Source organism: Paroedura picta, chromosome 3 (genome assembly GCF_049243985.1).
Source record: "Paroedura picta isolate Pp20150507F chromosome 3, Ppicta_v3.0, whole genome shotgun sequence".
Lineage (NCBI taxonomy): Eukaryota > Metazoa > Chordata > Lepidosauria > Squamata > Gekkonidae > Paroedura > Paroedura picta.
In genome coordinates, this window is record NC_135371.1 from 173655074 (window position 1) to 173759066 (window position 103993).

At 53.6% G+C, this 103993-nt stretch overlaps 5 protein-coding genes across 11 annotated transcripts in view; 3 read left to right on the forward strand and 2 right to left on the reverse strand.

Annotated features, from left to right (window-relative positions):
• The window catches only part of LOC143831251 (5'-nucleotidase domain-containing protein 2-like), a 26515-nt gene extending 15388 nt beyond the window's left edge, over window positions 1-11127 (forward strand). The window contains exons 7-12 of the mRNA XM_077324311.1: window positions 2173-2348; window positions 3442-3523; window positions 4265-4351; window positions 5551-5691; window positions 5931-5995; window positions 9840-11127. Of these exons, the coding sequence (XP_077180426.1) occupies window positions 2173-2348; window positions 3442-3523; window positions 4265-4351; window positions 5551-5691; window positions 5931-5995; window positions 9840-10101 (813 nt within the window). The 3' untranslated portion in view covers window positions 10102-11127. The remainder of the gene's footprint in view (window positions 1-2172; window positions 2349-3441; window positions 3524-4264; window positions 4352-5550; window positions 5692-5930; window positions 5996-9839) is intronic.
• A 4982-nt stretch (window positions 11128-16109) lies between these two features.
• Window positions 16110-25981, forward strand: LOC143833643 (uncharacterized). 2 transcript variants are annotated; one of them, XM_077329717.1, is made up of 5 exons: window positions 16110-17494; window positions 18943-19028; window positions 19155-19290; window positions 25149-25287; window positions 25465-25981. In XM_077329717.1, exons 1-5 carry the CDS (start codon window positions 17445-17447, stop codon window positions 25756-25758), a joined length of 705 nt encoding a protein of 234 aa, XP_077185832.1. In that variant the 5' UTR covers window positions 16110-17444; the 3' UTR covers window positions 25759-25981. The 2 variants fall into 2 exon arrangements, with proteins under 2 accessions (XP_077185832.1, XP_077185831.1); XM_077329716.1 differs by having other exon boundaries at window positions 16110-19028.
• Window positions 25982-27289: 1308 nt separating this feature from the next.
• EMD (emerin) lies at window positions 27290-45110 on the reverse strand. Of its 2 annotated transcripts, none has more exons than XM_077329713.1 (9): window positions 44934-45110; window positions 39584-39673; window positions 37165-37251; window positions 34122-34202; window positions 33357-33437; window positions 32424-32504; window positions 31482-31582; window positions 31067-31122; window positions 27290-29061 (listed from the first exon to the last, which is right to left on the reverse strand). In XM_077329713.1, the coding sequence occupies exons 2-9, from the start codon at window positions 39663-39665 to the stop codon at window positions 28800-28802; spliced, it is 831 nt and encodes a 276-aa protein (XP_077185828.1). In that variant the 5' UTR covers window positions 39666-39673; window positions 44934-45110; the 3' UTR covers window positions 27290-28799. The 2 variants fall into 2 exon arrangements, with proteins under 2 accessions (XP_077185828.1, XP_077185829.1); XM_077329714.1 differs by lacking the exon at window positions 44934-45110 and adding an exon at window positions 40260-40281.
• Window positions 45111-45633: 523 nt separating this feature from the next.
• TREX2 (three prime repair exonuclease 2) lies at window positions 45634-57193 on the forward strand. Of its 5 annotated transcripts, none has more exons than XM_077329720.1 (4): window positions 45635-45770; window positions 46628-46686; window positions 48173-48240; window positions 51320-57193. In XM_077329720.1, exon 4 carries the CDS (start codon window positions 51322-51324, stop codon window positions 52006-52008), a length of 687 nt encoding a protein of 228 aa, XP_077185835.1. In that variant the 5' UTR covers window positions 45635-45770; window positions 46628-46686; window positions 48173-48240; window positions 51320-51321; the 3' UTR covers window positions 52009-57193. The 5 variants fall into 5 exon arrangements, with proteins under 5 accessions (XP_077185837.1, XP_077185835.1, XP_077185836.1 ...); XM_077329721.1 differs by lacking the exon at window positions 45635-45770 and adding an exon at window positions 46454-46472; XM_077329722.1 differs by lacking the exon at window positions 48173-48240 and having other exon boundaries at window positions 45634-45770.
• Window positions 57194-69401: 12208 nt separating this feature from the next.
• Window positions 69402-98634, reverse strand: SYP (synaptophysin). The gene is made up of 7 exons (XM_077329723.1): window positions 98533-98634; window positions 89340-89405; window positions 78007-78131; window positions 76967-77165; window positions 75694-75885; window positions 73891-74191; window positions 69402-72606 (listed from the first exon to the last, which is right to left on the reverse strand). The coding sequence occupies exons 1-6, from the start codon at window positions 98548-98550 to the stop codon at window positions 73895-73897; spliced, it is 897 nt and encodes a 298-aa protein (XP_077185838.1). The 5' UTR covers window positions 98551-98634; the 3' UTR covers window positions 69402-72606; window positions 73891-73894.
• Between the last annotated feature and the right edge of the window lie 5359 nt (window positions 98635-103993).

Below are 103993 nucleotides of genomic sequence, written 5' to 3' on the forward strand. Positions count from 1 at the left end.
TGAGTCTAGGAGGTCACGACAGGCCCTGGGCCACTTCTGTGTTTTGAGTCCCCTGGTACATCACGAAAGAGGAGGAAATTCCAATAATAGGGTGCATGTTGAGAGTTGTCCAAGGACCGTCTTCTTCTGTCCGTCTGTGATGGTCTGTGTAGCCTCATTTGGAGAGAAGAAGGAGAAGAAGAAGAAGAAGAAGAAGAAGAGGAGGAGGAGGAGGAGGAGGAGGAGGTGGGAGGAGGAGGAGGAGGTGGTGGAGGTGGAGGTGGAGGTGGAGGAGGAGAAGAAGAAGAGGAGGAGGAGGAGGAGGTGGAGGAGGAGGAGGAGGTGGAGGAGGAGGAGGAGGAGGAGGTGGTGGAGGTGGAGGAGGAGAAGAAGAAGAGGAGGAGGAGGAGGAGGAGGTGGAGGAGGAGGTGGAGGTGGAGGTGGAGGAGGAGAAGAAGAAGAGGAGGAGGAGGAGGAGGAGGAGGAGGTGGAGGAGGAGAAGAAGAAGAGGAGGAGGAGGAGGAGGAGGTGGAGGAGGTGGAGGAGGAGGAGGAGGAGGAGGTGGTGGAGGAGGAGGAGGAGGAGGTGGTGGAGGTGGAGGTGGAGGTGGAGGTGGTTCTTACAGTCGCCTTCCCATTCCTCTCCCCACACCAGACACCCTGCGAGGTGGGTGAGGCTGAGAGAGCCCTGATATCACTGCTCGGTCAGAACAATTTTATCAGGGCTGTGACTAGCCCAAGGTCACCCAGCTGGCTGCATGTGGGGGAGCGTGGAATCGAACCCGGCATGCCAGATTAAAAGTCCGCACGCCTAACCTTTCGTGTGTCACCGCAGACCAAGTGAATGTACCCCCTTTCTCCCCAGTGACAGAAAAAGAAAAACAGTAGGTTTTTAAACCTTACATGACTCTTCCACGAGAACATAATAAAAGCCATGTTGAACCAGTCCAGTGGCCCCTCCAGCCCAACACCCCGCCTCACACAGTGGCCAAAACCCAGGGGCCATCAAGAGGTCCACCAGCAGGGCCAGAAATCCAGAAACCCACCCACCATGCCCCCCCCCAAGCACCAAGAGTACAGAGTGTAGCCTAAGGCAGGGGTAGTCAACCTGTGGTCCTCCAGATGTCCATGGACTACAATTCCCATGAGCCCGTGCCAGCAATGCTGGCAGGGGCTCATGGGGATTGCAGTCCATGGACATCTGGAGGACCACAGGTTGACTACCCCTGCCCTGAGGAATCTCAAGCATCTTTGACTTCCCAATCACTATGTGAGGTCAGTGGGGCTGAGAGCATTCTAGGAGAACCATGACTGGCCCAAGCTCACCCAGCTGGCTTCACGTGGGGGAGTGGGACATCCAGCCTGGCTCTCCAGGTTAGATTCCACTGCTCCAAATCGCTAACCAGGCCATTGGGCCCGTCCTGAGGCCGCACGAAGTTGCATTCTACCTTAAATGACCACAGTGGTCTTGTTTAAAGGTCACCCTTGTGTAATGAGGCAGCATCACCTGATTTCCTGCCCTCTCCTCCCACAAGCCCCAGTCTGTTAGAAATTCTGGCAAACGTTTCCCCTGGCCTTTGAGCGTTGGTTTGCTGTCTCCGGCCTTCCCCTCCGGCATGTCAGACTTTTGCATTAACCCTTACGGGCTGGAAAGTTGCAAATAAAATCAACTACACTGAACTCCCGTCCGCAGAAATGTAGTCAGTAAAACTCAAGGGTCTTGCAGTGTGTAAGGGAGGGCGGGGGAGTGCCTTTCTGGTATTTAAAAAGCAAGCAGGTCTTGGGATCCCCCTGTTATGTGCATCAAGCTCCGTCTGCCCAAGGGCAAGAAACAAATCAACAATGGTGCTAGGGATCAGAATTGGTGCTCTCTGAGAGACAGGAGCACTGGTTGAAATAAACGGCAGCCTTTGGACTGTCCTAGCAGACAAGAATATTTCCCTTTTCCGCAGCTGGTATGATTCATACTGGACTGCAGCCTTTTTGTCTCCTGGAGTGGGGTGTCGTGGTTAAGCATGGCGGCCTCTAAGCCGGGCAGCCGGGTTTGATTCCCCACTCGTCCTCCGCCTGAAGCCTGCAGAGTGGCCTTGGGCCAGTGTTAGCTGGCAGGGGCTGATGGGAACTGTAGTCCATGGCCATCTGGAGGGCCGCAGTTTGACCACTCCTGGACCTGTACACATAGATCTTTTGGTAGTGTAGCGCCCTCTGCTGCCGGCTGCCATTAGCGTCCTCTCCCCTCCATTTCCTCTCTCTTTCCCCCTTCTCCAGGGACAAAGGGATGTGCTACATGGTGGGAAAGGACTGGCGGGACTTCTTTGACGTGGTCATCGTCCAGGCGGACAAGCCTCATTTCTTCAACGACTGTGTCAAGTGAGTATCCCTCCACCAGGCCGTCTCATTTCTGGGCTGATGGCCAGTCCTGGTTAATCCTTCAGTTGGAGACCACTAAGGATCGCTACGGAGGAGCAGGCCGTGGCAAACCAACTCCGAACATCTCTTGGTCCTGGATAGAAGAAGAGCTGGGTGGGTTTGTACCCCGCTTTTCGCTACCCAAAGCAGCTTACAAGTACCTTTCCTGTCCTGTCCCCACAACAGACACCTTGCGAGGTGGGTGGGGCTGAGAAAGCTCTGGGAGAACTGTGATTGGCCCAAGGTCGCCCAGCTGGCTGCATGTGGAGGAATGGGGTTTCTCCAGATTGGCTCGGCTGCGGGCGCCCAACCTGTCCCCTGAACTCCTGGCCTCAGTGATCCATGCGACGGTCACCTGCAGAATAGATTTCAGTGGCTCGCTCTGCACGGACCTACCCTTGTCCTTGATCCGGAGATTCCAGCTGGTGCAAAAGGCAGCTTCTAGCGTCCTCACTGGCACACCGTGGAGGGCCCATATCCAACCCATGCCGAGGCAGCTGCATTGGCTGCCAATTGCTGCCCGGATCCGGTTCAAAGTTTTGGTTTTAACCTTTAAGGCCTTACACAGGTTGGGACCCGCATACCTGAGGGACCGCCTATCGCCCTATGTCCCCCGCAGGGCTTTACACTCTGCGGGTGATAATCTATTGGTCGTTCCCGGCCCCAGGGAAGCACGCCTGGCCTCGACCAGGGCCAGGGCCCTTTCGGTCCTGGCCCCAGCCTGGTGGAATGAGCTGTGGGGGAGTGTCCTTTTAATGGGGGTTTGAATGGGTTTTTATCGGACGTTTGTAACCTGCGATGAGTCGGCTCTGGGAGTGGCAGGGAATAAATTTATTATAATAATTATGGAGGCCGATGGTCCTAACCACCTCACCAAGCTGGCCCTCCACGGTTGCCAAAAAGTTGATGGCGTTCTTTTTTAAAAGTGTATCCCGGTGGTTTCTCTTGGCCCTGAGGGGTGCTTCGTGCAGGAATAGGTAGAAATCATGCATTGAGGGGGGCACAGAAACCTTGGGAGTTCCTCCCCTTCACAAAACTCTCCGTCTTTCCTCAGACCTTTCCGGCGGCTGGACAACAACGGGGACCTTCAGTGGGATAAAATCAAGAAGTTGGAGAAGGGCCAGGTGTACAAGCAGGTGAGGAGGCGAACGGAGGAGGAATGTGGCATTCATGGTGACGGGGAAAGCCAGCATGGTGTAGTCGTTAGGAGTGCCAGTATCTAATCTGGCAAGCCGGGTTTGATTCCCTGCTCCTCCACAGGCAGCCAGCTGGGTGACCTTGGGCTCATCACAGCCCTGATAGTGCTCACAGAGCAGTCCTGTCAGAACTCTCCAGCCCCACCTCCCTCACAGGGTATCTGTTGTGGGGAGAGGAATGGGAAGGTGAATGGAAGCCGCTTTGAGACTCCTTCTGGTGGAGAAAAGTGGCATATAAGAATCAATGCTTCTTCTAGTGCAAGCTTTCTCAATCAGCATTTCATGAAACGCTTGATGGCCCTGGGTCCACAGCTCTGCTTCCCAGCCATATTCTGCACGATGGTGCCACTTCCGGGGTTTCTCAAAGGTTGAAGTGTTGAGAAAGGCTGGCCTAGCAACTGGCAAAGACTCCCCCCCCCCCCTCCATTGGGGCTTCCGCACCGGAATAAGGTGCAAAGCAGGGAATGAGACACAGCCAAGAAGCGGGAGGGGGGAGCACGACTCCTTCAGCAAAGAGGACGGGGCTTTCACCTCTGTCCGTCACCACCCCAGCTGGGGAATGAGTGTTTAATCTGCATCTTCTTTTCCCGTCCTCCTGGCCAACGTATGCCGTTCTTGCGCCCACAGAACCCTTTTAAAACGTAGATCCTCTTCCTTGCTTCCCCCCCCCCCCCCCACCAGGGCAACCTTTTTGACTTCCTCCGGCTGACGGGCTGGCGTGGATCCAAGGTCCTGTACTTCGGAGACCATCTCTACAGTGATCTGGCCGTAAGAATCCGGGGCCTCTTTCTCTGGGTCGTGCCTGAGCCTGTGGGCAGAGGGGTGGGACCAGAGATCTTGGGACTCTTCCAGCTCTCTCCAGAGAGGGTTGTTGTTGCTGTCCCTGGGTTGGGAAATCCCTGGGATGGGGGTGTGGAGCCATGAAGGACAGGGCTTCATTCATTCACTCATTCACTCACTCACTCACTCACTCACTCACTCACTCACTCAATGATTGATTGATTCATTCATTCATTCATTCATTCACTCACTAACTCACTCAATGATTGCCAGTTCGGTGTAGTGGTTAGGAGTGCGGACTTCTAATCTGGCATGCCGGGTTCGATTCTGCACTCCCCCACATGCAGCCAGCTGGGTGACCTTGGGCTCACCACGGCACTGATAAAACTGTTCTGACCGGGCAGTGATATCAGGGCTCTCTCAGCCTCCCCTCCCTCACAGGGTGTCTGTTGTGGGGAGAGGAAAGGGAAGGTGATTGTAAGCCGCTTTGAGCCTCCTTCGGGTAGGGAAAAGCGGCATATAAGAACCAACTCTTCTTCTTCTTCTTGATTGATTGATTGATTGATTGATTGATTGATTCATTCATTCATTCATTCATTCATTCATTCATTCGATTTTTAGCCCTCTGCAACCAGAACCGGCTCACGGCGGGTTACACAGAAATTCACAGAAAACTCAACATACAGTAAAACGGATAAGACCCATTAAACCCCCAGCAAAAGCCCTCAAAATCACAAAATCCAAAAGTTCAGATGGCGAAAGGGCATACCCTTTACATAGCTTCAGAGGCGACAGGGGGCCGGATGTTCGGAGCAGATGTAAATTGCTCCAACCGGGAGGGGACCCGTGACAGCGGAAGGGCTCCGTTTTGCAGGCCCTCTGGAAAGCAGAAAGCTTGGGAGGGATCTCATAGGGCAGGGGTAGTCAACCTGTGGTCCTCCAGATGTCCATGGACCACAATTTCCATGAGCCCCTGCCAGCAAATGCTGGCAGGGGCTCATGGGAATTGTAGTCCATGAACATCTGGAGGACCACAAGTTGACTACCCCTGTCATAGGGGACTTACCCTGCAGAGCCCACCCTATGAAGCATCCGTTTTCTCCAGGGGAACGGATTTCCGTCGTCCAGAGACGAGATGTGATCCTGTGAATCTTCCAACACTTTTACCTCCCTCCCTTCCTCCCCAGGACCTCATGCTGCGCCACGGCTGGCGGACCGGAGCCATCGTTCCTGAGCTGGAGGTGGAGACCAAAGTGGTGAACACGGAACAGTATTCCCAAGCCCTCACCTGGATGCAGGCCTTGACAGGGCTGCTGGAACGCATGCAGGTAGGGGAGATGGAGCAAGGCCATCTGGCCGTGAGCAGCAGGAGGAGGGGAGGGGGCTTATAAGGATTGTGGGGCAGGGGAGTTCCTGGAGCAGCGGTGCAAACAAACCCCCTAGAAGCCCTTTCAACTCGATTAAGGGATGCCAGCCTCCAGGTGGGGCCGGGGGATTCCTTATGTAGAAGTTGGGTTTAACTTCTCGGAGGGATCCATCTAACCAGCCACTTTTTTTCCTTTTGCAGATGTACCAGGACCCAGAATCCCAGCAGGTACTGCAGGACTGGATGAAGGAACGGCAGGAACTCAGGTAACGTCTCTTGGCTTCTCCCTTCTTCTTCTTCTCCCAAGTTTTGCTGACCTTAATCCAGTCTTGCAAAGAACCCCTTGCCTGGTCACACAGATTCATAGAATTCTAGAGTTAGAAGGGGCCATCTAGGCCCAACCCTCAGCTCAATGCAGGATCAGCCTAGAGCATCCAGGATAAGGATCTGCCTAGCCGCTGCTTAAAGACTGCCAGTGAGGGGGAGCTCCCCAACTTCCTTCCTTCCTTCCTTCCTTCCTTCCTTCCTTCCTTCCTTCCTTCCTTCCTTCCTTCCTTCCTTCCTTCCTTCCTTCCTTCTCATTCCGCTCCAATTTCCTTCCTTCCTTCCTTCCTTCCTTCCTTCCTTCCTTCCTTCCTTCCTTCCTTCCTTCTCATTCCGCTCCAATTTCCTTCCTTCCTTCCTTCCTTCCTTCCTTCCTTCCTTCCTTCCTTCCTTCCTTCCTTCCTTCCTTCCTCATTCCGCTCCAATTTCCTTCCTTCCTTCCTTCCTTCCTTCCTTCCTTCCTTCCTTCCTTCCTTCCTTCCTTCCTTCCTTCCTTCCTTCCTTCCTTCCTTCTCATTCCGCTCCAATTTCCTTCCTTCCTTCCTTCCTTCCTTCCTTCCTTCCTTCCTTCCTTCCTTCCTTCCTTCCTTCCTTCCTTCTCATTCCGCTCCAATTTCCTTCCTTCCTTCCTTCCTTCCTTCCTTCCTTCCTTCCTTCCTTCCTTCCTTCCTTCCTTCCTTCCTTCCTTCTCATTCCGCTCCAATTTCCTTCCTTCCTTCCTTCCTTCCTTCCTTCCTTCCTTCCTTCCTTCCTTCCTTCCTTCCTTCCTTCCTTCCTTCCTTCCTTCTCATTCCGCTCCAATTTCCTTCCTTCCTTCCTTCCTTCCTTCCTTCCTTCCTTCCTTCCTTCCTTCCTTCCTTCCTTCCTTCCTTCCTTCCTTCTCATTCCGCTCCAATTTCCTTCCTTCCTTCCTTCCTTCCTTCCTTCCTTCCTTCCTTCCTTCCTTCCTTCCTTCCTTCCTTCCTTCCTTCCTTCCTCCCTCCCTCCTTCCTTCCTTCCTTCCTCCCTCCCTCCCTCCCTCCCTTCCCTCCCTCCCTTCCCTCCCTCCCTCCTTCCTTCCTTCCTTCCTTCCTTCCCTGCCTCCCTCCCTCCCTCCTTCCTTCCTTCCTTCCTTCCTTCCTTCCCTCCCTCCCTCCCTCCCTCCCTCCTTCCTTCCTTCCTTCCTTCCTTCCTCCCTCCCTCCTTCCTTCCTTCCCTCCCTCCCTCCCTCCCTCCCTCCTTCCTTCCTTCCTTCCTTCCTTCCTTCCCCCTCTCTCTTTCCATCCATTCGTCCGTCCGTCCCCTGGTAACTTCTTTACCTGAGCCTCTAGCAATTTGGAAAGAATTCTTCTTAGCCTCACCGATTTTCATCTTCCTAAGTTTGTCCAAGAATGTGATGACTTTCTGTTCCCGGTTTTACTCTGCAGGAAACTCACTGAGTGTTGACTAAGAACCCAGAGGTTCCATCTCTTGGGGGCTCCAGGGTTTTGGGCTCAGGCGGCTACGACAGCTCTGCCTGCGTGTAAAAAGTTTTGGTTTGTTTTCAGGGTTTTGTTTGTGCCGGAGGTTTGGTTGCTGCAGCCGCCGTCTCCCGATGGCCGTGCTTGCATTGCTTATCTACGCTCCAAGGAGCCCTTGCAGAGCTGCCAACATGACCCGGTCAAGGGTGTGCATTCTAACTATGTTCCAAGGCAGGGGTAGTCAACCTGTGGTCCTCCAGATGTCCATGGACTACAATTCCCATGAGCCCCCTGCCAGCGTTTGCTGGCAGGGGCTCATGGGAATTGTAGTCCATGGACATCTGGAGGACCACAGGTTGACTACCCCTGTCCTAAGGCTTGTGCGAGTAGAAGCAGAGAAAGGCTGGTCTAGTCACACAGGTGTTCCCCTGATCCTGCCTCTGGAATTCAGTGGATTAGTGCCACTGACTATGGAGGTTCCTCTCAGCCGCCATGGCAGGTAGCCAATCCCCTTTGAAAGCTTCTTATTCCCTTGGGCTGCAAACTCCACATTTGAGCCGTTTTCTGCGTTGAGCAACCTTTCCTTCTTTCCGTCCTCGTCCTCGGTACAGGTAGCTAATCTTCTGCAGGTGAATAGCCCGGGAAACAGTCTCCTCTTTCTGCCTGGACGCCCAGGAAATGCCGCGAGAGAGCTGCAGCGGAGGCTCTGCCCTCATGCGCTGCAGCTCAGTTGGCGGCATTGGGTTTCTGCGGGCCGGCCTTTGCAACTGGATCGTCCTCAAAGCGCTCCCCCCCCACCCCAGGATCTCTGCCCTTCCTCACACGATCCACTGTAATTGCCCTTGCTGCTAGTCGGCGCTGAGCCATCCTTGGCGCACTTGTCCTTCCACAGTTGTGCATACCCCATGGGTTGAATAACAAAATAAAATACTGCATGGTGAGAACCAAATTCCGCACTAAGCAAAGATCGTTTCTGCATTGTGCTTAAATGATGTGAATTACGGAAAGTGTCTGGGACTGATCTTGCATACTGGGTGCACGATCTTCGTATTCTCCTTGATTTGCATAACGGGCGCAGAGTCTCGGCATTCTGTTATTTGAAACTCTTTTGGCGGCTATAGCAGGAGCAACTACCCCCATCTCCCACTGGTTTGCCAGCTTCATCCTTTCCTGGATAGGGATAACTTGGCCATGGTGATCCATGTTCTAGTAAACCCCAGGTTGGACTACTGTAATGCATTGTACATGGGGCAACCCTTGAAGACGGTCCGGAAGCTGGAATAGGTGCAGAATGAAGCAGCTCGACTGCTGACGGGAGTCTCTGGCTGGATACGCACTGTGCCGGTCTTGAAGAATTTGCACTAGCTTCCAATTGGCTACCAAGGTGTTGCTGTTAATCTATAAAGCCCTAAATGGTTTGGGCCCTGATTATATGAGAGTGCCTTCTCCAATACAGGCCTTCTTGCAATTCTGCCTCTCTTAGAGGCACATGGGTCAGTGACATACGAGAGGGCCTTCTCTGTGGTGGCTCCCAGACCTTGAAACAGCCTTCTCTGTGGAACAGGATTCTTCGGGAGGTGGTGGGTTCTCCATCTTTGGAGATTTTTAAGCAGAGGCTGGAGAGCCATCTGACAGAGAGGCTGATTCTGTTAAGGCTCAAGGGGGTGGCAGGTGACAGTGGATGAGCGAGAGGTTTGTGGTTGTCCTGCATAGTGTAGTGGGTTGGACTAGATGACCCAGGAGGTCCCTTCCCACTCTGATTCTGTGATTCCTCTGGTAATTCACCAGGCGTCTATATTATATGGTTTTCAGTGCCTGGTGAAAACACACCTCTTCACCCAGTCCTTTGATATAGAGTTTCCTCTGGGTGCTGTCCTGCCAAGGTGGGTGGGTGGGAAAGTATGTTTGTGGAGGGGGGGGGGAGTTAGGTTTTAAATGTTTTTAATGTCTTTTAGATTATTTTATCCTGTATTGTTGTGACCCACCCTGGGACCATTGGGGGAAGGCGCGGGGTACAAATAACTAAATGTCTTGTGCTCGGTCTGGTTATGGGGAGGGGCAAAAGGACGCACAATGCCCACCCTTCTCCTCTTTTGGAACGTCATCTCGTAACTGCTGTGGATTCAGAGCACTTCCCACACTACAGCTTTGAGGACTAGAAACTTTAAAAAGGCCACATCATTAAACGAAAGCAGAAGTTCTTAGGGTGTCCTGCCTTCTTCTGCCCGATTGCAGCCGTCTGAGCATCACTCAAGAAGGGCACATTCCGAACCCCGAGTTTTTAATCCTAGAACTGCTGCCTGACCTCCCTTTCCCCCTGCCCCCCTTGCCTTCCCCCCCCCCGCAGGGCGCTCACCAAGAACCTGTTCAACCCCCAGTTCGGGAGCATCTTCCGCACTTGCCACAACCCCACGTACTTCTCCCGCCGCCTGTGCCGCTTCTCGGACGCCTACATGGCCTCGCTCAGCTGCCTGCTGAACTACGACCTCAACTACACCTTCTACCCGAGGCGCACCCCGCTGCAGCACGAGGCGCCCCTCTGGATGGACCAGCTCTGCACCGGCTGCATGAAGACGCCTTTCCTCGAAGAAATGGCGCACATCCGCTAGGGGCGAAAGGGAGGCGACGGAGGGCCGTGCCCCATGAGTGGAGTGGAGTCTGGCTAACTATCGTTACAATCCCGATGGTCCACCAACATGTTTTCCGTTTGCAAAAAAAAAGGAATTGTCAAGACATGACAGGCCCGTGTTAAATTAGGCTGAGCATGTGTTTCAGAAGCGCCCGTCTGGATCAGATTTAAGTCCTTATTTTAGGGGTCACCCGGCCATTTTGAGACCGTGGACATCTTTAGGATCCTGACGTAAGGTGGCAGGCACAATCATGCCATGTCAGGGAGCAAGGTCATGCATGCCTAACTCTAATAACGCCTCTGCATCTTTACAGGCAGGGCCTTTGCTGAACAGGATGCCTTGTGAAATCAACACGTTATTTTAAAAAATAATTTTCTGGACATACACCTCCAGATGTACGAGGAAGTTTCTTGTGTGGTGGGAGCTGCTTGTACCGGGTGAGGTTCCCAGGGGCCAATCAGAAATCCTGTCCTTCTGGCCGTGCCCACTTTCTAAAAAACACTTAGCAGTCGCCAGGGAAGGTGTGGGCTGGTGCCTTGGTGCCCGTGGGCACCCTGTTGGGGACCCCCTGATCTAGCCTAGCGTTCCTAATGGGAATCTCAGCAACTGGCAGGGACTGTGTTTTTCAGCTAGCGGGTTGCAGTCCGCTGTGCCTTGCCCCACCAAGTTGGGAATTCTGTTTACTTAAATTGATAAACGCACAGTGAGGGAGGATCCCGGCCTTCAGTTTGCCGTTCTGAGATGCTCCTTCCGCACAATCACATTTAGCATCTGCCAAGGGAGGGGCGGCTGTAGGGTTTTCCCTTCACTTCCCCTTACAAGTTTCTCGGCTCCTTCCTTCGAGAACTCTGCAGGGGCCGGAAGTCGCTATAGAGAATGTCGTTTACATGCGTCGTCCCCCCATCCCGGTGGGTGGGCTCTGTTTGCAACAGCAAGGGGGCACAGGGTACTGTTTTGGGGAGGGGCAGTGTGGGTGGGAACGATCCTGCTTCCTAGTGATGGGATGGGAGCAGAAGGTGCTGAGGGAGGGAGGGAGGGAATGTTGTTAGCTGATAACTGGAATGTTGTTACTTTAATAAAGATGATCGTGAAAGCAACTCTCAATGTGTGTATCAGAAAATTGGTAAACGGTGAGGTTTGGTGACCAAAGGAAAAGAAAATCTGGGGGGAGGGGGTTGTACCCAAGGAGTCTCCGAGAGGCTTCCAATTGCCTTCCCAGACACCCTGTGAGGGAGGGGAGGCTGAGAGAGCCCTGATATTACTGAAGAAGAAGAAGGGTTGGTTCTTATATGCCGCTTTTCTCTCCCCGAAGGAGTCTCAAAGGGGCTTACAGTCGCCTTCCCTTTCCTCTCCCCACAACAGACACCCTGTGAGGGAGGGGAGGCTGAAAGAGCCCTGAGATTACTGAAGAAGAAGAGTTGGTTCTTATATGCCGCTTTTCTCTACCCGAAGAAGTCTCAAAGGGGCTTCCAATCGCCTTCCCTTTCCTCTCCCCACAACAGACACCCTGTGAGGGAGGGGAGGCTGAAAGAGCCCTGAGATTACTGAAGAAGAAGAAGAGTTGGTTCTTATATGCCGCTTTTCTCTCCCCGAAGGAGTCTCAAAGGGGCTTCCAATCGCCTTCCCTTTCCTCTCCCCACAACAGACACCCTGTGAGGGAGGGGAGGCTGAAAGAGCCCTGAGATTACTGAAGAAGAAGAAGAGTTGGTTCTTATATGCCGCTTTTCTCTACCCGAAGAAGTCTCCAAGCGGCTTACAGTCACCTTCCCTTTCCTCTCCCCACAACAGACACCCTGTGAGGGAGGGGAGGCTGAAAGAGCCCTGAGATTACTGAAGAAGAAGAAGAGTTGGTTCTTATATGCCGCTTTTCTCTCCCCGGAGTCTCAAAGGGGCTTCCAATCGCCTTCCCTTTCCTCTCCCCACAACAGACACCCTGTGAGGGAGGGGAGGCTGAAAGAGCCCTGAGATTACTGAAGAAGAAGAAGAGTTGGTTCTTATATGCCGCTTTTCTCTACCCGAAGAAGTCTCCAAGTGGCTTACAGTCGCCTTCCCTTTCCTCTCCCCACAACAGACACCCTGTGAGGGAGGGGAGGCTGAAAGAGCCCTGAGATTACTGAAGAAGAAGAAGAGTTGGTTCTTATATGCCGCTTTTCTCTACCCGAAGAAGTCTCCAAGCGGCTTACAGTCACCTTCCCTTTCCTCTCCCCACAACAGACACCCTGTGAGGGAGGGGAGGCTGAAAGAGCCCTGAGATTACTGAAGAAGAAGAAGAGTTGGTTCTTATATGCCGCTTTTCTCTCCCCGGAGTCTCAAAGGGGCTTCCAATCGCCTTCCCTTTCCTCTCCCCACAACAGACACCCTGTGAGGGAGGGGAGGCTGAAAGAGCCCTGAGATTACTGAAGAAGAAGAAGAGTTGGTTCTTATATGCCGCTTTTCTCTACCCGAAGAAGTCTCCAAGTGGCTTACAGTCGCCTTCCCTTTCCTCTCCCCACAACAGACACCCTGTGAGGGAGGGGAGGCTGAAAGAGCCCTGAGATTACTGAAGAAGAAGAGTTGGTTCTTATATGCCGCTTTTCTCTACCCGAAGAAGTCTCAAAGGGGCTTCCAATCGCCTTCCCTTTCCTCTCCCCACAACAGACACCCTGTGAGGGAGGGGAGGCTGAAAGAGCCCTGAGATTACTGAAGAAGAAGAAGAGTTGGTTCTTATATGCCGCTTTTCTCTCCCCGAAGGAGTCTCAAAGGGGCTTCCAATCGCCTTCCCTTTCCTCTCCCCACAACAGATACCCTGTGAGGGAGGGGAGGCTGAAAGAGCCCTGAGATTACTGAAGAAGAAGAAGAGTTGGTTCTTATATGCCGCTTTTCTCTACCCGAAGAAGTCTCCAAGCGGCTTACAGTCGCCTTCCCTTTCCTCTCCCCACAACAGACACCCTGTGAGGGAGGGGAGGCTGAAAGAGCCCTGAGATTACTGAAGAAGAAGAAGGGTTGGTTCTTATATGCCGCTTTTCTCTCCCCGGAGTCTCAAAGGGGCTTCCAATCGCCTTCCCTTTCCTCTCCCCACAACAGACACCCTGTGAGGGAGGGGAGGCTGAAAGAGCCCTGAGATTACTGAAGAAGAAGAAGAGTTGGTTCTTATATGCCACTTTTCTCTACCCGAAGAAGTCTCCAAGTGGCTTACAGTCGCCTTCCCTTTCCTCTCCCCACAACAGACACCCTGTGAGGGAGGGGAGGCTGAGAGAGCCCTGATATTACTGAAGGAGAAGAAGAGTTGGTTCTTATATGCCGCTTTTCTCTCCCCGGAGTCTCAAAGGGGCTTCCAATCGCCTTCCCTTTCCTCTCCCCACAACAGACACCCTGTGAGGGAGGGGAGGCTGAAAGAGCCCTGAGATTACTGAAGAAGAAGAAGAGTTGGTTCTTATATGCCGCTTTTCTCTACCCGAAGAAGTCTCCAAGTGGCTTACAGTCGCCTTCCCTTTCCTCTCCCCACAACAGACACCCTGTGAGGGAGGGGAGGCTGAAAGAGCCCTGAGATTACTGAAGAAGAAGAGTTGGTTCTTATATGCCGCTTTTCTCTCCCCGAAGGAGTCTCAAAGGGGCTTCCAATCGCCTTCCCTTTCCTCTCCCCACAACAGACACCCTGTGAGGGAGGGGAGGCTGAAAGAGCCCTGAGATTACTGAAGAAGAAGAAGAGTTGGTTCTTATATGCCACTTTTCTCTACCCGAAGAAGTCTCCAAGCGGCTTACAGTCGCCTTCCCTTTCCTCTCCCCACAACAGACACCCTGTGAGGGAGGGGAGGCTGAGAGAGCCCTGATATTACTGAAGGAGAAGAAGAGTTGGTTCTTATATGCCGCTTTTCTCTCCCCGAAGGAGTCTCAAAGGGGCTTACAGTCGCCTTCCCTTTCCTCTCCCCACAACAGACACCCTGTGAGGGAGGGGAGGCTGAAAGAGCCCTGAGATTACTGAAGAAGAAGAAGGGTTGGTTCTTATATGCCGCTTTTCTCTCCCCGAAGGAGTCTCAAAGGGGCTTACAGTCGCCTTCCCTTTCCTCTCCCCACCACAGACACCCTGTGAGGGAGGGGAGGCTGAGAGAGCCCTGATATTACTGAAGAAGAAGAAGAGTTGGTTCTTATATGCCGCTTTTCTCTCCCCGAAGGAGTCTCAAAGGGGCTTACAGTCGTCTTCCCTTTCCTCTCTCCACAACAAACACCCTGTGAGGGAGGGGAAGCTGAGAGAGCCCTGAGATTACTGAAGAAGAAGAAGAGCTGGTTCTTAGATGCCGCTTTCCTCTACCCAGAGGAGTCTCAAAGGGGCTTCCATTCGCCTTCCCTTTTCTCTCCCCACAACAGACACCCTGTGAGGGAGGGGAAGCTGAAAGAGCCCTGAGATTACTGAAGAAGAAGAAGAGTTGGTTCTTATATACCGCTTTTCTCTACCCGGAGGAGTCTCAAAGGGGCTTACAATCGCCTTCCCTTTCCTCTCCCCACAACAGACACCCTGTGAGGGAGGGGAGGCTGAGAGAGCCCTGAGATTACTGAAGAAGAAGAAGTGCTGGTTCTTAGATGCCGCTTTTCTCTACCCGAAGGAGTTTCAAAGCGGCTTCCATTCGCCTTCCCTTTCCTCTCCCCACAACAGATGCCCTGTGAGGTTGGTGAGACTGAGCGAGCTCTGAGAGAACTGAGACAACCAAGGTCACCCAGCTGGCTGCATGTGGAGGAAGAAGCATTTGGCCTCAAAACTTAATTTTCAACATAAAATTCCAAACACAAAGTGTTCACAAGAATTCCAGTTAGAAGCTGGAACAGCATCTGGTATAAGCTGTTTCCAATATAATTCTTCATCCGAATCAATCACTATATCAGCTTGTTGAGAAGCAGAGTTCCTCCAAATGCAGCAGTTTTATTCTGTCTCACCTGGAGGCTGGCCGCTCTCGTTCAGGAACTCCTTCCTCTTGAGAGTTTGGCAGGAAATGCTCCCCTCTTTGGGGAAAAAGACCCAGCTGCATTGTTATGCAGGAAAGTGGGTGTTGTGGCCATACAGTGGTTAGCTGCTGTGTTGCCGTCCAAGTGGGCGTCTCCACATTTTGGAAGTCATTTGCACGCCAAAGGCAATGCAGGCTGCTGGTCCTTGTACTGCAAAGTTTGCACTGCCCTCAAAAACAGTCCACGTTCATCAATATTAAATAATATTCGACAGAGAGAGAAGATGGCACGGCATAGTGGGGTTGCATTAGATTTTAGAAGTTAAACAGGGTTGGTATTTGGATTGAGGGGCCACCAAGGAAGGTTGTGCAGAGGAATCATAGAATAACAGAGTTGGAAGGGACCTCCTGGGTCATCTAGTCCAACCCCCTGCACTATGCAGGACACTCACATCCCAATCGCTCATCTACTGTCATCTGCCACCCCCTTGAGCCTCTACAACAGAATCAGCCTCAGGAGAGCACCAGGAAACTTCCCCTATTTCTCGCTTGCCTTGAAAGCCCCTAGTTGGGTCGGCCAGTCGTTGGGAGCTAAGCAGGGTCAGTACTTGGATGGGAGACCACCAAGAAAGGCTCTGCAGAAGAAGGTAAAGATAAACCACCTCTGTTTCTCACTTGCCTTTTAAGCCCCTTGCTGGGGAGGCCATAACTTAGAAGTTAAAAATGCAAAACGGGGTACGCCGTATATTGCCGCTGGCGCAAAGGAAGGAAATCCGCTGCGTGAAGACCACACAATTAAAATTTAAAAAGAACGTCTGAACCGGCCATGCTGACTTTGACGGGCCAATGGCCTGCCACAATTCCCATCGAAATCCTGTCAGAAAGACGTCCCTTGTTTCAAAGTGACGGCTCAGGAAAAGCGTGATGCTTCTGGAATGTTCTATCAGGGGTGGTCCCACTGTGGCTCGCCAGATGTCCGTGGACTACAATTCCCATGAGCCCCTGCTGGCAGGGGCTCATGGGAATTGTGGTCCATGGGCATCTGGCGAGCCACAGTGGGACCACCCCTGATTCTATGTGAAGGAACTGCCTGGTGGCATCGATGCCAGAGTTAGAAGCTGCCGTGTTGGAGCTGCCAGGGCATGGAGCCGAAATTGGGAAAGCTTTGAGTACCACAGTGGCAAAAACCGCCAAAGTCCCCTCTCCGCCTCAAAATTGGGCTAATAATACTGGCCCAGTTTGCCAGGCTCATGGTTATTACCGAGTGGATGGGACTTCCAGTGTTTTGAACTCTCGAGCTGCCAAAATTTATAGATCGGTAACATCAGAGAATTGCAGTCGTATCCCCTGAAGAGTTATTTCTCCACAAAGAGCCAGAAACAGGCTTTCTGTGGCTGAGGGGAAGGGGCAGCTCTCTCTTCCATCTCATTTCTCTGATGGACATCCCCTGCCCCGTTTGCCTTTAGTCTTGACAGGGGAAAAAGGCAGGGTGACCCCAGTGGGGTAGAAGGCCGTAGAGTTCGTCTTCCAAAGCGTCCGTTGTCTTTGGGTTCAGTGACCTCTGTCGTCTGAAGAGGTGCTATAATTCCAGGGGATCCCCAGGCCCCACCTGGAGGTTGGCACCCCTGTCCAGCAGGGCTCTTCTGATGTTCTTATCAGGGGAAGGCCACAGTCTCTCTGCCCTGTTGTTGGCCCTTCAGAGGAACTGGTTGGCCCCTGGGTGAGACGGGAGGCTGGACAGGAGGGACCCCTGGTCTGATTGAGTAGGGCTGATGTTCTTATTGTCGATTCTGGAAATATCCCTGTTGGTCTTTTAAGGCAGGGATAGTCAACCTGTGGTCCTCCAGATGTTCATGGACTCCAATCCCCATGAGCTCCTGGGAATTGTAGTCCATGGACATCTGGAGGACCACAGGTTGACTACCCCTCTTTTCAGGTGCAAATCTCTCTCTTCTCCAGCAGACCAACTTGGCTTCCCTCTGAAGCGACCCAAAACAAAGTCCCTTCCCTCTGGCACCGGTGCGCTTTGTCTGATCTCCGTCGGCTTGCCAGTGTGTGGGCACCAAAATTTCAAGAGGCCACCTTGGACCCCCGAGCTGCTTTCTGGTCTGTGGAATCGACCTCTCTGCAGGAGTCTTGGCTCTGCACACTCTGCCACTTCAGGAGCGGGATCCGGTTTCCCTCCCGAGGTCTTTTCACTGCCTCTGGTGCCCGCTGCGGCTGACAGGCCAGGCCAGGCGGGAGAGGCGGCGGCATCACGAGACAATGATCCGCCCGTAATTGTTCCCTTGGGATCGGGATGGCGGCGTCGAGGCCACACGATCTCCTTGCGGGCGAGACGGGGGCAGGCGGTCCTCCAGGCCTCCTGGCCGCTGGACCCCGGGTGGGACGGAGAGGTGGCACGACATGGCAGCAGGACACGGCGGGCAACTGGATCCGGCTGCTCGGAGCGGCAGGTGAGAGGGACGGGACGGGGTTAGCCATTCTCAGCAGGGACCGGACTCAGCCACGGGACGGAGAGATAGAAAGTGGTAGAAAGCACGTCGGTCCCCGTGGATCGGTCGACAGAATCCGGAGAGATGGGTCATGGTTTTGAATTGGGGGGAGAGAAATGGTAGGCGTTTGCCTCCAGCAGTGTTGGTTCGATGCCTTTATTTCGGTCCTTGGTCATCTCTGAGAGGCAGCACGGCATAGTGGCTAAGAGCGGCAGCCTCTGATCTGGGGAACTGGTTTGGAACAGGCTTCCTCGGGAGGTGGTGGGTTCTCCATCTTTGGAGATTTGTAAGCAGAATCTGGAGAGCCATCTGACGGAGAGGCTGATTCTGTGAAGGCTCAAGGGGGTGGCAGGTGACAGTGGATGAGCGAGAGGGATGTGAGTGTCCTGCATAGTGCAGGGGGTTGGACTAGATGACCCAGGAGGTCCCTTCCAACTCTATGATTCTATGATTCCCCCCCTCCTCCACATGCAGTCAGCTGGGTAACCTTGGGTGAGTTCCAGTTCTTTCAGGGCTCTCTCAGCCTCACCTGCCTCCCAGGGTGTCTGTGGTGGGAAGAGGAAGGGAAGGCGATTGAAATCCACTGAGACTCCTTTGGGTAGAGAAAAGCGGGGAACAAAAACCAGCTCTTCTTTTCCGGGGGGGAAAAGGCCTTAGAAGTTTTAGTAAAAGGATATTTGTTTAGCAGGCAGTGGAATGATCTGAGGACAGGCCAGGAGCAACCGTCCCTCTTTTGAAATACTTCCAGGGACCTAAAACTCACATACAGATCCAAGGGTCTGGATTGCTGCCTTGGTGGGTAAACCAGCAGGAGTCAGTTTGATAGGCAAGGTCAAACTCTGATCCCACCCCTTCCTTAAGACTTTCGGCGCTGGGAACAGTGCAAAATAAAATTCATAGTTCAAACTTTTCTTCCGACAAGGCACGGTACACATTTTAAGAGCAGCTCTGATCAAGGCGAAAGTTATAGTCACAGCTCCAAAAAGGAATCGATAATGGGGGGGTGCCAACTTTGGAAAAGTTCCTGGAGTGAGGGGGGGGGGAGCCTGGGAAGGGAAATTTGGCAAGGGGACAGACCCAGAGGGGTACAATACCATAGTGCTCCCCCTCCAAAGTGGGGGAAAGGGGTCTCCGTAGATCAGCTGGAATTCCGGGGAATCTTCCAGGGCACAACAGGAGGTTGGCAAGGCGATGGCGACCTGCAGTTTATTTCACAATCCTGACCAATTCATCCGTTAAAAGGCGGGTGATTAACAGACTATAAAAAAACATCTTTAATTTATTAACCGAATTGAAAACATGTGTGGCTCTAGGGGAGGGGGGGGACAGGAAGTTGCCCTGATGCACCCCCCCCCCGTTCTAATTTCCTGCCCACGAGGATTGATCCCCATTTCCTCTCCCTTCATTAGGATTTCACATGAGCTGTGGCTCTGGGCCAAAGCTCAGATCTTGGCTCTGCAGCCCCCACCCCACAGCATGGGACCCCGGCCCCACGGTGAGTGCTCGCTTGCGGGAGGGGCTGGGGAGAAAGAGAAGGCTTTGGGGGAAAGAGCCCTAGTCTGTGCCTCCTGTTCCCATAGCCCTGGCATGCTCAGCCTCTCTCCCTATATTTGATTTCCAGCCGCTGCCCGCTCGGAGGCTACCTCGAGGGGTCGTCGCGAGGTTCGGCCTGCCAACTCCCCACCGGTGACGAACATCATCCGAGTTTCCCGGAACCACCAGCAGCTGCACAGGGAGCTGCTGTTCACCCATCGCAAGTATGGCGAGAGGGTTGTGGGTGTGTCCTGCCTAGTGCAGGGGGTTGGACTAGATGACCCAGGAGGGCCCTTCCAACTCTAGGATTCTAGAATTCTGTGTCAAGAAATTCCCCTCTGCTGCTATAACACAGAGGTCCCCAACAGGGTGCCCATCAAGTATTTATTTTTTTTAATTGGGGCAGGGCCAGACGGGACTTTTGCCGAGCAAGGCTTCTGATTGGCCGTTGGAGATTTGATTGGCTGTTCAGATTTTTAGAAAGACATTGCTCTGGCAGCAGCCACTCTTCTCTAGGTGAGCTTGGGCCAGTCACAGTTCTCTTAGAGCTGTTCTCACAGAGCAGTTCTCTCAGGGCTCTCTCAGCCCCACCGACCTCACAGGGTGTCTGTTGTGGAAAGAGGAAGGGAAAGGGGTTTGTAAGCCACTTTGGAAAGGGAAAAGTGGGGTATAAATAACTGGTTCTTTTTCTCCTTCTTCTAAAAATGGGGAACACCCTTTCTCTTCCTGTTAGCAATATGAGACGGAGAAGTCTAACCTTGCACTGAATAAACTCCAGATAGAATCACAATCTCCTGGATGTCCAACCCCCAAAAGCATAATACCCCACTGAAGTCCTCCTTCCCCCCCAAAAAAAATCTGCAGGAATTTCCTAACTCAGGGCTGGGAACCCTATGAATAAAATAGCCCATGGTTTCAGTTGCCCTCAAATCTCCTTTTACGACATTATTTATTTCCTGTACTCTTTTGATTTCACGTTGAGTATTACAGCGGACATTCACGGAACTAACGTGTCCGTCAGACCCCAGTTTTCTATTCGTTCCGTGCATAAAATTTGGCCTTTTCCCTTCTGCTAAGTTGCGTTACGCTTCTACATGATGTTTGTTCTTTATTGTGCAGTTATTTGGCAGGGAGAGATTCAGCGGAAAGACTGCAGCCTTGGTTAACTCTGTGCATTTGGGCATGTGCCAGGGTGGGGGAGAGAGAGGGGGGGCAGAGCATTATGTAAGCGAGAGAATGAAAGGGGAAGGGCCGGACAGGCCGGCACATCTGTGCGCATAAAAGCATCGATGCAAATCCACAGACTAGTTGAGAGACACAGTTCCCCTTTTCTTCCAGCCAGGCGCCCTTAGCAGATGCCCACGGCATTCTGGTTTGAATATGCCCTCCCCGAAGAGTCCGTGCCGATTCTGGATCTCTGTTTAACAGATATTCTCTGCTCTCTCTTGCACCAGAGGTGCAGGCAGAGGCTTTCTTAATTTGTTAAGGTGCAGAGGTGCAGGCAGAGGCTTTCTTAATTTGTTAAAGGGCTCTTGCACCAGAGGTGCAAGAGCCCTTTAACAAATTAAGAAAGCCTCTGCCTGATGTGGAATGCTGGCCAAGGGATGCCAGTGGTAAACTGGGCATTCCTGGAGACTGCGGGATGGAATTTGTTGGCAGAGTTTAAAAATGCAAAAAAGCGGAACACTGGCTGCTTAAAAAATAAATTGCTTTATTGAGCACTGAAACAGTCCTAGCTCAGCTATTCTCAAGGGGGCCATGGGGCTCCATAGCACATTTGAAAGGACCCACAGACTGGAAAAAAACTATTTTATTTATTCAATTTATATTTGAATTTGTATGGCTGCCCTTTCCCAGAGAAGCTGGTTTGGGGGGGTTGACGTTGTGGAATACATAAACATAAACAACCTCCTACAATCCAGAAACCATTACCCAATAAAAAAGTGAAATAGCTAAAACGGTTAAAAAGCATTTCGATCCTATTGTGATATGTGCAGCTATGAGCCGTCCCTTTAGTGCTTCTCCCAAAGGGTTTGTGAAATGCCCTTTTGGTCATGTATAGCTAGAAAGCTGAGTCAGATATTCCAGAAATCATAGAATCATAGAATCACAGAATCATAGAGTTGGAAGGGGCCATAGAGGCCATCTAGTCCAACCCCCTGCTCAACGTGGGATCAGCCCTAAGCATCCTAAAGCACCCAAGAAAAGTGTGTCTCCAACCTTTCCTTGAAGTCGGCCAGTGAGGGGGAGCTGCCTCACGTGCATACTTATATATTACACGGAGTGTGGTTCGTTCACTCTTAGCTTAGGCCTCTTGTAGCCTCACTCACTGCTCAAGCGGAGGCCCGGAAACCGGAGAAGAACTCCGAAAAGGACCAAGAGCCCCCCAAAAAGTGTAGAATGGCTGGTCTGACTGACTAACTCTTCTTCTTCACCTGAAGGCAAACAGGGAGGGAGTGCATCAAAGGAGCAGGATGTCCCCAACTGGGCTTGCCAGCTCTGGGTGGGCAAATAGCTGGAGACTTTGGGGATAGAGCTGGGAGTGGGTGATTTTTGGGGGGCGGGACGGGACCTCAGTGGAGTATAATGCTGTGGAGTGAGCCCTCCCAAGCAGCAGGGATATGATGCCAGGGACTCCCCCCTCAAGAGCAGCCCTTTTCTCCTGGGATCTGCTCTGTAGAGATCAGTTGTGATTGGCGGGGGCGGGGGCAGGGCTTTGGGTCCCACCTGGAGGCTGGCAACCCTGCTTGCTGCCCTGGTAGATGGCCAGGAACAAACTGATCACCCCCCCACACGCGCACACACTGAAACCTGTGGCATTAATAACAACACTGGTAAGGTTGCCAACTCAAGGTTGGGGAATTCCTGGAGATCTGGGGAGTGTGAGATTTGGGGAGGGTGGCACAGAGCTCAGCAGGGTATGATGTCATAGAGACAGGATATGATGTCGTAGAGACCGTCCTCCAAAGTGGCCGTGTTCAACAAGGCTACCGATCTCAGTCACCTGGAGATGAATTGTAATTATAGGTACTCTCCAGGCCCCGCCTGGAGGTTGACAAATATGACAAAAAGCTATCTCCAGCTGGCCTTGCCAACCTCCAGGTGGGGGCTGGAGATCCTTCCCAGAATTACAGCTGCTCTCCATACCACTGTGATCCGTTCTCCCTGAGAAAATGTCTTCTGTGGTTCGTGGACTCTGTGGCCTTGTGCCCCGTTGAGACGCCATCCCCAAACCTCCAGCAGTCTCCCAACCCCTTTGCCGCTTTCGTATCCGACTCAGCCTCTGCCCTTCGTGGTGTCCCAGGCTTGGTTTCCGGATCGCTGGAGTGAATGCTTTGAATCCTCTCCGCCCTTCTGCTCACGGCTGACTTGGAAACCTGATTCGCTTCCACAAGCCTGGCTCAGTGTCACCTTTCTTTCCTCCGCTGGCCTGGAGCCAGGCCGGGCGTGATGGGGCAGCTGGTTTTTCAGGACTTGCGGTCTTTGGCCTAGTTCTCCTCGCTGAGCAAGTAACACAGCTCAGGACTGCGGCTCACGCCAGGAGACATTCCTGCGGGCAAACTGGAAACTCTCCAGGGGACACGGGGATGCCAGCCTCCAGGTGGGGCCTGGAGATCCCCCGGAATTCCAGCTCCTCTCCAGACTGCAGAGATCAGTTCCCCTGGAGGAAAGGGCTGCTTGGGAGGGGGGACTCTGTGGCCTTGGACCCCACTGAGGATCAGGGATGCCAGCCTCCAGGTGGGGCCTGGGGTTCCCCCGGAATTCCAGCTCCTCTCCAGACTGCAGAGATCGGTTCCCCTGGAGAATATGGCTGCTTGGGAGAGGGGACTTTGGGGCCTTGGACCCCACTGAGGGTCAGGGATGCCAGCCTCCAGGTGGGGCCTGGGGATCCCCTGGAATTCCAGCTCCTCTCCAGACTGCAGAGATCAGTTCCCCTGGAGAAAAGGGCTGCTTGGGAGGGGGGACTCTGTGGCCTTGGACCCCACTGAGGGTCAGGGATGCCAGCCTCCAGGTGGGGCCTGGAGATCCCCCGGAATTCCAGCTCCTCTCCAGACTGCAGAGATCAGTTCCCCTGGAGAAAAGGGCTGCTTGGGAGGGGGGACTCTGTGGCCTTGGACCCCACTGAGGGTCAGGGATGCCAGCCTCCAGGTGGGGCCTGGAGATCCCCCGGAATTCCAGCTCCTCTCCAGACTGCAGAGATCAGTTCCCCTGGAGAAAAGGGCTGCTTGGGAGGGGGGACTCTGTGGCCTTGGACCCCACTGAGGGTCAGGGATGCCAGCCTCCAGGTGGGGCCTGGGGTTCCCCCGGAATTCCAGCTCCTCTCCAGACTGCAGAGATCGGTTCCCCTGGAGAATATGGCTGCTTGGGAGAGGGGACTTTGGGGCCTTGGACCCCACTGAGGGTCAGGGATGCCAGCCTCCAGGTGGGGCCTGGGGATCCCCTGGAATTCCAGCTCCTCTCCAGACTGCAGAGATCAGTTCCCCTGGAGAAAAGGGCTGCTTGGGAGGGGGGACTCTGTGGCCTTGGACCCAACGGAGGGTCAGGGATGCCAGCCTCCAGGTGGGGCCTGGGGATCCCCTGGAATTCCAGCTCCTCTCCAGACTGCAGAGATCCCTTCCCCTGGAGATAAGGGCTGCTTGGGAGGGGGACTCTGTGGCCTTGGGCCCCACTGAGGGTCAGGGATGCCAGCCTCCAGGTGGGGCCTGGGGATCCCCCGGAATTCCAGCTCCTCTCCAGACTGCAGAGCTCAGTTCCCCTGGAGGAAAGGGCTGCTTGGGAGGGGGGATTCTGTGGCCCTGGACCCCACTGAGGGTCAGGGATGCCAACCTCCAGGTGGGGCCTGGGGATCCCCTGGAATTCCAGCTCCTCTCCAGACTGCAGAGATCAGTTCCCCTGGAGGAAAGGGCTGCTTGGGAGGGGGGACTCTGTGGCCTTGGACCCCACTGAGGGTCAGGGATGCCAGCCTCCAGGTGGGGCCTGGCGATCCCCTGGAATTCCAGCTCCTCTCCAGACTGCAGAGATCAGTTCCCCTGGAGGAAAGCCACTGCTTTTATTGCTTTTGTGAGTCCAGGGTTTGCAACTCTGAGCATGGGAAATCCAGTCTATTGGGGAAGGGGCGATTTGGGGGAGGGGTAAGGAGGTCTGCAGTGATTTGACACTCCAAGACGTGGAGTTTTCATCTCTGTAGTTGGGAGGTTAGTCTGTAATCCTTTCTGATTCAGTGGCTCTTCTCTCATGAAAGAGTCACTTCAGTTGGAGAAAGTGTCCCGATATCAGAGGAAGACCTTGAGCCAAAGGAGCAAGCATGCTTTAACAAATAAATATTTACTCAGCAGAACAGTAAGATTGGGGGAGGATCGACCCTCATGAATGCAGATCCAGACTTGTGATCTCATCGAATGGAACCGTGGGGGTCACAGCTGATTTACGCCGACCCTGCAGGGTTTTCTGTCAGGTCACAGTTGATTTACGCCGACCCTGCAGGGTTTTCAAGGACGGAGGTTGGTTGGCCACTGCCTGCCTCTATGTACTGACCCTAGACTTCCTTGATGGTCTCCTAGGCCCAATCCTGCGTAGCATCGAAGTTCTTCCAAGCGTGGGCCCTCCAGTTCTCTCAGAGCTCACTCGGCCCCACCTACCTCACAGGGTGTCTGCGGTGGGGAGAGGAAGGAAAGGCGAATGTAAGCTGCTTTGAGACTCCTTCGAGTAGAGAAAAGCATATAAGAACCAACTCTTCTTCTAGTAATCTCAGGGCTCTCTCAGCCTCTCCTCCCTTACAGGGTGTCTGTGGTGGGGAGAGGAAGGGAAGGCGACTGTAAGCTGCAGCTGCTTTGAGACTCCGCGAGCCAAAACTTCCCTCAGGTTCCTTGAAGGTTTAGCAGTAATCTATTTACTTCTTTAAACATTTATATCTCACCTTTCCTCGTGGTTCAAGGTGGCTTACAAGTCTGCAGCGCAGACCTCGTATCTCTGCATAGTGAAGCGGAGGCAGGGGGCGTTTCTCACGGCCGTCCGCTAAGCAGGGCATGTCGGGTGCGGAATCAGGGCTTACTCCCATCCGGTCTTTGTCTCTCTTCTTCAGAGGCCTCAGTCTTCGATCCAAGCCTGAGCTCTTGCAAGTCCTCGAACACAGGAACCGCCGTCGGGAGGGGATGGAGAACAGCGTGGAATTGTCACCGCTGGAGCGGGAACTGCAGCGTTGGCAGCAGAGGCGAGAACAGGTAAGCCTCCGGCACCGGGAGTGGCTGAAGGTAAGCCTCCGGTACAGGTGATGGCTCTCGTTGAGGCCGGCCATCCACACTTTGCCTGAAGACCTGTGCCAGGAGGCGGTGGGAGGGGTGGTCTCCGAAACTCAACCTCCGGAGAGATCTGAAATCCGGTCCCCTCTTCGTCCACAGAATCAACTGCAAGAAGACCCGGGCGATGCTCTCGACGACCAGCCGGAGTTCATCCGTGTCCGGGAGAAACTACGCAGGATGCAGTGCTCGGTGGACGTCTCGCCCCAGCGTTCAAACGCCTCCTCGACCCCTGGGTCTCTTCTGCGACCTCGCCTAACCAATGCTGAGCTCTCCAGTCTCCGAGCGTCTCCTTCCCCGGAGGTCCCGGACGCGGACGGTCTGCCTCTTCGGGGATCCACGGAAGCTTCCAGCGTTTCCTCTGCCCCCTCCCAATGCTCCCTTGCCAACTCATGACACCCCCTTTCCTGGCTCAGCCGGGAAATTCCCATTTCAGATCCGGGAAGAGGAAGTGGGAGTCTGAGCGTCCCACATCCCTGGTTCTAACCTCCTGGGCCTCTGCAGGAGAGAACTACTTCCGGGTCAGCGGAGGTACGAGGCTGGCCTGATCTGTAACACTGCTCCCCACCCCCCACTGGTTTGTCAGAAAATAAAAGTCCTGCTGAACAACCTGGTTTGCTCCCCGCTTCTTGGTTCCTATTCGGACAGCTCGGGAAAGATGTTCTGGCCCTACACATGTGTGTGGAATCCTAGAGCTGGAAGGGAACTCCTGGGTCATCTAGTCCAACCCCGTGCACTATGCAGGACACTCACCACCCTATCGCTCATCCACTGTCACCTGCCACCCGCTTGAGCCTTCACAGAATCAGCCATCAGATGGCTACCCAGCCTCTGCTTAAAAATCTCCAAAGGTGGAGAACCCACCACCTCCCGAGGAAGCCTGTTCCACTGAGGAACCACTCTAACTGACAGGAACTTCTTCCGGAGGTTTAGATGGAATTTCTTTTGAATTAATTTCATCCCATTGGTTCTGGTCCGTCCCTCCGGGGCAAGAGAGAACAACTCTGCTCCATCCTCCACATGGCACCCTTTTAAATACTTGAAGTGTAATGTGCCATCAAGTCACAACCGATAAATGACAACCTTGTAGGATTTTCGAGGCTGGAGACATTCAGAGGTGGTTTAGCACTGGCTGCCTCTGCAGAGCAACCGTGGCTTTCCTTGTTGGCCTCCCACCCAAGTCCCAACCAGGACTGACCTTGCTTAGCATCTAAGACCTGACAAGATCAGGCCACCCTGGGCCATCCAGGTCAAGCAAGACACGAACAGAGGTGGCTTGTCAGTGGCTGCCTCTGCACAGCAACCCCACAATTCCTTGGAGGTATCCCATCCAAGTGTTACGCAGGGAAGACTGATTAGGCTCTGAGACCCAATGAGATGAAGCTAGCCTGGGTCATCTGTGTCAAAGCAAGAGGCAAGCAGAGGTGGTTGGCCATTGCCTGCCTCTGCGTAGCAACCCTTGTCGGTCTCTCAACCAACTACAAGCCCTCCTTAGCTTCTGAAATGTGATGAGATGGAGTCAGCCTTGGCCATCCAGTAGTGGTAGGAGGAGAGGAGACATGAATGCGGGGGGGGAGGGGGTAAGTGGAGGAAGATGATAATAAAAGGTAAAGGTATCACCTGTGCAAGCACCAAGTCATGTCTGACCCTTGGGGTGACACCCTCTAGTGTTTTCATGGCAGACTCAATACGGGGTGGTTTGCCAGTGCCTTCCCCAGTCATGACCGTTTACCCCCCAGCAAGCTGGGTACTCATTTTACCGACCTCGGAAGGATGGAAGGCTGAGTCAACCTTGAACCGGCTGCTGGGATCGAACTCCCATCCTCATGGGCAGAGCTTTCAGACTGCATGTCTGCTGCCTTTCCACTCTGCGCCACAAGAGGCTCAAGAGGATAATGCACAATATTAAAAGATGAAACATGTCACGTTCTTTTTCTTAAAAAAGTCTTCTTCAGTGGCATTTATTAAAAGATTTGACACATTACAATGTCTTTTTAAAAAGCTGCGGATGGGCTGTACGTGTCTATCCCTTCCCTTCTTTCTTCTCCCCCCAGCCCGCAAGAGAGAAAACCACCCAGATTATAAAGCAGAGGCCATACAAAATAGCAGGAAAATGCCCCGGTATAATTGATAAGAGGACTGATGGATGAAGGTCCTGGGACGGGAGTGAGGTAAAGCTGCCAAAAGTCAGGTAGTGGGTAGGAATCCTTCCCCTTCGATGTGTGTGTGTGTGGGGGGGGGCATTACTCAGTGGTAAAACACTTATTTGGCAGGCAGAAGGTCCTGGGTTCAGTCCCTGGCAAAGACCTTGGCCTGAGAGCCTGGCTCAGTGGCAGAGCCTCTGCTTGGCAGGCAGAAGGTCCCAGGTTCAATCCCCACCATCTCCAGTTAGAAGGACCTGGCAGGAGGGGAGGGGAAAGACCTTGGCCTGAGACCCTGGCACAGTGGCAGAGCCTCTGCTTGGCAGGCAGAAGGTCCCAGGTTCAATCCCCACCATCTCCAGTTAGAAGGACCTGGCAGGAGGGGATGGGAAAGACCTTGGCCTGAGACCCTGGCTCAGTGGCAGAGCCTCTGCTTGGCCTGCAGAAGGTCCCAGGTTCAGTCCCCGGCATCTCCAGTTAGAAGGCCCAGGCAGGAGGGGAGGGGAAAGACCTTGGCCTGAGACCCTGGCTCAGTGGCAGAGCCTCTGCTTGCCAGGCAGGAGGTCCCAGGTTCAATCCCCGGCATCTCCAATTAAAAGGACTGGCAGGAGGGGATGAGAAAGACCTTGGCCTGAGAGCCTGGCTCAGTGGCAGAGCCTCTGCTAGGCAGGCAGAAGGTCCCAGGTTCAATCCCCGGCATCTCAAGTGAAAAGGACCAGGCAGGAGGGGATGGGAAAGACCTTGGCCTGAGACCCTGGCTCAGTGGCAGAGCCTCTGCTTGGCAGGTAGGAGGTCCCAGGTTCAATCCCTGGCCCTGGCATCTCCAATTGGGATCAAGTGGTAGGGGAGGTGGGTCATTTCAGAGGGTTAGCTCTGCAGTAGAGCAGCCAGCTCCAAGTGCAGCTGGACCTTAAATGTCCACGATAGAAGGTTGAGAGAGACAGCGCTCATGGCAGGAGCTCTGATTCTTGAAAAGGGACCCTTGAGTCCCGAATGCCCGTACCCCCCCCCCCAAATTTTATCAGTCTCTTAAGGTGTTCAAATCTAGGTGTTTTACCTGAGGAAAACCTCCCCCAGGAGAGGCTCTGCCAATCGGAGGAGATGATCCTGACCCATCCCGGACCCATCCTCTAATTCAGCATAAGAAAGCTTCCTATGTACATACAGACCCCACCAGCCGTCCCCTCTACACCCCTCCATGTCAGGTTAGGTGAGCTAGAAAGGCACTTGGTGACCCTCCCGGGCACCCCCTCGCCTGGGCCTAGACCCAGAGAAGATATGCCGGACGCTGGCCCTTCAGTGCCGAAGATATTTCACAAAGGGGTTATCATCTGCGTTGCCCTGCAGGACGAAATAGGAGAAGGCCAGGAAACCCGCTAACAGCACGAACAGCAGGAGCTGCAGCCAGAGCGGGATGTAGCGCTTGGATCCTTGATGGCCGCCCAAATCCTTTCGGGGGGCCTGGAGCTCGGGACGGATGGCGCGGCGGGGCTCCACCCCCAGCGAGGACGGTCCGGACGATTTCCGATGGAAGACGGTCTGGTAGGAGCCCCCGGCACTGCAATGCCAGAGTGCACAGGTTATTTAAAACATCTGTGAGCCGCCTTCCTCCGGAAGGAGCACACAGCGGCTTCCGGACAGAACTAAAACGCAGATTATAAAATATGCATTAAAGATAAAGCCCCGCGTTTAAAATCAGTTACTCAGGACTGCGAATGGATTTAAATGAATGCAGTTCATAAAGTTGTCTTCAGCGGCCTTCTGGAGATTGAGAGAGGGGGCTAGGCACACCTCCCTGGGGGGCTGTTCCCTAACAGAAGAAGAAGAGTTGGTTCTTATTTGCCGCTTTTCTCTACCTGAAGGAGTCTAAAAGGGGCTTACAGTCGCCTTCCCTTTCTTCTCCCCACAACAGATACCCTGTGAGGTGGGGGAGGCTGAGAGAGCCCTGAGATTACTGAAGAAGAAGATGTTGGTTCTTATATGCCGCTTTTCTCTCCCCAAAGGAGTCTCAAAGCGGCTTCCAATCTCCTTCCCTTTCCTCTCCCCACAACAGACACCCTGTGAGGCTGAGGGAGCCCTGAGATTCCTGCTTGGTCAGAACAGCTCCACCAGTGCCCTGGTGAGCCCAAGGTCACCCAGCTGGCTGTATGTGGGGGAGCGGGGAATCAAAACCGGCTTGCCAGGTTAGAAGTCCGTATTCCTAACTGCTACACCAAGCTGGTTTCATTGGGGCTGCCACTGAAAAGACCCTTAAGAACATATGAGAAGCCCTGTTGGATCAGGTCAATGACCCATCCAGTCCAACCCTCTGCGTCACACAGCGGCCAAAACCCAGGGGCCTTCAGGGGCTCCACCAGGAGTATAAGAGAGAGACATAAGACAAAGATTTGGGTCCCCTCTACTGACCACATCACTGACCACATCACTGTTCGTGGCCTTAGGGGATTCAAAATGGTACCCTCCTTGTCAGTCGCAAATATGAAGCAAACCGACATTGGAAAGTTTTCTGCTTAGGTCTCGCTAAAATGAAAGGGAACCTCCACATTCAGGGGCACTAAGCCTCTGAATCCCAGAGCCAGGAGGCAACATTAGAGGAAGACCTCGGCCTCTAGGCCCTGCTGCTAGTCCTCCAGAGCAGGGGTAGTCAACCTGTGGTCCTCCAGATGTCCATGGACTACAATTCCCATGAGCCCCTGCCAGCAAACGCTGGCAGGGGCTCATGGGAATTGTAGTCCATGGACATCTGGAGGACCACTGGTTGACTACCCCTGCTCCAGAGGAACTGGTTGGCCCCTGCGTGAGACAGGAGGCTGGATTAGATGGAGCAGGGCTCTTCTGATGTCCTTATGAAGTCCTCGGCCTCCGTGCCCTGTTGTCAAACCTCCAGAGGAGCTGTGTGGCCACTACGAGACAGGTCCAAACGGACCACTGGTCTGATCCAGCAGGGTTCTTCGGATGCTCTTATGACCTGTCTGTTTAAATGAGGTTTGTGCAGGAAAAAAACCCAGTCCACTGTGCCCCAGTGGTTGCTTGCCCAGCCTCCGTGCTCAGGGAGGCCATCTCTCGATGGGACGGTCTCTGTCGCTCCAGGGGAAGCCAGGCATTTTGGTTAGGGCTGATCCTGGCTAGGGCTGATCCTGCGTTGAGCAGGGGGTTGGACTAGATGGCCTGTATGGCCCCTCCCAACTCTATGATTCTGTGATTCTATGATCCTGCATTGAGCAGGGGGTTGGACTAGATGGCCTGTATGGCCCCTTCCAACTCTATGATTCTGTGATTCTATGATCCTGCGTAGAGCAGGGGGTTGGACTAGATGGCCTGCATGGCCCCTTCCAACTCTATGATTCTATGATTCTATGATCCTGCATTGAGCAGGGGGTTGGACTAGATGGCCTGTATGGGCCCTTCCAACTCTATGATCCTGTGATTTTGCGTGCTTTGCTTTTTTCCAATCCGGCCCCCAGCAAGAGCTGCGTTCAGCCTCCAGAACATGATCGTCCTCCCCGCTACCCACTCCCAGGACCGGCCGGTCTCCTCGATGCCTTGACGTTGTCCCCGCTCACCTCTCGGAAGGATAGTCCTCCAAGCTGGAACTGCTGTAGAGATACGGTTCTGCAATCTGCGAGGAAGAACAGGAGCTTTTCAACACCGAGCGGGAACGGAGAGCACCCTCTCTATTATTCATTCATTATTATTTATTTAAATTTAACTCCTTTGTGTCTGGCCTCCATCCCCGGCGGGGACCCAGCATGGCTTGTGCCACTCTTCTCCTATTCCTCCCTCCACAACAACTCTGCGAGGTAGGTCAGGATGAAAGAGCGTCACTGGCCCAAGGTCACCAGCAAGCTTCGATGGAATGAAGAGGGATTCGAATCCAGGACTTCAGATATTAGTTCAAGGCTCTTCACTGTTCCACCATGCCGGGTCTCTGGGCTGCCTGGCAGGGAACTTGTTCCAGTGCTCTCGATGGAGACTTACCGGCTGGCGGCTGCTCACTCCCCCTAGGTGGGACCTGCTGCTTACGGATGATTCGTAGCGGTAGGAAGAGGTGGGGTTCTTGGATGAGTTCACCTCCCAATCTAGGGTGAAAGGAAGCAGGTTGCAATTTACTCACTCTTCCTCTCCCCACAACAGACAGGTAGGTGGGGCCGAGAGAGCTCTGAGAGAACTGTGCCTGGCCCAAGGTCACCCAACTGGCTGCGTGTCGAGGAGCGGGGAATCAAACCCGGTTCTCCAGATTAGAAGCCGCTGCTCTTAACCATGACACTCCATCAGCTTTCAATGTTTCAAAGAAAGAAATATATAAATAAAGAAGGCTTCCTATATATCCGTTTCAAATGTATATCAAATTATTTATCAGTTACACTATTGTTAAATTTTAAAAGAGGAAATCCCCCTTTGTTATCTACAGACTCCTATTTTCCCCTCCTTAATCCTCAAAATCATATCAACAGATTTCCCCTCCCATAACATGCAAAAACTTTATTAGGTAAAGGTAAAGGTATCCCCTGTGCAAGCACCGGGTCATGTCTGACCCTTGGGGCGACGCCCTCCAGCGTTTTCATGGCAGACTCAATACGGGGTGCTTTGCCAGTGCCTTCCCCAGTCATGACCGTTTACCCCCCAGCAAGCTGGGTACTCATTTTACTGACCTCGGAAGGAGGGAAGGCTGAGTCGACCTTAAGCCGGCTGCTGGGATCGAACTCCCATCCTCATGGGCAGAGCTTTCAGACTGCATGTCTGCTGCCTTACCACTCTGCGCCACAAGAGGCTCTTAAAAACTTTATTAGAGGTTTCCAATTAGCAATGAATTCTCCAATTAACGTAGTGAGTTTGGGCAGAGAATAATTCATGCTTCTGCTTTCCTTATAGAGGCACCCGAGTCTGTCTGTACCAGCAGCCCAGTTCTCATCATTTTACCTTTCGCTTCATATGTGTATTGTCCCTCGTGGCGGGGCAAACGGTAGCTTTGACTCAGGTAGGACTTTGTGGGGCTGGGATCTAGGGTGGCACAGAAGGGGGAAAGGATGTGTTAGAAAAATAATCCTTCCTGAGAACTGAGCTATCACTCATAAAAGCAGCAGATCTCTAGCTCCTGGGGTTATTATATTATTTGATTTAAACCGTTCATCAGTCGTCTTTCTTCCAGAACCCAAGATGACTCACAGCATAGATAAAATGCATCAAATACAATTCGTGGGAAACATGAAAATGAAAACTTAAAATCACAATTCAGTGTTGGCAGAGTCAGAAGCAGCAGCAAGGACACAGCACCAGGCTGCTTAAAGAATACAAAAGTTTTTATTCAGAAGTGAAAAAAACCTATGTAGAGAAAGAGAGAGACCTAACTAATTAGCTTCCGCCTTGAATAAATCATTGTTGGGCTTAAAGGTGCTACTGGAGTCTGATTTTGTTGTGCTATTTCAGACCAACACGGCTACCCATTTGATTATATCTCTATAGTAATGATTATTGTTCTTTTAATCTGAGGAAAACTACCTGCACTAGAAAGCTCACGCCCTGAATAAATCTTTGTTAGTCCTCAAGGTGCTATTGGACTCTATTTTTGCTATGCAAAAAAAATTCTGAGAGCTAGAAAACAGTTTCTTGATCCAGGTCTCCAAATTAAAAATTGATTAAAATCAATCAGCACACAACATGCTAAATCCACTGAGCTATGAAGTTATTGATCAGCGTTGACCGATGGTGCGAACAGAAGTTCGGCATTACCTCTTAACGAATGAAAATCCCTCCCCCCCCCCAAATAAAAATATCCTGCCCTTCAATACTCTGCAGCAAGGGCCCACCCCCATGAGACTCCTCCCATTCTCCCAAGGCCCCGCCCCCTCTCACCTTCATTGCCGTAGTCAGCATAATCCTCATTTCTTGCAGAGTCGTAGCTCTCCTTTAAAGACGTCTGCGTGGAGCCAAGAGCTGCAAGAGGCAGGACAATCAGGGAGAATTGGCTTGGGTACTGTATTCCCCTCCAAAAACACAACTAACCGTGTGGCGGAAAGGGACGTCAAGTCGACTTTTCGAGGCGTGTCACATGCAGAGGTTGCTTTGCCGTTGCCTACCTCGGCACGGCGACTCTAGACTTTTTGGGTGGTCGCTGCAGAGCAGCCCTGGACTTCCTCGTGGACTTCCCACTCAAGTACTAACCAGGGCTGGCCCTGATTAGCTTCCAAGAGATGCTGAGACTGAGCTAGCCTGGGCCATCCTGGTCAATCCCAGAGGCTAGCAGAGGTAGTTTGACATTGCCTGCCTCTGCAGAGCAACCCTGAATCCCCTTGGTAGTCGTCCACTCAAGTGCAAACAACCGCTGACCCTGCATAGCTTCTCAGTTCCAAGGAGGCTCCCCTGGGCTGTTCAGATCAGGGGAGAGACCAGCAGAGGTGGCTTGCCATTGCCTGCCTCTGCGTAGCAGCCCTCAACTTTACTAGGGGGGGTCTCTCACCAAAGAGTTAATTACAGCCAGGTGGAATTTGCCACTGAGAGGTTCCGTCATTTCCGTGCCACACGTATCTCCTCCTCTGGACCCCAATGTCCTCTCCTCCCCGGTTCTTTCTGACGCTTCCAACCCTCCTCCCCTGGCTGATCTTGTGAAATATCCCTCACCTTCTCTCCCGTAGTTGAAATCTTCCCTGTTCCGAGGACTCACAAACGTCTCTCGTGTGTAGCTGTGGCTGCTTCTAGGCTCTGCAAGGGAACAAAGGCGGGGATGGTGGCTGGCATCCCTGACTCTCAGTGGGGTCCAAGGCCACAGAGACCCCCCTCCCAAGAAGCCCTTTCCTCCAGGGGAACTGATCTCTGCAGTCTGGAGAGGAGCTGGAATTCCAGGGGATCCCCAGGCCCCACCTGGAGGCTGGCATCCCTGACCCTCAGTGGGGTCCAAGGCCACAGAGTCCCCCCTCCCAAGCAGCCCTTTTCTCCAGGGGAACTGATCTCTGCAGTCTGGAGAGGAGCTGGAATTCCAGGGGATCCCCAGGCCCCACCTGGAGGCTGGCATCCCTGACTCTCAGTGGGGTCCAAGGCCACAGAGACCCCCCTCCCAAGAAGCCCTTTCCTCCAGGGGAACTGATCTCTGCAGTCTGGAGAGGAGCTGGAATTCCGGGAGATCCCCAGGCCCCACTGGGAGGCTGGCATCCCTGACCATCAGTGGGGTCCAAGGCCACAGAGTCCCCCCTCCCAAGCAGCCCTTTCCTCCAGGGGAACTGATCTCTGCAGTCTGGAGAGGAGCTGGAATTCCGGGGGATCCCCAGGCCCCACCTGGAGGCTGGAATCCCTGACCCTCAGTGGGGTCCAAGGCCACAGAGTCCCCCCTCCCAAGCAGCCCTTTTCTCCAGGGGAACTGATCTCTGCAGTCTGGAGAGGAGCTGGAATTCCAGGGGATCCCCAGTCCCCATCTGGAGGCTGGCATCCCTGACCCTCAGTGGGGTTGAAGGCCACAGAGTCTCCCCTCCCAAGCAGCCCTTTCCTCCAGGGGAACTGATCTCTGCAGTCTGGAGAGGAGCTGGACTGCCAGGGGATCCCCAGGCCCCACCTGGAGGCTGGCATCCCTGACCCTCAGTGGGGTCCAAGGCCACAGAGTCCCCCCTCCCAAGCAGCCCTTTCCACCAGGCGAACTGATCTCTGCAGTCTGGAGAGGAGCTGGAATTCCAGGGGATCCCCAGTCCCCATCTGGAGGCTGGCATCCCTGACCCTCAGTGGGGTTGAAGGCCACAGAGTCTCCCCTCCCAAGCAGCCCTTTCCTCCAGGGGAACTGATCTCTGCAGTCTGGAGAGGAGCTGGACTGCCAGGGGATCCCCAGGCCCCACCTGGAGGCTGGCATCCCTGACCCTCAGTGGGGTCCAAGGCCACAGAGTCCCCCCTCCCAAGCTGCCCTTTCCACCAGGCGAACTGATCTCTGCAGTCTGGAGAGGAGCTGGAATTCCAGGGGATCCCCAGGCCCCACCTGGAGGCTGGCATCCCTGACCCTCAGTGGGGTCCAAGGCCACAGAGTCCCCCCTCCCAAGCAGCCCTTTCCTCCAGGGGAACTGATCTCTGCAGTCTGGAGAGGAGCTGGAATTCCGGGGGATCCCCAGGCCCCACTAGGAGGCTGGCATCCCTGACCCTCAGTGGGGTCCAAGGCCACAGAGTCCCCCTCCCAAGCAGCCCTTTCCTCCAGGGGAACTGATCTCTGCAGTCTGGAGAGGAGCTGGAATTCCAGGGGGTCCCCAGGCCCCACCTGGAGGCTGGCATCCCTGACCCTCAGTGGGGTCCAAGGCCACAGAGTCCCCCCTCCCAAGCAGCCCTTTCCTCCAGGGGAACTGATCTCTGCAGTCTGGAGAGGAGCTGGAATTCCGGGGGATCCCCAGGCCCCACTAGGAGGCTGGCATCCCTGACCCTCAGTGGGGTCCAAGGCCACAGAGTCCCCCTCCCAAGCAGCCCTTTCCTCCAGGGGAACTGATCTCTGCAGTCTGGAGAGGAGCTGGAATTCCAGGGGGTCCCCAGGCCCCACCTGGAGGCTGGCATCCCTGACCCTCAGTGGGGTCCAAGGCCACAGAGTCCCCCCTCCCAAGCAGCCCTTTCCTCCAGGGGAACTGATCTCTGCAGTCTGGAGAGGAGCTGGAATTCCGGGGGATCCCCAGGCCCCACCTGGAGGCTGGCATCCCTGACCCTCAGTGGGGTCCAAGGCCACAGAGTCCCCCCTCCCAAGCAGCCCTTTCCTCCAGGGGAACTGATCTCTGCAGTCTGGAGAGGAGCAGGAATTCCAGGGGATCCCCAGGCCCCACCTGGAGGCTGGCATCCCTGACCCTCAGTGGGGTCCAAGGCCACAGAGTCCCCCCTCCCAAGCAGCCCTTTCCTCCAGGGGAACTGATCTCTGCAGTCTGGAGAGGAGCTGGAATTCCAGGGGGTCCCCAGGCCCCACCTGGAGGCTGGCATCCCTGACCCTCAGTGGGGTCCAAGGCCACAGAGTCCCCCCTCCCAAGCAGCCCTTTCCTCCAGGGGAACTGATCTCTGCAGTCTGGAGAGGAGCTGGAATTCCGGGGGATCCCCAGGCCCCACCTGGAGGCTGGCATCCCTGACCCTCAGTGGGGTCCAAGGCCACAGAGTCCCCCCTCCCAAGCAGCCCTTTCCTCCAGGGGAACTGATCTCTGCAGTCTGGAGAGGAGCAGGAATTCCAGGGGATCCCCAGGCCCCACCTGGAGGCTGGCATCCCTGACCCTCAGTGGGGTCCAAGGCCACAGAGTCCCCCCTCCCAAGCAGCCCTTTCCTCCAGGGGAACTGATCTCTGCAGTCTGGAGAGGAGCTGGAATTCCAGGGGGTCCCCAGGCCCCACCTGGAGGCTGGCATCCCTGACCCTCAGTGGGGTCCAAGGCCACAGAGTCCCCCCTCCCAAGCAGCCCTTTCCTCCAGGGGAACTGATCTCTGCAGTCTGGAGAGGAGCTGGAATTCCGGGGGATCCCCAGGCCCCACCTGGAGGCTGGCATCCCTGACCCTCAGTGGGGTCCAAGGCCACAGAGTCCCCCCTCCCAAGCAGCCCTTTCCTCCAGGGGAACTGATCTCTGCAGTCTGGAGAGGAGCTGGAATTCCGGGGGATCCCCAGGCCCCACCTGGAGGCTGGCATCCCTACAAGGATACCTTCCCCCCCCCCCCACACTGGCCAGGTGCTTCTCACCTGTGTAGGCGTCTGAGCTTCCGCGGTGCTTCGTTCGCTCCGTCTCATATTCGTAGATTTTCTTTTCATAAAGTTTCCGAGTCGTTCCTGGAGGGGCGGTATCGGGGTGTGGGGGTTGGTTTGAAAATGTATTTCATGGAATTTCCAGAACACAGCTCATTAGTAAATGTTCTTTAATTACATCGACACCATTATTCTGAATATTGACTGAGGTAAGGGACAAGAACCGTAGAGGAAACTATATCTGGCAAATGTGTTTAATGAAATTATGTAAAATTACAGCCAACTCTATAGCCCCCCAGCCCCCCTCCCACCACCACCCATAGCTTCTCTTTTCCTTTGTTTCTTGTTTTCGGTTTATATGTTTTCATGTCTTGTGTTTCCTTACAACCCCACCGTAAAAGGATGGCACTATTTCTATTCAGGATCTGAGGTTAACAGGTGGCTTTCCTTGGGTTGTGTTTTCTTGCCGTGCCTTTGTTTTGTGTGTGCAAAAGAAATAAAACTTTATATTAAAGAAAAAAGAACTGGGGGGGGGTTCCAATCCAAGTCGACAAAATATTTCTACCCCTCCCACCCCCCCTCATCACTCTCAAACATTCACCATCCATCAAACATTCACTTCAACAATCTGAATGTTTATTTATTGACTTATTTATTTAATGGTACCTCCCTGAGAGCCAGTTTGGTGTAGTGGTTAGGAGTGCGGACTTCTAATCTGGCATGCCGGGTTTGATTCTGCACTCCCCCACATGCAACCAGCTGGGTGACCTTGGGCTCGCCACGGCACTGATAAAACTGTCCTGACCGGGCAGTGATATCAGGGCTCTCTCAGCCTCACCCACCCCACAGGGTGTCTGTTGTGGGGAGAGGAATGGGAAGGCGACTGTAAGCCGCTTTGAGACTCCTTCGGGTAGAGAAAAGCGGCATATAAGAACCAACTCTTCTTCTCCTTCAGTAATCTCAGGGCTCTCTCAGCCTCCCCTCCCTCCCAGGGTGTCTGTTGTGGGGAGAGGAAAGGGAAGGCGACTGTAAGCCGCTTGGAGCCTCCTTCGGGTAGGGAAAAGTGGCATATAAGAACCAACTCTTCTTCTTCTTCTTCTTCTTCTTCTTCTTCTTCTTCTTCTTCTTCTTCTTCTTCTTCTTCTTCTTCTTCTTCTTCTTCTTCTTCTTCTTCTTCTTCTTCTTCTTCTTCTTCTTCTTCTTCTTCTTCTTCTTCTTCTTCTTCTTCTTCTTCTTCTTCTTCTTCTTCTTCTTCTTCTTCTTCTTCTTCTTCTTCTTCTTCTTCTTCTTCTTCTTCTTCTTCTTCTTCTTCTTCTTCTTCTTCTTCTTCTTCTTCTTCTTCTTCTTCTTCTTTTCTCCCAAACCAGCCTATGTCGGTCTCCTCCCCTCCATTTAATTGTCACCCTGACAACCCCATGAGTTAGGTTACGCCGAGTGTGTCCGGTCCAAAGTTACCTAGAGAGCTTCCCGGGCAGAGTTAGGATTCGAACCTGGGTCCCCCGGATCCTAGTCTGACATAGGGAGGCCAAGTCCGTCTGACCGCCAGTACGGGACAGGGTTAACTCACAAGGAAAAGGGAGGGAAGAAGCCAGAAATAAACGGGATGTGGCTACATCACCACGAATTGATGTAGCAACACTGGAGAATTAGAAGATATTTTGATTTGGGGACAAATCTCTATGGTAGAACGAGACGGCCAGAAGGGGTGGTGAGAGGGTGGCATAACTGATGGCCACCAAGATGTTCAAAGATGCCCTGAGCCACCAGAAGCCAGCTTGTCTGGGAGTGGCGGGATAAAAATCTAATAATAAATAAATAATAAATAAATAATAAGAAGAAGAGTTGGTTCTTATATGCCGCTTTTTCCCTACCTGAAGGAGGCTCAAAGCGGCTTACAGTTCGCCTTCCCTTTCCTCTCCCCACAACAGCCTTCGGGGAGGGCGGTATATAAATCTAAATAAATAAATAAATAAATAAATAAATAAATAAATAAACAGACACCCTGTGAGGTGGGTGAGGCTGAGAGAGCCCTGAGATTCCTGCTCGGTCAGAACAGTTTTATCAGTGCTGTGACTAGCCCAAGGTCACCCAGCTGGCTGCATGTGGGGGGGCGCAGAATCTAACCTGGCATGCCAGATTAGAAGTCCGCACTCCTAACCACTACACCAAACTGGCTCTCATAAAGGTGGCCATATTTACTTCTTAAGGTGTGTGTGTGTGTGTGGGGGGGGGAGGTTCAAGTGATCCTCTCGCTGCAGTGGCCTCATCCACAGTAAAGACATTAATGACAAGCATCAATCAGGGAAAGGAACATCATGACTCCAGCCCTGGCCTTGTTCCTCTGGTGTTGTCCCCTGCTTGAACGGCAACCCCCAAACACCTCCGCTTCTCCCCCAAGAAAGCTCTGAGTCCGTACCGACAACCGGCCCATGCGGGATGGCATACTTCTTCAAGCGGGCAATCAGGTCTTTATCCGTCAGCCCGCTGTACTCGTCCATGATGCAGCCTAAAAAAAAGGCAAGAAGGAAATTCGTCAGTGCCCGTTCTTTTCCTCCTGTGATCCCCGAGTCAGGTATTAAAGATACTGGGTGACCAAATTAACTAGAGAAGAACAAAAGCCAACCGGTAAGCAATCCACAAACTAGGGTGCCGCTGGTTCTCGGTAAAGAATCACAACAAGGGGGTGACTTCGTTGTAGTGAAATTTGCAAAGCCCAGGCAGGCTCTCACCAGCCCAGCTAGAGAGGGAACAAGGCATTCAGCCGGGACAAGCATCGCAGAGACTGAAGACAACAGATTGTAAAGCAAGCGTCTGTGAACTGGGCAGGGCTGGGACAATGCAAATACGATTCAATCTCTTTTTGATAGGGAAATTGTACACACACAGCCAAAGTACATAGGAGGGGCGTGTGTGATTTCCTGAGGTACCTGCCAAGCAGTGAGAGGAGATGGCCTGGCGTTGGTGGGCATTGCCACCGAGTTTGACACTTTTATTCTGCCCGAGTAGATGAAAAAGGCGTGAAGAAAAGTTCCACCCAGGCTGGAAGAGTCACTCTTGCGGAAGGCGGAGTGAGGATTTTGACTTCTAGGTACCTGGGTGGCCAAAGGCTTAATGCTTTCTGTCTGTCACTTCCACTTCCTGCCAGGCTGGGTGTGTCGTAGAAGAAGTGAAAGCGCCAAATCTGGGTTTTTATTGTTTTCGGTCCCCCAGAAGAAAAAAGAACTGGGCTATAGAAACAAAGAAAAAAGCCAAAGGAAGTCACGCATTTCCATTCCGGGGATTGAACCTGGGACCTTCTGCCTGCCAAGCAGAGGCTCTGTCACTGAGCAAGGGACTCAGGCCAAGGTCTTTCCCATCCCCACCTGCCTGGTCCATTAACTGGAGATGCTGGGGATTAAACCTGGGACCTTCTGCCTGCCAAGCAGAGGCTCTGCCACTGAGCCAGGGTCTCAGACCAAGGTCTTTCCCATCCCCTCCTGCCTGGTCCTTTTAACGGGAGATGCCGGGGATTGAACCTGGGACCTCCTGCATGACAAGCAGAGGCTCTACCACTGAGCCAGAGTCTCAGGCCAAGGTCTTTCCCATCCCCTCCTGCATTGTCGTTTTAATGGGAGATGCCGGGATTGAACCTGGGACCTTCTGCCTGCCAAGCAGAGGTTCTGCCACTGAGCCAGGGTCTCAGGTCAAGGACTTTCCCATCCCCTCCTGCCTGGTCCTTTCAACTGGAGATGCCGGGGATTGAACCTGGGACCTTCTGGGACCATGGGATACAGCGAGCAGCAAGCAGCGAGCATGTGACAGGAAGAGGTGGAGCGAAAATTAGGGCTACAAAGGCATCAAAGCTCGGACCGAGATCAGCCATGGACAGAAACGAAAGCCATGCATCTGGAGGGGTTCAGCAGAGGAAGCAAAGGGTCAGAGTCATGGGGTTGTAGGGAGGACTCAAGCTGAAAGAGCAGAAACCTGCAAAGGTGAATGCAAGAACCTGCCTTATTCATTCATTCATTTATTCGTCTTACAGTCTTACCTACCGCCCCTCCCCACGAGCAGGTCGCACACAGAGAAGCAACAAGGAGCCCATGGGCACCTGGAGGGCTACAGTTTGGCCACCCCTGCCGTAGGGTCTCCAAGGCAAGAGATGTTCAGAGGTGATTTTGCTACAGCCTGACTTCACGTCACAACCCTGGTGTTCCTTGGGGGTGTCGTGGGTCTGCCAGGGCTTCACAATGTTGTGGACTCCTCACAGGAGGAAGGGCCTGGTGTAGCCAGGCAGAGGCAGCAGAGGCCTACGAACAAAAGGAGCAGAGGCAGGCATGCCAGGACTTAACAAAGCGGGTGGAGAACCACCTCCCAGCGACGTCCAGCAGGTGAAAGCCAGTGGCCATGCGGAAACGACGAGACGACATCCAAGCGCAAAGGCTAGGCGCCAGGGGCCTGCAAGGGGTGATGCAGAGTCATCATGGACAAGCTGGAATGGAGCTATAAAACCTCTTGGGAAATGCAGCGGGGGCGTGGATGACATGTAACAAAAAATCAGCTGACAAGGGTTCTCGTCCCAGAACCCTTGTCAGTTTGGTGTCGTGGTTAGGAGTGAGGACTTCTAATCTGGCATGCCAGGTTCGATTCTGCGCTCCCCCACATGCAGCCAGCTGGGTGACCTTGGGCTCGACACGGCACTGATAAAACTGTTCTGACCGGGCAGTGATATCAGCACTCTCTCAGCCTCACCCACCCCACAGGGTGCCTGATGTGGGGAGAGGAAAAGGAAGGCGACTGTAAGCCGCTTTGAGCCTCCTTCGGGTAGGGAAAAGTGGCATATAAGAACCAACTCTTCTTCTTCTTCTTATGTGGAACATCTACACAAGGGGCGAGAATCATCGTTCCTCGCCCACTCCCTCTTCCCCTCCACCCCACCCCCTTTCCTACCTGTGTGCGTGGCTCCTGGGCGCGGCGCCTGGCACAGCCTCAGTGGCTGTGGCCCGTGCTGAGGCGTGCTTGCCACCACAACCCGCCAGTCTCCTGAGGCTTCGCCTGCTCTCCAGAGCAAGGGAGAGGCCTCAGAAGCCAAGTGGAGGCGGCACCAGCCCAGCAAGCCAGCCTGGCAAGTCTTCCAAGGCTGCTCCTGCTCCTGGGATGGTGCATGAGCACACCTCAGTGCTAGGCCTCACTGCTCTGGCACCACCGCCACCACTACAGGCCATCTATCGGCGTGCTCCCTAAGGCGGAATAACATCCGTCACATCCGTCTACATTTCCGCTGGAGGGAGCGCGCCAGTAGATATTTTACGTCAATGAAATGGACTGGAGTATCCTACTTTGACTGACCTCTGGAGCCCTAACTTTGGACTGAAACGACATTTGAACCTTGCCCTTCTCCCTCAGCTTTGGTAACTCCAAACAACTTCAGCAGATGCTGTAACTCAACCCCAGGACTTGGAGAGCTATTCCCGAGGGCCTCCTTTCCAAGGAAGTCCAGGGTTGTTATGTAGAGGCAGGCCATGGCAAACCACCCCAATTTGTCTCTTGCTGTCCCGATCTCAGAAGCTAAGCAAGGGAAGTCGTGGTCAGCACTTGGATGGGAGCCCACCAAGGACACTCAGGGTGGCTATGCAGAGGCAGGCCACGGCAAAATGCCTCTGAGTGTCTCTTACCTACGGCATCACCATAAGTCACTTATAATTTGACGGCACTGTCCACGCCCAGCACATCGGAAAAATATCCAGAGTTCCTTCTCCCTAGTCAAGCACATGTCCAAGTTTTTGTTGTGGCTTGGCTCCAGGAGACAGACGAAGAAGCGCACCGGACAAGAACTAGGCAGCACCGAGGAATATCCTAAGACAGGGGTAGTCAAACTGCGGCCCTCCAGATGTCCATGGACTACAATTCCCAGGAGCCCCTGCCAGCGAATGCTGGATAGGTTGTAAACAACACGCATGGATTCTCCCGTTGGCTTTCAGTGCAGAGAAACCCTCATATCATTCGGCCAGGCCGTTCCCCGCCTGGCATTTCCGCGCACGATCCCTGCTGAGCTTCCCAGCTCCTCAGCGTGCCTCCTGACGCAACCGTTTGTAACAAAGAGCATGGAAGGCGCGCTGCGGAGAAAGCCTGGCCGATAAGGGAGGAGTGGGAGGGGAGGCCGCTGGAGGAAAATGCTTTTGTTGGGGCAGCTTGGAACGGCTGACGTTGAAAAATTTGAAAACTTGGGCAAGTTTAGCTTGTGGGAGGTTCTCCAGGACGGGAATCGGCCCTGGAAATCAACACTGCATGCGGGAATCAAAGGAATATGTGACAGACGCCAACTGAAACCGGATAGGCGTCGACGACAGAGCTAAGAAGAGGGTTGGCAAGCAGCAGATCGGGTTGCCAACTCCCGTTTGGGAGATCCCTGGAGATTTGGGGACGGAGTTTCAGGACGGCAGGGTCTGGGGAGGGACCTCAGTGGCGTGCTAGGCCGAGGCCACCCTCCGAAGCAGCCATTTTCTCCCGGGGAGGTGGAATTCTGGGAGATCTCCAAGCTGCACCTGGAGGCCGGGCACCGGACCAGGAAACGACCCCGTGCCAGGCACAGGGAGGGTGATCCGGGGACGGGCAGCTCCGGAAGAGGCTGGGGAAACCAAAAACCTCTGGAGAAGGAGTGCTGGCCCGGGGCCAGTCCCAAACGGGGCCCCTGGTCTCGCGGCAGGCATGGGAGGAATGCAGGAGCAGCCGAGGGGAGGGAGGGAAGCCAAGTTTTCCAACGGAAAAGGAGGCTTCGGAAACGTGGGCTTCCCAAGGGCAGACCTGGAACTGTAAGGTGCAAAAAGCCAACTGGGCACCCCACGCCTTTTGCAGGCATGCCAAAGAACTGGAGTTGCCATCGTCCAGGCTGGAGAGCTAGAATTTCAGCTGATCCCCTGGGGGAACCACTGCCTTGGGGGGCGGTGACTATGGGGCATTCTAACCTCACCATCCTCTGCTTGCCCCAAGGTCCCCTCCCTGCTCTCCAGGTATCTCCCAAGGGAGAGTTGGCAAGCCTACACAGAACCCATCCCCCCCCCTCACTTCTAAAGTCCTACAACTTCTTCTGCATTTATCTGCTGCTTTTCACTGGAGCCCAGCCGCCAAGTGGCTTACGCACGTCAGTTAGCCTACGATTCTAATGCATCCATCCCGGTTACAGCACTGGGCTAGGAGCCGAGAGACCCAGGTTCGAACCCCCACTGCCACGGGGTCCCTTGGGCCAGACGTCGACGGCCAGGCAGGCCTACCCTGCAGGGTCGTTGTGAGGGCAAAATGGGGGCGAGGAGCAGGCTGTCAACTAGTTCCGTCCCCAGGAGAAGAAAGGCCGGGGAAGAAGGACACCAGTCCCCAAACTCAATGTATTCCACACTCGTGTTGCACAGGCACCCTCTCAAGACAGGACGATCAGCACAGATTATAGAGAATTGTCAATATCAATGCGGATGAAACGCACAGAACGGGATTATTAATATAGAATGAATAGAATTATCCACAGGGACTATTCTAGATTTGGAGCGCATTATTAATCGTATTAATCCGAATGCAGTGCTGCCCCCAAAGGCTGGCCCCGGCTCACCCTCCCCCCCACACCCCAGCGGCCAAGGGGGCGATCCCTCCCGCTCCTGCACGGCCCGGAGCGCCGTGCGTCTCGCAGGCTGGCGCGCCCCACCGCCAGTGGGGCGCGCAAGCCTGCGAGACGCACGGCGCTCCGGGCCAGGCGCGGCGAGGGCTCCGGCGAAGGGACGGGCGGGGGGCGGCGCGGGTACCTGGCCTTCCGAGCGCGCCGGGCCGGCTCTGGTCGGGCTCCGTCGGCGGCGGCCCCAGCAGGGAAGTGAGTCAGGCGGCCGGGAGGGGCCGGCAGGGCGGGCGGGCGGAGGAGCCGAGCGGAGCCGAGCCAACCCTCCCCGCCTCCGCCTGGCCGCGCCCGGCCCCGCCTCGCCCAAGGCGCTCCGCCCGGCGCCCGCCAGCCCAGCCCAGCCCAGCCCAGCGCAGCGCAAGGAGAGCGCAAGGAGCGGAGCCCAGGGCGGCCGGCGGGGGGCAGCAGAGAGGCGCCGGCGACGGGGGAATTGCGCCGCGGCCGCACGGGAGGCGCGCTCGGGGCGCATGAGCCGCCTGCCGCGCCGGGCAGCCTAAGCCGTATAAAAACCGTATAAAAGTGGATCGGAAAAGGCCATTGGGGAGGTGAGGAGGGAGGGAGGAGAAAGAAAGAAAGAAAGAAAGAAAGAAAGAAAGAAAGAAGAAAGAAAGAAAGAAAGAAAGAAAGAAAGAAAGAAAGAAAGAAAGAAAGAAAGAGGAGGGGAGGGAGGGAGAAGGAAGGAAGGAAGGAAGGAAGGAAGAAGAAAGAAAGAAAGAAAGAAAGAAAGAAAGAAAGAAAGAAAGAAAGAAAGAAAGAAAGAAAGAAAGAAAGAAAGAAAGAAAGAGGGATATCAACACCAAATTATTCTTTTTCAACATCCTAATGCCAGGTGTTCACCCCGATGCTTCCAGGAAGCCAGCAAGAAGAACAGAGCTCTCCCCCTACTGCAGACTTTACCCCCCAGCAACGAGCAATTAGAGGGCCACTGTCTCTGGACATGGAGCCTCCTTTTCAGCAACGTTGTAAGGTGCGAAGTCGTGTCCAACCCATCGCGACCCCATGGACAATGATCCTCCAGGCCTTCCTGTCCTCCACCATTCCCCGGAGTCCATTTAAGTTTGCACCGACTGCTTCAGTGACTCCATCCAGCCACCTCATTCTCTGTCGTCCCCTTCTTCTTTTGCCCTCAATCGCTCCCAGCATCAGGCTCTTCTCCAGGGAGTCCTTCCTTCCTTGTCATGAGGTGGCCAAAACATTTGAGTTTCATCTTCAGGATCTGGCCTTCTAAGGAGCAGTCAGGGCTGATCTCCTCCAGGACTGACCGGTCTGTTCGCCTTGCAGTCCAAGGGACTCGCAAGAGTCTTCTCCAGCACCAGAGTTCAAAAGCCTCAATTCTTTGACGCTCGGCCTTCCTTATGGTCCAGCTTTCAGCAACCATACTATGCTATACTAACCCCTCTCAGGGAAGTCCAGGGTTGCTACGAAGAGACAGGCAATGGCAGATCACCTTCTGAGCATCTCACCCAGGGGTAGTCAAACTGCGGCCCTCCAGATGTCCATGGACTACAATTCCCATGAGCCTGTGCCAGCATATGCTGGCAGGGGCTCATGGGAATTGTAGTCCATGGGCATCTGGAGGGCAGGGGCTCATGGGAATTGTAGTCCATGGACATCTGGAGGGCCGCAGTTCGACTACCCCTGATCTCTGGCCTTGACAACCTTGCCTCGGGTCAGTTGCGACTGACTCCTTCGGAGACTACATCTCCCATCATCCTCCTGGAGCAATTAGTTTTCCCCGCCCACTCCCTCCCTCTCTCTCCCCCCCTCCCACAAGGGATTGCCTTATAGAACTTGCCTGAACATGACTCTCTGGTTTCTCCGCAGAGCGCTGGGAGAAGTTAGACGCGCCCAGAGAATCGCCGCTCCTGCAAGGGATTATCCCGGTGAGTAGATCATTGAGCGAAATCTGGAGGGATGAGACCAGGATCCGCTTTGGGGAGCTGGGGAAACGGGAATCCGGGGTCTCAGAGAAAGCTTCCGACATGCGTGCTCGTTCAAAGTTCAGGGGGCTTTTATTATTGTCACTCTTTTTGCCGGACCACAATGTCAGGGAACAAGAAGAGCATCTCCATGGCAAGTACAGCTCTGGGTGTTTTGTCGCCCAAGCAAGGGTGCCCTTTTCCCTGTTCCTTACAACCCTGCAAGGTTGGCCAGTGCCCTTATTCTCATTCGGTGCTGGTGATACGGAGGGCAAATTTATGGATCGGATGAGCGTGTCGCTGTGGGGAGGGGAGAAAGGGGGAGAACAAAAGTTTGAAATAAACTTTTGTTTTCAATACATGACGCTGTCTTGGTCTCCCATCGGAGAACTGGTAGCACCCTAGAGCAGTGGTGGCCAAGCTGTGACTCTCCAGAGATCCGTGGACTATAATTTTAGTCCCTGAACCTGTGGAGCCCCCCAGCTCGGCCACCTCTGCTATAGAGACTAATAAGGGTAGAACACAACAGAATCCAATGTCACCATTCGGCTATGGTCCTGAACTTGTGAATAAACGCAAGTCCATTCCGCACAGCGTTAATGTAGCCGAAGTGTTGCCATTGTGTAATGCTATATATTTCTCGTTATTCACGACGTCTTACACAATCAGCAACACTCCCGCAAAAATCGCTTCATTGTAGCGCTTTTCGGGGAATCCACAAAAATGGATCCCCCCCTAAAAAAAACTGCTAGACTCTTGAGAACAACCTGCAACACATCCGGAAAAGACATGTGCATTCACAATGTAGCGGTAGAAAGGGTGATTTTGTTGTCCATTTTAATTGGGTTTTATTGGGGTTTTTATTCGACGCCTGTAACCTGCCAGGAGCTGGTCTTGGGGGTGGCAGGAAATAAACAAACAAACAAATAAATAAAGCAGGGTATAAGAAAAAGAGCTCTTCTTCTTACCCACACCCTGAATTATCGTCATGCTCAATAGAATCCCTATTGAATTGGGGTGCAATAATTATTCACCCCCCAGCTACCCTGTGACTTATTCACTATTTATTTATTTCCTGTGTTTCCATTATCATGTGCCACATTTACCAATCCCATTTCCTTTATGCACATTTCAGCCACCTATCCTATAGATAACAGTTATTTATGCCAGTTTACTGTTTGTGGTTTCTCTTCGTCTTCCAATTTCTCTACCGTATCTCTGTGGCTGTTCTCAGAAGAGCCATCCCTGGGCAATTGCTCCTCCTATTGAGTTCACCACTAATCCCACCGAAGAAGGCACGTACCTTCTTAACACAACCTCTCCTAAGGGACGTAGGCAGCGTTTGAGACATTTGCAGAATTTGGGCAGAGTTCAGGACACACCAAGGCCTCACGTTTCAAGGCACGCAAAACCAGGTCGTTTTTTGTTCATTTCTCTGGCGTTCTCTCAGGTGCCACTGGACTCAGAGAACACACAACGCAGCTGCCTTCTGCCGACTCAACCTATTGGTCCGTCAAGGTTGGTATTGCCTTACTCAGACTGGCAGCCGCTCTCCACGGTCTCAGACGTAGGTCTTTCAAGTTGCCCACTACCTGTTTCATTTTAACTGGAAGGGCCGGGGAATTGAACCCGGGACTTTCCGCATGCCAGGCAGGTGCTCCGCCTCTGAGGCCCTTTGACCCTAGGGGTTTTATTTAAGACTTAATTTAGATTTTTGTTCATTGGCACTCCTAAGTAGAGATTTTATATTGGGGTGTCCTTTTTTTAAAAAGCAAACTTTGAATCTTCATTGTCAGCTGCGTGGAGTTCTACTAAGTAGGAAGGCAGTTAATAAATGTTTAAAGGTAAAGGTATCCCCTGTGCAAGCACCGGGTCATGTCTGGCCCTTGGGGTGACGCCCTCCAGCGTTTTCATGGCAGACTCAATACGGGGTGGTTTGCCAGTGCCTTCCCCTGTCATGACCGTTTACCCCCCAGCAAGCTGGGTCCTCATTTTACCCACCTCCGAAGGATGGAAGGCTGAGTCAACCTTGAGCTGGCTGCTGGGATCGAACTCCCAACCTCACGGGCAGAGCTTCAGACAACATGTCTGCTGCCTTACCACTCTGCGCCACAAGAGGCTCTTAAAATAAATGTTTAAAAAATAAATAAATGGGATTGTTGACTTGGATCCTGAGAGGGATTCTGTACCTGTGGGAAGAGCCACTCCCTCCCAGGTGTGTTTGGACAGCTGAAACCGGACATAGGCATTTAATTTAATTTAAATTAAATCAAATAGCTGCTCTCTACAGAAATCACTTCCCAAATGCTGTTTCACAAATAGTAAAGATTGTTTCTCTACCAGAATCAGAATCTGTGGTTAGGGCTAGATGCCGTCATTCCCTTCACTTCCCTTTTATCCTTTTAATGGTTTTAACATTACATTCAATTATCGATAAATTGTATTTTTATTGTGTGTGTTTTGTGGAGATAAAGTGTTGGAAACCGCCCCGAGCTGGCACGTGGGGAGGGGCGGTGTATAAATAAAAAAATAAAATGAATGAATCCTCACCAACAACCCTGCCAGGTAGGTCAGGCTGAGAGCGAGTGACCAGCTTTACTGGTTCAGGTTAGGCACCCTTTTTTCAGCTCCCGGTTTCTGATGGGTCATTAAAAACAAAGACAAGCGTTTTGCTTTGGATGCCAAATGCAGCCCCTTGCATTTAAGAGGAGGCGGCCCAGCCTGTCACAAGCAAACAGGGCTGGAGTCCCACTCGGCCCAGGCCCTGCCGGTGGGGATGAGGGTGGGTGGAGCAGTCATTTGATGATTCAGGATTCCTGAGCTTCACCCTCTTGTTCAGGCAGCACAGAAAGCACACCTGCCCTTCCTCTTCCTTTTTGCTCCCCTGGGAGATGTTTGTTGGCCTTAGGAGTGGCCGCATTAAGGCCTCCTGAGACCTCCCCCTGGCCTACAAAAGCGGCAGCATCCCAAGGATTCCCGCCTACCAGGTATCCCAACGAGGAGCTACAAAAGCGAAGGACGGACTCTTTCGGAACAGACTCCAGGATGATCCCTGCCGCTGAAGAGGCAACCCATCCCGTGCCGTGTGGCTTGCCTCTTCGGCAGACGATCTTCTGACAGTGCCCACAGCGGATAAATCTGTGCTTGTCCCCACGAGACACTCCTGTACACCTGATGCTTCTCTTGACTGAAGGCCCTAGACCAGGGGTAGTCAAACTGTGGCCCTCCAGATGTCCATGGACTACAATTCCCAGGAGCCCCTGCCAGCATTCGCTGGCAGGGGCTCCTGGGAATTGTAGTCCATGGACATCTGGAGGGCCGCAGTTTGACTACCCCTGCCCTAGACCTTTTTGGACCACTGAGATTCTGAGACAGGCAACCCCAAAGTGGCCACCTTATGAAGTTCCACCAGACACAAAATGGTGGGGAGCAAGCCCGTCTGTAACCGTTTCTCTGGCTCTTCAGAAGAAGAGCTGTTTTTTTTTTTTTTGGTACCCTGCTTTCCACTACCCAAGGAGTCTCAAATGAAGCTTACAAACACCTTTCCCTCTCCGCACAACAACCCTGTGAGGGAGGTGGTGTTGAGAGAGCTCTGAGAGGACTGTGACTGGCCCAAGGTCACCCGGCATGAATCTCAAAGGGGCTTACAATCGCGTCCCCTTTTTCTCCCCACAGCAGACACAGTGTGAGGGAGGTGGGGTTGAGAGAGCTCTGAGAGAAGAGTGACTACAAGTGGAGGAGGAGGAGAGGGGAATCGAATCCAGTTCTCCAGATTAGAGTCTGCCCGCCTTAACCCATCAGGCTGGCTCTCATCACTTGCTGTAATGCTTTAACTTTGCAGACGGAAGTTTGGACTGACAGGATGCACAGCCAATCAGAAGGCCTGCTGGGCAAACGCTCTGCCTAGCCCCCTTTTAAATTCACCTGGTGGGCTCTGGGAAAAAGGCAAATGCCATTTTGGGCTGTATCAACAGAGGCATCACATCAAAATCACAAGATCTGATAGTCCCATTGTATACGGCACTGGTCAGACCACACCTGGAGTACTGTGTGCAGTTCTGGAGGCCTCACTTCAAGAAGGACGTAGATAAAATTGAAAGGGTACAGAGGAGAGCGACGAGGATGTTCTGGGGCCAAGGGACCAAGCCCTATGAAGATAGGTTGAGGGACTTGGGAATGTTCAGCCTGGAGAAAAGGAGGTTGAGAGGGGACATGATAGCCCTCTTTAAGTATTTGAAAGGTTGTCACTTGGAGGAGGGCAGGATGCTGTTTTTGCTGGCTGCAGAGGAGAGGACACGCAGTAATGGGTTTAAACTTCAAGTACAACGATATAGGCTAGATATCAGGAAAATATTTTCACAGTCAGAGCAGTTCAGCAGTGGAATAGGCTGCCTAAGGAGGTGGTGAGCTCCCCCTCACTGGCAGTCTTCAAGCAAAGGCTGGATACACACTTTTCTTGGATGCTTTAGGATGCTTTGGGCTGATCCTGCGTTGAGCAGGGGGTTCGACTAGATGACCTGTATGGCCCCTTCCAACTCTAGGATTCTATGATAAATGATCCACGTGTTCTAACGGCTTCTTTCTCGCCCCGTGTCAGCCATGACGGCCCCTCAGGACTTCCAGACCTTCGTCTTCCTCGACCTGGAGACCACCGGCTTGCCCCGCGACCAGCCCTGCATGGCCGAGCTCAGCCTCTTCGCCGTGAACCGCCGCTCCTTGCAGTGCCCCGCCCCGCAGCTCCCGCAGCTCCCGCAGCCCCCTCGCATCTTGGACAAGCTCACCCTCTGCATCGACCCCCAGAAGCCGTTCACCCCCAAAGCGGAGGAGATCACCGGGCTGAGCAACCGGACGCTGGAGGAGAACGGCAAGCTGGATTTCAACCGGGCCGCCGTGGACGCCTTGAGGGCGTTCCTGGACCGGCAAGCCAGCCCCATCTGCCTGGTGGCTCACAACGGCCTGCGCTTCGACTTTCCCCTGCTGCGGACCGAGCTCTTGCGGGCGGAGGCCGACCTTCCGCCGGACACCGGGTGCCTGGACACGCTGCCGGCCCTGCGGGATCTGGACCAGGTGGCCAACCAGAGCTACCAGCTGGGAGAGGTCTTCCGGCGCTTCTACGGGCAGGATCCGGTCAGGGCGCACTCTGCCGAAGGGGACGTCCTTACTCTCCTCTTGGTGTTCCTCGCCAAAGCCCCAGAGCTGATGGAATGGGCGGCGGTCGGCGCCCGGAGCTGGGGGGACGTCAAGCCGATGTACCCTCCCAGTCCAGTTGACCACTGCGCAGTTTGAAATTCAGAGACACCCAATTGCTTGGTGTTGTGATTTCCCCTGATGTTTGCCAGCCTGGTGGAGACGTAACTATTCAGCCAGCGAGGGATGCCGGACCCGCCCTGGGCACAGGGGAACCCCCTCTTTGGCACCCCCCTGCCCACTTTAGGTTTAATAATGTGAGGAAATGCCCCCCAAGCCTCCCACTCAAAACTTGCAGAGCGGTGTTTGTGGCTTTGTCACCGATGCTGCTGTTGTTGTTCTCCCCCAAAATTTGTGGAGCTAGCATTTGTCAACTCTTGGATGCCTGATCCTCCCACACCTCCCACCATCTGACAACTTGCCAGCTACCCCAAAAAAACTTTGTGGTGAGGAGGGGAGCAAATGCACACAATGTTGTTGGATAATGTATGAGGAGAGCCCACAAACACTGGCTCAGTGAGTTTTTGGGGGGAGGGGGTGCGAGGCACAGCACCCACCCTGGGTTTGGGGGCAAAACTCTACCATATTTGCCCCAAAGCCAGAATGTCATCGATGTGCTGGCGTCATTTCTGTGTGATATCAGCGTGCCGGTGTAGTGTAGAGAGCCGGTTTGGTGTAGTGGTTAGGAGTGCGGACTTCTAATCTGGCACACCGGGTTCGATTCTGCGCTCCCCCACATGCAGCCAGCTGGGTGACCTTGGGCTAGACGCGGCACTGAGAAAACTGTTCTGACCGAGCAGGAATATAAGAACCAACTCTTCTTCTTCTTCTTCTTCTTCTGCTTCTGCTTCTTCTCCTCCTCCTCCTCCTCCTCCTCCTCCTCCTCCTCCTCCTCCTCTTTTCCCCTCTCTTCTTCTTCTTCTTCTTCTTCTTCTTCTTCTTCTTCTTCTTCTTCTTCTTCTGCTTCTCCTTCTCCTTCTGCTTCTCCTTCTGTAATCTCAGGGCTCCCTCAGCCTCACCCACCTCACAGGGTGTCTGTTGTGGGGAGAGGAAAGGGAAGGCGACTGGAAGCCGCTTTGAGACTCCTTCGGGCAGAGAAAAGCAGCATATAAGAACCAACTCTTCTTCTTCTTTTTGGGGAGCTCGTGATCATGCCCCCCCCCCGAAATCCCACCACCACCAGGCCGTTTCCACTGGGCAGCCTCAGTGTGGGTCGTTAGAGGGTGAGATTTGGCTTTTGTTCTCGAGCTGGTGGGCACCTTTGGATTCCGACCCCAGCATGGTGGGTGCAGCCACAAAATGGCCGCCGCAGGAGAGAAAACAAAATGGCCGCCATGGCTTCGCTTCAGTCACAGCAAAGAGATTTGTGCTCGGAGGGCAGCTGCTGCCAGGAGGACGGTTTTCAAAATCTGGCCAGCTCATTGAAACTCCAGTAGCCAAGCTGGGCAGGAGATCCTCCCGACCCCACCCACTTTCTAAAGACAGTTGGCAGGGGACTCCAGTTCTGCGGCATGAAATCCTCTGACTACACAGTCATTCCAGCCTAATCCCGTCAAAACCAGAGGATTTAGACTGGAATAACTCTGCATAAATTGCTAGTGAATAGCGAGGAGGCCACGCAGCTCCTTCTCCTTTTAACCTCCTTGCTCGCAAGGAGCACCCCGATGTTACCGGCTGTCGTGCGTCACAATCGTTAGCAACTGGATTTTCTGGTGCGTGGACAAGACGGTCCAGTTGTGAATTGCAGAATGCAAAATCCCACAAGGTGACGAGGCCCAAGTTTATCTGTTGGCTTCAGACATCTTTGGAATTTGTTTATTTATCGTGTGGGAGGTTTCGGGCAGAAAGCAGATCTGTCGCATTGTCGGGCAGCCAGGCAAGAGTCACTCGGAAGTAGTTTGCTTCCGTCAAGACCCTTAGTGTTCCTTGGAGGAACTGCCACCCAAATCCTTGGGGGTCTCCCAGGGTTAGCCCAGCTTAGCTCCCTGGCACCACATGGTGAGCCCAACCACAAGATGGCTGCTATAGGCCTCAAAATGGCTGCCATAGATGACCTTCAGTTAGTGAAGATCCTTGGGCCCTGTCACTCCAATATCCGTTGGCCAATCAGAAGCCTTGCAGGGCAAAGCCCCCCCCCCCCTCAAGAACACTTGACAAGCACCAGTAAAAGTGTCAATTCGTGACAAGGTGCTCACGGGCGCCATGTTGGGGACCGCAGTGTAGTCCATTTGCCCTTTCAGAAGCAAAATATAATGTTTAGTCCTTGAGACTTGTTCAGACGGGATTCAGAGATGGTTGGTACAAGAATGTACCCAAGGCATTATTTTTTACAAAATTTTCAGAGGGTATAAATTCTTTAGGTTTGAGCGATTTTCTGAGATACCGATGCAACTGATTTAAATCACAGCCTTTCCAAGAGTGCAGTTAACTTACTACCCTTACCCTCGACAGGAGAATATCCGTCTCCAAAATAAAATTATTCATAGAATCCTAGAGTTGGAAGGGGCCATACAGGCCATCTAGTCCAACCCCCTGCTGAACGCTGGATGAGCCCAAAGCATCCTAAAGAAACGCAGGATCAGCCCAAAGCATCCTAAAGCATCATAACGCTTAATCCCAATTTTTTTGTAGAGGTGGCAGAAGGCAGATTTTTCTTAGAGTTAAAAAAAATCCCCATGGAGTTAGAATTAGTAAAAACTGATAAAATATTTTGCTCATGTGAGTGAGATATCTTGTTTTTCTTGGATTCCTGAAGCACTAGGTTGTCCCTCTTTCTGCTGGCTTGTCTGAAATTAAATCACAATTTAAATTTCTTGCCATGAATAATTCACCGTACGTCACGCTCGTATTAAAAACCAACTGTTTATGCATGATGATTAATTCAGCATTCAGCACAGATCAAACGGCCCATGAATTGCCGTAATGGATTCTCAATGTTGACAGTAATGCTAAAGGATTTATACCACATTTATCTTTGTCAGCGCCTTCGACAGCCCTGCGAGGGTGGATCGGCGCAATCCGGTCGTTGTTGTGCTTGTGCTGGGCGTGGGGTGTTGCTGGGAGACAGGTGAGGGCCTCGCCCGCCTCATGATTTTGTGGTTGCTGTGGGATTTGAACTGAGAACTTCTCTGGTTGGTTAATTGCAATGCCTTCCAAGAAGAGTTGCACCCTTCTGAGTAAACTGATTTGCTTGCTTGCTTCATTTATACCTTGCCTTTTTCCCCAAGCGGCTCGCTCTGTTCTTCTTGCCTCTGTTTTCATGCGCACAACCACCCTGTGAGGTAGGTTAGGCTCAGGGGGGCTCAGAAGGGAGTGAATCTGCTGGGCATGGCACCTTCAGCCTCAGTCTCTCTCAAGGTTGTTGCCCAAATACCGCAGGGGAACTTTTATATTGGTATTCAGCGGCTGGGGTAGACTGCCTCCGAATTTCTAGCGCTGGCAAATAGATTTGGATCGACTTCCTCGGCCAGCTCCATAAGCAAATTATGTTGCTTTTGCTAGCTGCCGTTAAGGTATTATTGCATGTCCTTGGTGGGATTTTCGTGCTGCTACTAATGGCTGAGAGTAGGGTGGATCTCCAGGAAGCAGAGATCAGTTCCCCAGGAGAAAAAGGCTACTCTGGAAGGGGGATTCTATGGCCTTAGACCCAAATGGAGTCTCTTTCCCACCCTCCTCAGGCTCCCCCCCCCCTTCATCGCCAGGTATTTCCTGATCTCTGCAGCTCTGGAGAGGAGCTGGAATTCCTGGGGAAGCAGATGACAAATCCCTTCTGCTTCTCGTTCGCCTTGAAAGCCCTTGCTGGAGTCTATAAGTTGGAAGCTCAGCAGGGCCTGTCCTGGGATGAGGCACCCCCAAGGAAGGCTCTTCAGAGGCAGGGAGCGGCCAACCCCCTCTGCTTCTTGCTGGCCTGGAAAGGCCCTTGCTGTGGTCGCCCTAGGTCAGCTGTGACTTGCCAGCCCCTGATACAAGCACTGAATCCTGAATTAAGCTTCCTCTCCCCCACCCAGTTTTCAGCCAAGTCTGAATCACGTAAGGCCATGAGGCAGCGTTAGTCTTTGGCCTAAAGCCTTTGAGAAAAACCCCTCAGAATATTTTGTCCTTTGAGCTGCCCCTAGCAACCACGTGGGGGTCTCCAAGCACATCTGGCAGGGTTCAATCCCCTGAAGCCACGTGGAGCGAGAGATCCAAATGGGTTTGACCTTACTTGTCTCCAGCCTGGAAAACAAGGCCAAAGAGAGACAGTGGCTAAAGTGGCAAATGGGATTTTGGGCTGTGCCAAACGGAGTATCGTGTCCAGATCACGGGAGGTGATGGTACCGCTTTACTCTGCTCTGGTTCAGCCTCACTTGGAGTCCTGTGTTCAGTTTTGGGCACCCCAGTTGAAGAGGGATGTAGGCAAACTGGAATGTGTCCAGAGGAGGGCAGCAAAGATGGTGAGGGGTTTGGAGACCAAGACGTAGGAGGAAAGCTTGGGGGAGCTCGGTCTGTTTAGCCTGGAGAGGAGATGACTGAGGGGATCTGACAGCCGTCTTCAAGTATTTAAAAGGGTGCCATATAGAGGGTTGTTCTCTCTTGCCCCGGAGGGACGGACCAGAACCAATGGGATGAAATAAATTCAAAAGAAATTCTGTCTAAACATCCGGAACAAGTTCCTGACAGCTAGTGCGGTTTTTCAGTGGAACAGGCTTCCTCGGGAGGTGGCGGGTTCTCCATCTTTGGAGATTTTTAAGCAGAGGCTGGAGAGCCATCTGACAGAGAGGCTGATTCTGTGAAGACTCAAGGGGGTGGCAGGTGACAGTGGATGAGTGAGAGGGTTATGAGTGTCCTTCATAATACAGGGGGTTGGACTAGATGACCCAGGAGATCCCTTCCAACTCTAGGATTCTATGATTCTATGACTCCTGGGTGACATTTTTTGACTGCTCCACCTATACTTAGAAGGCACAATTTCTTGGATTGCCAACCTCCAGGTGGCACCTAGAGATCTTCCACTCTCACAATTGATCTCCCAATAACCATGTGCACTCCCCCTGGAGGAAGTGGGTGCTTTGGAGGGGGGACTGTTTGGCATTGTCCTCCCCCAAGATCCCTCCCTTCCCCCAAATGCTTCCCTCAGGCTCCATCGCTAAATCTGCAGGTATTGCCCAGTCAGGAGCTGGCAACCCAAATAGTCTCCTAGTTTTAAAAAAGTTCCTTGCAAGTTCTTCTTCCTCGCCACCAGGCTTCATCCTTCTATGATCCTGTAATAACATATTTATTAATAAACTGTGGATTTTCAACCAAACCAACCTGTTCTTATTTGTGCTTCTGTTTGGGGTGGAGGAGGAGGAGGAGAAGAATGGATTTTTTGCACCTCGCTTTTCACTACCCAAAGGGGCTTACAAACACCTTTCCCTTCCTCTCCCCACAACCGACACCCTGTGACGGAGGTGGGGCTGAGAGAGCTCTAACAGATCTGCTTTGTGAGAAGAGCTCAAAGAGAACTGGGACAGGCCCATGGTCACCCAGCTGGCTCTCAGAAGGAGGGATAGGTAGATGGTCTTGCTTTTTAAAAAATAGACCTGGACTCCATTTGAAGCCCCTGGATGGTTGACATGGCAGATATTTCCTGGGGTGGCCAGACTGTGACTCTCTGGATGTCCATGGACTACAATTCCCATGAGCTTCTGCCAGCAGTCTGGCCACACCTGCTCTAGGAGCTGTTGCATATTGTCACTGCCTGCAAAATGATTGGGGAGGGAATGGGTTAAGAGAATAATCTCACTTAGGGACATCTGAAGATTCATTTGGGTGGATCGCTGTTTGGTCTGAAGCAGAAGCAGTGGACCTGAGTTCGAGTCCAGGGGCACCTTGAAGGTTAACAGTTTTCTTCCAGGATGTTACAGGGATAGTGTCTGCTTGGCTTTTGTATCTTTTATGCAGCCTCTGTTTGTGGGATATGGCATTTTTCCTTTTTTTATCACACACAGAAACACATTTTTATCTAGTGTACCCAGAAGCAACTCTAGTTATGCAGAGGAAAGAGCCCTGTAGTGGTTGAAGATGTCTTGTTTCACTGGATCTGCAGATGAGAGCCTGCATGCAAAAACTTATTATACCCTGAGTAAAACTGAGTTCATCTTAAAGGTGCCCCTGGACTAAGTCTTTGTTCTGCCCAAAGGACCTACAGAGTTCTCGGTGGCTTGTTCTAACTAATTGCTGGTTCTTGGGAAAGGGTGATTAATCGCAGGGTCAAACCAGTCCTTTGGGAGGGGTGCTTCAGACTCAGCTGGTTGCCCCACACGGGGCATTGTCTTGCGCAAAACGAACCCAAAAACATGGGAGTTGACTGGAAGCACCATCGGAGGGAAATGTTACTAAGAAAATGAACGAGTTCACTTCCCCTAAAGCACTTCCCGAAGGCAAGACCACGGACAGTTCCCTCTGCATCTTGGCAGTGATTGCATCACGACTGGGGGAAGTGTGCCGTGATGTATTTCGATCAACATAACCGATAAGGACCTCAGAAGAGCCCTGCTGGGTCAGGCCAGGGAGGGTCCATCTAGTTCAGCCTCCCGTCTCACCCAGGGGCCAGCCAGTTCCTCTGCAGGGCCAGCCACAGGGCAGAGAGGCCGAGGCCTTCCCTTGAGAAGACCCTCAGGAGAGCCCTGCTGGGTCAGGCCAGGGAGGGTCCCTCCAGTCCAGCCTCCCGTCTCACCCAGGGGCCAGCCAGTTCCTCTGCAGGGCCAGCCACAGGGCAGAGAGGCCGAGGCCTTCCCCTGAGAAGACCCTCATAAGAGCCCTGCTGGGTCAGGCCAGGGAGGGTCCCTCCAGTCCAGCCTCCCGTCTCACCCAGGGGCCAGCCAGTTCCTCTGCAGGGCCAGCCACAGGGCAGGGAGGCCGAGGCCTTCCCCCGAGAAGACCCTCAGGAGAGCCCTGCTGGGTCAGGCCAGGGAGGGTCCCTCCAGTCCATCTTCCCATCTCACCCAGGGGCCAGCCAGTTCCTCTGCAGGGCCAGCCACAGGGCAGGGAGGCCGAGGCCTTCCCCTGAGAAGACCCTCAGAAGAGCCCTGCTGGGTCAGGCCAGGGAGGGTCCCTCCAGTCCAGCCTCCCGTCTCACCCAGGGGCCAGCCAGTTCCTCTGCAGGGCCAGCCACAGGGCAGAGAGGCCGAGGCCTTCCCCTGAGAAGACCCTCAGAAGAGCCCTGCTGGGTCAGGCCAGGGAGGGTCCCTCCAGTCCAGCCTCCCGTCTCACCCAGGGGCCAGCCAGTTCCTCTGCAGGGCCAGCCACAGGGCAGAGAGGCCGAGGCCTTCCCCTGAGAAGACCCTCAGAAGAGCCCTGCTGGGTCAGGCCAGGGAGGGTCCCTCCAGTCCAGCCTCCCATCTCACCCAGGAGCCAGCCAGTTCCTCTGCAGGGCCAGCCACAGGGCAGGGAGGCCGAGGCCTTCCCCTGAGAAGACCCTCAGAATAGCCCTGCTGGGTCAGGCCAGGGAGGGTCCCTCCAGTCCAGCCTCCCGTCTCCCCCAGGGGCCAGCCAGTTCCTCTGCAGGGCCAGACACAGGGCAGAGAGGCCGAGGCCTACCCCTGAGAAGACCCTCAGAATAGCCCTGCTGGGTCAGGCCAGGGAGGGTCCCTCCAGTCCAGCCTCCCGTCTCCCCCAGGGGCCAGCCAGTTCCTCTGCAGGGCCAGCCACAGGGCAGGGAGGCCGAGGCCTTCCCCTGAGAAGACCCTCGGAAGAGCCCTGCTGGGTCAGGCCAGGGAGGGTCCCTCCAGTCCAGCCTCCCATCTCACCCAGGGGCCAGCCAGTTCCTCTGCAGGGCCAGCCACAGGGCAGAGAGGCCGGGGCCTTCCCCTGAGAAGACCCTCAGAAGAGCCCTGCTGGGTCAGGCCAGGGAGGGTCCCTCCAGTCCTGCCTCCCATCTCACCCAGGGGCCAGCCAGTTCCTCTGCAGGGCCAGCCACAGGGCAGAGAGGCCGAGGCCTTCCCCTGAGAAGACCCTCAGAAGAGCCCTGCTGGGTCAGACCACGGAGGGTCCCTCCAGTCCTGCCTCCCATCTCACCCAGGGGCCAGCCAGTTCCTCTGCAGGGCCAGCCACAGGGCAGAGAGGCCGAGGCCTTCCCCTGAGAAGACCCTCAGAAGAGCCCTGCTGGGTCAGGCCAGGGAGGGTCCCTCCAGTCCTGCCTCCCATCTCACCCAGGGGCCAGCCAGTTCCTCTGCAGGGCCAGCCACAGGGCAGAGAGGCCGAGGCCTTCCCCTGAGAAGACCCTCAGAAGGGCCCTGCTGGGTCAGGCCAGGGAGGGTCCCTTCAGTCCAGCCTCCTTTCTCACCCAGGGGCCAGCCAGTTCCTCTGCAGGGCCAGCCACAGGGCAGAGAGGCCGAGGCCTTCCCCTGAGAAGACCCTCAGAAGAGCCCTGCTGGGTCAGGCCAGGGAGGGTCCCTCCAGTCCAGCCTCCCGTCTTACCCAGGGGCCACCCAGATCCTCTGCAGGGCCAGCCACAGGGCAGAGAGGCCGAGGCCTTCCCCTGAGAAGACCCTCAGAAGAGCCCTGCTGGGTCAGGCCAGGGAGGGTCCCTCCAGTCCAGCCTCCCGTCTCACCCAGGGGCCAGCCAGTTCCTCTGCAGGGCCAGCCACAGGGCAGAGAGGCCGAGGCCTTCCCCTGAGAAGACCCTCAGAAGAGCCCTGCTGGGTCAGGCCAGGAAGGTCCCTCCAGTCCAGCCTCCCGTCTCACCCAGGGGCCAGCCAGTTCCTCTGCAGGGCCAGCCACAGGGCAGAGAGGCCGAGGCCTTCCCTTGAGGTAGAGAACCAGTTTGGTGTAGTGGTTAGGAGTGTGGACTTCTAATTTGGCATGCCAGGTTCGATTCTGCGCTCCCCCACATGCAACCAGCTGGGTGACCTTGGGCTTGCCACGGCACTGATAAAACTGTTCTGACCGAGCAGTGATATCAGGGCTCTCTCAACCTCCCCTCCCTCACAGGGTGTCTGTTGTGGGGAGAGGAAAGGGAAGGCAAATGGAAGCTGCTTTGAGACTCCTTCGGGTAGGGAAAAGCGGCATATAAGAACCAACTCTTCTTCTTCTTCTTCTTCTTCTTCTTCTTCTTCTTCTTCTTCTTCTTCTTCTTCTTCTTCTTCTTCTTCTTCTTCTTCCCTGCATGGGCATTCCCTGGTTTGCTGTGGAGATTCTATTTAGGCACCAAAATCAGTATCCACCAACAGACCTTGCCTCTATGAATCTAGCCCCCTTTTAAAGCTACATATGTATGTGACCTCTGACACTGAAACAAATCTCCCCCCCCCCTTTATACCTTGCTATTCTCCCCAGTGGGGTCTCAAAGCAACTGACATAATTGTCCTCTCTTTTGCTACCCTCACAACAACCCTGAGCGGTAGGTCGGGCTGAGAGTGCATGCTTTTAACAGATGTGCCTGCAAATGAAATGCCAGCTCAAACCACAAGGTCTGACCCTCTGTCCAGGGTTCTGTTAGACCTTTTAAAAGACAGTTAAATTATGGGATGTTGTGACTCTAAATGCAGGAGGATCCGGAAGGGAAAGGGTTAGGAGAATTCTTTCAGTCGGGTACACATGGCAGCTGGACCCCCACCCCCTCTCTCATGAGTTTGATGTTGAGCCTTTGTCTCTCTCTCACCTGGGCTTCGAGCCGTAGCAAGTTAAATTTTTTTGAAGTTAATCTGTTCAGGATAAGTTAAATGTTCAACCCAAATATGTCATGCAAGATGTTCTTCGTTTTGTAGGCAAAATTTCTTCCTCTTGTGACCATTGGAGTTAGATCATCTTTGTCATTTGTTTCAACAGCACTTTCCCCTTCACCAGGAAACATGGAGAATTAGGGATTCTTATGTGCTTCTCCATCTTGAACGGTGCCTAACTGATTGGGCTCGCTCTCAAAGAATTATAGGTCCTGAACAGATTGGTTTCTTGCAGGGTAACTCTACTATAGATCATTGTTTAACTCTCTCATGCCTGGCCGAGAAATATACGTCCCAAAATGGTAAGAGGCTATACACAGCTTTTATAGACCTTAAAAGTGCCTTTGATAAGATAGATAGGGATATTCTTCAAAGGGAGACTTAACCTCTAAGATCTCAGTGACCATTGGAGTTAAGCAAGGCTGTATTCTGGCCCCCTTGTTGTTGAATTTATTCATTAATGATTTAGCGCAAAAACTGGAACCTATTAATGGTCATCCCCCAAAACTTGGTTCCCAGCATATTCCTTTGTTGTTGTATGCCGATGATACCACAATACTCTCATATACAAGGGTTGGCTTACAACGATACTTATCCACCTTATACCAATATTGCCAAGATAATAAGTTAGTAATTAACTATGGTAAAACAAAAGTTTTGGTTTTCTCTAAGAGCTGGCAAGCAATGACTTGGTCTGTTGGAGGCACTTCAATAGAACAAGTCAAAACATTTAAGTATCTAGGTGTTACCTTCCAATATAACCAGAAATGGCGCTCCCACTGCCAACGAGCTATCAATCTGGCCAAATCCTCCTCTTCCTTGATAAAACAGGAAGATTGGCCTGGCCAATTCCCACCCTCTTGCCGGCAGCCTGATGCGTCGGGAGGCGCTCCGCGTGGCTCACAGTTGCTCCCTTGGCCAGGGTGGGAATCGGCCGGGCCAATGGTCTGTCCAGAGGAAGGGGCCAATCGGCACCCTTCCTCATCCCGGACAGAGCCCGCCCTAACTCCTCCCACAAAGCCCTTACGGCTTTATTTAGTCCGCGGTGCCTGCGGCGCCGCGGGCTATGTTAAGATATTTGCATCTCCTTGATGTCCCACCCCTGAGAAGAGCTTTTATCCTGGCACGAATGAATGCTTCCCCCTCAAAGGTCTTAGAGGGAAGATTCCACCGTATCCCATACCATACGAGACTCTGTCCGTGTGGTTCTGGCTGCCCTGACTCTGTCTCACACATTTTGTTCGATTGCCCCTTATATGAGCAGTGTCGGGGTGACAGCTTTGTTGCCTTGCTGGGAAACAAGCCTTCTGTAAGTAAATCGATGACCTTGCAATTCCTGCTTTCTGACAAAGACCCAGAGGTCACCATTTTAGTTGCCAGAGTTTTAACTAAGATGCTTTTATAATATGCTGCCTACCTTGTATTTTATCTTTTATCGTTTATTTAATCATTTTAAGATCTGTTTGGTTATGGAACCCCATTTTATTATTATGTTGAAATTTTAAACCTTATTTTTTATATGTCTTATACATTTTATGCCAATAAAAGGTTACTGACTGACTGACTGCTTCTCCAGCACATGATTCATTTTTGGCATTTAAGCCAATAAAAATAACCCTTCCCTTTTCAGGTTTCACCTCCAGGGTTGGTGTTGTGAGGATTAAGCGGTGAAGTGCGGGGCACAGTGTGAAAAGTCAATTTGGATTCCAGTCAGGGAGAAAAAGCAGGATATAAATTTTATAAAAGCTTTGTATACGCATCATGCATCGCAGCATACTTGTATTTTTCTTTTTTGCTTCTGAAATGATGGGAAAGGAACTGTTGCTAGGGTTACCAGATGTCCCCTTTTTAGAGTGCATGTCCTCTTTTTTGGTGTCTGTCCCTTTTGGGTTCTTTAGAAAAAAGCTGACAAAAATGTCCTCTTTTTGGGGTGGAAGGGAATCCTCCCAGTTCATAGCAATTATCATAGCTTAAATAGTAGGGAGATTCGAAATGAGATTTGTCATACTGATTGCTTGTTGGAAGCAGTCCATCAGGAAACGCATCCTATTTTTTGCCTTTCACAATAAGGTAACCTAAACGTTGTGGAATGCATTCAGATTTGCTTACATAGAATCATAGTGTTGGAAGAGACCTCCAAGGTCATCTAGTCCAACCCCCTGCACTATGTAGAAAATTCACAACTACAACCAGGTCCAAATTTTAGCTCTGTTATTATTGTTGCTCTGTTACCATCATCAAGATGTAAAGAAAAGCTCTGCTCAGTTAGCTAAAAGATAATTTAAAATTTTTATTTATTTATTTATGGGATTTATGGGATTTATTCTCCGCCCTTCCCGGCCTGGCTGGCTCAGGGCGTTTTACAACAGATCCTTAAACAACAATTAATTCATGAAAGAATAAAAACAAAACTTCATGTTCAAATAACATGGAAATCTATTGAGCAATAAAAATAAATCAGCTGATGGCATATGATGCTCTTAAGTGTTGTCAAGAGAGTTCTGGTTAATCTCTGGATCTAATTTCTGGATGTTGGTTTCCTCTGTGGGGGTGGGGTGTCCTTGTTGTTGTTCTTAGGTGCGAAGTCGTGTCCGACCCATCGTGACCCTGTGGACAATGATCCTCCAGGCCTTCCTGTCCTCTCCCATTCCCCGGAGTCCATTTAAGTTTGCACCGATTTAAATGACCCCCTCCATCCAGCCACCTCATTCTCTGTCGTCCCATCAAACAGCTCCTGGTAAGCCGCTTTCCTTATAGAAAGAAGAGCGAGTAAGATTCGGTACAAATAATGGGAAGATGATTGTAGAGGAAATGGAAACCACATTACAGTAATGAGATGATTTAGCCCTAAGGAAGAAGAAGAGTTGGTTCTTACATGCTGATTTTCCCTGCCCGAAGGAGTCTCAGAGTGGCTTACGTTTGCCTTCCCTTCCTCTCCCCACAACAGACACCCTGTGGGGTGGGTGAGGCTGAGGGAGCCCTGAGATTACTGAAGAAGAAGAAGAGTTGGTTCTTATATGCCGCTTTTCTCTACCCGAAAGAGTCTCAAAGCGGCTTACAGTCACCTTCCCTTTCCTCTCCCCACAACAGACCCCCTGTGAGGTGGGTGAGGCTGAGAGAGCCCTGAGATTACTGAAGAAGAAGAAGAGTTGGCTCTTAGATGCCGCTTTTCTCTACCCGAAGGAGTCTCAAAGGGGCTTACAATTGCCTTCCCTTTCCTCTCCCCACAACAGACACCCTGTGAGGTGGGTGAGGCTGAGAGAGCCCTGAGATTACTGGAGAAGAAGAGTTGGTTCTTAAATGCCGCTTTTCTCTGCCCGAAAGAGTCTCAAAGTGGCTTCCATTCACCTTCCCTTTCCTCTCCCCACAACAGACACCCTGTGAGGCAGGTGAGGCTGAGAGAGCTCTGAAAGGACCGGCCCAAGTTCGCCCAGCAGGCTGTATGTGGAGGAGTGGGGAATCAAACAGGCTTGGCAGATTAGCAGCCGCCGCTCTTAAGGACTCCACCTCCAGGAAGGGGAATGAACCAGACCTTCAGGTGCTGGTTTCGGGAAGTGTCCCAGATCTTTCTGGCCACCTGGAACATGCGGCTGAGTCAATCCGGCTTGTCAGGGCCCCATTCCTGGAAGCGCTGGCTGCTCGTGGGCGGGAAGCAAAACAATGAAGGTGATGACTGAGCATTCTGATTGTGTATCAGCCATCCAGGTTGGACTCTTTCTCTGGGGCTTTGTCCTCCAGACTGTTGTTCCGCTGGAAGAGTCCCGAAAATCACCAAAGCGCTGCGGTAAGGTGGGGAAATTCCCAATTGTTCCAGCAACCCTCGGCTTTTAAAAACACCTCGATCTGAATCCCCTGGATCTTTCAGGATTTTCCTCTTAGGCTTTTCCAATTCGCCTCCCCCCCCACCCCTGTTCCACATACCTTTGGCCCATGCTGGTCCTACTGGGACCGGTATAAACTATTCAGTGGTCAAGGGCATCTCCCCTTTTCTACCAGTAAAAAAGTTGGCAGGATCCAACCCATGTTGAGCCTGCTGTCAAGTCCCAAGTGAGAAGCACAGGTGGTTTGTCATCACCTTCCTCTGCAGAGCCTTCCTTGGTGGTCTCCCCTCCAAGTTCTTGCTCTGCTTAGTTTCCAACTTCTGGCCACCCAGGCAAGGGGCTTTCCAGGCAAGGGAGAAGGTGTTTTTTCTCTTGACTTCCTCTGCAGAGCCTTCCTTGGTGGTCCCTCACCCAAGACTTATGGTGACCCCAGCAAGGGGCTTTCCAGGCAAGGGAAAAGCAGAGGGGGGGGGTTGCCCTTGCCTTCCTCTGCAGAGCCTTCCCTGGTATTCTCCTAGCCAAGTACTGGCTCAATTTAGCTTTCAACGCACAGCAGGGGCTTCCCAAGCAAATGAGAAGACAAGGTTTTTGTTTTTTTTTTTTTGCTATTTTCTTCCTCTACAGAGTCTTCTTTGGTGGTCTCTCATCCAAATATCAACCCTGCTTAGCTTTCAAGATCTGACAAGATCACAGTATACCATGCTTCTCCAGGTCCCCCCTGGAGGCTGGCATCCCTGAACCTCCGTGGTATTCATTGCCACAGAGTTCCCCCCATCAAAAGCAGCCATTTTCTCCAGGGGATGGGGGCTGATCTCTGTCGTCTGGAGAGGAGCTGGAATTCTAGGCCTCTAGACCCCATCTGGAGGTTGGTAACCCTTCTAATAATCTAGACCAGGGGTAGTCAAACTGCGGCCCTCCAGATGTCCATGGACTACAATTCCCAGAAGCCCCTGCCAGCATTCGCTGGCAGGGGCTCCTGGGAACTGTAGTCCATGGACATCTGGAGGGCCGCAGTTTGACTTCCCCTGATCTAGACCTCCATGAATCACTAGGACCAAACAAGGAAGATATAATTATGCAAAGGTGAGATTCAGGTGACTCAAAGCAGTGACTCAAGCTGCATATTACAGGGGAAGCTTGACAGGCAACGTTTGACATGCCAAGGCAAAGGAACTTAAATAGAACCATGAGTCGTGAAACTCCCAGGGTGGCTGTCGCCAGAATATGTTCCCTCTCTGCCACCTGCGATGTGCAGGGCGTGGACAGATGTCTCCCAGAAGTTGCTAATATTACTGAAGTTGTTCTCACCTCCTACGCCAAACCCTGAAGGAACTGGGCTAACTCTGTCACTTGTGGAGGGAGGGAGGGAGGCAAAACTCAGCTGGGAGTCATCCCTTTGGGGGTCTCTTTCCGGATGCCGGAAAACAGGGAGGCTTTTCCCCCCAAGCGGCACAGGACTTAATCCCGCCTTGTCAGAAAAGCTTTCAGGCAGAGAGGGTTTGTCCTCCGATGCGAATGCATATTGATTGTGTGCCAGCAGGGATGCCAACCTCCAAATGAGGTTGGTATATGCAAGGTCTGCAGGGAGCATGATGGAGTAGAATACAACGAGTGTCCTGCAGGGGGCATCGGAGGAGATGCGTATTTAGCATAGTTCGATCAGGAGATTGCTGATATTTCTCAAATTTCCTCCAACACTGTCCAGATGGGTCCAATAGGATACTTCCTGCTCCTATGAGAATAGTTCTTCCCTGCTTCGCTCCAGAACAGCAGCTGAGCAGACAGAATACTGCAGACAAGGGTTAGGACAGTTAATTAGGTCTCTCGCCTCTCTCTTTCTGTACAGAGTGGTTTCTCTTTTTAATAAAAACTATTTTACTTATTAAGTTGACTGGTGCTCCTCTCCTTGGTGTATTTAAACTCTGCCAAACAGATGGCACTTAGAGGTCGCCTGCAATTCCAGCTCCTCTCCAGACTGCAGAGATCAGTTCCCCTGGAGAAAAGGGCTGCTTGGGAAGGGGGACTCTGTCGCCTTGGACCCCACTGAGGGTCAGGGATGCCAGCCTCCAGGTGGGGCCTGGGGATCCCCTGGAATTCCAGCTCCTCTCCAGACTGCAGAGATCAGTTCCCCTGGAGAAAAGGGCTGCTTGGGAAGGGGGACTCTGTCGCCTTGGACCCCACTGAGGGTCAGGGATGCCAGCCTCCAGGTGGGGCCTGGGGATCCCCTGGAATTCCAGCTCCTCTCCAGACTGCAGAGATCAGTTCCCCTGGAGAAAAGGGCTGCTTGGGAGGGGGGACTGTGGCCTTGGACCCCACTGAGGGTCAGGGATGCCAGCCTCCAGGTGGGGCCTGGGGATCCCCTGGAATTCCAGCTCCTCTCCAGACTGCAGAGATCAGTTCCCCTGGGGGAAAGGGCTGCTTGGGAGGGGGGACTCTGTGGCCTTGGACCCCACTGAGGGTCAGGGATGCCAGCCTCCAGGTGGGGCCTGGGGATCCCCCGGAATTCCAGCTCCTCTCCAGACTGCAGAGACCAGTTCCCCTGGAGGAAAGGGCTGCTTGGGAGGAGGGACTCTGTGGCCTTGGACCCCACTGAGGGTCAGGGATGCCAGCCTCCAGGTGGGGCCTGGGGATCCCCCGGAATTCCAGCTCCTCTCCAGACTGCAGAGATCAGTTCCCCTGGAGGAAAGGGCTGCTTGGGAGGGGGGACTCTGTGGCCTTGGACCCCACGGAGGGTCAGGGATGCCAGCCTCCAGGTGGGGCCTGGGGATCCCCTGGAATTCCAGCTCCTCTCCAGACTGCAGAGATCAGTTCCCCTGGAGGAAAGGGCTGCTTGGGAGGAGGGACTCTGTGGCCTTGGACCCCACTGAGGGTCAGGGATGCCAGCCTCCAGGTGGGGCCTGGGGATCCCCTGGAATTCCAGCTCCTCTTCAGACTGCAGAGCTCAGTTCCCCTGGAGGAAAGGGCTGCTTGGGAGGAGGGACTCTGTGGCCTTGGACCCCACTGAGGGTCAGGGATGCCAGCCTCCAGGTGGGGCCTGGGGATCCCCTGGAATTCCAGCTCCTCTTCAGACTGCAGAGATCAGTTCCCCTGGAGGAAAGGGCTGCTTGGGAGGGGGAACTCTGTGGCCTTGGACCCCACTGAGGGTCAGGGATGCCAGTCTCCAGGTGGGGCCTGGGGATCCCCTGGAATTCCAGCTCCTCTCCAGACTGCAGAGACCAGTTCCCCTGGAGGAAAGGGCTGCTTGGGAGGGGGGACTCTGTGGCCTTGGACCCCACTGAGGGTCAGGGATGCCAGTCTCCAGGTGGGGCCTGGGGATCCCCTGGAATTCCAGCTCCTCTCCAGACGGCAGAGACCAGTTCCCCTGGAGGAAAGGGCTGCTTGGGAGGGGGGACTCTGTGGCCTTGGACCCCACTGAGGGTCAGGGATGCCAGTCTCCAGGTGGGGCCTGGGGATCCCCTGGAATTCCAGCTCCTCTCCAGACGGCAGAGATCAGTTCCCCTGGAGTAAAGGGCTGCTTGGGAGGGGGGACTCTGGCCTTGGACCCCACTGAGGGTCAGGGATGCCAGCCTCCAGGCAGAACCTGGTCAACCCCCCGGAATTCCAGCTCATCTCCAGACTCAAGAGCAATTCAGTCCTAAACTTGGCCCAACTCTTGTTTTGAGCTTTCAGAAACAGGGATGCTTACCTCCAGATGTAATCAGGTGATATCCCAGAATTACAGCTCACTTCCTGGCTAAAGTGATCAGTTCCCCTGGCGGAAAGGGCTGCTTTGGAGGTCCCGCCCTCTTCACACTTTATCTCCAAACTTCTAGGAGTTTCCCAGCCGGGATCCGGGGACCCCATTCAGAAAATAAAAGCACAACACCAAAGCAGACACTCCAAACATTTTTTTAAATACATTTTCTTTCTCTTTTTATTTGTTTTTTTTTCCTTTTTTTTTTCTCTATACCTTTTGGGATTGGGGGCAGATTTGGGGGGAATCGATGCAGTTTGTTTTCCTGTGTTTTATTTTTTTTCGCGGCAGCTGCTATTGATGGTCTTTTTTTTCGTTTTTCTTGTTTTGTTTTGTTTTTTGTCATTTAAAGATGGAAGGAAAAAATCACACGATATTGACCGGGGAGAAGAGCCGGACAAACCGAAACGCACAATTACGGCACGATCAGATACACAGACACTAATTAATATACAGTCAGAGTGCCACTGGGGATTGGGGAGGCAGGGTCGGGTGGACTTGGGGGGCAGGATGGAAGAGCGGAAGGGGGGGGAAAGCTTTGGCTGCCGTGGAAAAGAGTTTGAGTTGGAGGCCACAAGTTGCCGAAAGGCAGGGGTAGTCCAACTGCGGCCCTCCAGATGTCCGTGGACTACAGTTCCCATGAGCCCCTGCCAGCGTTCGCTGGCAGGGGCTCATGGGAACTGTAGTCCACGGACGTCTGGAGGGCCGCAGTTTGGCTACCCCTGGGCCAGAGCGAGAACTTTCCCAGGGGCCGGAGAAAGGAATTCTTGAGCGTATAGATAAATAGAGGGGGACTGTAGTTAGTCAGGTGGGATCCAGTAAAGGATCAAGATCAGAGACGGAGTAACTGAACTGGAGATCTGGGGAGGGACGGAGAGATTAGGGCGATCCCGATCTGAGGCCCGTTTTACTCGGAAGCAAACCCAAACGGAACCGAATCCCGCAAGACGGGAACCCTACTAACTATTCTACGGCTGCGATCCCAAGGACTTTTTCCCCCCGGGGGGTTAGCCCCACGTGACAAAATAGGACTTGCTTCCGAGTAGACCCGTATTGGAAAGCTCCAGAACCCGGAATAATCCCCATGTTCTTGATCGCGACGGTGGATTAGAACGCTAACTTCGTGCGCAGGCCCAGGTCAGAGTCCGCGTTCGGTGACGGTCCTGCAACAAATCCCTGCAGGGCTTTCTGAGCTGCAGGCCAGACTGTGCCCTGAGCATGGGGCGTACACAGGCCTTCATTGTGTGTTTGGCCAGGGGTCACCACCACAATTTGCAGTTGCGGCTTTGGCTTGGACACTCCCGCAATGGTGAAAACCCCAGGTGTGTTTTGGACGGGTGTGTTTTGGAAGCGACCTGTGAGTCCTGATGTAAAGCCACAGGAGTGGTGGTGGTGGTGGTGGTGGGACATACCGTCAAGGTAAAGCCGTAGGGCTCTAGAGGCAGGAGAGGTTCCCAGGTGGTTGCCATGGCTTGCCTCTGCCGATCACCCTTCAACCTTCTTGATGGCCTCCTGTCTGGTTTCTAACCCGGCCCGGCCTTGCTGAGCTTGAGAGATATGACCAGCCAAGGACCAATGAGGATCGGCCTTGCTTCGCTTCCAAAATCTGATGAGGTGAAATTAGCCTGGGACGTCCTGGTCAAGGCAAGAGACGAGCAGAGGCAGATGTGCCATTGCCCACCTCCTGGACTCCCTTTAGGGCCTCACACCCAAGTAGTGACCGGAGCTGACTGCCTTGCTTCCAAGGTCTGATCAGACTGGGCCATCCAGATCAAGGCAGGAGACAAACAAAGGTGATTTGCCATGATCTACCTCTGTACAGCAGCTCTGGACATCCTTGGTGGTCTCTCCTCCAAGTACGAACGAGGGTTGACCCTGCTTAGCTTTCGAGATCCGGCCAGGTTGGCACACCCAGTTCAGGGTGAATTCACATTAAACTATTACTTCCAGATAAATGAAAGAGGGAGCGTGAATGAGAGCAGGGGAAAGAAATTAAAAATAGCATGGGGGGAGGGAATAATAGGGTTGGGAGTCTTCCCTTCATCCCCCCCCCCGCCCCGTCTGGGACTTTGTCAGCCTCACCTGCACTGGTCATCATGGCATACATGCTGGTCTTAAGGGGAAATACGGGGGCTCTGACCCCTTTCGCAGAAATAGTGGTGGTATATCCCCAGTTTGCCTCCCCAGCAGGACAAATCCTTCCACAAACACCCCCCCCCTGCCCTGAATTGCAACTGATAATGAAGCTCGAGACAATGGGTCCTCCTGGACCGAATCAAGATCTCGGTTTCCTGTCTCAGGACCAACGCCAATTTCTCCGTGTCTACCACCCCTCCGCAAGTCATTCCTAATCCACTCACGCCTGCTACAGTCAATCACCCACTATTGTCATTCGGCATCTGAAACCACACCGCTCTCTGAGGGAGAAGAGCAGAGGGACTCACAGTCTAGCTGTATCTGAAGAAGCGAACGGAGGCTCATGAGAGCTCCATTCCTGCCACAAATTTTGTTTGTTTTTAAAGTGCAACTGGACAATTGCTCATATTTTTTTTTGTTAACGTTTCAGTTTTTTGTCTTATTCCACTTAAAATCTTGTTCTTTTCCACTGCTACAGACACCCCTGAAAAACCCACCATTCCAATGCTGCAGGTCCCTCCTAGGCTTACCCCCATCTCCCCCCCACCCAATATGGACCACCCAAAAGGGAAAGCCAGAGAGAATTCCCCTAACATTTAGGCCCCCTGCCATCTTGACCCCTTGATCACCTGTGGCTTTGAATCTCACTTAAAGTGCTGGATTTGACTCCCGAAACCTGCCTGATGTTCAGATACCCCAAACCGCCCCAGTTCTGGAAGATGTACCAAAAGGATCCCCTGGCAGACTGTCTAACCCCCCCCACACACACACCTCACCCGCACACAACTCGCTCCCTGCAGGGATGTCCGGAGGGGAGACGGATTTAGCGATGAGACAGGAGAAGCGCCCCGAGATGCAAAGAGCCATGCGGTGAATTCCATAATATCGGGTGGGATGGGATGGGGTGGACCAGGGACGGTGTGGGAAAATCGGTGGGAAGGGTAGGTGGGTCTATTTAGCCAAGGATCTAGGGGGCACCGGGGAGGGAGAGCGAGGGGGCAGCATACGGCCAAGGAGATGTCCCCGGCGGGGGAGGGGTTAGGTCATGTTGTCGGGGCAGTGTGTGTGTGTGTTTGTGTGTGCTTGAGGCAGTGGGAGGGGGGGCGGTCTATCTCTAGTTGTAATTTCTCATATATATATATATATATATATAATATATATATAAACAGCACAAACATCTACATTCATCCGGGAGGGGACCCCGCCAGCTCCCTCCCAGCGTGAGCACCCACCGGCCCCCCCTCTCCCCTGAACGAGGGGACACGGGGGGCGGGGACAGGACGGCATCTTCCTCCTCACAATGCCTCCGATTGGGGGTAGGGACCTGTGGGGAGACACAGAGAGAGAAGCAGGTGAGCAACAGGCAGCATTGCACAATCTGGTCCACAACGGACCCCGCCATTAGACGCACACTGATTCCCGGTTAGACCACAACACAATGGAGAGGAAATCTCCGGAGAGTTTCTAAGATGGCCGGCATTAGGCAGCACCAAACATGGAGCAGCTTAAAACGATTCTCGTAACGTGGTCTTTAGGCTGGATGCAAACCGTTAAAAACTATTTTTAAAGGAGTCCTGTACTGACAAGTTTATTATATGGTCAGCAGACTGTTCAGTGATACAGTCAGTAAGGCAGATTATAGGGTGTGTCCATGTCACATGGGTAGCCAAACTGTTGCTCTCCAGGTGTCCATGGACTACAATTCCCATAAGCCCCCGATGGAGAGACACAGTTTCGCCAGCACTACCCTATTGCTTTCATTTTTTCCTTCTCCACTTGTGTTTTGCTCCCCCTAGGGGTGGGAGATATTACGTCTCTGTGCGTCTGGTATAAAAATTGGTAGTTCAGATGCTGGATGCACAACGATGTAATATAGAATCGACCACTAGAGGCAGCAAAACACACATGAAACAGAACAAACCATCCCAAATCGTAAGGACGCACAAGAAAAATATGAGAATGCCGAAGAGCCCATAGCTGTTTTAGAAATTTAAAAGCTTAAACTTCGTCATTAGAACCCAGGATAAAATCAAATATTATAGCCTGGAACTTCAAAGAGCACAAGGTAGGAATCTAGAATGAGAGGCCACCACCTACAAAGCCCCATTTTGATTCATTTAATTCCTGCTTTGCTGCAATGGAATCTTTGGGCTAGACCCTGAACAGCTTTTAGAGAGTGGGCACATCAAAGCAAATAATTTGCCAAGGCAGCAATTAACAGAAGCATAAAATGAGTTGGCTGCTTTACCCCTCCCCTTCTAGAAGGATTGAGCATGACTCCAGCATCAAAGAAGGAGAAGAGTTGGTTCTTCTATGCCGCTTTTCTCTCCCCAAAGGAGTCTCAAAGCGGCTTACGGTCACCTTCCCTTCCTCTCCCCACAACAGACATCTTGTGGGGTAGGTGAGGCTGATATTCCTGCTCGGTCAGAACAGCACTAACAGGACTGTGACTAGCCCAAAGTCACCCAGCTGGCTGCATGTGGTGGAGCGGGGAATCAAACCCGGCTCGCCAGATTAGGAGCTGCCTCTCTCAACTGCCACACCATGATGACGGCATCGGAGACACAAATAAGAGTTGAGCGCAACCCTCCCCAGCATCCGGACTCACCCGCCTACATCTGATTTGAGAAGGAGGTGGGCCCGCCTTGGCCGTAACCGCCCTGTTGGCCGTATTCTCCCTGCTGACCGTAGCCCTGTTGGCTGTACTCGGGCTGGTAGCCTCCCTGTTGTCCGTACGTGTCCTGCTGTCCGTAGCCCGGGGCTTGGTTGTAAGCGTCTCCGTAGGTCTCGGGCGCTGGCTGCTTCTCCTGGGCCGGTGGATATTTCACGAACGGGGCGGTCCAACCCGTCTCCTTGAAGACGAACCACAAGTTGCCCAGCCAAAGCACCAGGTTCAGGAAGCCGAAGACCTGGAGACAGAGGAGCCGAGAAATGGGAAAGAAGGAGTCAGCCTTCCTCATACAAGCCTCTAGGGATGCCCCAAATCTATGGTTTTTACCATAGAGTTTTGGGGAACACCTGGAATGCTGTGTTGTCCTTCCCCACATCCTTGAGATGGTGACATCCCACACCTTTCTGCAAGTAGCCCTACCTACAGAGGCCCTTATTCACAAGTGTATTCTAGGAAAGTCCCTCCCCGTCCCAACTCCGCCCTCTCCGGGCTCCACCCCCAATCTCCTGGAATTTCCCAACCCAGAGCTGGTAGCCTGGTCAGGAAAGACAAACTGGGTGGTCAAAAGCACTCGTGTTCCCACCCAGCTGATGACAATGTTCACCAACAGGCTTCCTCAGGAGGTGGTGGGTTCTCCATCTTTGGGAATTTTTAAACAGTGGTTAGATTCTGTGAAGATTCAAGGGAGTGGCAGGTGACAGTGGATGAGTGAGAGGGTTGTGAGTGTCCCGCATAGTGCAGGGGGTTGGACTAGATGACCCAGGAGGTCCCTTCCAACTCTAGGATTCTATAACTCTATGATTCTAAATTCCATCTCAACCTCCGGAAGACGTTCCTGACAGTCAGAGCGGTTTCTCAGTGGAACAGGCTTCCTTGGGAGGTGGTGGGTTCTCCATCTTGGGAGATTTTTAAGCAGAGGCTGGAGAGCCATCTGACGGAGAGGCTGATTCTGTGGAGGTTCAAGGGGGTGGCAGGTGACAGTGGATGAGTTATAGAGTTGTGAGTGTCCTGCATAGTGCAGGGGGTTGGACTAAATGACCCAGGAGGTCCCTTCCAAGTTCCAGCTCTATGATTCTATTATTCTAAATTCTATCTAAACCTCCGGAAGACGTTCCTGACAGAGCGGTTCCTCAGTGGAACAGGCTTCCTCGGGAGGTGGTGGGTTCTCCATCTTTGGAGATTTTTACACAGAGGCTGGAGAGTCATCTGACGGAGAGGCTGATTCTGTGAAGATTCAAGGGGATGGCAGGTTACACTGTCAGCGATAGGGTTTTGGGTGTCCTGCATGGTGCAGGGGGTTGGACTAGATGACCCAGGAGGTCCCTTCCAACTCTAGGATTCCATGATTCATTCAGTCGTCCGACTCTTGGCAATCCTACGGTTCAACTTTCACCACGATTTCCAGTCTTTCTCTGCTTCTTTTAGCTGTGCAGTGCTCTGGTCAGTGTCCATTTTGATCATATCCAACTACCATGTTCATTGTCGGCCTGGTTTCCGTTGACCACTGACTGATCTTAGCATAATTGCTTTCTCCACTGAGTTGGATTGCAGGATATGGCCAAAGGAAGGGAGCCGGAGTTTCTTGACTTTGCATCCCAGTGACAGATCAGGATTTATGCGCTTTAGTATTTCCTTCTTTGTGACTTTTGCTGCCCATGGTGAACGAGCCAGATGAACCAATGTACAAGAAATCCCGCCCCCCTCCCCGGGCATAGCCCTATCAGGTCTCGGAGGACTAACCACAGAGGTGTTGAGGCCAGAGGTGACCGGCTCCCGGATCTCCTTGCAGGTGTTGGCTTTTTCTTCGCACACCTTCATGCCTTCGATCACCTTGTCCGGATCGGTGGCCATCTTGACATCCGACAAGCCCTTGGCCCAAGCGCAAGAGCTCACCAGCCACATGAAAGTAAAGACAGCTGTCACGATGAAGTCCTGCGGGAGGGGAAAACAGCTCAAAATGGCACCACTTGAAAGCATATAGATGGAAATATGAATGGGGTGCTGTTCGACAATTAGGGATGCCAACCTCCAGGTCGTGGCTGGAGATCTACAGCTGGAGATTCCAGGTCATGGCTGGAGATTATAACTATTCTCCGGCCTACAGAGATCGGTTTAACTAGAGAAAAAGTCTGCTTTGGAAGGTAGACCCTATGGGGTGGCCATACTGGGGCTCTCCAGATGCCCATGGACTACAATTCCCATGAGCCCCTGCCAGCAGGGGCTCATGGGAATTGTAGTCCATGAGCATCTGGAGAGCCCCAATATGGCCTCCCCTGCAGTCTATGGCATTATACCCTACTAGAATCTGTCTCTTTCCCAAACCTCATCTTTCGTAGGCTCCGCTCCCCGAATCTCCAGGTATGTCCCAACCTGCAGCTGGTAGCCCTATTCAATGACAGTGTTTTCTTCTTTCTTCTTTGGCGGGGGGATGGGGGGGACGACACTGAGGGACTTTTATTATTTATTTATTTATTTATTTATTTATTTATTTATTTATTTATTTATTTATTTATTTATTTATTTACTTACTTACTTACTTACTTACTTACTATTTGATTAATTTCCCGCTGCTCCTGACAAGTGGCTCATGGTGGGTTACAACATAGTCCTTGAGTCCAAACCCCCCCCCCCCAATAAAAATCCCATTAAAACAATATACAACCTATAAGTACGTGGTGGTAAAAATTCAGCCCTTACTTTAAAAAAGAAAATGTGCCGTCTTCCCCCAGACCTGCCTGGAAACAGCCTCTGATTGTACCTACTTGTGGTGAGGCTCACCCCCACCCACAATTCCTTTCCATTCTTACTTCTTCTGCTTTTAATCGCTTTTAAAAAGCTTCCCAGGAAGTTTCCCTGTTCTTAGGAGACATTTGTGGGCGGGAAGGCAGGTTGCTCTGAGCCAACCCGCCCCTAGTTGTGAATTTCCTGCATTCTGCAGGAGGGGTGGACTAGATGACTTCAGAGGTCCCTTCCAACTCCAAGATTCTAGGACTGCTTTAAGCCCGGAACTCACAATCATGGGTCCCTTGTTGTTCTCCCTGTACTTGTCCTGCATGAAGATATAGACGACAATCGCAGCCAGGGAGTAGAGGAAGGCGAAAACCGCAATGGTGACAAAGAACTCAGCGGAAGAGGAGTAGTCTCCGACCAAGAAGACCTTCTCAATCTCATGTCCTTTACAAGCCGGAGCATCAAAATACACCTGGTGGAGCCTGGAAGGAGAAGCAGAGAATGGAAGAACATCGATCCATTGCACTGAAAGAGTTAATATTTTCCTAGGACAGGGGTGACCAACATGGTGCCCCTGGGCACCATACGGACCACTGGCACCTTTCCTGGTGCCCCCATGTGATTTTAGAAAGTAGGCACAGCCTAACTGGACTTCCACTCAGGAAAGCTTCTGATTGGCCATTGGGGATGTGATTGACTGTGCAGATTTTTTAAAAATTGTTTATCTTAGACAGCAGCTGCCAGTCCCGTAAGAGGATCTCTACTGTGTGACTCAATGTAAGCTGCGGCAGCCATTTTGTGGCTGGCTCCGCCTTCTGTGGCAGCCATTTTGTGCTTGCGCCCACCCCACTGCCGCTTGAGGTAATGGAGCCGAGGCCACTTGAGTCAGTGGCGCCGTTATAGCGCTGTAGCGCTGTACTGGTAATAGCGCTAGAGCGCTCAACTTTATAAAACTCAGCAGAAGATCGTGCGGCGAAAAGGATGAGGAGAAAAAGCAGCCCTTTTTGAAATGACCACAGCCCTTTAGAGGCAGCTCATGAACGGAGGGAAATTCACTGTGAGAAGCCCCCACCCCTGTATCACTTTACTCGAAATCCGGCAAGCAACAAAAAGCATCTGATGCAGAATGGTCACATGAAAATCTTCCCTGACCTTCGCAGTGGGAAAGCCACAAGACGCAAGAGAGACAGTGAGATGCGCGGATTGGCCACGACTCTTGAAATGCTCCCTGGGGCCCATTCCTGCCAGCGAATGCCTGGCTCCATCGGCCCTTGGGGGGGTGCCCTTTTCCTGCCCACCATGAGTTTGGCCCCCCCGACTCACCGGAAGGGGTAGGAGAACTCCACGTCTATGCTAAGGTCACTCTCACTCTTGTTGGCGCATTCGACGCTCAGGCGGAATTCTCCGGTGTAGCTGCCACAGGTCGCAAACGCGAAGATGGAGAAGAACTGGGAACAATGAAACACACACAAGAGAACATGAGAATGTAGGTCGCTATGTTCACTTCTGTTTTTAGACGGCTGTCAATTCCGTGCGGGAGAACCAGGAATCGCTGAAAATCTTCATGCAGAACATCTTTGGGCCTTGCGTGTAGACATAATAACACAGGGGTAGTCAAACTGCGGCCCTCCAGATGTCCATGGACTACAATTCCCATGAGCCCCTGCCGGCAGGGGCTCATGGGAATTGTAGTCCATGGACATCTGGAGGGCCGCAGTTTGACTGCCCCTGTAAAAACGTGCAGTTTGCCACACAAATTGATAGCAGGTAAAGTTGACGCAGAATCAATGGGGGCATTGCTAGAAGACTACACCTATATCAGGGGCAGATGTCCACAGGTGTCCTGCAGGGGTTCATGGGAATTGTAGTCCCTGGACATTTTGAGAGCCACAGTTTGGCCACCCCTGACTTATACAGAACCCCAGAAAATGTTTCAACAGAGGACTGTTGAAATGAAGTCCATGCATCCCATTCAGTCTGTAAAATGTAAATTGCAGGATCCTGAGGCCTCAGTTTACCTCAGTTTCATGCAGGGAAGAAAAAGGGTATTTTAGATAGGGATGCCAGTCCCCATGTGGGACCTGGGGTTCCCCTGATTATACTGCTCATCTCCAGGCAGCACAGACCAGGGCATCCCTAGGCCCCACCTGGAGGCTGGCACCCCTGACCCTCAGTGGGGTCCAAGGCCACAGAGTCCCCCCTCCCAAGCAGCCCTTTTCTCCAGGGGAACTGATCTCTACAGTCTGGAGTGGAGCTGGAATTCCCGGGGATCCCCAGGCCCCACCTGGAGGCTGGCATCCCTGACCCTCAGTGGGGTCCAAGGCCACAGAGTCCCCCCTCCCAAGCAGCCCTTTCCTCCAGGGGAACTGATCTCTACAGTCTGGGGAGGAGCTGGAATTCCAGGGGATCCCCAGGCCCCACCTGGAGGTTGGCATCCCTGACCCTCAGTGGGGTCCAAGGCCACAGAGTCCCCCCTCCCAAGCAGCCCTTTCCTCCAGGGGAACTGATCTCTGCAGTCTGGAGAGGAGCTGGAATTCCAGGGGATCCCCAGGCCCCACCTGGAGGCTGGCATCCCTGACCCTCAGTGGGGTCCAAGGCCACAGAGTCCCCCTCCCAAGCAGCCCTTTCCTCCAGGGGAACTGAGCTCTGCAGTCTGGAGAGGAGCTGGAATTCCGGGGGATCCCCAGGCCCCACCTGGAGGCTGGCATCCCTGACCCTCAGAGGGGTCCAAGGCCACAGAGTCCCTCTCCCAAGCAGCCCTTTCCTCCAGGGGAACTGATCTCTGCAGTCTGGAGAGGAGCTGGAATTCCAGGGGATCCCCAGGCCCCACCTGGAGGCTGGCATCCCTGACCCTCAGAGGGGTCCAAGGCCACAGAGTCCCTCTCCCAAGCAGCCCTTTCCTCCAGGGGAACTGAGCTCTGCAGTCTGGAGAGGAGCTCTAAATAGAAATGCCAGTCCCCCAGTGGGACTTGCAGATCCCCTGGAATTATGGCTCACAGAGATACTCCACAGAGGTCCCTCCCTAACCCAAACCCCCCTCACTTCTAGCTCCAACCCCAAATTCTCCAGGTAGTTCCCCAATCCAGAGCCGGCAAGCCTAGCTTTATCCCGGGAGAATCCCCTGGTCCCACCTGGTGCCTGGCATCCCTCCCAGTCTCCAGGTGTCAACTGGAGATCTCCCAGAATTGCAATTGGGCTCCAGGTGGAGGAACAGAGATCAGCCCCCCCCCTGCATGAGACAGCTTCTTGGGAGGGGGGCCTCTATGGCATCATATCCCAGCCTTCCTCCCCAGGCACTGCCCTCAAACCTCCAGGAATCTCCTGGCTTGGAGTTGGCATGCTACGCTGGGTCAACCAGGGGGCACTGGCCGGAGGACTGACCAGATGGCTCTCCTTGCTGCGGCTGGGACCTTCTGGTGCTGTGGGGCAGTAATCCCAGTACAGTGGGGGGGGGGGGAGACGGCCTTTGCTTCATGGTCATCTCGGATGAGCCGAGAACCTCTGCTGTGCCACGGTGGGTATTTTTAGCCCAGAGCGTGAGCTCCAAGCAGAGACAAGAGGAAGAGGGGAGGGGGGCAGCTCCTCCCTTCTTTAATCCCCCCTCCAGCAGCTGAGCAGGGGCCAGATATTAACCCAGCCTGACCCACTTTGCTGGCTGTCACACGCCTGGGCCCCCTCCATTCCCTGAACTCTCTTGGGGGGGGGGGGACGCCAGGGAGAAGGGTGGGGCAGGCCGATCTTGAGCCCCCTTTCGGCTCTGATGGTTGGCAAGCGTTTGGTTTTTGAAAGTAGGTCATTCTGGGAGCTGCTTAAGACAGTCTTATCAAGTGGCCAGTAAATGTGGCAAATATAATGAATGATGAGGAGGACTTGTGGAACAGTGGCAGAGCCTCTGCATGGCAGGCAGAAGGTCCCAGGTTCAATCCCCGGCATCTCCAGTTAGAAGGACCAGGCAGGAGGGGATGGGAAAGACCTTGGCCTGAGACCCTGGCTCAGGGGCAGAGCCTCTGCTTGGAAGGCAGAAGGTCCCAGGTTCAATCCCCGGCATCTCCAGTTGAAAGGACCAGGCAGGAGGGGATGGGAAAGACCTTGGCCTGAGACCCTGGCTCAGTGGCAGAGCCTCTGCTTGGCCTGTAGAAGGTCCCAGGTTCAATCCCCGGCATCTCCAGTGAAAAGGACCAGGCAGGAGGGGATGGGAAAGACCTTGGCCTGAGACCCTGGCTCAGTGGCAGAGCCTCTGCATGGCAGGCAGGAGGTCGCAGGTTCAATCCCCGGCATCTCCAGTTAGAAGGACCAGGCAGGAGGGGATGGGAAAGACCTTGGCCTGAAACCGGCTCAGTGGCACAATCTCTGCTTGGCAGGCAGAAGGTCCCAGGTTCAATCCCCGGCATCTCCAGTTAAAAGGACCAGGCAGGAGGGGGTGGGGAAGACCTTGGCCTGAGACCCTGGCTCAGTGGCAGAGCCTGTGCTTGGCAGGCAGAAGGTCCCAGGTTCAATCCCCGGCATCTCCAGTTATAAGGACCAAGCAGGAGGGGATGGGAAAGACCTTGGCCTGAGACCCTGGCTCAGGGGCAGAGCCTCTGCTTGGAAGGCAGAAGGTCCCAGGTTCAATCCCCGGCATCTCCAGTTGAAAGGACCAGGCAGGAGGGGATGGGGAAGACCTTGGCCTGAGACCCTGGCTCAGTGGCAGAGCCTCTGCTTGGCAGGCAGAAGGTCCCGGGTCCAGTCCCCAGCATCTCCAGTTAGAAGGACCAGGCAGGAGGGGATGGGAAAGACCTTGGCCTGAGACCCTGGCTCAGTGGCAGAGCCTCTGCTTGGCCTGTAGAAGGTCCCAGGTTCAATCCCCGGCATCTCCAGTGAAAAGGACCAGGCAGGAGGGGATGGGAAAGACCTTGGCCTGAGACCCTGGCTCAGTGGCAGAGCCTCTGCATGGCAGGCAGGAGGTCGCAGGTTCAATCCCCGGCATCTCCAGTTAGAAGGACCAGGCAGGAGGGGATGGGAAAGACCTTGGCCTGAAACCGGCTCAGTGGCACAATCTCTGCTTGGCAGGCAGAAGGTCCCAGGTTCAATCCCCGGCATCTCCAGTTAAAAGGACCAGGCAGGAGGGGGTGGGAAAGACCCTGGCCTGAGACCCTGGCTCAGTGTCAGAGCCTCTGCATGGCAGGCAGGAGGTCCCAGGTTCAATCCCCGGCATCTCCAGTTAAAAGGACCAGGCAGGAGGGGGTGGGAAAGACCCTGGCCTGAGACCCTGGCTCAGTGTCAGAGCCTCTGCATGACAGGCAGAAAGTCCCAGGTTCAATCCCCGGCATCTCCAGTTAGAAGGACCAGGCAGGAGGGGATGGGGAAGACCTTGGCCTGAGACCCTGGCTCAGTGGCAGAGCCTCTGCTTGGCAGGCAGAAGGTCCCAGGTTCAATCCCCGGCATCTCCAGTTAGAAGGATCAGGCAGGAGGGGACGGGGAAGATCTTGGCCTGAGACCCTGGCTCAGTGGCAGAGCCTCTGCATGACAGGCAGAAGGTCCCAGGTTCAATCCCCGGCATCTCCAGTTAGAAGGACCAGGCAGGAGGGGATGGGAAAGACCTTGGCCTGAGACCCTGGCTCAGTGGCAGAGCCTCTCCTTGGCAGGCAGAAGGTCCTGGGTTCCATCTACAGCTGTGCGAATGAATCCCTCTTCTCTGGGAGAGACTGGGGGGAGACTCTTCCAGAGGCTGAGATGCTGTGCATGGAGCAGCGATCTTTCCAGAAGACCAGGGCTGCTGCACCCCCAGACCAGTGATCGCAAAACGCAGAAGGAAAGATGGATTAAGAATCATTGGTCGAAATGACAGATGACGAGATTTAGGGTTTATCCAAAGCTTCGGGCACAAGGATATGTATCTCTGAAAGAATGAACACAGGAAAACGGTGGGGAACGGTGGGTGGGGGACCAGCAGGGGTGGCCCAGATTTCAAGGGGAAGGAAGGTTAAGGTCTGGAGTCTGGACTTTGTAGGTGAATTGTTCCAAGAGCTTCTGGGCTTCTGGCCCTCCTGGTGGACTTCCCAATGACACCTGTGTTTTGTTCACTGTCTGACACAGAGTGCTGGACTGGATAGGCCATTGGCCTAGTCCCACATGACTTCTCTTAGCTTCATAGCTGCCATTACCACCCTCCTGATCTCCTCAGGAGTGTTGACTTAGAGTTTAGAGGTCCTTCCTAACCCCCATTCTTCTGTACCTCCCCTCCTCCATCCCAGAGTTTATGACCGGTAGAGATCTCCCCCTCTGTAAAGAGCTCTCCCTTATGTATCGCTGTCCTTGGTTCATATGGTAGGGGTTGGAAATTTACTGCCAGTGATGGCAGAGGGCGCAGACTGAATGTCTCCTGAATTCATGCCCTTTCAGATCAAAAGCCTTCTCTATGAGAACAGTTTTCCCCACTTAAACTAACCCCCCATGTAGAGACCACCTGTGTTTGTTTCTGCCAAGCTCTGTCTCGCTTCGCCTCATGGAATCCCTCAATAAAGACTGATTTCCATGCACCGCATGTATCTGGAGCAGTTCTCTATGAGGGGGTCCCCTATGGTCAGACGGACTAGCCCACAGTCCATGACAGTAGGTTCTTATGACAGGGACCAGTTTCCCTTGGAGTGAATAGCTGCTTTGGAAGAGGACTCTAGGGCATAGGCCCCCGATGATGTCCCTCCCCAACCCCCCACCGTCCCCATGCACCACCCCTAAAATCGCCCCACTGAAAGATGACACTCCTAGATGGAAAAATCTGGCCCATGGGGCTCACTCCTTCCAAAAATTCTCTGGCTTCAGCCTGTTACAGAGGTCCTCTGCATTCCAACATTGCACAGCAATACCCAAATGCTACACAGTGGGATGGGAGAGAGAGAATCGTAGAATCATAGAATCACAGAATCCTAGAGTTGGAAGGGGCCATACAGGCCATCTAGTCCAACCCCCTGCTCAACGCAGGATCATAGAATCATAGAGTTGGATGGGGCCAGACAGGCCATCTAGCCCAACCCCCTGCTCAACGCAGGATCATAGAATCACAGAATCCTAGAGTTGGAAGGGGCCATAAAGGCCATCTAGTCCAACCCCCTGCTCAACGCAGGATCAGCCCAAAGCATCCTAAAGCAGATAGTCTTCCATCTCAGGTGGGAAAAACATTTCTGAAAGATGTTCCCCTCTGGAGTACAGGGACTGAATTAAATGGACACAGAATCGCGCTGTATTTCCTGCACCCACTGGCTCTAAATTCACAAAGAGCCCAAATGCTGGGAAGATTTAATCCGGTATTCCTTCTGCCCTCCTACAAGGGAGATTGAGAGAGATTTTGGCCCTGTGGGTAATGCGGGAGAGAAGCACTAGCTCTCAGGTATGTTTTGACAGCAGTTTTTACTCTAATGTCTGTCTTAAACGTCTTCGCTCTTTCTCTGGTGACGGGGAATCCCAGTCTGAGGATTGCAAGGTGGCTGCCCTCATGTCTAGCCAGGAGCCAGAAGGAGCTGGAATTGTTGCAAGGATGCTGCAGGGGCCCTGAGGCATCGTGAACTGAATGCATGGCACCTGGGGGCCTGATTCAATTTAGGCTGTAAGTGTCAACGATTCCCATCATTATATTGTTTTTTTTGTGCCAATAAAGGCTCTGCTCTGCTACGCCTAAGCTAGGACTACAAAGATCAGTTCCCTGAGGAGGAGGGGAATGGCTGCTTGGGAGACCTGCCTGGCATTAGACTCCAGTGAAGTGTGTGTGTGTGTGTGTGTGTGTATGTGAGAGGGAGGGAGGGAGAGGGAGGGAGGAATCATAGAACCATAGAGTTGGAAGGGACCTCCTGGGTCATCTAGTCCAACCCCCTGAATTGTGTAGGACACTCACAGCCCTCTCGCTCATCCACTGTCACCTGCCACCCCCTTGAGCCTTCACAGAATCAGCCTCTCTGTCAGATGGCTCTCAAGCCTCTGCTTAAAAATCTCCAAAGATGAAGAACCCACCACCTCTCGAAGAAGCCTGTTCCACTGAGGAACCGCTCTGACTGTCAGGAACTTCTTCCGGATGTTTAGACGGAATTTTTTTGAATTAATTTCATCCCACTGGATCTCATCTGTCCCTCCGGGGCAAGAGAGAACAACTGTGCTCCGTTCTCTACATGGCAGCCTTTTCAATACTCGAAGATGGTGATCAGATCCCCTCTCAGTTGCCTCCTCTCCAGGCTAAACAGACCAAGCTCCCCCAACCTTTCTTCATATGTATTGGTCTCCAAAGCCCTCACCCTCTTTGTTGCCCTCCTCTGGACACGTTCCAATTGGTCTCCCTCTTCAATTGTGGTGCCCATAACTGAACACAGGAAGGAAGGAAGGAAGGAAGGAAGGAAGGAAGGAAGGAAGGAAGGAAAGAAAGAAAGAAAGAAAGAAAGAAAGAAAGAAAGAAAGAAAGAAAGAAAGAAAGAAAGAAAGAAAGAAAGAAAGAAAGAAAGAAAGAAAGAAAGAAAGAAAGAAAGAAAGAAGGAGGCAGGCAGTCAGGCAGGATGGGGGGCTGGCTGGAGGGTTGGAAGGGAGGCCATGCCTTCACTGTCAGGATCTTTGTGCATGGGGCGCTCCTTTATTATTGCTCTGTACTTACCAAAGTGTTTGAACGAATGCCAACTAATAAATTAACAATATGCATTCAGCGATCTTGTGAGTGTCGGTTAGCATCGCTCCATATTTGGAGGGTAATGGACACTATTCCTTCCAAGGGCGAAGTGGCTTAAAAATAGCTTTTCAAGGGAAATCATCCAGACCAGTTTCAGGACATGCATGTCGATATTTTGGGTTTTAAGTTTCCCCAGGATTTGGATGTTCGGGTTGTCAGTGGAGGAAGGAGGAGGCGTGCTGTCAGTTCAGGGAATAGCCGGGAATGTTCTAAATTCTGTGGGGCCAGGAGGGAGATTTTGATGGGCCTTGAGAATGTCATTACTATACAGGGATGCCAGCCTCCAGGTGGGGCCTGGGGATGCCCTGGAATTCCAGCTCCTCTCCAGACAGCAGAGATCAGTTCCCCTGGAGAAAAGGGCTGCTTGGGAGGGGGGACTCTGTGGCCTCGGACCTCACTGAGGGTCAGGGATGCCAGCCTCCAGGTGGGGCCTGGGGATACACTGGAATTCCAGCTCCTCTCCAGACTGCAGAGATCTGCATGGAGGAAAGGGCTGCTTGGGAGGGGGGACTCTGTGGCCTCGGACCTCACTGAGGGTCAGGGATGCCAGCCTCCAGGTGGGGCCTGGGGATGCCCTGGAATTCCAGCTCCTCTCCAGACTGCAGAGATCTGCATGGAGGAAAGGGCTGCTTGGGAGGGGGGACTCTGTGGCCTCGGACCTCACTGAGGGTCAGGGATGCCAGCCTCCAGGTGGGGCCTGGGGATACACTGGAATTCCAGCTCCTCTCCAGACTGCAGAGATCAGTTCCCCTGGAGGAAAGGGCTGCTTGGGAGGGGGGACTCTGTGGCCTTGGACCCCACTGAGGGCCAGGGATGCCAGCCTCCAGGTGGGGCCTGGGGATCCCCTGGAATTCCAGCTCCTGTCCAGACTGCAGAGCTCAGTTCCCCTGGAGGAAAGGGCTGCTTGGGAGGGGGGATTCTGTGGCCTTGGACCCCACTAAGGGTCAGGGATGCCAGCCTCCAGGTGGGGCCTGGGGATCCCCTGGAATTCCAGCTCCTCTCCAGACAGCAGAGATCAGTTCCCCTGGAGGAAAGGGCTGCATGGGAGGGGGGACTCTGTGGCCTTGGACCTCACTGAGGGTCAGGGATGCCAGTCTCCAGGTGGGGCCTGGGGATCCCCCGGAATTCCAGCTCCTCTCCAGACTGCAGAGATCAGTTCCCCTGGAGGAAAGGGCTGCTTGGGAGGGGGGACTCTGTGGCCTTGGACCCCACTGAGGGTCAGGGATGCCAGCCTCCAGGTGGGGCCTGGGGATCCCCCGGAATTCCAGCTCCTCTCCAGACTGCAGAGATCAGTTCCCCTGGAGGAAAGGGCTGCTTGGGAGGGGGGACTCTGTGGCCTTGGAACCCACTGAGGGTCAGGGATGCCAGCCTCCAGTTGGGGCCTGGGGATCCCCTGGAATTCCAGCTCCTCTCCAGACTGCAGAGCTCAGTTCCCCTGGAGGAAAGGGCTGCTTGGGAGGGGGGACTCTGTGGCCTTGGAACCCACTGAGGGTCAGGGATGCCAGCCTCCAGTTGGGGCCTGGGGATCCCCTGGAATTCCAGCTCCTCTCCAGACTGCAGAGCTCAGTTCCCCTGGAGGAAAGGGCTGCTTGGGAGGGGGGACTCTGTGGCCTTGGAACCCACTGAGGGTCAGGGATGCCAGCCTCCAGTTGGGGCCTGGGGATCCCCTGGAATTCCAGCTCCTCTCCAGACTGCAGAGCTCAGTTCCCCTGGAGGAAAGGGCTGCTTGGGAGGGGGGACTCTGTGGCCTTGGACCCCACTGAGGGTCAGGGATGCCAGCCTCCAGGTGGGGCCTGGGGATCCCCCGGAATTCCAGCTCCTCTCCAGACTGCAGAGATCAGTTCCCCTGGAGGAAAGGGCTGCTTGGGAGGGGGGACTCTGTGGCCTTGGAACCCACTGAGGGTCAGGGATGCCAGCCTCCAGTTGGGGCCTGGGGATCCCCTGGAATTCCAGCTCCTCTCCAGACTGCAGAGATCAGTTCCCCTGGAGGAAAGGGCTGCTCGGGAGGGGGGACTCTGTGGCCTTGGACCTCACTGAGGGTCAGGGATGCCAGCCTCCAGGTGGGGCCTGGGGATCACCCGGAATTCCAGCTCCTCTCCAGACTGCAGAGATCAGTTCCCCTGGAGGAAAGGGCTGCTTGGGAGGGGGGACTCTGTGGCCTTGGACCCCACTGAGGGTCAGGGATGCCAGCCTCCAGGTGGGGCCTGGGGATCACCCGGAATTCCAGCTCCTCTCCAGACTGCAGAGATCAGTTCCCCTGGAGGAAAGGGCTGCTTGGGAGGGGGGACTCTGTGGCCTTGGACCCCACTGAGGGTCAGGGATGCCAGCCTCCAGGTGGGGCCTGGGGATCCCCCGGAATTCCAGCTCCTCTCCAGACTGCAGAGATCAGTTCCCCTGGAGGAAAGGGCTGCTTGGGAGGGGGGACTCTGTGGCCTTGGAACCCACTGAGGGTCAGGGATGCCAGCCTCCAGTTGGGGCCTGGGGATCCCCTGGAATTCCAGCTCCTCTCCAGACTGCAGAGATCAGTTCCCCTGGAGGAAAGGGCTGCTTGGGAGGGGGGAATCTGTGGCCTCGGACCCCACTGAGGGTCAGGGATGCCAGCCTCCAGGTGGGGCCTGGGGATCCCCCGGAATTCCAGCTCCTCTCCAGACTGCAGAGATCAGTTCCCCTGGAGGAAAGGGCTGCTTGGGAGGGGGGACTCTGTGGCCTTGGAACCCACTGAGGGTCAGGGATGCCAGCCTCCAGTTGGGGCCTGGGGATCCCCTGGAATTCCAGCTCCTCTCCAGACTGCAGAGATCAGTTCCCCTGGAGGAAAGGGCTGCTTGGGAGGGGGGACTCTGTGGCCTTGGACCCCACTGAGGGTCAGGGATGCCAGCCTCCAGGTGGGGCCTGGGGATTCCCCGGAATTCCAGCTCCTCTCCAGACTGCAGAGATCAGTTCCCCTGGAGGAAAGGGCTGCTTGGGAGGGGGGACTCTGTGGCCTTGGACCTCACTGAGGGTCAGGGATGCCAGCCTCCAGGTGGGGCCTGGGGATCCCCCGGAATTCCAGCTCCTCTCCAGACTGCAGAGATCAGTTCCCCTGGAGGAAAGGGCTGCTTGGGAGGGGGGACTCTGTGGCCTCGGACCCCACTGAGGGTCAGGGATGCCAGCCTCCAGGTGGGGCCTGGGGATCCCCTGGAATTCCAGCTCCTCTCCAGACTGCAGAGATCAGTTCCCCTGGAGGAAAGGGCTGCTTGGGAGGGGGGACTCTGTGGCCTCGGACCCCACTGAGGGTCAGGGATGCCAGCCTCCAGGTGGGGCCTGGGGATTCCCTGGAATTCCAGCTCCTCTCCAGACTGCAGAGATCAGTTCCCCTGGAGGAAAGGGCTGCTTGGGAGGGGGGACTCTGTGGCCTCGGACCCCACTGAGGGTCAGGGATGCCAGCCTCCAGGGTCTAGAGATTCCAGCTTATCTCCAGATTACAGAGATCAGTTCCTCTGGAGAAGGTGGCTGCTTTGGAGGGGGAGGCTCTTGGGCCTTGGACCCCACTGGCATCCCTGTTCTCCCCAGGTCCCACCCTAAAAAAAAAACGCTTCAGGTATTTTCAAATCCAGAGTTGGCATCCCTATAAATATGTATAAAAGACCACAATTTCCAAATCACCGCTCTGGACTGCCACTAAGCTTAACCCAAGGCAGTCCCAAACAAAGCTGATTTCAACTGTTTCCTCAAGATGGAGACAGAAGGCCAAAGTGCACTTCCGCAGGGAGGCTGTTCCAGAATTGTGGGGCTGCCACCAAAAAGGCAGCCCCACAAGATAAGTTGTGCACCCACCAAATAAGTTTCTTTGATTGGTGAGGCCCCAAATATTACCCAGAGTCAAATCAAAGTCTTGTTCATTTCACAGACGTGTCGCTGGTCCAAGAACTGGTTTCAAAAGATGTAAGTAATACAGATTAAAAGGTTAAAAGGTGGACTGAGATCCGACACTCACCCATTCAAGCAACTTCACGAAACCCAGAGGCTCTTTGAAGACCCGGAATTGCCCAACGGCCACAAGCTGTGAAGAGAGAATGGAGACAGCGCCATTAGAAGAGAAAAGAAGCCACGCTGGATCAGGCCAGTGGCCCCTCCAGTCCAACATTCAGTGGCCGAAATCCACAAGCCATCAGGAGATCCCCCAGCAGGGCCACAACTCCAGAAGCCCTGGCACTGTTTTCCCCCTCAAGTACCAAGAAGCATCACTACCCCAGACATAAGAACATCAGAGATGCTATGTTGGATCAGGCCAATGGCCCATCTGGACCAACACTATGTGTCACTCAGTGGCCAAAACCCAGAGGCCATCAGGAGGTCCATCAGCAGGGCCAGAACTCTAGAAGGCCTCCCACTGTGCCCCCCCCCAAGCACCAAGAAGTCAGAGTAGTTCAGCAGTGGAATAGGTTGCCTAAGGAGGTGGTGAGCTCCCCCTCACTGGAAGTCTTCAAGCAAAGGTTGGATACACACTTTTCTTGGATGCTTTAGGATGCTCTGGGCTAATCCTGCGTTGAGCAGGGGGTTGGACTAGATGGCCTGTATGGCCCCTTCCAACTCTATGATTCTATGATTCTAAGACACCGCCTCTCTGTCCCAGACATAAGAACATAAGAGAAGTCACGTTGGATCATGCCAATGGTCCACCCAGTCCAACACAGTGCCCAGAACGCAGGAGCCATCAAGAGGTCCACCAGCAGGGCTCCAAAAGCCCTCACACTGCCCCCCCCCAAGCACCAAGAAGACAGAGCCTCTCTGTCCCAGATGTAAGAACATAAGAGAAGCCATGTTGGATCAGGCCAATGACCCCCTGAAGAAAATGGCTGCTTTGGAGGGGGGACTTTGTGGCCTTGGACCCCACTGAGGGTCAGGGATGCCAGCCTCCATGTGTGGCCTGGAGATCCCTGGAATTCCAGCTCATCTCCAGGTCGGCCCTGGCAAACCGCCTCTGTTTGTCTCTTGCCTTGAGCTGGACTGGCCCAGGCAAGCTGTCTGGTTAGTCCTTGGATGGGAGACCACCAAGGAAGACCAGGGTGGCTGCACAGAAGAACGTCTCTTGTCAGCTGTCACTTGATGGCCATGACAACGTCAATCACAGAGCACCACGAAGACCAGTGCAGTTTGGGAAGAAGCTTTTGTGAGTCGCAGCTTCTTGACAATGATGATCCATCGGCCCTAATGGTGGGGGAAAGCACTGTCAAGTTACGACCCATTTACGCCAACCCTGTAGGCAAGAGACTTCAGGAGACGGTTTGCCACCGCCTGCCTCTGCACTGTGACCAAGGACCTCCTTGGTGGTTCCCAGTCTTAGTACTCTCTAGGGCCGACCCTGCTTAGCTTCTCAGATGTTTAGATTGGGCTAACCTTTGGCACCAAGGTTAAGCCAGAGACGTTGAGAGGTGATTCGCCATTGTTTACCTCTGCAGAGCAACTCTGGACCTCCTTGGTGATTTCCTTAGTACTCTCCAGGGCCGACCCTGCTTAGCTTCTGAGATGTTTAGATTGGGCTAACCTTTGGCACCAAGGTTAAGCCAGAGACGTTGAGAGGTGATTCGCCATTGTTTACCTCTGCAGAGCAACTCTGGACCTCCTTGGTGATTTCCTTAGTACTCTCCAGGGCCGACCCTGCTTAGCTTCTGAGATGTTTAGATTGGGCTAACCTTTGGCACCAAGGTTAAGCCAGAGACGTTGAGAGGTGATTCGCCATTGTTTACCTCTGCAGAGCAACTCTGGACCTCCTTGGTGATTTCCTTAGTACTCTCCAGGGCCGACCCTGCTTAGCTTCTGAGATGTTTAGATTGGGCTAACCTTTGGCACCAAGGTTAAGCCAGAGACGTTGAGAGGTGATTCGCCATTGTTTACCTCTGCAGAGCAACTCTGGACCTCCTTGGTGATTTCCTTAGTACTCTCCAGGGCCGACCCTGCTTAGCTTCTGAGATGTTTAGATTGGGCTAACCTTTGGCACCAAGGTTAAGCCAGAGACGTTGAGAGGTGATTCGCCATTGTTTACCTCTGCAGAGCAACTCTGGACCTCCTTGGTGATTTCCTTAGTACTCTCCAGGGCCGACCCTGCTTAGCTTCTGAGATGTTTAGATTGGGCTAACCTTTGGCACCAAGGTTAAGCCAGAGACGTTGAGAGGTGATTCGCCATTGTTTACCTCTGCAGAGCAACTCTGGACCTCCTTGGTGGTTTCCAGTCTTAGTACTCTCCAGGGCCGACCCTGCTTAGCTTCTGAGATGTTTAGATTGGGCTAACCTTTGGCACCAAGGTTAAGCCAGAGACGTTGAGAGGTGATTCGCCATTGTTTACCTCTGCAGAGCAACTCTGGACCTCCTTGGTGATTTCCTTAGTACTCTCCAGGGCTGACCCTGCTTAGCTTCTGAGATGTTTAGATTGGGCTAACCTTTGGCACCAAGGTTAAGCCAGAGACGTTGAGAGGTGATTCGCCATTGTTTACCTCTGCAGAGCAACTCTGGACCTCCTTGGTGGTTTCCAGTCTTAGTACTCTCCAGGGCCAACCCTGCTTAGCTTCTGAGATCTGACAAGAAGAGGCAAGGCTGGGCCATTCCGGTCAGAAAATCAGCCCTTATATCCTCTTTCTGCATCACGCGTCTGATCTGGATATATAGTTGGATATATTTCTGTTCAAAACATTTTCATGTCACCTTTTCACCTAATCAGGGCATCCATGGCAGTAGACATCAAAACAACAAATACTTGGGCAATTCAAAACAACATTTAAAATGATTCGACAATTCAATTATTAAAACAGATAAAGTATACCTGGAAAGGACTTATCGGGGGCACACCATCAGAACAAAGCTGTCTTCACTCACTGGCAGAAGACACCTGGACAGGGAGACAGACGAATCTCCCTGGGGGGCAGGGTTGCCAACTCTGGGTTGGCAAATAGCTGGAGCTTTTGGGGGTGCAGCACCGGCCTTCAGAAGTATGTAAGTAGAACTTAAGGAGCCCTGCTGGATCAGACCAATAGTTCATCTAGTCCAGCCTCCCGTCTCACCCAGGGGCCAGCCAGTTCCTCTGCAGGGCCAGCCACAGGGCAGAGAGGCCGAGGCCTTCCCCTGAGAAGACCCTCAGAAGAGCCCTGCTGGGTCAGACCAGGGAGGGTCCCTCCAGTCCAGTCTCCCGTCTCACCCAGGGGCCAGCCAGTCCCTCTGCAGGGCCAGCCACAGGGCAGAGAGGCCGAGGCCTTCCCCTGAGAAGACCCTCAGAAGAGCCCTGCTGGGTCAGGCCAGGGAGGGTCCCTCCAGTCCAGCCTCCCGTTTCACCCAGGGGCCAACCAGTTCCTCTGCAGGGCCAGCTACCGAGCAGAGAGGCTGAGGCCTTCCCCTGGCATTGCCTCCTGGCTCTGGAATTCAGGAATTTCCTGCCTCTGATGCATAGCCATTGATAGACTTATACACTACAAAAGTCTCTAATCCCCTTTTCAAGCTCCTTATTCCTGTGGCCATCGCCGCATCCTCCGGCATTGAACTCTACCTTTTAATCTCTCTCAGCGTAAAGTGGTGTTTCCTTGTGCCCATCCTGAACCTACTGCCCATCAGCTGCACTGGGTGTCCTCAAGAGCGAGTCTTTGGAGAGAAGGAGAAAAAGTTTCCTGGGTCAGCTCTCCCTACCTCTGTCGTGCCCCCCCCCCCGTTAGGTGTCTCTTTTCTCAGCTGAAAAGTCCCAAACTCTTCAAGGTGGTCGAATCGTGTAAGCACGGACAGCCTGACCTACTAGCTGAGCAGAGGAAGCAGCCAGCAGAGAAGTTTGCCCACAACCCGGAACCAGGGTGCTGTGACGGCTGGGTTTGGATAAGACCCATTCAGAGCTCTGCTCGAAACCCTCTGGGTCGAGTTACCAAACGTCTGGTGGTGGAAATGATTTTAAAAGGCGCTTTGATTTTAATTCTATTCTGTCCGGAAGAAGTTCCTGACAGTGTGAGCGGTTCCTCAGTGGAACAGGCTTCCTCGGGAGGTGGTGGGTTCTCCATCTTTGGAGATTTGTAAACAGAGGCTGAAGAGCCATCTGACGGAGAGGCTGATTCTGTGAAGGCTCCAGGGGGTGGCAGGTGACAGTGGATGAGCGAGAGGGTTGTGGGTGTCCTGCATAGTGCAGGGGGTTGGACTAGATGACCCAGGAGGTCCCTTCCAACTCTAATATTCTATGATTCTAAGTGCTTTCTACTGCACCGTTTGGCCAACTTTGTTTAATCTTCAGGTGTCAACCGGAGATCTCCGGGATCACAACTGATCTCCGGGGGACAGAGAGCTGATCACCTGGAGACAACGGCTGCTTTGGAAGCTGGACTCTGTACCAGTCCACCCCATTGAAACCCCTCCTTAAACCTCACCACAGGTTGACTAACCCTGCTGTAGAGGATGGAGCAGAGTTGTTCTCTCTTGCCCCGGAGGGATGGACTAGAACCAAGGGGATGAAATTAATGCAAAAGAAATTCTGTCTCAACATCCGGAAGAAGTTCCTGACAGTCAGAGCGGTTCCTCAGTGGAACAGGCTTCCTCGGGAGATGGTGGGTTCTCCATCTTTGGAGATGTTTAAACAGAGGCTGAATAGCCATCTGACGGAGAGGCTGATTCTGAGAAGGCTCAAGGGGGTGGCAGGTGACAACAATAAAACAACCCCTCTCACAACAATAAAACCCAATAACGGAGAATTTCTACAGCACCAAGAGAAAGGACTAATGAAATATGAAACCAACACATCCACCTACAGCGGAGGCTGCCTGCTGCCTCTCTGAATGACTCACTGCTCCTTCCACTCATCCTTTCCCGCGGGAGGGGTCTCGTCCCACCCCATGCAGTGGAGTTATCTGCTCTCAGAGGGGGGCTGGACGTTGCGTATCTCTGTGATTCACCGCTCTGGGCCTGCCCCCTTCCAATCCGGCACCATGCCCAGGACAGTGACTCACGTGAAAAACACAGAATATTCATGTCTTAGACAGTGAAATGTTAAATCTTTCCCCACCACACGCACCCCCTGGCATCAGAGGGAACTGCGGCTCAGGAGAGAAGGAACGTTTTGCTAGTCTAGCCAGCAACTCTCCAAGGTGTGTACAGAATGCAAATGTTTCAAGTGGCTTCCTACAGGACAGGAGGGAACTGCCCCAGGGGAAAGCTCTCCCACTGCCAGCCAGCAACCAGGTGAGTTTGTGTGTGTGTTGGCAGGTATGGGGGCATCTTCCTTTGAGGTATGCCCGCATCCCAGTGGGGCCTAGAAATCTCCTGGAATGGCACTGAGCTCCACCTTGGAGAGGTCAGTCCCCCTGGAACAAATTGAAGCTGTAGGGCGTGGGACCCCTCCGAAGTCCCTGTCTTCCCCTGATTCAACTCCGAAATCCAGTAGAGAGTCCCGACCTGGACATGGCAACAGGGGATGCCAGCCTCCAGGTGGGGCCTGGGGATCCCCCAGAATTATAGCTCATCACCAGGCTACAGAAATTAGTTCCCCTGGAGGAAAGGGCTGCTTGGGAGGGGGGACTCTGTGGCCTTGGACCCCACTGAGGGTCAGGGATGCCAGCCTCCAGGTGGGGCCTGGGGATCCCCTGGAATTCCAGCTCCTCTCCAGACTGCAGAGATCAGTTCCCCTGGAGGAAAGGGCTGCTTGGGAGGGGGGACTCTGTGGCCTTGGACCCCACTGAGGGTCAGGGATGCCAGCCTCCAGGTGGGGCCTGGGGATCCCCCAGAATTATAGCTCATCACCAGGCTACAGAAATTAGTTCTCCTGGAGGAAAGGGCTGCTTGGGAGGGGGGACTCTGTGGCCTTGGACCCACTGAGGGTCAGGGATGCCAGCCTCCAGGTGGGGCCTGGGGATCCCCTGGAATTCCAGCTCCTCTCCAGACTGCAGAGATCAGTTCCCCTGGAGAAAAGGACTGCTTGGGAGGGGGGACTCTGTGGCCTTGGATCCCACTGAGGGTCAGGGATGCCAGCCTCCAGGTGGGGCCTGGGGATCCCCTGGAATTCCAGCTCCTCTCCAGACTGCAGAGATCAGTTCCCCTGGAGGAAAGGGCTGCTTGGGAAGGGGGACTCTGTGGCCTTGGACCCCACTGAGGGTCAGGGATGCCAGCCTCCAGGTGGGGCCTGGGGATCCCCTGGAATTCCAGCTCCTCTCCAGACTGCAGAGATCAGTTCCCCTGGAGAAAAGGGCTGCTTGGGAGGGGGACTCTGTGGCCTTGGACCCCTCTGAGGGTCAGGGATGCCAGCCTCCAGGTGGGGCCTGGGGATCCCCTGGAATTCCAGCTCCTCTCCAGACGGCAGAGATCAGTTCCCCTGGAGGAAAGGGCTGCTTGGGAAGGGGGATTCTGGGGCCTTGAACCCCACTGAGGGTCAGGGATGCCAGCCTCCAGGTGGGGCCTGGGGATCCCCTGGAATTCCAGCTCCTCTCCAGACTGCAGAGATCAGTTCCCCTGGAGAAAAGGGCTGCTTGGGAAGGGGGGGACTCTGTGGTCTTGGACCCCTCTGAATTCCCTGTCTCCCCCAGCTCCTTCTCCAAATCTCCAGAAGTTCCCCATCCTGGACCTGGCCATCTTATGCTCCACCTGCTGATGGTGCTTGTGGAGAAGGGGACCTCCACTCCTTCAGTATTCTCCTAGGACTGCCTAGAGAAGACCAAGGAGGGAGGGTTCTCGGGGCTTGTGGGAATTGTAGTTCATGGACATCTCAAGAGCCACAGTTTATCTGCCGGTGCACTAAACAAATCGCTGTTATTCAGGGACCCACCCCCTTGTACGGTAGGCCAGCATAACGGCCACACGGTAGGTGGACTCAGAGAGTAGCCGGCCCAAAGGCCCTGTTTGTGGCTAAGGGAAGATCTCAGCGGCAGACTTTCATGCTCACAGCCTGGTACAACATCTATCTCCAGCAATGACAAGCACAAAATGGCCCTTGTTTTCCCCTGTCTCTTCCGCTTTCTCTTTCTTACACACACACACACACAGGGGTGGGGGGATAAACGAAACCGTGACAGAGGCAACATAACCAAACCAGTTCAGCCGACAGTCCAGTCATGGGGTTCCAGTTAGAAAACACGTCCCAGTTTGAGCATCGACTCCGAAGCAGTAAGACACCCACACCTCAACTGTTTGTGCAAATGCATCGTCCGAGGCTCCACCACTGAGCCAGGGTCTCATTTCAAGGACTCTGCCTTCCCCTCCTGCCTGGTCCTTTTAACTGGAGATGCCGGGGATTGAACCTGGGGCCTTCTGCCTGCCAAGCAGAGGCTCTGCCACTGAGCCAGGGTCTCAGGCCAAGGTCTTCCCCATCCCCTCCTGCCTGGTCCTTTTAACTGGAGATGCCGGGGATTGAACCTGGGACCTCCTGCCTGCCAGGGAGAGGCTCTGCCACTGAGCCAGGGTCTCAGGCTAAGGTCTTCCTCATCCCCTCCTGCCTGGTCCTTCTAACTGGAGATGCCGGGGATTGAACCTGGGACCTCCTGCCTGCCAAGCAGAGGCTCTGCCACTGAGCCAGGGTCTCAGGCCAAGGTCTTTCCCATCCCCTCCTGCCTGGTCCTTTTCACTGGAGATGCTAATGGGGATTGAACCTGGGACCTCCTGGCTGCCAAGCAGAGGCTCTGCCACTGAGCCAGGGTCTCAGGCCAAGATCTTTCCCATCCCCTCCTGCCTGGTCCCTTTAACTGGAGATGCTGGGGACTGAATCGGTGACCTTCTGCCTGCCAAGCAGAGGCTCTGCCACCTTCTTCCTGGCCCTTCCTCCTTGCCATCCCACTTTTCAGCCTCCCTTGCTACAATTTGCAAATAGGACCAATGCCATTGGAGTGCTTCTCCCTCCCTCCCCCCGGGTCCCACCGCCTGCTCCTGCGTCCATCAGCTCCCCTTTATTGATTGGCAGCACAGACCCCCCTCTCCTGTATGCCCGCCAGAACTGCTGCAAGAATCAAGATTCCTGCCCATGGTCCCCCTCCCTCCCTCCCTCCCAATAGCCCCTGCTCCTATCCTCTCCCCCCCCCCCACTTCATTTCCATGCCTCGAAATTCTTTTGCTGGATCAGCTACAGCCATGTTGATGCTCTTTGCGACCATCTGGTGCAGTGGAGAGAGGGGGAGCTCTGCTAGCTCCCCCTCCCTCATCATAGGTCCCCCCCAATTCTTGCCGACAACCCCCCCCAAGAGAAGCAATGACCAGTCCTCCTAGGCTCCAAGCCTCCCTTCTATCCGAATGAGCAAGAAAAACAACATCTTTGTGGGAAAGGGGGGGGGCTGCCTTCCTGGGGAACCAAAACAGCCCCCCCCCACACACACACACAGTATAGCATGCAGCGATCTGGCTCCATAAATCTTCTCTCCCCCCCCCCCTTGTTCCTAGCGGGTGTCGTGACTCATCCCACTCGCCCCCGTTGAACATGGGATGCCCCCCCCCTTTTGCTGGCAATGCCCGCAGGGGGCTATTGACCAGCACCAGTGCAGTGGTATCGATTGCTGCTGGTGAACTGGAGTAAAGGGAAATAATCAGAAATATTTTCTGGTTTGCTCTTTCGGTCTGGCCCACCCCATTTATCTCCCTCCTTGGGCTCCCCAACTTCGCCCAGCTCTCCTCCGCCGCCTCTGCCATCAGGGCTCCTGCCCCCCCTCCCCCCTTGACTGCAATGACAGAAGACCTCCGGGCTCCAAGCCCCCACCTTCGCCGACCTCCCGGTCCTAAAGCGTTTGCAAACGACAGGGTTTTCTTTTGGGGGGGAGGGGGCTGGAAACAGGGGCCACAATCTCGCCTCTCCCTCGAGGAGCGCCCGGGAAGGATCCTTTCCCTCCCCCCTCTACCTCCCCCCCAGGCTCCCATCTGCTCCACTGCAGCAATGCCAGAGCAGCCTCCCCCCCCCCCCCGGCCAATGCATTAGCTGCAAATTGCTGCAGTGGGAAAGGTTAGGCGAGCCTCCATCCTTTCCCCCCCCCCCTCCCCGCACTTGGTCGCCGCTGCCCTGAATTGCACGGGCAAGAAGAACGCAGCATCTTGGCTGGGCTGGGGGGGGGGGGGCAGCAAGGGAGCAGGGGGGGCAGCATTGCAGGGGGGTGCATGAGGCAGGAGGGGGGGCAGGCCGCCTGCTGGGGTCCCCCCCTCTTTTGCAAGCCCCGGCCGGGCGCCCTGGCGCTGTCCCTGGTGTTGAAACCCGCAGCGCCTACCTGATTGACGACTTCCATCTTTGCTGGGGGAAAAGCGAGGGCGACGCAGCAGAGCGCAGGGGAGGCGGAGGGGGGAAGGGCGGCCCGGGAACAGCCTCGGGGGCGGGGCCCAGAGGGGAGGGGGGAGGAGGGCGGCGGTGGGGGGAGGTGGAAGAGCCAGGAGGGGGGGTGATGACGTTGGAAGGGCTGGCAGGGGAAGCCAGCCAGGGAGCCATGGCAGTCTTGGGCAAAGCCAGCCATGCTGACTGGGAGCAAAAGGAGAGGGTTGCCAACTCTGGGGTTGGAAAGGCCTGGAGATTGTTGGGAAACTGAGGAGGTGGTGATGGCCGGAGGTAGATTCGTGGAGGAAGGGGCTATCAGGGGATGCCTCTACATTCAGAGGCAGTCAACCTCTCAATCTCAGAGCCAGGAGGCAACGTCAGGGGACGGGAGGCTGAGCTGGATGGACCCTCACGGGTCTAACCCAGCGGGGCTCTTCTGCTGTGCTTATGAAGGCCTCGGCCTCTCTGCCCTGTTGAGGAACTGGTTGGCCCCTGGGTGAGGCAGGATGCTGGGCTAGATGGACCCCTGGTGTGGTCCAGGAGGACTCTTCTGATGTCCTTATGAAGGCCTCGGCTTCTCTGCCCTGTTGTGGTGGTCCAGAGTGATATGGATTCAGGGGTAGTCAAACTGCAGCCGTCCAGATGTCCATGGACTACAATTCCCATGAGCCCCTGCCAGCAAAGAAATCCATTTCTTTGTCTGACTTTTGAAATGGCCTTGAGACAGGATGTAACAACAAGCTGCATGATATCTACAGATGAGCTTGCTTCAAAACAGGAAATGTGTAGCTTAAAAGGAAAGTCACTGTAAAACAAAGAGAGAAAATTGTAATAAGATACATAGCCACCCTTGATAGGTAAGATTGTACGCCCTTCGTGGTGGACCTGATTGGTCAAAGGGACAGTGAGGGAAGGATACGTCACGATGACGTATCAAGGTCTTAAAAATAAGCTGTTCAGTCACAGACTTTCAGAGGACGCACCAATGGGCTCTCTCTCCATGCTTGCAAACATGTATTCTAAATAAAACCTTTTGCTGCCAGCCATTTTTGTTGTGGCTCTGATTATTTCACAGCACTGTCCATAACAAGAGGAATGCTGGCCACTGTGAGATGGGATGCTGGGCTGGATGGACCACTGGCCTGTTCCAGCAGGGCTCTTATGATGTTCTTATCAGGGCCTCTATGACCTGTTGTGACGGCCGGAAAGCTCCAGAATTACAGCTGTTCTCTAGAGCAGGGGTAGTCAACCTGTGGTCCTCCAGATGTCCATGGACTACAATTCCCATGAGCCCCTGCCAGCAAACGCTGGCAGGGGCTCATGGGAATTGTAGTCCATGGACATCTGGAGGACCACAGGTTGACTGGCCCTGCTCTAGACAACAGAGATGAGTTCCCCTAGCCAAGGTGGCTGCTTTGCCATTATACCCTGCTCACCTCACCTAACGCCTCACTCTTCAGGCTCCAGCCCCATATTTCCAGGTATTTCTTTGTCCAGAGAGGGCTACCCTGACCCAGGTAGGTGAGGAATTTGCTCTTGAGGTAGCCTCGGCTCAGACCATGGGTGGTGCTGAAGGTTCAAAGCACCACTTCAAGTCGGGCCTGGGAAGCACTTGCAGGAGGCAGGTGAGAAAGAAGGAACTCTTTTGCTCCAAGTGGCTGCATTCTGAATTGTCTGCAGTTGCCGAACAGTCTCCAGCGGCAGACCCACACAGAGTGCATTACAGTAGTCTAATCTGGACATCATAGTAATCTGGAACTGCGGTAGAGTCTCTCCAGACCAGGAAAAGATGGAGCTAGCTAGCTAATCTACTTCCCCCCCCCCAGAGAATAAGCCCTATTTCTTTAAAGGTTCTGTCTCTGTCCGGTCAAGTGGCCTGAAAAGGTGGTGGAAGCCATGTTCCTGAACAGCCACAGGGTCCCCAGAGCTCCCTGCAGATGGAAGAAGGACTGCTATAGCTACCCTGGAGGTTTGGGGTGAATCCAAGAAGATGAGCCCATAGAACGGAGAGCAGGACAGCTCTGGGAAAATTCCCCATGGACAGTTAGCCCCCGGATAGCTGGCACTATAGGCAGCTGTGTTTCTGTTTAAATTAGAATAATTAGGTGTGAATCTGAATCTGAACGAGCATATGCAAATTACGTTCTGCCTCCAGCCCAAGCTCTTTCCCGTTCTCTTTTTAGATGGACGGTCCCTGCAGTGTTGATCATTTCGAACTCAGGTCCAAGAGACTATCCCAGCTTTGTTCTTTGAAAGAGAGCCAGTGTGGTACAGGAATTAAGAGCTGGGTTTGATCCCCCCACCCACCCACTCCTCCTCCAGATGCAGCCAGCTGGGTGACCTTTGGCCAGGCACAGTTCTCTCAGGGCTGTTCTTGCAGAACAGTTCTCTCAGAGCTCTCTCAACCCCACCTACCTCACAAGGTGTCTGTTGGGGAGAGGAGGAAGGGGAGAGAGGAAGTCTCTGTTGGGGAGAGACGTATCTGTAAACCGCTTCGGGCAGTGAGAAGCAGAGGATAAACACACAGTTCTTCTCTCTTCTTCCCAGCCCTGGAAATGCCAATTATTTTTACCGTGGCGCTAACTGCTGTGCTGCTTGAAACCTCCCACTTTACCTTCCGTAATGGCACAATCTCCTCTCCTGCCTTCCTTCAGCCGCTAGAGAATCTCCACTTCCAACAGTCTCTAGAGAATCTCTGCTCCCATAATTATGTGCCGGCTATAGAAACAAAATAGGGTCAAAAAAAGGAGGGAGGGGGAAAAAAAAAACACAAACCCTGAATACAAATCAAATAGCCAAAAAGGGCTAAGCTAGCAAACCACGTACAAGTTTTAAAAACACCCAAAATGAATTTTAATGGTGCGTAAATTACAATAAACTAATAAGCAATGCATCCTGTAAACCATAAAAAAGTGGTTTCCTCTAAATATGCAGTTGATCTAGAATAGGCAAATGGGATTTGGGGCTGTATCGAATCGAGTATTGTGTCCTCAACCCAGGTGTCCTCAGGAGGTCCACCAGCAGGGCCAGAACTCAGAAGCCCCCCCACTGTTGACCCCCCCCCCCAAGCATCAAGAAGACAGAACATCACATCCCGAGACGGAGCGTTCCATCTAGACCAGGGGTAATCAAACTGCGGCCCTCCAGATGTCCATGGACTACAATTCCCAGGAGCCCCTGCCAGCGAATGCTGGCAGGGGCTCCTGGGAATTGTAGTCCATGGACATCTGGAGGGCCGCAGTTTGACTACCCCTGATCTAGACCTTGTGGCTTAGAGCCACCAATGAACTTGTGCTCCATACGCTTTTCCAATCCCCTCTTTAAGTTGTCTGTGCTTATAAGAATCAGACGCTACAGCATTGGACACTGCTGCTCAAGTCCCTCCTCTCACCCACCTGCGCATTACCCAAGCTCCGCCCCCAAAACCTCCAGGAATTTCCCAACTCAGAGCTGGCAACCAGATGTAGCCATATAAATTAGGGGCTGTAAATAGGATTGCCTGCCCCAAGCAGTGAAATTCTAGGAGCGTTGCAGTTGGAACGTAGGTTGGCGAGGGAAGCAACTTTATCAAAGTCTTCAGCCCTGGAGCCCTCTGTCCAAAGGGGCTGTTCTCTCCAGGGTAACCGACCTCTGTAGCTCAACAAAATCAGAGCCCAATCAGGCACCTTTAAGCCCAACCAAGATTTATTCAGGTGTGAGCTTTCGAGTGCAGGCACTCTTCCTCAGACTAATGAACTACCATCATAACAGTGGAGATAGAAGGCCAAAGGTAATTATGGTAAATTAGTGAACTGAGTCACAACATCCCAATTCTGCCGTATGATGATTCTTTGCTAAAACAGCCAATCAGTGCCCTTAAGTTCAGCTGTAGTTCACAAAGACATTGGAGAAATAAATGTGATATAATATGCAACGTACTTTTGAATTTAACTCCTTGGTCTCAGGACAGAATAGTTGCCGGCACAGCTGTTTCCATGCTCGGGAGGAGACGGAGGGGGCCAGAAACAACTGGGGAAGTGTCTGCCATTGATTACTAACGTGGACAGACTTTATTTCTCCAAAGTTTTTGTGAACTGCAACTGAATTCAAGGGGACTGATTGGCTGTTTTATACAGCATCATATGGCTGAATGTGGATGTTGTGACTCAGTTTACTAGTTTACCATAATTAGCTTTTGCCTTGTATTTCTGCTGTTAGGATGGTTGTTCATTAGTCTGAGGAAGAGTGCCTGCGCTTGAAAGTTCACGCCTCGAATAAATCTTGGTTGGTCTTAAAGGTGTCCTTGGACTCGAATTTTGTTGTGCTCTTTCAGACCAACACGGCCACCCACTTGAATCTGATCTCTGTAGCTGTAATTCCAAGAGAGGCAATTCTAGAAGATGACCAGGCCCTACCTGGAGGATGGCAACCCCAGCTGCAAACGTTGCTCCATTTGGTTATTGACCAAACTCAGTCTTCTGATGGTGGGTTTCGAATTCGCTGCATTCGCCGGCCAGCAGATTTCTTTTCCGAACTTCTAGCAAGCAGCTTGAAGGCTGTTCTAACCTCAAGCTTATTTCAGTGAAAGGCCCCCCAAGAAAGGTCTTGGCCCGGGGTAGTCAAACTGCGGCCCTCCAGATGTCCATGGACTACAATTCCCAGGAGCCCCTGCCAGCAAATGCCAGCAAATGCTGGCAGGGGCTCCTGGGAATTGTAGTCCATGGACATCTGGAGGGCCGCAGTTTGACTACCCCTGGGGGTTTTGAATCCCTTCCCATCAAAAGGCACCGCGGTTATCACTGGCTACAGCCTGGTTGTTTGGAAACGGTTTCCAAGGAATCAGTATCCGGTAGTCGGATTTTTTCCCTTGCTGACTCAGTCTGTTGTTGTTTTTTCCAAAAAATTAGCAGTTCCTTTAGTTAATGAGCTCCCGGTAATGGCCTTCATAACATTTTGTATCATTGCTTTCAATAGCACGAGAAAATGGTTGAGAATTAAAGGATTTTATAAGGCCAACAGCAGTTAACACAAGAACAACAGAGGAGCCCTTCTGGATCAGACCAGGGATCCATCCAGTCCAGCCTCCCGTCTCCCCCAGGGGCCAGCCAGTTCCTCTGCAGGGCCAGCCACAGGGCAGAGAGGCCGAGGCCTTCCCCTGAGAAGACCCTCAGAAGAGCCCTGCTGGGTCAGGCCAGGGAGGGTCCCTCCAGTCCAGCCTCCCGTCTCACCCAGGGGCCAGCCAGTTCCTCTGCAGGGCCAGCCACAGGGCAGAGAGGCCGAGAACTTCCCCTAAGAAGACCCTCAGAAGAGCCCTGCTGGGTCAGGCCAGGGAGGGTCCCTCCAGTCCAGCCTCCCGTCTCACCCAGGGGCCAGCCAGTCCCTCTTCAGGGCCAGCCACAGGGCAGAAAGGCCAAGGCCTTGCCCTGAGAAGACCCTCAGAA

Coding starts and splice junctions, on each gene's coding strand:
- SYP (XM_077329723.1), bottom strand. Junction 78,132..89,339: donor TCGTGAAGTTGCTTGAATGG/GTGAGTGTCGGA, acceptor CATTGTTCCCAG/TTCTTCTCCATCTTCGCGTT. Junction 74,192..75,693: donor CTGGCCTCAACACCTCTGTG/GTTAGTCCTCCG, acceptor CTCTGTCTCCAG/GTCTTCGGCTTCCTGAACCT.
- EMD (XM_077329713.1), bottom strand. CDS start 39,665: ATGGACGAGTACAGCGGGCTGACGGATAAAGACCTGATTGCCCGCTTG. Junction 32,505..33,356: donor TGCTGACTACGGCAATGAAG/GTGAGAGGGGGC, acceptor GTGCCACCCTAG/ATCCCAGCCCCACAAAGTCC. Junction 29,062..31,066: donor GAGGACTATCCTTCCGAGAG/GTGAGCGGGGAC, acceptor CTGGCATTGCAG/TGCCGGGGGCTCCTACCAGA.
- TREX2 (XM_077329718.1), top strand. CDS start 46,605: ATGACTCTCTGGTTTCTCCGCAGAGCGCTGGGAGAAGTTAGACGCGCC. Junction 46,687..51,319: donor TCCTGCAAGGGATTATCCCG/GTGAGTAGATCA, acceptor GCCCCGTGTCAG/CCATGACGGCCCCTCAGGAC.
- LOC143833643 (XM_077329716.1), top strand. CDS start 18,833: ATGTGTGGCTCTAGGGGAGGGGGGGGACAGGAAGTTGCCCTGATGCAC. Junction 19,291..25,148: donor CTGCTGTTCACCCATCGCAA/GTATGGCGAGAG, acceptor TCTCTTCTTCAG/AGGCCTCAGTCTTCGATCCA. Junction 25,288..25,464: donor GGCAGCAGAGGCGAGAACAG/GTAAGCCTCCGG, acceptor CTTCGTCCACAG/AATCAACTGCAAGAAGACCC.